Genomic DNA, 144,179 nt, shown 5'->3' on the forward strand with positions numbered 1-144,179 from the left:
GCAGGGTTGTTGTCCGGCATTCTTGCAACATGCCCTGCCCACCGTATCCTTCCGGCTTTGGCCACCTTCTGGATGCTGGGTTCGCCGTAAAGTGCAGCGAGCTCGTGGTTCATCCTTCTCCGCCACACACCGTTCTCCTGCACACCGCCGAAGATCGTTCTTAGCACGCGTCGCTCGAAAACTCCGAGTGCTTGTAGGTCCTCCTCGAGCATGGTCCATGTCTCGTGCCCGTAGAGGATTACCGGTCTTATTAACGTTTTGTACATGGTGCATTTGGTGCGTGGGTGAATCTTTTTCGACCGCAGTTTCTTCTGGAGCCCGTAGTAGGCCCGACTTCCGCTGATGATGCGCCTCCGAATTTCACGGCTCACGTTGTTGTCAGCCGTCAGTAAGGATCCGAGGTAGACGAATTCCTCCACCACCTCGAAAGTATCCCCGTCTATCGTAACATTACTACCCAGACGGATCCGGTCGTGTTCGGTTCCGCCTACCAGCATGTACTTTGTTTTTGAGGCATTCACCACCAGTCCGACCTTTGCTGCTTCGCGTTTCAGGCGGGTGTATAGTTCTGCCACCGTTCCAAATGTTCTAGCGATAATGTCCATGTCGTCCGCAAAGCACACAAATTGACCGGATTTTGTGAAAATCGTTCCCCGGCTGTTGAGCCCGGCTCGTTGCATCACACCTTCCAGCGCGATGTTGAAGAGTAGACATGAGAGTCCGTCACCTTGTCGCAGTCCCCGGCGAGATTCGAATGAACTGGATAGTTCACCCGAAACCCTTACGCAGTTTTGCACACCGTCCATCGTTGCTTTAATCAGTCTAGTCAGCTTCCCAGGAAAGCCGTTTTCGTCCATGATTCTCCATAGCTCTGCGCGGTCGATACTATCGTATGCCGCTTTGAAGTCGATGAACAGGTGGTGCGTTGGGACCTGGTATTCACGGCATTTCTGGAGGATTTGCCGTACGGTAAAGATCTGGTCCGTTGTCGACCGGCCGTCGATGAAGCCGGCTTGTAGTAAACCTACTGCAACTATTTTTAAAATGCATTTAAATTCTGCATGTGTTTACTCGAGCTGTCATTCTATTCTATTGAGTAATGATAGATCAATGAAAATTTCAACTGTGTATGTATTTATTAGAAAAGCAAAACAAAAATATAGGAGCGCAATAAAATTGTGTTATTTTCATTAAAATAATATCTTCGAATTAGGAAAAGAGGGAAAATAGCTTTGTTTTAATCTTTTTTAGAATTTCGACTGTTGATGATTATGGTGGGAGGAATAGTTTTTCGGATATTTTTCGGATATTCCATCCGCCTCTTGCGGCGACGATACTTTACGTCTGGGACAAATGTGGCCTATGCTGTGGGCTCATACGGACGAAAAAACGGAGCATAGTAAATTCCCAGAACAAGGCGCAATATAGCGACCGAAACGCCGGAGAAGCTTAAGAACCCGTTTTTGAGTTATTCTTCCAAAGACTGAACGCCATTCCTCCCAACATTTATTTCAATCGTTCAACTACCCAATTATTTGTTTTCCGCTGTATAACAGTCGAATTGAAGCAGCAAACGTTGAATAACAAGTAAGCAATCTAGAACAAATCATAAACAAATTCACAACTGCTTTAAAACCATCTTATAGTCTCGTAGTCTTACAGTCCTGGAATGAAGAACTTGGAATACTTTGACTGCACTCCAACTTCTGGAGATTTGCCAGATAATTGATTATCATAATTTTGAAAAAAGTTAAAAAGGAGGACATTTCCGAGGGAAAGGAGGACATTTGATTTTTAATCAAAATGGGGGACATGTCCTCCTTTAGGATACCATATGGTCACCCTACCTCAGTCTCCCCTGTTAAGTTCTCCAGATTCATTGGTGTAGGGCTTGCGTAGAAGCTTCCGTCCACATGTACAACACAGTAACTCAGCATGTAGCCGTATTGAGGATGCTTTGTTGACGTTTACATCTATCTATCTATATCTATCTATCTATATATATATAAATGAGTTTTTAGTCCGTTTGAGGCAACAAAACTTACGAACGGGTGAACCGATCAGGATAACTTATGCAGGGTTTGATTCGTATTCATGGTGGTTGTGTTTATATGCAGAAAAAGTTACGAAAATCATTTAAAAAAAAGTATGAGAATTGTGAAAATACTGATTTTTGATGAGCCTGGAACAAATTCAGCGTGAACTAAATTAAATCAATCTAGAGTGCGTTGCTGCGATGACCTTAACAGTTGTCAAACCACCGCAGCTTGGCAAGACAAAGTTTGCCGGGACAGCTGGTATGTATATAAAAGTGGCAAAATAGTAGCTAACAATAGCGCTGATCTTTCCTTGTCAAATCTTTACGATGACATAGTTTCACGTTACGTAATTCATGAACGTTGTCCAGGTTAAACTCCACCTAAAAATTACTTATTTCATTACTGGTAGTTTTTGATCCTACTCTCCCTATCACCAACTCCAGGATCCCCTCTCCCCTCGTTTTGGGACGTATTTTTTGTGTGTCCCCTAAAATTACATATATACCGCTACGTTTTCGCTCACCAGCAGTCCATTTTTCTTGGTTTCCTGCATTCTGGAAATCCAAAATTTATGTATCGCGTGGGACTGATATGCGGTTCTTTTTCCGATTCAAGAGCAAAGGAATCGCATATGAGTCCCACCGCGCATGTTTTATTTCATTTCTTTCATTTATTTAAGATTTAATGATGGCATAGTATGAAGACCATTTACCTTCTTATGATTCCAACGAAAAAAAAAAAAACATTTAGTGTATACAAACATTTTATCATAATATTGATTGTTTGAACCTTTTATCGTGGTTTTCTCGACTTGGTGATTTTGCAAATGGGACTGATATGCGATTTAAGGCAGTACAGCACCCCGGCGTTAGTCTGACCGGTAAGGTAAGTAAGAAACCATTACACAGTAAAACCGCTCAGCACTAAAATGTGTAAGCCCTACTCATAAGTGCATAATTTCCAGACCACACAAAAATGTGTCACAGTTACACATTCTCAAAAACAGCTCGTACACTCGTCTAGATTCGAAATGTCGATTTTTTTTTTGTTTTCCAAGGTCACTAGTAAACCTAGCTAGGGTATTTGTGCCTATCTTAGTCTCATTAAGGATGTGCAACATGAAAAATCACTCACAGCGCAATGTATACGCTTCAAACTTAATGATACAAACCTTTAACACACGTGCTCACTTCCACTGGTGATCCTACGATGCACTAGAGTGGGATTTATCTTCAATATTTGATTTAATTGCGATCACAAATCGCGAGCCACTCGTACCTATCTTCAGCACACCGTAAAATTTTCATCTCATCGCGGTCCACCGGGTGGCCCCTTTTTCATCTCAACAGTTTTTACAGCAAATCCACAACCACTCTCACATTTTCTCATCGTAGAGCATTCTGCACTCACCCACTAACGCACTCCCTTTCCCTAGCAGGTGACAGTTTCATTGTGATTGTTTTTCTCTCTCGCAAAGGAGAAGTCACAACAATGTGCGGCGCGACGAATCGTCTATGCTCGCTCCCCACGTTTTGCACTCGCATACATTCACAGCTGATTGGCAAATCAGTGCTGCCGAACTGGATGATAGATCGTAAAGCTTGAGCGGTAGCAGCATGTTTAGATGAAAACCAAACCAAATATTTTGAAAGAAATGGCGTTGGAAAATGAAATTATTGATCGATTTGCGTAGAAGTTCGATTACCAAGATGTTAAACCAAGAAACGACCATATTCTGATTGAAAAAAACATCGTATTTGTAGTGACCAAATCTCATTCAATTAACTATTTGTTTCTTGATGTCTGGCACCGCTGTGATGCTTGCTTTGGTGCTTCGGCAGAGATGTGCGCCGCGGTTTAAACATCATTTTTGGTCGTCGGCGGCGGCGGCGTTAAAAATGAGATTTCAATTTTTCGCTCTTTTACATCTCATATAGCGAAACATTTTAACAAACTATACTTTGCATATGAGAATGTAAATACACTAAAACCTCAATTTATGCATGTTATTTTTATGCACTTTTTAATTTATGCACCTTCCTGGATAAAAAATGACCATTCATTACATGGTAAATATTATTAACATATGACTGGTTTTATTGTTCACAATAAAACACATAGTAGATATATTGTTACTTTTTACAATAGAAATCAAGCCCATATAGTTCGTACAATAAGTGAACATTAGCTTTATTAGTGACTAATTGATTCGATTGTTTTTCAATAGTTCTATAATCATTAAAAGTTATTATCAGTAAACATTAATTTAATTGGTTTTTATATAGTTGCAAAGTTGCCTGCAAAGTTCTCATGGACCTTTTATTAAAAAAGAGTTTATTTCTCAATTACACTTAAAAACAATTAGTAACAAATAAATAACAATAAATATTATTGTTGCTTGGATCAGGTTTGTATAATCAAATACAAAATCACTTGACATATTTTTTTTTTAAGTTTTCGCGTTTTCGTTTTAAATTTGAGTACAGTAGATGTTTCGGTTATCGAATGTTATTCGCTGAAGCTTCAACGACTGACAGACGTCAAGCCGTGTTGGCAGAGGAAGCTCTCAATGAATAACTTAAGAAGTACTTTAAAAAAACTATCTGAAAAGCAGGTTTTAGCCAAGTGAGGACGTTAAGACAAGAAAAAGATGAACAATGATTTTACTAATGTTTTCCAATAAATTAAAGGAATCTAGTAAACAGTAATCTACCATTGATAACAATACAAATACAATTTGTGTAATGGGGTCAATTGAACCGATGTTAAAATAAACATGCAATAATATTTGTTGTTATGTAAACAGATTTCGCCTTTGAAAAACCAAAGAATTCATATTTCTCGGTAACATTTTTCTCCAGCATTTACAGATACTAATGGCCACATGAATTGTGAACGATTTATGGTATGGATCATACGACCTGAGGTCTGACTTGTGATATTTGGCAGTTATTTGAAAAGATTGAAGATAGATCTTATCAACAGCTGCCAAGCAATACATACCAGACATACATCAGAGTGTTTGATTCTTATCATAAAATGTGCATATCATTCTGGCGGACGTTAGTGCTCGTAAATGCTGGATATAAATGTTAGCGGGAAATATAAATTCTATGGATTTTCAAAAGCGAAAACTGCTTACAAATAACAACAAATATTATTGTATTTTTATTGTAACAACGATTCATTTGACGCCATTCAATTAATTGTATTTGTATTGTAAGAACAATGAAAAAACATTAAGATATATTGTTATCTTTTGAAAATTGCCCTAAAAATGTCTCATAAAAACACAATACATTCTATTGTTTTTCGCGAAAAAGTGTATGAAAATTTTCTCAAAATTTTATGGTTAAGATACATAACGACCACCATTTTTTATTGTAAAAGTGCCATTTACCATTCGCCGAATGGTATAGAACAATAGGGGTGATGGTGAGTGTGTTGTGTAAATTACAATATGTTTAATGGTGAATATTTTTCGAAAAAATGGTGTTGTAACAATAAAATTTATCGTATTTTTATGATACTTTTTATCAGGGTTATTTTATGACCTGCATAAATTAAGGGAAAGCTACTCAGAACCAATATTATGCATAAGAATATTTAATAATGACGGTAACTATTGCAACGGTGGCTAAAGGGTGTTTATAAGGATGAGCAAATGGAAGTCACAGGGGAGTTTCAGGGGGTTTCCGCGAGGTACCAGGAGATCTCCGGGGGGTTTTTGGGGGTCTGAGGGGGTTTGCGAAAGCATTGCAGAGAGTTTCAGAGGATTTTCGACGGAGTTTGGAGGCGTTACAGGTACGTTTTCGGGGGATTTCGAGGATCTCACGTGCGTTAAACGGGTGCAAGTGGGTCTTAGATGGATTCGGAGGCGTTAGGCAGGCGTTTTTGGGGGTTCAGATGCGTTACATTGGGTCCGAGGGGATTTTAGAGGGATTTTGGAGGCATTTCAGGAAGTTTCAGAGCATTTTTGGCGGGATTCAGAGGCCTTACGGAGGCATTTTCGGGGGTTTCGGAGCGTATTATTAAGAGGAATTTTGGGGTTTGGGATTCAGAGGCGTTACGGAAACATTACGGAGGAGATTTCAGGGGTTTTGGAGCGTCGCAGGTGCTTTACATGGGGTCCGAGGCGGTTTAAGGGGAATTTTGGAGCCATTTCAGGAAGTTTCAGAGCATTTTCGGCGGGATTCAGATGCGTTACGGAAGCGTTACGAATGAGTTTTCAACGGTTTCGGAGCGTCGCAGGTGCGTTACATGGGGTCCGAGGGGGTTTTAGGGGGATTTTCGAGGCATTTCAGGAAGTTTCAGAGCATTTTCGGCGGGATTCAGAGGCGTTACGGAAGCGTTATGGAGGAGTTTTTTATTGCCAAACTTCCCTCATTTTATGCTTTTTTTAATTTATGTAATAACTTGTAATTGCGCACTCGTATATAGTGCGGCAGACAATTAAACGTTCCATAATAAATAAAAAAAAAACATAAGGCGCAGTCCACAAATTACGTAACGCTCTTGGGGGAGGGGGGTAGTATGGCCAAGCGTTACGGCCCATACAAAAAATTTTGGATTTCCATACAAAAAAGCGTTACAGAGGGGGAGGGGAGGGGCAGTCGCAAAAATATCAATTTTAGCGTTACGTAATAAATGGATGCTGCCTAAATAATTCTTAAGTTATGGCATGAATTGAATTATTAGGACCTGAATTCTTCAGATTTCAAGCTTTCAGGAGCTTTTTTAAGATAATTTTTACGACGATTAAAAAAAACTTATAATAAATCGGAGAAAATTGGGTTGATTTTGAAATTCCTCACATTTTGTATGTATGTAATGAAAAATTGGCGAAAAATTTTAAACCTCATTTACTCGAAAGTGGGTTTTTGTCACTTACACCCCTTTGCTTCTAACCCCCTCAATTATAAACGAACGTCGTTATGACGTCACGCGGGGAAAAGCATGCATGCTGTCATTGCATGCTTTATACACCTTGTGTGAAGAATATGATATTTGTTAGGATTTTTATATGATGATATATAAGTGACTAAAAAGTAACTAAAATCTCAACAGGATCATTGAACGAAATATATAATTATTCGGCAATAAATGACATGCATTCATTTTGGGAGCGTTTAAACTTAAACCGATTATTTTCTGAAGATTATTGGGGAAATTCTAAGTTCGGCGGCGTGATGAGTTTTAAGCTGACGGCGTGCTAGAAAATCAAAACATCCGGCGGCGTGAAGTATTAAATCTCGACGGCGCACATCTCTAATCTTTGAGACAAAATGAGATGAATATAGGTACTAGGCCGAAGAAGGGGGCTTTTACCCTAGATTGCTGTACAAAAATATTTGCGAATTTAACGATTTTGCGGACACAGGAGCTGACTTTGTGAATATGCAAGGGTTACACATTTTTGGTGTAGTCTGGAAATTATGCACTTTAGTGCTGAGCGGCGTTAACGTGTACTTGATGAATGATGACAATCCTGCATTCCTACATACAAAAGAGTCAAAAATCTAACAGCACACCCTGCAACAGAACGTTTTATCCCATCCCTAAAAAGGATATATAACGAGAATATAGAATTTCAGGGGTCTGTAATGATCCTTGAACTACATTTGCATATGCAAGAGATAAGATGCGTCTCTTCTCATCTCCATTATTTCCTTATTCAATTTCATCACGCTACCAGATACCATGCGCCTCCATCGTATCGTGCAACACATCACGTCATACTTTTACAAAAATCAACACAACCCGTAAAGCCAGCACGAATTTATATCGTTAGGTATGTTTGCATTTCGCACATGTTCTGAGGCATGTTCTTTTGTCGCTAGGCAGCAACATTGCTATCCCCATTTCCAAAGACGGGGGAAGACGACGACGGCTCCAATTGACTGGGGCGACCAGTTGCCTAGCCTGCGAGCGAACACACCACGGACGGTCGGGAGTCGGGACTTACTCATCAATATTCACAGCAACATGCGGTCTGTTTACTTCCTGTCTGTTTTGTGCCCGGTGTCCGCAAGGAAATTTGTCCATGTCTCCACCGCTCCACACCGCACCACACCGGGGCGGTTGGTAGTTATGTTATGTGGATGTGCGTGGCTACTGGATTGGTGTTGGTAGTTCTCCGGTGAGAAAACTCTTCTATGCGAGCAAACAATCGATGGGGGCTGGTTGGAAGGGATTTGGGGGGTTGTAATAATGCAGGGGTATGGTGTAAAATGCAAACTGTATCTAAAAGGTTTCATGTTTCATTGTACTTATTTATGTTAAACTTATATGTTAGTTGAAAATTGTTTTCCAATTTGTAAAAAATTGAAATACTTTAACTTTCTGTAAATTTTACGGTCATTCCAATCTATCTACATAAATAAAAATGGAATGGTGTTTGTATGTCACGAATAGACTCGGGAACGGGCCAACGGATCTACACCATTCTTTCAGTGTTCCATTCGTGCAGGACTCCGACGTGTTCGTACGAAATAATAATTGAGAAAATCGACCGGGATCGCACCGAAAACGAGAAAGTTTTAACTTCCATTTTGCGGGGCATTTTTTTGCTCAGCTATATGTCAAAAAACACAGTAGGCAGGCAGAACGACGTTTGCCGGGACAGCTAGTTGACAATAAAAAAGCTAAAAAATACACTCATCACCCTAACCCTGATTGGGAGGTCATTTTACGCCATTCTTCCTCTCTTGACATCACAACGACGATATCCGGTGGAGGGCAGACATTAGCTGAAATCATTCAGTTTCAGCTGCTTTGGAGGCCGATCTAAGCAAGAAAATGAGAAATGGAACACAGATAGCTAGCTAGCTAGATATAGTCGGTCCTTATATTATTGCCACAAGTGGGTATTGAAGCGAGTGAAGCAATGCGATGGTATAGAGTGGAGAAATATGAATGACGCGTCGACGGTAGCCAAGAGAAGGACCCGGCGGGGAGTGACTGTGGGAATTTTGGGTGGCTAAAGTGGGCTGGATCTTTTGGGTGTTGGGTGACGTATGCCTTTAACGCGATTCAGCTGGTTTGTACCGATTCTCTCTTTCCGTCGTCTGTGAATGTCAATTCGTCGTGTTCGTCTGTTTTGTGCCCGGTGTCCGCAAGGAAATTTGTCCATGTCTCCACCGCTCCACACCGCACCACACCGGGGCGGTTGGTAGTTATGTTATGTGGATGTGCGTGGCTACTGGATTGGTGTTGGTAGTTCTCCGGTGAGAAAACTCTTCTATGCGAGCAAACAATCGATGGGGGCTGGTTGGAAGGGATTTGGGGGGTTGTAATAATGCAGGGGTATGGTGTAAAATGCAAACTGTATCTAAAAGGTTTCATGTTTCATTGTACTTATTTATGTTAAACTTATATGTTAGTTGAAAATTGTTTTCCAATTTGTAAAAAATTGAAATACTTTAACTTTCTGTAAATTTTACGGTCATTCCAATCTATCTACATAAATAAAAATGGAATGGTGTTTGTATGTCACGAATAGACTCGGGAACGGGCCAACGGATCTACACCATTCTTTCAGTGTTCCATTCGTGCAGGACTCCGACGTGTTCGTACGAAATAATAATTGAGAAAATCGACCGGGATCGCACCGAAAACGAGAAAGTTTTAACTTCCATTTTGCGGGGCATTTTTTTGCTCAGCTATATGTCAAAAAACACAGTAGGCAGGCAGAACGACGTTTGCCGGGACAGCTAGTTGACAATAAAAAAGCTAAAAAATACACTCATCACCCTAACCCTGATTGGGAGGTCATTTTACGCCATTCTTCCTCTCTTGACATCACAACGACGATATCCGGTGGAGGGCAGACATTAGCTGAAATCATTCAGTTTCAGCTGCTTTGGAGGCCGATCTAAGCAAGAAAATGAGAAATGGAACACAGATAGCTAGCTAGCTAGATATAGTCGGTCCTTATATTATTGCCACAAGTGGGTATTGAAGCGAGTGAAGCAATGCGATGGTATAGAGTGGAGAAATATGAATGACGCGTCGACGGTAGCCAAGAGAAGGACCCGGCGGGGAGTGACTGTGGGAATTTTGGGTGGCTAAAGTGGGCTGGATCTTTTGGGTGTTGGGTGACGTATGCCTTTAACGCGATTCAGCTGGTTTGTACCGATTCTCTCTTTCCGTCGTCTGTGAATGTCAATTCGTCGTGTTGGTTTATGTCTGTGAAACCGAGAGGAAAGAAAGAAAAACATCAAACGAAACTTTTTATTCCTTTCGTCCTGGTTCAGTGTGGAATCGGACGTTGGGCGTGAAAAAGCACGTTGGTCGCCGGTAATACGATACAGTAGTGTCTTTGTGTTTGACTTTTCTGAGGAATTGTTTCCGATATCGGTATGAAGCAATATAAGATGGATTAACGTTGAAGCATTCGTCATTTAAATCATCGTCATCATTAAACATTTGAAAGCAGTTTTTTCGTCCAAATCAAACATTTTTGCAACGAAAATGGATTCACTGTGATCCACATGAGGAATAGAATACAGTGAATACATTTTCGTGGTCGTTGTCTTGATTTACAGCGAAAAAACTGCTTTTCTATTTCCGAAAAATGATGACGGATGCTTGAGCCTTAACAGTTATTGAAACATCGATTAACCCTCCTTTGGCATTAGGGTCATTTTTGACCCAAACCGTACACTACGTCAGCGAGCTGCTGCCAACGTGATGCAAAAGGAAGGTTAAGTTTGGTGTTCGAAGTCGTTTTTGTCTGAAAACGTGATCTAGTGAACATTTGTGTTAACCAACCATTCAGTGCTGGCAGGTTTGCGGTTTTTTATAATTGAACAACTGTTACAATTGATGATTGATGAACGAAAATAGCTGCAATGCAAGCGAAGAAGAAAGAAGTCGGAGCTAGTAAGCATAAAATTATAAAAAAGTACGACATAGTGAACATTACTAGTTGTTTGTTTGGTTTTTGTTTATTACCGGCACAATTGTGCATTCGGATCGTAAAATAAATATTAATGCTCATTGAATTGAATTTTACATGTTCAGATCTGTCACAAGTTTTTGCAAATATGTCATAATTGTTATAAATTAAAACTTATTAGATCAAACCAGTATATGATTACTGTTTATTAATGGTATTAACAATTGTATCTACTTTAAAAAATAACAAAAATCGAGATCCGTTTAGAATTTTTCATTGCATGTCATACGTTACAATGCTAGGTAATGAAATTAGACACCTTAATGCCGATAGTCCATTTTACGAGCCGATTTTATGAATGAATTGACAGGAGGTAGCGTTGTTGTCACTTCGTAAAATGGCTTATTCCGTTTATTTATATTTCATTGAACCATAATACTGTTTTGAAATTTAATCTCATTTTGGTAATCGAAAATCTTGGGTGCTTAATAGAAATATTTTCAACTTTAGGAATCTCTGGAGAAATTAATACTGTGAGGCTGCCTTTCAAGAAGTATCTGAGAATATTATACATGCGATCGGTGAAGAAATTACAGAGTGCTAGGTGAATACCACATTCACAAGTATTCTAAAACTTCTTTGTTATCCTAGTTTTTTTTTTAAGATTTCATCCTACTTGATGTCTTCTAGGGCAAATATGGACTTAACCATAAACTCTTATTTTGAATCGTCGAAAATTCCGTCGAATTGAACAAAGAACGACTGTAAAAGTTCTATCTATCCTATCTTGCTTGTTATAGAAACTACGATCATCCACGAATACATTTTTCATGTTTTTCCCACAAATAACTTTACACATTTTTACTAAGGAATTCGCAGCTTGATGAATCCGCAATAATTCAGAGAGAAATTTCGGAAAGAATCCGTAGAAGAAGAAACCCAGTTATAATCGGGGAGAATTACAGCATAACTTCTGGAGCGCATCCCTTCAGGATTCTCAGGGGGAGTTGCAAGATGAAATCTGGTAGGGTAAATGTACCAATAGTGGTGCTATTAGTAGCTCCTTGTGCTAAAATAATTGAATAAAATTGATAAAACCAAAAAATAAAAAGTCTGAAAACGTTAATCGATAGTTTTTCACTTAAATTTTCTAAGAAAAATGTAAAAACCATTGTTTATTTCAGTTATTGCTAATAAATCACTTGCACCAACTATAGGTACATGGTTCCTATTATGGAGGTAAAATTTAACATTGGTTCCTATAGTGGCGCATCCCATTGAATTCTTATGGGACCCACCACTATAGGAACACTGCCACCACTATAGGTGCAAAGGAGCAAAAAAGTTAAGGAAAATAATTATTTAAAATAGGTTTTTTGCCAAATCCTGAACACAAAACTGAATTAATGTTATTAATTAGGTATGATGCATCTATTAAATATGCCATTTGTAAGCTTTTTGGTCGAAATAGTGCTAAATTGCCACTACCGTTACTATTGGTACTACCTCCACTAAGGGAGCTTTTACCCTAGGAATCCAAAGGGAATTGTTTAGAGAAATGGTCTGAATATATTTTTTCACCTCAGTGCCACCTGTTCGGATGGTTTTTCACTCATAAATTACATTACCGAACTAAGTTTAGCCTGTATTTAAGCATATTTGCAGAGTATACCAAAACTGTATTTTTTTTTGTTGGGCTGAGATATGATACAATCAAACCAATTACACTACAGCAGTACAGCACCATCTTGTGAGAAAACTTCTAACTATAAAACTTTTGACAATAAGATTCATTTTTTTTTCGCCAAAGATACGAACTTCAAATTCTTGATGAAGTTCCTCAGTTTTTAATTTTTTTTTAAACGAGACGAACAACGTTATTAATTAAGAGGAAACAAACCATCATCCTTTACCAGTAAATCAAAAGCAGTTTTTTCGCTGAAATCACAACCAATTTCAATAAAACTTTATCACTGTACTCTACTCAGCATCTGGATAACAGTGAAATAATTTTCATTGACGGTTTTTGGATTTCTAGCAAGAAAACTGCTTTTTAATAATTGATGATTACTGATGACTGAATGAAACAAGATTTAACTAAATATTTATCAAAATAGCTCAGATTTGTCTGAATATCAGATTTCAAAACATTCATTCTACAAAATGATTTTGAGATAATTCTTGCAATACCATTCTCTAAGAGAAATTAAAACATTTGTAATAGAAGTTAGTAACCCAAATGCATGCCCAAATGTATACAATGGAAGATGGAATTTTAATTTATCTTTTGGCGCGCTTATCTTAGATTCTTAGTTTGTTACAATGGGAACGCGCGGCCCCACCCAAGAAACAATTATTATTTTAAAAACATGTTTCTTTAAAAAGCGTTATTAAGCTGCAAGCTGAACAGTATTTGATTTACTGGAGTTGCAGCTCTACTTCAACTCTTGTTCGACCAGAAATGAGAATCTATTTATCAAAAAACCGGTCTATAATCATCATGAAACAATGATCGTGCTAAACGTTGTGCAGCTGTTGTACAACGTTTAAACCATCAGCATATAAGAAATTCTTTCTTTACGTTTCTTAAATTAAGTAGTATGACGGTTTGTTGTTTAAACAAGAAATATCTTAAAAATCATTATTGCAGATTAGCTGCTGGGTTCATGATAGCAACCACATTTTGACAATTATTCCTCACTAATAGAATCAAAACATGTTAAACAACCTGTTCTTTGAAATTTTGGTAAGCAACACACGGATTACACCATTCAACACCAAATTTTGTTATGGGATGAGAAAAAAAAGAACAGGGGTTTGGAACCCTAGAAGTGTCATAGTAAAAGAATTTTCGGAAAATATTGGACCGGGCCTTCGCAGTTTATGACCGATGTTTGTATGGAGAACTTGGGGTGTTCAATTGACATGTGCATTAGAATGCTCCTCTCCTCTTCTTGGCGTAACGTCCTCACTGGGACAAAGCCTGCTTCTCAGCTTAGTGTTCTATGAGCACTTCCACAGTTATTAACTGAGAGCTTCCTCTGCCAATGACCATTTTGCATGTGTATATCGTGTGGCAGGCACGAAGATACTCTATGCCCAAGGAAGTCAAGGAAATTTCCTTTACGAAAAGATCCTGGACCGACCGGGAATCGAACCCGTCACCCTCAGCATGGTCATGCTGAATACCCGTGCGTTTACCGCCTCGGCTATATGGGCCCATTAGAATGCGCTGTGCATATATTTATAGGCGTTTGGCAATAACGAAACAAACCAAAATACCGAAAACCGAGGCCCACACCTAAACGACTGACACCGCTAACTGCTCGGCCACGAAGCCCACAATAGGTATTATAATATGTAGGTGTTAATAGGTATGAGAGTTCTGGAGACCCAAAGTTGAGCCATTTCTATGGAAGTTCCACTTTTTTGCGCTCCGTCTCGAATGGGATAAACGGTGTTTGGCTGTGGATCAGGATTCAGGAACAACTCTGAAACCTCTTGAAAACTCCTGGAACGCTCCTGAAACGCCTTGGAATATTCCTGACTGGAAAACTCTGCAACCCCGTGGAAAGTTTCTGAAATTCCTTGAAAACCTCTTTTGCGCTCTTGAAACCCCCGGAAACATCCTTGAAATTTCCTAGAACTTCCCTGAAACCCCCGGAACGCCCCTGAAACTGCTGGGAACCCGTGGAACGCTCCCAGGAACGAACCGTTGAAACCCAGGAACGCTCCGGTCAACTTCCAAAACGCCCAGGAACACACCTAAAATCTCTTGAAACCCGTGGAACACCCCAGAAACCGCTAGAAAGCGGCTGAAATCCCATAGAATATTGTAGAGATCTGTAGGAGTAATTTGAGTCTTTCGGATATAACTGTATACAGCTTATACAGCTTACTTATAAGTAAAATAGTAGTACGCGAGAGCAAATATTTGACAAGAAATGATTTCAAGAGTAAACATCCTTGATACCAATAAAAAATTCGATCGAGTCAAACCAGATATTTGAGCATTGATTTGTATTTGGTCAAACATTTGACCCTGTGTACCAACAGTGTAAGTCATGAAAAAGAATGAAGCCTGTATGTATCCGCTACAAACGGGACACAGAAATACGTCAATCTCTGCAATGGAGGAGACGTAAAAAATGCTCAAATTTGGCCTAGGAGCATCTTCAAATGCGTTCATTTACCGTAACTTTAGACCTTTAGCCAGTCATTAGTGATCACCCCTTATTTTTCCGATTGAACTTCTGGAAGTAGTAATCCAATAACCACACAGATCGGAAGAAGAGTGTTAAATTCTGTGACATATGATGCACATAATTGGAGCGTGAGATATCATAGAAGTTTACATTACTTATCATGTAAAGTTCATGAAATATCACGTAAACTTCCATTATATGTCATGTAATTCAGCATGACTTTGAGAATTTACATGACATATAACACAAATTTACATGATATATCATGTAAACCATCATAACATTAAGTTTACATGAGTAAAATGATGTTTACATGACGTGTAAATCTCATTATTTTTATCTGTGCATAAAATTTGGTAGGCGTATTATATGTGCATATAATTAGCTACACAGATCGAAAATAGAGTGTAAAACTCTGTGACATGTAATGCACAAAATTTGAGTGTACACAGAAAAAAATATGTAATTAAATTTCAGCTAGAAATCATGCACATAAAGGGAATGCTAGAGTTAGTGCACTTTTACATGAGATATAATGTAAAATTCCATTACCATCGTGTAAATTTACACCAACCATCGCGTAAACCATCATGGACTACAACCGGTTACACGACTATTGGTGGAAATTTACACGAGCGTAACGTAATTTTACATGATATATCATGTAAATATGCACTAACTCTAGCATTCCCTTTATGTGCATGATTTCTCGCTGAATTTTAATTACATATTTTTTTCTGTGTAGGATGTAAAACATGTACATGACATATCATGTAAATGTCATGTAATTCAGCATGACTCAAAGTGTTTACAGGACATATCACACAAATTTACATGATTTATCATGTACACCATCATAGCATGATGTTTACATGACCAAAATGTAGTTTACATGACGCGTAAACCTCATTATTCTTATCTGCACAGATCGTAAAAAGAGTGTAAAATTCTGTGACATATGATGCACATAATTGGAGCGTGGCATATCATAGAAGTTTACATGTCATATCATGTAAAGTTCATGAAATATCATGTAAACTTCCATTATATGTCATGTAATTCAGCATGACTCTGAGAGTTTACATGACATATAACACAAATTTACATGATATATCATGTAAACAATCATAACATTAAGTTTACATGAGTAAACTGAAGTTTACATGACGTGTAAATCTCATTATTTTTATCTGTGTGTGTACTACTGTGGAAATTTCTTACAAATTGGCAGAGCGGCAGAGGTATTCACTAGTTATGAAAATCTCATATGAAAAAAAAAAGACACGGACACCGTCTTCAGCCAGAAGCTGTACAGACTGAACGAAACTTAACACCAGACAACGGACACGACACACATTACGAGCACCAGTGGATACGAGGAAGAAATATTTCTTGCGAAAAGTTTCACCACTCGGAGCTGGAATCGAACCCTCACCTCTTGATATGGTACGGTTATACGCTTGGTAACGCTAATCGCACGGCAACGAGGCTTCAATACGAGGCTCCAATACGAAGAATATTCACAAACACTCACCGGCACCATTACCGATAACTAACCAGTTGATCAAAATTGATAAATTTTCTGTGGTGATTTCAGGGTTCCAGGCATAGGAAACCCGCACAAGGGGGAGAAGGGAGGGGGTAGAATATACCTCATTTAACGTAACGTACTGACTGGATGCTGCCTATATTCAAAAAGTACTTACGCCCTTACTACAAAACATAAAAAAATAACGGTACTGTTAGGAAAGTTGGCACGGAGAAGGCTGGGTATGATGCGCAATTCACATCCCACTGTGATCCACTAGCATCTGCCCAGCTTCTCCTATCCCTACCTCCGCGTGGTACCGGCTGGAAACTACAAGCAACCTTAGGGAAGATCGGGTAACCAACCCCGGTGGAAACTTTGGTCGTAAGCTGACAGGGAAAGGGGGGGGGGGATGTTGCTTCCGCAAACCTGAGCGTCTGTTCTCCAGGAGGAGCGGTTCACAACAGCGTCTGATCCCCATGTTAGGGGCGGCCGATCTACGTCCGAGTGCCAGGGAAGGACTCTAAGCTCAACTGTGCACTGTGGTCCTCCGGAAAGTAGGGGGTTGGTGTCAGGCCCTACGAGCCAGCCGTAAAAAACCATTGTAACGGAAAATCAGCAACAGAATAATACGAACCGAGACCAACGGCAACGATCCCAGCGAACAAAAAGGACTTGCGATTGGAAACTTGGTACGTGGAACTGCCGATCTCTCAACTTCATGGGAGCACCCGCCCACACGCCGATCTACTGAAGGACCGCGGGTTCGGCATCGTAGCGCTGCAGGAGGTGTGTTGGACAGGATCCATGGTGCGAACGTTTAGAGGTAATCATACCATCTATCAGAGCTGCGGCAACACACGCGAGCAGAGAATAGCTTTCATCGTTCTGGGTGATATGCAGAGGCGCGTGATCGGTTGGTGGCCGATCGACGAAAGAATGTGCAGGTTGAGGATCAAGGGCCGATTCTTCAACTGCCCAAGTCACGACGTCAAGGAGATCATCATCATCATAGGAGATTCAAACGCTCAGATAGGAGGGAGGAGGAGGAATTGAAGACCGACGACTGGAAAGTTCAAAGCCTACCAGCAGACGAACAAAAACGGCCTACGACTTATTGATTTCGCCGCCTCCAAAAACATGGCCATATGTAGCACCTTTTTCCAACACTGCCTCCCTTATCGTTACACCTGGAGATCACCACAGCAGAGGGAATCTCAAATCGACCACGTTCTGATTGACGGACGGCACTTTTCCGACATTATTGACGTCGGGACCTATTGTGGCGTCAACATCGAATCCATCCACTATCTGATGATAGTAAAATTGTGCCCAAAACTTTCCGTCATCAATAATGTACGGTATCGGCGACCGCCACGGTAAAACCTAGAGCGACTAAAACAACAGGATGTTACCTCAGCATACGCGCAGAATCTCGAGGCCGCGTTGCCGGACGAGGGTGAGCTCGATGAGGCCCCTCTAGATGATTGCTGGAGTACAGTGAAAGCAGCCGAGAGTACCATCGGGTACGTGGAACGGAATTGACGAAACGAATGGTTCGACGAAGAGTGCAGAACGGTTTTGGACGAGAATAACGCAGTGCGGGCGGTAATGCTGCAGCAATTAAGAGACCCGCAGAACGTGGAACGTTACAAACAGAAGCGGAAACAGCAGACCCGCCTTTTTCGGGAGAAAAAGCGCCTCCTGGAAGAAACGTTGTGCAATGGAATGGAACTACTGTGCCGTTCCCAAGAAACACGGAAGTTCTATCAGAAGCTCAACGCATCCCGCAACGGCTTAGTGCCGCGAGCCAAAATGTGCAAGGATAAGGACGGAGGCCTCTTGACCGACGGACGTGAGGTGATCGAAAGGTGGAAGCAGCACTTCGATCAGCACTAGAATGGCGTGGAGTACGTAGGCACGGGAGATCACGGCAACGGAAGAGACGACGATGTCAGATCAGTGGAGGACGGAAATGAACTAACAAAGCTAGCAAAGCAGCTGGTACGGATGGTATCGCAGCTGAACTCATGGAAAGAAGGGGTAATCTGCCCCATTCACAAAAAAGGCGATCACTTGGAATGTGAGAACATCAGAGCGATCACCATTATAACTAGACCAACATGTGAAAAGGGCGGATATCCAAAATGTTAGAATCGAGAAAAACGCTTGCAAAGTTTCACAATCTAAAACTAATTCCTATTTAACACTTTGTGCGTGTGCACTCAATCTTTTTCGTTGTTTTAGAAGAAAACACTAACCTCTTGGTGATTTTATGTCAAAAAGTACAAACAAGCGTTTTTCCTTGAAGAAAATGAATGAAATGAAAATTACGCCCAAATAGAAACTCATTGGTCATTACGCCCGACATGCTACGCCGCTTGATCGCCAGCACTGGAATTACGCCTGGTCAATATTACCTAGAATCGATCGCTTTTGTTGTTACGCCCGAAGAAATTTTGTATCGAAATTAGTGGAATGCAATAGATTTTGAACCTAATCCACCGCAATAAATTAATTTTGAAGCTTTCTTAACTAAAAGTAACTAATTCAAGTTTATCTGACATTGGACAATGGAGGAGGAAGGAAATTTTCTCTTGACGTTGCCTACGATGAGTGGTAAAAAAACAATGAGTAAAATGCAATGGAAATCAGATTTCGATTGAAATCTATATTCTAGCTCTTATCTATGAACAACAACTCTTTACAGTTTATCTAGTATCGTACAGCAAAGGAGGGAGTTGTCCCTGCCATTGTTCAAAATGCGCGTTGAAAAAAAAAATATAGCTACAGTACCGATGGGGAAGCGCAGGCAGCATATTATGTTCCCAACAAGCCCGTGCACAACGGATGGGGGTTAAACTCCTCCCATTGCCGATACTCTATACACAACCCAAGCAACACACATGGTTACAATACAGTGACGGCAGCGTATGTAATGGTTGCACAGAAGTCACTGTGACTTACTGCGCAACTTTTACATACGCTGCCGTCACTGTTTTGTAACCATATGTGTTGCTTGGGAAGGCCTCCTTCACCCTTTGCTAAAATTGGGTAAAACCCCTCCCTTGTCGCCTTTTCTGTGCACGGGCCTGGTTCCCAATATCACCTTTTGCTGAATCTACCTGCTGTGACCTATGCCGGTCAATAGATTTGAGACCATTTTTATCACTGAAGCTTTACCAGCTGCATATCATCCAAATCCTTTGGAGAAAATATATCGTGAATAGACATTGAAGCCATATTATCGCCACTTATTGCAGTCAGTCAACGACTTTATTGAATTTTACGATGAAAAACGCACGATTTGATCTTGGGCGTAAGAACCATCCGTGCGCAACAAGAGCAATAAGTGCGCGGCGGATTTCCACTCAGACATTTTGATGGGCGCCGAAGCACGACGTAATGACGAAGGCTTTTCAATAATGGTGTAAGTAGTTTGGGGCGACTTTAATCAAAAGTGGGAGTAAAAGTTTTGTGTAAATTTGATAAATATGAATGGCGAGATGATGTTCTCGACTGCTTATTCAACAGTGTTAACAATTTTGTGCATTTTTTCAAAGGCGCAAGATCATTGGCGGAACAACCAAATGAAGTGATCAAAATCAGATGTGGAAATCCGCCTTTATTTAAATTATTGTTTTCCAGAAGTGGAAACTCATTTTTGAGCTAACGTCAGGAAAAACCATATGTTTATGAGTTGTTTCATCAAACTATGCTGAAAAGTGATTTTTTTACATTTTGGCTCTTCCGCCCTTTTCAAATGTTGGTCTAGATAAATGCTGCCTACAAAATGCTCTCCCAGATCATCTTCCGTCGTCTGTCACCTAAAACGAATGAGTTCGTGGGAAGTTATCAAGCTGGCTTCATCGACGGCCGGTCGACAACGGACCAGATCTTCACCGTACGGCAAATCCTTCAGAAATGCCGTGAATATCAGGTCCCAACGCAATACCTGTTCATCGACTTAGAAGCGGCATCGACCGTGCAGAGCTATGGAGAATCATGGACGAAAACGGCTTTCCTGGGAAGCTGGCTAGACTGATTAAAGCTTATGGGATGAGAAAAAAAAGAACAGGGGTTTGGAACCCTAGAAGTGTCATAGTAAAAGAATTTTCGGAAAATATTGGACCGGGCCTTCGCAGTTTATGACCGATGTTTGTATGGAGAACTTGGGGTGTTCAATTGACATGTGCATTAGAATGCTCCTCTCCTCTTCTTGGCGTAACGTCCTCACTGGGACAAAGCCTGCTTCTCAGCTTAGTGTTCTATGAGCACTTCCACAGTTATTAACTGAGAGCTTCCTCTGCCAATGACCATTTTGCATGTGTATATCGTGTGGCAGGCACGAAGATACTCTATGCCCAAGGAAGTCAAGGAAATTTCCTTTACGAAAAGATCCTGGACCGACCGGGAATCGAACCCGTCACCCTCAGCATGGTCATGCTGAATACCCGTGCGTTTACCGCCTCGGCTATATGGGCCCATTAGAATGCGCTGTGCATATATTTATAGGCGTTTGGCAATAACGAAACAAACCAAAATACCGAAAACCGAGGCCCACACCTAAACGACTGACACCGCTAACTGCTCGGCCACGAAGCCCACAATAGGTATTATAATATGTAGGTGTTAATAGGTATGAGAGTTCTGGAGACCCAAAGTTGAGCCATTTCTATGGAAGTTCCACTTTTTTGCGCTCCGTCTCGAATGGGATAAACGGTGTTTGGCTGTGGATCAGGATTCAGGAACAACTCTGAAACCTCTTGAAAACTCCTGGAACGCTCCTGAAACGCCTTGGAATATTCCTGACTGGAAAACTCTGCAACCCCGTGGAAAGTTTCTGAAATTCCTTGAAAACCTCTTTTGCGCTCTTGAAACCCCCGGAAACATCCTTGAAATTTCCTAGAACTTCCCTGAAACCCCCGGAACGCCCCTGAAACTGCTGGGAACCCGTGGAACGCTCCCAGGAACGAACCGTTGAAACCCAGGAACGCTCCGGTCAACTTCCAAAACGCCCAGGAACACACCTAAAATCTCTTGAAACCCGTGGAACACCCCAGAAACCGCTAGAAAGCGGCTGAAATCCCATAGAATATTGTAGAGATCTGTAGGAGTAATTTGAGTCTTTCGGATATAACTGTATACAGCTTATACAGCTTACTTATAAGTAAAATAGTAGTACGCGAGAGCAAATATTTGACAAGAAATGATTTCAAGAGTAAACATCCTTGATACCAATAAAAAATTCGATCGAGTCAAACCAGATATTTGAGCATTGATTTGTATTTGGTCAAACATTTGACCCTGTGTACCAACAGTGTAAGTCATGAAAAAGAATGAAGCCTGTATGTATCCGCTACAAACGGGACACAGAAATACGTCAATCTCTGCAATGGAGGAGACGTAAAAAATGCTCAAATTTGGCCTAGGAGCATCTTCAAATGCGTTCATTTACCGTAACTTTAGACCTTTAGCCAGTCATTAGTGATCACCCCTTATTTTTCCGATTGAACTTCTGGAAGTAGTAATCCAATAACCACACAGATCGGAAGAAGAGTGTTAAATTCTGTGACATATGATGCACATAATTGGAGCGTGAGATATCATAGAAGTTTACATTACTTATCATGTAAAGTTCATGAAATATCACGTAAACTTCCATTATATGTCATGTAATTCAGCATGACTTTGAGAATTTACATGACATATAACACAAATTTACATGATATATCATGTAAACCATCATAACATTAAGTTTACATGAGTAAAATGATGTTTACATGACGTGTAAATCTCATTATTTTTATCTGTGCATAAAATTTGGTAGGCGTATTATATGTGCATATAATTAGCTACACAGATCGAAAATAGAGTGTAAAACTCTGTGACATGTAATGCACAAAATTTGAGTGTACACAGAAAAAAATATGTAATTAAATTTCAGCTAGAAATCATGCACATAAAGGGAATGCTAGAGTTAGTGCACTTTTACATGAGATATAATGTAAAATTCCATTACCATCGTGTAAATTTACACCAACCATCGCGTAAACCATCATGGACTACAACCGGTTACACGACTATTGGTGGAAATTTACACGAGCGTAACGTAATTTTACATGATATATCATGTAAATATGCACTAACTCTAGCATTCCCTTTATGTGCATGATTTCTCGCTGAATTTTAATTACATATTTTTTTCTGTGTAGGATGTAAAACATGTACATGACATATCATGTAAATGTCATGTAATTCAGCATGACTCAAAGTGTTTACAGGACATATCACACAAATTTACATGATTTATCATGTACACCATCATAGCATGATGTTTACATGACCAAAATGTAGTTTACATGACGCGTAAACCTCATTATTCTTATCTGCACAGATCGTAAAAAGAGTGTAAAATTCTGTGACATATGATGCACATAATTGGAGCGTGGCATATCATAGAAGTTTACATGTCATATCATGTAAAGTTCATGAAATATCATGTAAACTTCCATTATATGTCATGTAATTCAGCATGACTCTGAGAGTTTACATGACATATAACACAAATTTACATGATATATCATGTAAACAATCATAACATTAAGTTTACATGAGTAAACTGAAGTTTACATGACGTGTAAATCTCATTATTTTTATCTGTGTGTGTACTACTGTGGAAATTTCTTACAAATTGGCAGAGCGGCAGAGGTATTCACTAGTTATGAAAATCTCATATGAAAAAAAAAAGACACGGACACCGTCTTCAGCCAGAAGCTGTACAGACTGAACGAAACTTAACACCAGACAACGGACACGACACACATTACGAGCACCAGTGGATACGAGGAAGAAATATTTCTTGCGAAAAGTTTCACCACTCGGAGCTGGAATCGAACCCTCACCTCTTGATATGGTACGGTTATACGCTTGGTAACGCTAATCGCACGGCAACGAGGCTTCAATACGAGGCTCCAATACGAAGAATATTCACAAACACTCACCGGCACCATTACCGATAACTAACCAGTTGATCAAAATTGATAAATTTTCTGTGGTGATTTCAGGGTTCCAGGCATAGGAAACCCGCACAAGGGGGAGAAGGGAGGGGGTAGAATATACCTCATTTAACGTAACGTACTGACTGGATGCTGCCTATATTCAAAAAGTACTTACGCCCTTACTACAAAACATAAAAAAATAACGGTACTGTTAGGAAAGTTGGCACGGAGAAGGCTGGGTATGATGCGCAATTCACATCCCACTGTGATCCACTAGCATCTGCCCAGCTTCTCCTATCCCTACCTCCGCGTGGTACCGGCTGGAAACTACAAGCAACCTTAGGGAAGATCGGGTAACCAACCCCGGTGGAAACTTTGGTCGTAAGCTGACAGGGAAAGGGGGGGGGGGGATGTTGCTTCCGCAAACCTGAGCGTCTGTTCTCCAGGAGGAGCGGTTCACAACAGCGTCTGATCCCCATGTTAGGGGCGGCCGATCTACGTCCGAGTGCCAGGGAAGGACTCTAAGCTCAACTGTGCACTGTGGTCCTCCGGAAAGTAGGGGGTTGGTGTCAGGCCCTACGAGCCAGCCGTAAAAAACCATTGTAACGGAAAATCAGCAACAGAATAATACGAACCGAGACCAACGGCAACGATCCCAGCGAACAAAAAGGACTTGCGATTGGAAACTTGGTACGTGGAACTGCCGATCTCTCAACTTCATGGGAGCACCCGCCCACACGCCGATCTACTGAAGGACCGCGGGTTCGGCATCGTAGCGCTGCAGGAGGTGTGTTGGACAGGATCCATGGTGCGAACGTTTAGAGGTAATCATACCATCTATCAGAGCTGCGGCAACACACGCGAGCAGAGAATAGCTTTCATCGTTCTGGGTGATATGCAGAGGCGCGTGATCGGTTGGTGGCCGATCGACGAAAGAATGTGCAGGTTGAGGATCAAGGGCCGATTCTTCAACTGCCCAAGTCACGACGTCAAGGAGATCATCATCATCATAGGAGATTCAAACGCTCAGATAGGAGGGAGGAGGAGGAATTGAAGACCGACGACTGGAAAGTTCAAAGCCTACCAGCAGACGAACAAAAACGGCCTACGACTTATTGATTTCGCCGCCTCCAAAAACATGGCCATATGTAGCACCTTTTTCCAACACTGCCTCCCTTATCGTTACACCTGGAGATCACCACAGCAGAGGGAATCTCAAATCGACCACGTTCTGATTGACGGACGGCACTTTTCCGACATTATTGACGTCGGGACCTATTGTGGCGTCAACATCGAATCCATCCACTATCTGATGATAGTAAAATTGTGCCCAAAACTTTCCGTCATCAATAATGTACGGTATCGGCGACCGCCACGGTAAAACCTAGAGCGACTAAAACAACAGGATGTTACCTCAGCATACGCGCAGAATCTCGAGGCCGCGTTGCCGGACGAGGGTGAGCTCGATGAGGCCCCTCTAGATGATTGCTGGAGTACAGTGAAAGCAGCCGAGAGTACCATCGGGTACGTGGAACGGAATTGACGAAACGAATGGTTCGACGAAGAGTGCAGAACGGTTTTGGACGAGAATAACGCAGTGCGGGCGGTAATGCTGCAGCAATTAAGAGACCCGCAGAACGTGGAACGTTACAAACAGAAGCGGAAACAGCAGACCCGCCTTTTTCGGGAGAAAAAGCGCCTCCTGGAAGAAACGTTGTGCAATGGAATGGAACTACTGTGCCGTTCCCAAGAAACACGGAAGTTCTATCAGAAGCTCAACGCATCCCGCAACGGCTTAGTGCCGCGAGCCAAAATGTGCAAGGATAAGGACGGAGGCCTCTTGACCGACGGACGTGAGGTGATCGAAAGGTGGAAGCAGCACTTCGATCAGCACTAGAATGGCGTGGAGTACGTAGGCACGGGAGATCACGGCAACGGAAGAGACGACGATGTCAGATCAGTGGAGGACGGAAATGAACTAACAAAGCTAGCAAAGCAGCTGGTACGGATGGTATCGCAGCTGAACTCATGGAAAGAAGGGGTAATCTGCCCCATTCACAAAAAAGGCGATCACTTGGAATGTGAGAACATCAGAGCGATCACCATTATAACTAGACCAACATGTGAAAAGGGCGGATATCCAAAATGTTAGAATCGAGAAAAACGCTTGCAAAGTTTCACAATCTAAAACTAATTCCTATTTAACACTTTGTGCGTGTGCACTCAATCTTTTTCGTTGTTTTAGAAGAAAACACTAACCTCTTGGTGATTTTATGTCAAAAAGTACAAACAAGCGTTTTTCCTTGAAGAAAATGAATGAAATGAAAATTACGCCCAAATAGAAACTCATTGGTCATTACGCCCGACATGCTACGCCGCTTGATCGCCAGCACTGGAATTACGCCTGGTCAATATTACCTAGAATCGATCGCTTTTGTTGTTACGCCCGAAGAAATTTTGTATCGAAATTAGTGGAATGCAATAGATTTTGAACCTAATCCACCGCAATAAATTAATTTTGAAGCTTTCTTAACTAAAAGTAACTAATTCAAGTTTATCTGACATTGGACAATGGAGGAGGAAGGAAATTTTCTCTTGACGTTGCCTACGATGAGTGGTAAAAAAACAATGAGTAAAATGCAATGGAAATCAGATTTCGATTGAAATCTATATTCTAGCTCTTATCTATGAACAACAACTCTTTACAGTTTATCTAGTATCGTACAGCAAAGGAGGGAGTTGTCCCTGCCATTGTTCAAAATGCGCGTTGAAAAAAAAAATATAGCTACAGTACCGATGGGGAAGCGCAGGCAGCATATTATGTTCCCAACAAGCCCGTGCACAACGGATGGGGGTTAAACTCCTCCCATTGCCGATACTCTATACACAACCCAAGCAACACACATGGTTACAATACAGTGACGGCAGCGTATGTAATGGTTGCACAGAAGTCACTGTGACTTACTGCGCAACTTTTACATACGCTGCCGTCACTGTTTTGTAACCATATGTGTTGCTTGGGAAGGCCTCCTTCACCCTTTGCTAAAATTGGGTAAAACCCCTCCCTTGTCGCCTTTTCTGTGCACGGGCCTGGTTCCCAATATCACCTTTTGCTGAATCTACCTGCTGTGACCTATGCCGGTCAATAGATTTGAGACCATTTTTATCACTGAAGCTTTACCAGCTGCATATCATCCAAATCCTTTGGAGAAAATATATCGTGAATAGACATTGAAGCCATATTATCGCCACTTATTGCAGTCAGTCAACGACTTTATTGAATTTTACGATGAAAAACGCACGATTTGATCTTGGGCGTAAGAACCATCCGTGCGCAACAAGAGCAATAAGTGCGCGGCGGATTTCCACTCAGACATTTTGATGGGCGCCGAAGCACGACGTAATGACGAAGGCTTTTCAATAATGGTGTAAGTAGTTTGGGGCGACTTTAATCAAAAGTGGGAGTAAAAGTTTTGTGTAAATTTGATAAATATGAATGGCGAGATGATGTTCTCGACTGCTTATTCAACAGTGTTAACAATTTTGTGCATTTTTTCAAAGGCGCAAGATCATTGGCGGAACAACCAAATGAAGTGATCAAAATCAGATGTGGAAATCCGCCTTTATTTAAATTATTGTTTTCCAGAAGTGGAAACTCATTTTTGAGCTAACGTCAGGAAAAACCATATGTTTATGAGTTGTTTCATCAAACTATGCTGAAAAGTGATTTTTTTACATTTTGGCTCTTCCGCCCTTTTCAAATGTTGGTCTAGATAAATGCTGCCTACAAAATGCTCTCCCAGATCATCTTCCGTCGTCTGTCACCTAAAACGAATGAGTTCGTGGGAAGTTATCAAGCTGGCTTCATCGACGGCCGGTCGACAACGGACCAGATCTTCACCGTACGGCAAATCCTTCAGAAATGCCGTGAATATCAGGTCCCAACGCAATACCTGTTCATCGACTTAGAAGCGGCATCGACCGTGCAGAGCTATGGAGAATCATGGACGAAAACGGCTTTCCTGGGAAGCTGGCTAGACTGATTAAAGCAACGATGGACGGTGTGCAAAACTGCGTAAGGGTTTCGGGTGAACTATCCAGTTCATTCGAATCTCGCCGGGGACTGCGACAAGAAGATGAACTCGCATGCCTACTTTTCAACAGCCGGGGAACGATTTTCACAAAGGTCAATTTGTGTGCTTTGCGGACGACATGGACATTGTGTGGGGGCGAAAGAGCTCCCAATGCTTAATGTGACAGTGGCTGAATGTGAGCTGAACTCTTGTGCGTTGTCTCGCATCAGAACTGTCACAGCAGGCGAGCTAACCCCAACAATCGCCATCTTATCCTCGGGCTTTTTCCAGCAGCAACCAGCACCGGAGTCGGACGTGCGAACATCGTGGTCATCATACTCTTTGGCCCGATCCTGGGTGATTCCTTCCGGCTATATTCGGCTCTGCACAGACATTATCGCCAGAACATTCGGAACGATGGCAGAGCTGTACAGTGTACACCCACCTGAAACGCGAAGCAGCTAAGGTCGGACTGGTGGTGAATGCTTCAAAAACAAAGTACATGCTGATAGGAGGTACCGAACATGACCGGATCCGTCTGTGTAGTAATGTTACGATAGACGGGGAGGTGGTGGTGGAATTTGTCTACCTCGGATTCTTACTGACGGCTGACAACAATGTGAGTCAGTCGTGAAGTTCGAAGGCGGAAGTGGGGCCTACTACGGGCTCCAGAAGAAGCTGCGGTCTAATAAGATTCACCCACGCACCAAATGCACCATGTACAAAACCCTAATAAGACCGGTGGTCCTCTACGGACACAATACAAGACATGGACGATGCTCGAGGAGGACCTGACATCACTTGGGGTTTTCGAGCGACGTGTGCTAAGGAGCGCACAGTATCTAGCCATGTTCAAAAATTCATGTCAACCGGTTTGAAATTTACTGAGTTATAGCGGCAACAACAAGAACAACAACAACAACAACAACAACATCAATAATAATGAGAAAAAGAATGTAATTCTAGGTTTCAATTTACAAACAGGCCTTTGGCATTTAAACTGCATTGCATATAAAATTCTTTATTAAACTTAAAAGGGTTAACCAAATCCATGAAAAAACTTCAATAAATATTGTGTAATAGTGAAAACCTTCGATATTGTATACTTACTTGCAAATGTAAAATAAAAATACCTAATGCAGATGTTTCCAGTCGCACGAGATATTAGGAAAATCCGTCTTACAAGTACAAGTCAAGTACAAGTCAAGTACAAGACACTGAAGACGACCTTACAGTTGAGGTCGGAAAACGTATCTGTCAAAGGATGCAAATTCTTAGTGGAATTCAAAAGAACAGTACTTAACCCGATTTTCTTTTTACTTAAGATCAAGATGTTCCATCATTCGTTAGGAAAAGTCTTGAAAATGATGAAATGATAATGATCCATGAAATCTGGCAACACTTCAGCACCGGCATGACTAAGCTCTGACTTAGCGGAGAGACAAAAAAAAGTCTATCACTGAATTATTAATCTTTTCATCGTCCTTCTTTGTTGACCGTAGGCCGTTTGACCCGATGATGGTGCGTTAGGGGTATGCGGTGTCACAGTTGCATACCTTCATACCTACTACCCCAGGGTCCACTTCGTTGATGCTTTCCTGGCTTAGGATTCGGAGATTTGCCCCCTTTTGGTAGTGCATACGTATCGAAGTGGTGTTTCCCTAGGCCTTCCGCTTTTCCTCCACGGTTGGTCGGTAGCGCGGAGAAACGAAAAAAAGGACTACACTAACTGTGGTGAATGAAGTAATGCGAACCGTCCACGGCAACAGGACCCGTCGTTGTTTTCGTCGTCGGTCGCTTCAAAGGCTCAAGCCCGGCAGCGGAAAAGCAACAGCGAGAGAGGTGACACTTGGTCGGAATCGATATGGACGTGATTCATAGGGATTAGGGGGGAATGGGGTGCTGTTGTAAGGTCGGGTTGCGATGGGGTGGTGTGGTGTATGCTGTTGGCCACCGTAAGGCATGGAACGTCTGTGCTCATTCGCGGTACGGTCTTTGCTGGTGAAGGAAGTCTGATCGCGCTCGCTGGTTAGCTTGCTGCAAGGATAAACTTCATCAGCAACGACAACGACGACGACGACGACGACGGCGATAACGACGCTGGTGGCGGCTCCATCAGGACGGATAGAAAGTTTGTTAATGTTAGGTTTGCGTGTGCCGGAGGCAGAGAAGCAGTGTGAAGGTGAATGGGTTGGGTATTAGTGCGGGCTGTTGAGCAGCTGATAACGTTTGTGGAGTATTGAGGAAACTCAACAATGTGAAACGGTGCCGGTGTGCGAATGAGAAATCGTTAGTCTATTTCGGTGTGTCTTGTTCTATACTCGGGAGCAGTTTTGTACAAGTGACCTATTTTCTGCAACGGAAATAGAGTGTCTGTGGAATGGAGAGCAATAGGTGAATGACGAATAGCTGGAGTGTTGGAATTTCTGGCAGTGGTTTTCTGAAAGGAAGAAGCGAACAAACTGAAGTAGCAGAAGTGGCTATGAACAAAAGTTCGACATTACTTGGATGATATGTTGGCTGATTTGTCAAAAAAGTTGCACAAATAATAACGATAATAAACTTTTCTATTCGATTACATGAAAACAACAAGTCAACTGTCGTGAGATCTAATACTAACATTAAGGCCTAACGAAAAGATAAACTGACGTAAAAGCGTAGCGTTTAGCTAATCATTCATAACGAAATAATATTAGATGTTAATGAAAGATATTCCGAAACTAGTCAATTCAAAAGTTGATGTACATTAAAGGTCTTCTGTATCGCGTCATCAAACAGTGTAGACATACAATGGCTACTTGTGGGGAAACTGGCTCAAAATGTATCTATGAAATAAATAAGATCAAAATGGTCTTATGCTTAAAATCATTTCTGAATGTCTATTTCAGTTAAGTATATATAAAACATGATAAAACATTATTTGCTTATTATGCTCACTATTTGATGCATTGTTGTTGAAACTCATGGAGACGCATGGCTATTGCTGTTTCATTTTACATGTGAAGTTATAGTCCGTCCCTTGAGCTTTTATGGTCAGGTTAGGTACTACTGCACAGATGCAAAAATGGGAGATTAATTCATTTCAGTGTTCGGCTCATTGCACTGTTTTGAAAATATAGATTGTGAAGTATATGGAAGCGTCTGCTGCGAGTTTATCTATTTTACTCCATGCATACACATGACGACATTTTTGTTGGATTTTCCGTAGGGGAGACTGGGGAGACTTGATCCCTTTTTCTTAATTTACCTGTAACTTCAAGAAAAACACAAAACTTGATCCGTTTTTCGTACAGAATAGAAGCTAAACATCTATTGCAAGTTTATACACAACAGAAAGACTTTAAATTATTGTTAAAGTTTTCAAAACTGTGTTTATATGGAGGCATGTCTTATGATGATTTTTTTGAAAATGGGCCACAAATGATCCCCTTTTGAGCACATGGTTAATTTAAAGGGAAAATAACTCCAGGAGCTTCCTATTCATTTTCATTTCAAGTTTTCTCGTATTTTTGATGAGTATGGTGAATTTGAAATTATAACATTTCCTTAAATTTTTAAGAATATGCCGTATTTTCAAAATGGGGAGACTTGATCCCCCTTTTCATGGTTTGTACTAAAGTTTTAATTATCTGACACATTTTATCGTTGAATATACTAGAATTCCAAGTAAATAGAGGCTTCCGAATAGAATTTTATTTTTCACATTGTAAATGTGTGTGTAATCCTCGAGGGATCAAGTCTCCCCATGTCACTGTTGTATATACCAAGCTGCATTGATTAAAATATTTATATAACAGCCTTATTTGAATAAATACGTTTGATAGTATTTTATTTACATTATGTGCTCTAAAATTTTGACACGATTTGGTTCAATTTTTACAAAGTTATTGAGATATTTCGTAATCGCCTAAAAGATTTCTGAAGGACTGAAAACAAACCATCAGCCATTAAAAAATAATGCAATGCACAATCAAAATCAATTGTAACTGTAACATTGTCGTCTGTCAAGATGTAGTTTTGGAAAAAATATGCTAGAAGAAAACTGTTTTTGATTCCGAGAAAATATGGGGGGAACAAGTCTCCCCAGGGATCAAGTCTCCTCAGTCTCCCCTACATACACAACCTAGTGCTGTTGTTGGTTCTTGAATTTTATTTCCCATCCGTAGTATGACGTCATCCTTTCGGAAAGGAGCGGCACTTCGGCCCTTGGTACTGGAGGCATGCTTGCTTTCGTGCCAAAGCCACATATTTCGAGAGCAATCGAGCGAATGACGACCGGCGAAGATGTGGTCGGGAATATTAAATTTTCGCGTGATGCAGCTCTTCTGGGCTGGCATGACGTTTTCGGTTTCGTTAACAAAAGGGACGAAATTGAAACGTTTGTTTGAGGGAGCCTTTAAGTCCATCGAATGTTTGCAGGAAGTTTTATAAAATAGGAATAAATCAAATTACATCCTACTGAGTGAGCACTCTTAAATTTTTTATGGAGATTTATGCCCCAAATTGTACTAAAAGGCTATATGTTCACTTAAAAAACTAATTTTGGACAGTAGGCTCGGACAGTCGAGTCACAAATACCAATCAACTCTATTCAACAAATTGTGATGTGTATTTTTTAAGGCACTTCCCTTTTGTCAATTTTACGGATTATATTTCGAATTGAACAGGAATTTTAACGCATTGTTTGCTACTGAAAATAGTTCGGATCGGTCAAGGCGTTCCGGAATTGTGAATTGTAGTGATCCGGACCAGCACCGGTGAACTGGTCATATTGGGGAACTAAACACAATTTGTTTGTTTTTTTTTATTTCTATATTTTTTGTCAGGAGTGAGTATTTAAAATAACAAAATAAAACTGAAATAGTCGGTGCTTAAATCGTCTGTTTTTGGTATAGGATGAACATGGGGGCATAAGTTGAATGCCATCATGTGACAAATCAAAATGCGCCGAAATTTGTAAACTTAGCATGGTTCACGAATTTTATGCGGAAATCATCAATGGAAACCAGAAAACCACAATGTCGGCCAAAAGTTCAAGAGGCCACTGTTTTAAGAAGTTTAAGGCTTCATGCAACCATGCAATGTGGTTTTATTTGATATGGAGAAGAAGCCCGGAATCAATGAAATTGTAACCAGAATATCCAAGGTGTCGGCCTAAACTCAAGATGGCGGCTCTAGTTAAAAGTTTTAGCCCAAAAAAATGGATAAAATGCAAAATGGGTATATTTCGTATGATGAAGATGTCCGGAGTCCGAAAATAGTGATCAGAATATGTAAGATGGCGACTCAAAATCCAGGATGACGACCAATAACACAGTGCAACTTTTTTTTTGTCTCAAGAGCAAAGTTATGTACCTCTGACGGATTTTGGGCCGCTGAATCCGAATCTGGGCTCAGATGTGCTCCAGCACGTCACAGTTTTGAGCTATACCTCAATTCATGTGGCGAAATATGCGATGTCTGGCTTTTTTGACTGCAAGCCATTTAGCATGGAATTTGTTTTAGGCTATCAAAAGATAAATTGGTCAATTAACATCTAAATCAACGACTCATGCCACAAAAGTTCAGCCTATTGGACGCAGTGGCTTAATTTCCCCTACAGGGGAGGAATAAAACGACTCATGCAAACTATTCCGTTTTACCAAGTCAAATTTGATAGCCGTGTGAGAAAAAATCAGGGTCGCCTATTTTCCCGGAAAACTCAGGTGGAAATTCTTTGTTTTCCCCTGACACTACTTACTTTGAAAATCATAACTCAAGAACGAAGCATCATCGAAACAAAGTTTATCAGCAATACAAAAAAATATGAACTGGAAAAATCTTTGCACAAGATTTTCCTCAGTTGAGAAAATTCGTAAAGAAAAACCGGAAAAACAATGCCCGAACTCGTGGAAAACTTAAAAAAAAATATTTTTGAGAAGGTTATTGCATAAGCTTTAATCGCTGAAATTTTTGGAATGCATTTACTCTTCTGTTTTTGAGTTATGCCCAATTTTGTTGAAAATGTCCAAATGTGTCATATAAGCTTTGTCTTTGAAAAATCATAGCTCAAGAACGAAGCATCGTAGAAGCAAAGTTTTTTTTAATGAGAATGAAAGCAAATTTTCTCAGGAGTCAAAAAAAATATGAAGTGGAAAAAGTTTTGAGAAGGTAATTTTATAAGCTTTGATCGTTGAAATTTTTGAAATGCACTTTTTTTTCTTTACCGATTAACTGATTATTCTGGAACATCAAACTGCTTTAAATACCTGGATCTGGAACTTTCTAGAAGCTGCTGAAACGTTAGAAGTATCAGAAAGAATACGAAAACATACCTTCTAGAATTTTCTGGAACACATGTTTGAATGCAGTTGGAAAGGAGTTGATGAACGTTCATGAAAAATTATAAAATGGACCTTCTTAAAAGTTTTGGAACATGAAAATTTATTAAATTTCGAGAACTTTTTCCTCTCCTTTCTACTATATAAAAGCATGCGACCAGTAGATTCGACAGTATTCTATGAACCGACAGACGTTTATGTGAAAATATGTTGTAGTGAAGAAGTGTAACTGGAACTTTAAAAACATTTTTTTCCTAGCTAACGTGGCTAGCCACGTCGGGTCAGCTAGTTTAGTTATAAATAATGTTAAAATCGTTAAAAATCACCTTTGTGCAAATGTAAATTTGGAGAAAGAAATTAATTGTTCGAGAACTCGACTGTTCTTCAAAATATCAAGACAATTGGAAGGAAATACAAAAATATGGACTACAGTATACTACATTCTGAAAGAAGTTGGTAGAAATCATTAGAACAGTTCATTGTATTTAGTAAACAAAGTGTATTTATGATTTCTGAAGCAGTCTACATATATTCCAGAAACTGTAAACTCTAAATAAGTTTTGCCAAGCTGAAAGTTTTAGCAAACAATTTGCTGAAATTTAGCAAAATTTGTCAATTTGTTCAGTATACAATATAGAGTATATACTGATTACTATCCGTCAGAAAGGTTTTGGAATTTGCCGGAAATTCAACGCAAACTTTTTCTGAATCTTTCAGTTCGGCAAAATACAGCAAAAAACCGCTGTAAGTATTTGGTGTGTGTGCTTGACAAATTTCCAAGAAATCTGTAATTTGTTAGAAAGCTGTAACTCTACCAAAAACTTGTGAGCATTGCGAGCAAAAAATTGGATTGTTACTACTGCCATGCATAGTTGTTATGCTACCCATTATGATAAAGTACATACAATCTCAAAATACTGAAGTTAAGTTCGAATATTTGTGAGAAGTCAAAATATTTGAAGTTTCAGAATCGAATATTGAATTTTTAATAAAACAGAAAAACCTTAAATTGATCAGTTTTAGTTATATTCTAATGTTACATTTTTCAGTTCCACTTATTGAAAAAATGAAAGTAAATGCCCATAGGAAAATTCCTCACACTTCAGTCTTGCTAGTTAACGATGCCATAACTACTTTCATGGAGTGAAAACGAAGTGACCTGATAATCTAGTTACTTGAGCATGAGCTGCAATTAATTCCACGATGACTTATTCGTTTCTTGAACATGCCGCCTTTTGGGTTGGCGCCGGGTTGCTAAACTTCTCACTGTGGTCCCCTCTAGTTTAAGCTCCAATTCCCATTGGGTCCGAACACACTGAACATACACGTTTTGTGAAAACTTTAATAAATTGATTCTGTCCAATGTAACTGAGTAAGTTTGATATTTTGAGTGTAAAATGCTGCTATAGTTTAAGGTTTATGTCACCCTCCCTTTTGGAAAATATTGGCCATATATTTGGAATTTTTAAAGGGGATGCTGACGATAAAAAGAGAGCCCGCAACATTTCTCCATGTTTAATTATATGTTTGTTCGGACATTTTGAAAAAATAGACTTTTGTATTCCACTAGCTGATGATCATTTTTGGTGTAGAATCATGCCCTGAGGTCGAAAAGGCGGAGGAAAAAAAATTACAGTAGAGCGGACATTTTTTCGACTTTTTTTCGGCTGATGATTTGAAATCGATTTTTGTTCTATTTTTAAGCAAAGTCGCTCACTTCATACATCTCATTCTCCGTAATCAATGCTCCGATTGAGCTGATTTTTTTACTGTAGCTCGCCTATGCCAAATGAACGATGGGAAAGAATTTTTATTTTTTTTATTATTGAAAAAAAAATACATTTCTTTATATTTTTTGGAAATTTTGCAAAAATTCAAGACGATCGTCTCTTAAACTCGCTAATATCATGAATTTCATCAATCTCTCGTAAACCCTGCATTCAGATGATCGAAAGGTATTGTGTTTCGCTTTCATTTCACGGAAAAAGATTTAAAATTGGTTGAACAAAACGCAAGATATTTAAATATTAGTAAATTCCATATTTTAAAAAATTGTAAAACTCGATATTGAGCTAAAACTCAAAAACTGTTCTACTGAAAACTTTTTGAGGCACGGTTTCTCAATCAGCACTAGATTGATGTTAAAAATTTTTGGTCATTGACAGAAGTTCACGACTTCCGTTTTATTTTGTAAACTAGTGTTATTGTAACGTTGTAAACAGGACCCTGGGCAGTACGGTTTGCAGTGTAGCAAGGGATGGTACGTTAGTCATTCAACGACCTGCTTGAATAATAGTCATGCTTACTATACATTTCAATGATTACGGTCACACATTCACAAAATAAGCCCCCAAACTGCAGTAGAGCCGCAGTTCTCTATCTGGAATCGATACCGACCGCCTTTGAACAACTGGCGTGATCGTTCACCACGTTGATGGTGCGATGATTTACTGTGCGACGTGCTGACGGGTTGAGGGGACTAATGGAACCAAATTCGTACCTACATGTTCGTGTTGGCTTGGAGTCACGCAGGATTATGGAAAACTGAGTGCCATCACGGCACGCTCGATGCAGCAAACAACAGTAGCCAGGGTGAGGTATTGATATTGGAGAATGGAGGATGTGAATATTTGGCTTGTAAATGATGGTTTATTACAGTTATTATCCTGTACATAATAATATAGACAGAAGATGGTTTTGGGTGAGGTCTTTAAGCTAGGTTTTAAATCTTCTGTGTTTATGATTCGAGACATGTAATTGGGTTCAATGATAAATACGGCTGATTGGACCGATAATAGGATAACTAGGAAAATATTCATGTTTTTCTTCGCAGAACAAGATATTATTGGGAATAGGTATTCGAATTTTGATTCAGTCTATGTTTACTTCTCAACTTAATATGCTATTGACCTTTGGTTCTTTAGACGTTCGTCCATTAGAATAGTACCGACTAACCACTTGTTGTAAACTTCGAAATTCTAGAAAATGCTTGAGATTACTTGAAAATCAGTCATTCATTAGGCATTTAAAAAATATGAAGTTTTTTAGGTGATTGCTGCTTTAAAGCAATCTATGGAGTTACCATCAAACAATCTCTAATCAGATTCGAAAGTCAGCTATGTGGTCCACAAGCCAAGATGTTACTTCTATGTGCAATATTCAAATTTCGTTCCCGTGGAAAAACAACAGAAAGGTGTTCAACTGAACAGGCGATAAGATCATTAAATATTTATAGCAAGATTTTCGAACGCTGAGAAGTACGGCATCTGTGTAAGTGTGGAGGATTCATCACACTCCACGGTCGCCGTTGTACACATCCGGTCGCTTCCGGGCACAAGAATTGCTTTGAACCCGATGGCGCACAGTCATATGAGAGCATTCCACGTGTGTCAGCTAATGAAATATTTAAGATATGTAGCAGACCTCCTCTGCCACAAAATGTACCACAATCGTTTTGTGCTGTGTACAATGTAATTGGTGTACCGTCTCAAACCGTGGTGTAGTTCGCATTTAACCTAACTAGCCACCCGTTTGTCGTTTTGTCGGCGCGATGATGATACAACACATGTACCTACCTAGTCCCATTTTGTACTTTATCGTCAGGCCGAGTAGACCTTCCGGAATTCGCGCACTGCTCGTGGGTCGGTCGGACGCTGTCGACTGTCGGCACATTGTTTGGGGAAGCAGAAAACCTAATTATCACTAATAGAGTGGAAGTGAAAAATAACTATGAAAATGAGCTAATTGGTGCCACGGAGAGTGTCATAAAGGGCAATTACATTAATCTCTCTGGGAGTATAAAGTTGGGAAGTGATATTGTATCCGTTTTTTTTTCATCAAGGGAGTTGAATCATGAAAATACATATTTATGGCGTGGGACGCTTGAGGATTCTCTCCAATTAATTTTGATAGAAGTTGCTAAGTTTTTGAAAAGTTATATCTATCGAGTAACTGTTTTTTCATTGTTTCTTTTTATTGTTGCAGACAAGGTTGCAGTAGAGAGCACCGAAGAAGAAAGGAATCTATTTCCCGAAATAAAAAATGAGCTGTGATAATCTAGAATAAAGTGCTTACCCAACACCAGTTAAATATTTGGATGAATATAACTAGAAGTAGCAAAACAGTAGAAAGAGTTATATACGATTCGTTGAAGTGGAATAGTGAAAAGCCATGCTGTCCAGCAACAAAGGCCAATAGAGTGGAAGTGGAAAATAGAGTACCCTTAACTTGTCTGTAATCGCAAATCAGTGTTCACGTTCAGTGATGTTTTGTGCTTACGTGGTAGAATCGAGAATCAGATCAACACGACAGGTTCAACAAAGGCACAAAGACGTTCTACCTTGAGCAAAAAAAAGGAAACCGTAAACAGTGCACAAAGTGCACCGCATAAAGAAGGAACTGGGAAAACTCTAGGAACGTCGACGGGCACAGGGTCCCAGGTCCGGTACATGGAACGATAATATGGATTTAATATCGCTTCCACCGTGCTCTCGACGAACGGACAGTGGCAAGATGGTGGGTGGCGGTGCCGCGGAGCACCATCATCAGCTTACCATCATGACCGGAAACGGTGCAACTGGTGGCCTTTCGCCCACGTCGACGACGATAAAGATCTCCACCACGTATCTGAAGGTAAGTTGGCGGTGGGGTGGAAGAAGTTATTCTTTGCAGCAATTGTTGTTGCCAATAAAATACACCACCTTGCCTAGCGAAAGTGGAAGTCTATTGCATTAGCAAATTGCGGAGGCTTTAATTTATTTAATAGGATAAAAATTGTGACAATCCTAAAATATTTTTCTTAATAGGTGGCTTTCTAGTTATTGAACCTGTATTTTTTTAATACACTATACCTGAAACACATTTTTCAGGTATTTATGTAAGAACAACAAAGATTTTATTCTGAGTGTTTCAGTGTTTAGTTGGAAGAAGATTACGAAATGATAAATTCTGCAAAGCGGCTTTGACAATTGACGCTCATTACTTTGGATGCTTAAAATAAAAATAATTAAAATGAAATGAAAACAAAGATCAATTCCTTAAGCCATTGCATTTCATTTATTTAGTTAACATCAAATTCATGATAATACTGAATCAACAATTTGCCGCCATATTACAAACTCGATTTGCAGCTGCAGCTCTCCAACGTCGGTCACGCCCAACACTCGCCAGATCACGCTCCACCTGGTCCGCCCATCGTGCTCTCTGCGCTCCACGCCTTCTTGTACCAACCGGATGGTTAGCAAACACCAACTTTGCAGGGTTGTTGTCCGGCATTCTTGCCACATGCCCTGCCCATCGTATCCTTCCAGCTTTGGCCACTTTCTGGATGCTGGGTTGGCCGTAAAGTGCAGCGAGCTCGTGGTTCATCCTTCTCTGCCACACACCGTTCTCCTGCACACCGCCGAAGATCGTCCTTAGCACGCGTCGCTCGAAAACTCCGAGTGCTTGCAGGTTCTCCTCGAGCATTGTCCATGTCTCGTGTCCGTAGAGAACCACCGGTCTTTTTAACGTCTTGTACATGGTACATTTGGTGCGGGGGTAAATCTTTTTTGACCGCAGTTTCTTCTAGTAGGCACGACTTCCACTTCGTATTTCACGGCTCACGTTATTGTCCGCCGTTAGCCGTTAGTAGGGAATCGCGCCACTTGGGCGGTGGCTTCTATATTCGTCTGTTTTCCACTATAACTCAGTCAAATTTGAACCAATTGACACAACTTTTGGAATGTGGTGAGATACCCGAGCAGAAGAAAATAACAAGTGAATAACATATCAAGGTGTTAATCTTAAATACTACCATACCTGGATATGCCCTTCACTAGGTGGTAATAAGAGGCAAAATAACAAAAATGAATACCAAAATTTTGTTTAAAAAACGCCTAGAAAATAACAAGTCTTGTTATTTCAATAATGAATGCATACCTACAATTTCAAGTGCTGTATTTGTTATTCCAAAGTTATTGAATAACAAACTAATAACATTTCTTGTTATTAAATGTTTCATTTGTTCGATGACTTCATGATGTAACAGCAAATCTTGTTCATCGGTTATTTTCACTGCTAAACCAACAAATACTACAACAATACCAAACTCTGCTCAAATACCTCCAACTGTTATTGTGATGTTCTCATAACATTTCGTATAATAACGCAGCAATAACAATTTTAGGTATTAGAGCACATGTTGCTCTTCGCATGGTATTTGTAAGGTATGCCCTTCTGCTCGGGTAGGTATAGTATCTACCCGTGTACAACATTTCAAGTCAATTGATTCAAAATTGACTGAGTTATAGTGGAAAACAGACGAATATAGAAGCCACTGCCCAAGTGGCGCGATACCCTAGACGAATTCTTCTACCACCTCGAAAATATCCCGTCTATCGTAACATTGCTGCCAAGGCTTGTCCTGTCTCGCTCAGTCCCACCTACCAGCATGTACTTTGTCTTAGCCGCATTCACCACCAGTCCGACCTTTGCTGCTTCGCGTTTCAGGCAAGTGTACAGTTCTGCCACCGTTCCAAATGTTCTAGCAATAATATCCATGTCATCCGCAAAACAGACAAATTGGCCGGATTTTGTGAAGATCGTACCCCGGCTGTTGAGCCCGGCTCGTCGCATAACACCTTCCAGGGCGATGTTGAATAGTAGGCAGGAAAGTCCATCACCTTGTCGTAGTCCCCGTCGAGATTCGAATGAACTGGATAGTTCACCCGAAATCCTTACGCTGTTCTGCACACCGTCCATCGTTGCTCTTATCAGTCTGGTAAGCTTCCCGGGAAAGCTGTTCTCGTCCATGATTTTCCATAGCTCTGCGCGGTCGATACTGTCGTATGCTGCTTTGAAGTCAATGAACAGGTGATGCGTTGGGACCTGGTATTCAGGGCATTTCTGGAGGATTTGCCGTACGGTGAAGATCTGGTCCGTTGTCGACCGGCCGTCGATGAAACCGGCTTGGTAACTTCCCACGAACTCATTTACTTTAGGTGAAAGACGACGGAAGATGATCTGGGATAGCACTTTGTGGGCGGCATTCAAAATGGTGAACGCTCGAAAGTTCTCACACATTAACTTGTCGCCTTTCTTGTCGATGGGACTGATTAGGGAACGTCCATAAATTTTAGGGGGGAGGGGGGGTTCAGTAAAGTGTGACAACCCATACAAAAATTTCAGACGTCTCATACAAAAAGTGTGACATAGAGGGGAGGGGGGTTCAAAATGGGCAATTTTTGTGTGACGTAATTTATGGACGCTCCCTTATCCCTTCCTTCCTTAAGCCCTGTCGTGTATTACTAGGAAAAAAAACTTGATACAAATGAGCCAACAGTCTTCCTATTAGATCAATACTGTAAGAATTTCCAGATATTCTTGATGGTTTACCTAATCACTTTCATCATTTCCCGTACCTTCTCTAGGAACTTTGTTCAAGAACTTTCTCCAAAAATATTTTAAATGCACTTGCTAGAATACTTTTCTTCAGAAACATTTGCCAAGACCAGCTAGGACATTTTTGAAGAGCTTCCTCAAGCATCTTGCTGTAGGAACTTTCTTTCAGACGTTTCTCAAAAATTTCCTCTGGAAATTGCTCTTGGATCGTACTTTAAAAACTTCCACCAAAAATGTTCTGCATGAAGCTTCTCGAGGATTCTCACCAAGAAGCGTCACCTGTTCTGTGGTTTAGTTGGCTAAAGCGCAAGTCTAGCTAATACAGGGTATGGGTTCGAATCCCAACAGAACGCGATTGTTTTTCACAATTTCATCTCTCAATTTGTCAATAATTTATATTTTGTGTCAAGGTTTTCTCAGTACGTTAAGTCGTATAAGCAAATTAGTACATGTTGTAAAGGGCAACATAGACATGTGTACCCTAGTTGCGTCTCAACGACGCAGTTAGTCGCTTGGGCGTTCGCCACAATCGAGCTCTAGACGCATTCAACGCCTAGGTATGCGTAGTACGAGTATATGACTCTCTCGATACTATACAAACAATTCGCTCTCGCTTGAATAATTAGAAGGCACAGCCACGAGCGTGTTGAGAGGTAGCCACCAAGTTTGGAAGACTATTTATTTCAGAGAGCTTTTTTCTGGTGCTTCTTTTATAAAGTTTCTACTGGAACTACCTCTAGGAACTTTCTCCAAGATCTTTCTGTAGGATATTCATTCCAAAACTTTATCCTCAAGGAACTTCCTCAGAAATATTATGCAAGAACTTCCTTTCGTAGCTTACTCCAGGCACTATATGTTCAAGAATAACGTTTAAGACCTTTCTTCATGAACTTCCTTCAAGAGCTTTTTTTGAGAATTTCCTCCAGCAATTCCATCAAGAAACTTTCTTCAGGTACTTCCTCTAAAAACTTGTTTCCGAAACATACTGTAAAAAATTTCTCCTAGATTTTCGATTCACTTTTTTCTCATGATTTACCTTGTGAATTTCTTCAACAGCTATCGCCATGAAGTTTGTGCAAGAACTTACCTCCTTCAGGTATTTTCTCTAGGAACTTTCTTGAAAAAGTTTTTCTAGGATCCTTCAGGAACATTATTTAGGCACTTCCTCCAAAAATTTGCTTGTTTACAAGTTTTTTTCAAATATTTCCTATGAAACTTTCTCTAGAAACGTCGTTAAACAAAAGTAGTTTACTTCATAAATATTGTTCAAGGTCTTCTTTCAAAAAAGTTCTTTTTGAAACCCTTCCAAGGATTACTCTCTGAAGGTATTTCTTGAAAGGAATCTTTGGAGGCTCTCACCGACTGAATTCTTTGAAGCAAGCTTATTGGGAATTCAGAGAATCATCGAAGGAATCTTCGGAGTAATCCATGAAGGAATGAGTGGAAGTTTTGCTGTGGAAATCACTGAGGGAATCTTTGGACGCATTATCTGTATGAATACCATAAAGAACCCAAATGAAGTTCTTGAATAAATCTATTGAGGAAGCCCTTAAATAATCCCTTAAGAAGTTCCTTTCCTACAGGATTAGGATTCCCTTGATAAATTTCATAAGAAACGTTAGGAAGTGTTCCTGTCAATATTCTTGAATGCATCTGTAGTGGTATTTGTGAGAAAGCTATTAACCTTTCGGAACTCGCACGGTTGGCCACCTTGTGAGGCAAGGACAATGATACACCCAAGTAACCATATGGCACTATTATTCGCTTTGCGTGCCAATATTGTGCTAGTGTAAAACTAGTCTGCTCCATATTAACCGTATAGTAGTCCGATATGGCCAAAAAGGCGCAATATAGTACTAATGGTTACTTGGGCACTATGTCTAGGGAGTCGAGATTTTTTTCTCGACTGGAACGAGAATTTAACCCGCCGTCTCCAGATTGGCGATCCACAGCCTCTACCTCTTGGCTAACTGGAGACCTCGTACAGAATAAGTTGAATTCCAAATACATAAAAAAAATTAAAAAACAAACTGGTAAAAAAATTTGGTACTGATGAAATTCCCAAGAAATATTACCAAAAAACCATGACCAAATCTTTTCGTAACTTATATTCAATCATCTGATACTTTTGAAGATTACTCGGAGACAGCTACCAGAGCTAGCGTTTTTAGCCGGTATGGGCAACTAGTTATTCTGATAGCATCTCCAAACAAAAATCAAATACATAATATCATAAGTTAATTCGTTATACATTCTGAAAATTTTTTCAAGCTGATTATCAATACTGTTAGAATGATCCGACGTTGGTCATACACAGCACTGGCATTATCCTCAAATAACTTTCTCATAACTGTCACATAATAGGTATAAGCTTCAATTCAATTTTGTGGACAGAAAAAAAACAGTCGAACCCCGTATGTTAAAGAATAGTCGTTCAAGTTTTTAAATTGTTCTCATTTCGTTAATCTTCGTTTTCTTCTTTTCTGTATTAATCTCTTTTGCCCTTAAATTGTCATCGGTCTGAGCCTCACAGAAACATGGAACTCCTGACCTTTTTTCTGTTGGTGTCATTACCATCTAGGACAGAGGTTCCCAAACTTTTTGCTACCGCGGCGCCTTTTGAAATTTTCACAAATTGTCGCGGCGCACCAACAACTTTTTATAAAGAATTTTAACAATTTTAACAACTTCAGTTCAAAATTTCAAATATAAATCGTTAAAAATCTTTTAATGTCATATTTTCTTATAATTGAAAAAAAAAAGATTTTTAAAATACTTCTTAAAGAAAAAATTATTGAAGATTCAAAGAACTTAACACAAATTTTAGGTTTCTGGAGGACTTCATTGCAAAGCTTTAAAATTTGTGAAATAAAGCACGGTAATCTACGTGCTTTAGGGAAAATATATATATATAAATGTTCAGAAGCTGTCAAGACGGCTGACAGTGACGGTGAGGGGTCATTTTTTGTATGCGGAGGGACACAACTAAAAAAAGACGGTTTTCAAAATCATGAACAAAATCGAGATAGGGGAACTTACGTATTCTCGGCAGTTTTGTTCTCTTCGTCATGGGGGTTTTTTTGAAACCTGTAGAGTTGGCCTCAAATCCTTCCCAACCAAGCTGAGTTATATGCCAACATTTTAGGCAATTCGGTCCACAAAAACCCCCCATGACGATGAGAACAAACCTGCCGGTAATCCCCATCGTCACCCTATAAATTGTCTCAGATTTTTTACGATATGTGTGGAATATGATAGTGATGTAAGTTAAAAATATCGTCCCAGAACGTTTGAGACAGCACGAAGACCTGGAGATTGACAATGATTACACTAGTTTACAAAATAAAACGAAAGTCATGAACTTCCGTCAAAGACCACAATTTTTGAAGCATAATTTAGCGCTGATTTCGAAACCGTTATTCAAAAAATTTAAAGTAGAACAGTTTTTGAGTTTTAGCTCAATATCGAGTTTTACAACTTTTTAAAATATTGAATTTAATGAAATTCAAAAATCTTGCGTTTTGTTCAACCAAATTTAATTTTTTTTTCCATAAATTAAAAGCTGAATATAATACAATTTGATCATCTGAATGTAGGTTTTGCGTCAGGCTGATGAAATTCAAGATATTGGCGAGTTTTGGGGACGATCTCCTTAAATTTTAGCAAATTTTCCAAAAATATGTGACGAAATGTATTTTTTTCAATAAGAAAAAAACAATTTAAAAATTCTTTCTCAACGTTTATTTGTCATATCATATGTAGGCGAGTTACAGTAAAAAATTCAGCTCAATCGGAGCATTGATTACGGAGAATGAGATGTGTGAAGTGAGCGATTTTGCTTAAAAATAGAACAAAAATCGATTTCAAATCATCAACCTTGTATGGAAAGTCGAAAAAAATTCCGCTCTACTGTATTTTTTTTCCTTCGCGTTTTCGAACTCAGGGCATGATTCTATACCAAAAACGATCATCAGCTTACCAAGTTCAAGAATGCTGTAAACTAGTGTTATAGATGACAATATTATGGAAAGAACTTCAAAAAAGTTTGTTGAAATATTAACTTTGAATTACAAGCCATTGATAAAATCGAAAACTAAGCAGAATGAAATGAAAAGTTTAACCATTTGAGAGTCTTTACAAATATTCTCAAAATCCCGAAAATTTCAAAACTTTGTAAAAATCCAGATGTTTCATGATAATAGGATTACGATAAGGAATTACGAAAAACATTCGTGGACTTTGGAATATTTAATTTTTAATTGAAAATTTAGAAGAGGGAAAACCACTTAGAGTGACTTTATTTTTAAGTCTTCCTCAAAAAGGCAGGACATTGGTATAGAATATAAAAAAGGCTGAAAGGTGACACTAGTTTCACTAAATAAAACATAAACAACAAAAAATATGTTCTGCCTTCATTAATAAGAGTTTATTCTTTATGTTTTGCTTCAAGAGACGAACCATCCAAGGGCTGAAAGTCTCTTAAATAAAGACAAATCAACCAATCAATGTTTTGGCTCAAGAGCCTTGCGGCGCACCTAAGAAATCTTCACGGCGCACCAGGGCGCCGCGGCGCACAGTTTGGGAAGTACTGATCTAAGAGATAAACAAAAATATCTACGGTCAACTGATATGTATTCATTTCTACAAAAACTATGAAGGTGCCGGGGCCCGTGGCGCAGTGGCTACACGTTCGCTTCAGAAGCGGATGGTCATGGGTTCGATCCCAGCCCCGGCACTTCGTCAGTTGCTCTTCTTCCCCCCGAGAGCGGCTGGCACTTGACCCTCTTCTGAGCTCTCATAGCTCAAACGGACCCGGAACATTGGATATCGGCGAACGGTATCTGAACGGGGCAACCATCTAATTTTCATCCGAAGGAAATTCAGATAGTTAAGGACAGATTTGTTAGAGTCCCAAAATGGTCGCCACAATGGCCGACTTTGGCACCTACTCACGATTTCGAGGGCACAGATTTCTTCGTAAACAAAACTAGTGCACCTGATCTTTTTATTTCAAGCTTATTGCGAGTGAGCAAGAACAGAATAATGAAATGTACTGTTGTGTGAAGCTTGCTTCTTGAGATTTGTGCGTTTGAAGTTGCACCGTGTAAAAAAGTGGAATCGAGATCAGTTGTATGCCATCAGACGATAGAGACAGTCAAGATAGGCTCCGTAGCTTGGTGGAATGAGAAGCGTCGCACACTTGCGATTCTATCCACCGTTTCTTTCATTACTTTCGTTACTTCCTCCTAGTAGTTTTAAGTGCACCGATGAAAAGCCAATAAAAGTTAATTATCATAAAGTTATGTGTCTATCAAACCTATAGAAAACAAAACTATTACTCAGATAATTCGAGTTCTGTACGTAATGCCAGACATCACCAAACAGCTAGTCATTTGGTCGTTGTAAACATGCTGAGTAACAGCAATGAATGATTCATTTGGTTGGTTTTCTGCGTTCCAATCGAACATGACAACAGTTTTCCGTATCTTCCATTAATAACTATATTCTCCCTTTGCGCTCGGTTGTCTCTATTTACCTAAAAAGTTAAGTAATTCTGACTTATGGCCTGTTCGAGTGCGTGCCAAACTGCCAACATCGTTCTTTCCCCATTCTTGGAACCCTAAATCTAATGGAGTAAAAACTGAATTTGGTGACTCGGCAAGCCCACGGCCTGAAGTGGATTGGATTCCTATCGAGGTCAATAACACGGTGCCGCCACCAGGTCGGAGCCATGGCGTTCAGAGAGTTTCATCAGGGTCCGGGCGGATGGGTGACGGACGCGAGACCATGCGTTGATTCCAATAAATAACCCATGTTTGTTGTTTCCGATTCGGTGAACAAGAATTTGGTTGGACCTACAGCCTAGTACATAGTCATGCATGATTGAGCAATTTATTGAAGCTTAAATATGATTTTGTCTCTTTCCACAGACACCGGTCAAGACGGATCAGGACATTTTGGAGAACTCCATGCTGGAGGATGATCCCAACTCGAACACCATTCTAAGCACAGAGGCAAGCTGTGGGGCCATCGATGCCAACGGAAAATGCCTCGATGGACGCGACAGCCTGGCAAAGCGACCACGATGGGGACCACAGCACAAAGGGGCCCAGGAATTAGCTAAACTGTACAGTAGCGGTAAGTGAAACTCGCTGTGCTGTACGTACCTACCTACAATCGTGATGATAGACTGCGTGAAAGCTGCTGCTGTCATGTTATGTTGCTCGGATGTGGTTGGCATACGAGTGCGTTAGCGACCGGTTGAGTCGTAATGTGGTTCGTTTATAGTAGAAAAGTGGGTGCCTATACGGACTGGTATCGGTTAGATTGAGGATCGTTCACAAATAACGTTCAAAGCGTGCATACAAAGCACCGTGACTTAAATATTCCGGATGAACATAGCATTTGAGCTACACCTGGGTTGTTCTAGTGTACCATGAAATATGCCTAGCTGGACGAGATGCACCATCGTGTGCCGCTCTATAATAGTGTAATTGTTACGATTAGCGAAAACGGCTCCGGTGAATCTGACCGGGTCGGCTGCCACCAGTTGTAAGTGGTGCACCGCAATGGGGTAGTTCCCTAGGACGAGAACATACACATTGGGGCTGTTTGTTTGCTGTTAATGGTTTCAGGCCGGGCACCGTATCGGTTTATTGTGCACCACAAGCGAATGGTCGGCACCGGCCATCCAATCTGATTATGATGCAATTTGGGTGATGACGTCCCTGTAGGTTGTTTTGTCGGTTGGTGCTTATCCGGTATTGAGAGCCGATGTAATGAATTTTAATTTACTAAAATTTCGAAGAACGTTGAATACACTTTTGTGGATGAATACCGTTTACACATTTGTGCAAGCGACGTAAAAAGTGTTACTTTCCAATCAATACGTGGATAAAATATAAAACAGCCACTGAAAGGATTGGATATTACACTTCCCAATGCATTACCAGTAGATTTATGATTGCTTTACCTTGAATATACAATCAATACACTGTGTTCCGAATTTAAAGAAAATAATAAATAAATTGTAAGGTTGACATGCTTTGATAACCATGTACAAATTTAATCGTCCGATAGTTGCGCTGTTGTATTTTGTACAACAAGTTGAAAAAGGCTCGCTTTTTGTACACAGCATCAGTGTGGTGCTGGCGGGGACGGCCAACTGCGCGACCAACGGGAGGTTAACTATGAAGCTTAAATTGCAAGATGTCCATCTATCCACCAAGGCAATACATTCATTGCTACACCCGATTTTTTTTGTGAAAGTAAAGAATATCCATCGTCCAATTGAAATTCGATTGACCTTTTCCTCATTTTGTTTCGGTCAACTATGCCGATCAACAATGGAAAAAAGTTCACAACACACTTGAAATGTCAGCAACCGTGCTCGAAATAGCTTTGCTACCATTCACCTTTTGAACTTGAGTTTGCCAAGAAGTATTTATAGTTTGTGACCCCTTCACTAGCTAGCACCGGCATACACTTTGTGAGGGGGCGTCAAGCAACAATATTATGCTTCCACTTTCTTTTGGCACGGGAATTCGTACATAAAAACATGTACACACGGAACGAAATTGGTGCCGGGCGACAGGTGACCGACTCACCTATATAAAGGATTTTTGTGTTGGTACAGTATACGCCGGATCACAGAATTAGGTACAGGAACTTGAAGTCTGGTAGGCGTAAGAAACAAACGAATTATGAATAACATTCTCATAAATACCAAATATGGGGGGTTCACTCGCTGCCACCAGGGCCGGATCTAAAGGGGGGCCGGGGGGCCCGGGCCCCCACATTTTAGGGGCCCCCACAAAAACCTTTTTATGGTTGCCAACATTAGCATTATTTTTCATACTGCTTAAGTACTGTTCGAAAATAAGGAAAAACATTTTTGGTTATCTCTCCGAGGGGCCTCCACATCCGCTCGGGCCCCGGGCCCCCACAATCCTTAATCCGGGCCTGGCTGCCACCCTCGTAGTTTACGAGTACCATGACTGTCGACGACTCTTTGATTGAACTTCAATTGCCATTGTCATTAGTTTACTTTCCCTTCTTTACTACAGTTCAATCCCTGAAGACTGATAGCTAATAAATAAGTTTAGGAAACATTTTTTTTGGTTAATATTGACTCACCCATTGCAGGAATTAGAAATTGAAAATCATTCCAAACAAACACTTGATGACAAGTTACACTCTGAGACGTTACACTTAGTTGATGGAATTTGTGCGAAAATGACAATGTTTCAGGAGAAATCATTTCATTTATTTATTTAGTATTACATCAAATTCAAGACAAAACTGAATAAAACAGTTCGTGGCTGCCGTTCTCCATCCTCGGTCACGCTCGATGCTCGCCAACTCACGCTCCACCTGATCCGCTCATCGTGCTCTCTGCCCTCCACGCCTTCTTGTGCACACCAGATCTATCGCGAACACCAACTTTGCAGGGTTGTTGGCCGGCATTCTTGCAACACGCCCTGCCCATCGTATCCTTCCGGCGTTGGCCACCTTCTGGAAGCTGGGTTCGCCGTAAAGTGCAGCGAGCTCGTGATTCATCATCCTTCTCCGCCGAGTATGCCGAGTATGGTCAATGTTTCGTGTCCGTAGAGGACCACCGGCCTTTTAAGCGTTTTGTGCATGGTGAATTTGGTGCGTGGGTAAATCGATGCGCCTTTTAATTTCACGACTCAAGTTGTTGTCAGCCACCAGTAAGGATTCGAGGTAGACGAACTCCTCCACCACCTCGAAGGTATCCCCATCTATCGTAACATCACTACTCAAATAAAACTGGTCATGTTCGGTTCCACCTACCAGCCTGTACTTTGGTTTTGAGGCATTCACTATCAGTCCGACATTTGCTGCTTTGCGTTTTAGGGGGGTGTACTCTGTACAGCACTGCTATCGTTCCAAATGTTCTGGTGATAATGTCCATGTCGTCCGCGAAGTACACAATTTGACCAAATTTTGTGAAAATCGTTCCCCGGCTGTTGAACCCAGATCGTCGCATCAAACCTTGCAGAGCGATGTTGAAGAGTAGACATGAGAGTCCATCACCTTGTCGCAGTCCCCGGCAAAATTCGAATGAACTGGATAGTTCACCCGAAATCCTTACGCAGTTTTGCACACCATCCATCGTTGCTTCAATCAGTCGATATTATCGTATGCCGCCTTGAAGTCGATGAACAGGTGATGCGTAGGGACCTGGTATTCATTTCTGGAAGATTTGCCGTACGGTGAAGATCTGGTCCGTTGTCGGCCGGTCATCGATGAAGCCGGCTTGATAATTTGCGTTGCGTTGCGTTGCGAGGTAATGAAAAGCCGGCTTGATAATTTCCCAATAGGAATCCTGCTAGAAAAATGTATGGTTATGGTTAAAAACTATTGTTAGTTTTGCTAATATTTTCCTAAAAAAATGTAAACTATTTCTTGGAAAATCATTATAAGATCCTATTCTCAGAAATATTTAAAGAATCTAATAAATCTTGATTCCTAGTTTTTTTGTGGTAGATGTTTTAATAAAGAATATGAGACTTTTGTGTCCTAGTTTTCTTTATCAAAATGTCTAAAATGGTAAAAAACAATTTTTACAGCTTTTCGTTTGCCACATATATGTGTTTGAGACTCTACCCGAGCAGGAATGAATAACTGCCACATAACTGGAGCATACCAAAGTCAGGTATCATACCAAGACAAGGTATTGGTCGGTTATTCAGATATTGAAAATAACATATTTTGGTATTTTGTAGATATTCATGAAATAGCTCAACGAGTTATTGGTTTGGTGTTGAGGACTGCTTGAGGCATTATTTAATTATGGAAAAATCGCTATTTGTATGGGAAAATCGTCGATTATTATTTAGGTATTGCCATATGTCATTATTCACGCGTTATGCACAGAATACACACCAATTATTATTTTAGGTATTTTACCTCTTATTCAGGGCTACTTAATACCTCATTCAGGTTGTAGGTATTCGGTTTTCCATACCTGAGTTAGTTATTCTTCAGCTATTTTCTCCTGCTCGGGTAGATAATCAAGATCGGCCGGTGCAATGAATTATAAAACAAGATATGTAATAAAAACACACGTTCTACAATATGATTTAAAGTAATGATAATTCAATACGGTTAAGTAGGTGAATATTTGATTTATTATGATTGTAGGCATTTGCCCATTATCTTGAACTATTACAACACATACATTCATTTCAGGTCAATTATTCTAAAAACTACATCTAATTACATGCTTATTTTTTTTCTTTGGACATTTCAACATTGAACTGATTTCGATTAGCATGAAGCATAAATGAGTTTATGCGATACATGGGTTCATTCATGGTGTAATTTTGAACTCTATTTGGAATTTGAAATATTCTATAATAATTTTCAGAAACTTTTCATGAAATTTTTGCTGCAAAATAACTAGAGTTAATTATTTTCAGATGAAATGAAAATTTTTGGCAGTGTTCCTCTAGGCATTTCCCTACTTCATTATGACGATTGCGTTGAGCTTTTTATTGGTGTTAACATTTTTGGAGGTATTATTTGAGAAACCTTTAAATGAATTTCTTAGTGTTTTTAGGGCAAAAATAAAAAAAAAAAGTTAGTTTGGATATTTCCTAGAATGACTATAGTCCGAATATTATTATGAAGATTTTTATTATTGTGATTTTTAGTCACGTGCTAGTTCATCTAGGTCCCTTTTTGAGGATTAATTCACAACTTGTGAGTTTGTGGGAATGATTCGATCCTTGATTTTCGGCGTGATAGTCACGTGCTCGAACCATCAACCAGGACCGTTCCTGGTTATGAGATTTATAGAAATATTTGTAGCAGTTTTTTTGACTTCCTAATTTTTTGTTGAGTTTTCGTTACAATTATTTTGGCTCGTAGGACCAACCCCAAAAAAAAACCCGGAAGCCGATACTCACTGGCACTCTGATGGTTATCAGAAACTCATGTTTGGAAGAACCCAGCCCTCCCTTGTCTGTCAGCGACCGATCAAATTTTTTACTGGGGTCGGTTCCACGTCCTTCTGTTTCTGCTCGTAGCCCGGCACCACGTGATAGAAATAGCAGGTTAAGATGACAAAGACCCTAATCGGGTCTTTCTATTCATCCAACATTTACCAATCAGTTCGTTACCATATTAAAACTTTATTTGAAATCTTTTGCTTTTGTATAACAACTTTATTTTCATAAACGAAGTTATGTCGTTATGCTCAAGGTTGCGACCATTCATTTGCAAAGATTTACATTCATTTGCTATTATCTCAGTTCAGAAGCATGCTATCGAAAAACAATGTATGGATGAATTTAACCTTGTAGTTTTATCTGAAAGTTTACCGAATAATATTGGGGTCGCAAACGTATACCAAAGTCGTGAGCGAGCTGTGAAAGCAACTCTCCACGTGGTGAATGTAAATTTCATTCACGCTGTGGAAAGTTGCCTTCACAGCTCGCTCACGACTTTGGTATACGTTTGCGACCCCAATGTTGTTCGGCAAACTTTTAAATAAAACTACAAGGTTAAATTCATCCATACATTGTTTTCCGATACCATGCTTCTGAACTGAGATAATAGCAAATGAATGTAAATCTTTGCAAATGAATGGTCGCATCCTTGGTTATGCTTATTGCCTTTTGCAAATAAGCTTTTGCCACTTTAACTCCCTAGTCTTCTAGTCTACACATGACGGATTTCGCGCCAACTCGAACAAATGTTGGCAGCACCCTCTCAGATTACAACGAAACTTTCTTGGTGTGTAGACCTTGCCCAGATAAGCCACTTTGCATACTCATTTTTCTAATTTTTTTTTCTCGACTGACTTTTGAAAAGGGCTAAACTTTTTTTATGGATTTTTTAAAAATGTTTTTAATCAAAAAATGACTACTCCTACAAAAAAGTGTTGTATGGGTGATTATCACAAAATAAGTCAAATTTTAAGAAAAAATACTGAAAAAAATCCAAAATGAGCCCTACACTGAAAAAAATCATTTATAAAAATTCAAAGTTGATTTAAAAAAAACACCATTTTTGATTTTGATGAAATTTTGTCTCAAAACAGGTAATTATGTTCCCTACCAACCGTCCATACATCACAAGATGGGCACTTTTAAGGAAAAAAAGTTTTTCTAACAAAAACTTTTTCTTGTTTGTTTTTTTTTTCAGTGTATTTTGTTATCAACAATAAAACCAGGGATGGCCATAAAAATCCCAGAATCCAATGAAACTCAATTTTCTAGGAGATTTTGTGTTATTTATTCAATCATTTGGAAGGGTTTTCCTATACATAAAAAACTTCAAAATATTACAAATGTATTTTCTTAGGAAATGTAATGTTTGATCGCAATATGTATTGAAGTGCACTTTTAAATATACAATTATTTATAATTATGAATTTTTCAAATATATATATATGTGTCTTAGAGCCAATTTCAAACATGTTCTTTTCTATTTTTTTCCGATCATACTAAATATTTTTGGTTCATCTTCTGAATTAGAATACCTGTTTGCCTTTACTTTGTCGCCAGGAATAGGCAAAAAACTATGGAATTTCTGAGTGCCTGGTGTTGTTTTGGCGTTATTATATATTTCTTCGAGATCTTCTGACATTTTAATGTACTGTTCAGTGGATACGTAACAGAAATTTAATTTAGTTATATTTTTATCTGTCTGTACAACTGCCCAGTTATATAACTCTCGTGGAGTTGTTATGGTATTTCCATAATCTCGAGCAAGACTTGCTCTCTTTGCCATTCGCTTGAGAGTGCCACCAATAGCATCACATGGACCTTTACCGTGGGACGTTGCAAAAAAATGCCATTCTGCTCTTAATGCATGCTTTGACTGGAATCTACATAGACTAGCAAAGTTCTTCTTATTTTTGTATTGTGATGCTGCCCCATCAGACATAAAATAAATTTTAGAAAAGTTCGTAAATTGTTTCATAAAATCTATCATTTCTGAGATGAACAACTGGACCGCAACTGTATTGTGAGCCATTACTTCCGATATGACAATGAAGCTAACATTTACAAGTTTATTATCTTTCATATAGTAAATTTCAAATGGGTGTATTGTTGCTTGCGAGTTGTTCCAATGATATCCTTGAGCAGCGTTTTGAATTATGAATGAATAGTTTTCAGAGAAATCACAAATCGCAAGAATTTCATCATCCTTTAATGTATCTTTTTTATTTCTGAGAAATGATGATTGTTGTTTATGAATAAAGTCGTGTGTTATAAGTTTGTCAATTTTATCAACAAGATACGGAACAAATTCATCAACGGGTTTAATAATCGTTTCTAAATTACAGCGATCAGTATTCAACCACTGCTGAAATATAATCTCTTCTTTGTCATTTGATTCTAATATCAATGTAAGTTCCTCTTCAATGTGTTCATTACAAGCACACTTTTCACAAGCACGGAAAAAGCAATTATCTGTTCTGGTGGAAATATCGCAAAGCATTTTTTGTATTATTTCATCTTGTGACACAATTCTTATACTGTAGAACATTAAATTTACATTTTCATGAATAGTACATATGCATACATTATGTATACCAGTAGAATCAAGTAAAATACAATGCTTTGGTCGCAACTGTGTAAATACTGTGAAACCAATATTCACAGTTTTGTACATATCTACAAAAATCATATAAGCCTCTTTGAGCGACATCATCAAAAGTCGTTTTTGAACTTGTTGTTTTTTTCCATTTCGAACCTCAGAAACAAAATCATTTGTTCCTGGTATTGGCCTGCTGATATCATTATCATCAAAAAAATCTCTTACTATTTGTTTTGTATCGTCATCAATACCATGCCCCCTTCTTTTTTCGGTGGTACAAAGAATACCCTGTTCATAAACAAGATCCTTCACCTGCCTCGCCATATACATTGGTGCGTTAAACTCTCTTGTGATTTTATTTACCGACCAAGACTTAGGAAGTACAGATAGTATTTTAATCTGTTCGCTTCTGTCAGTTGTAGGGTGATTGAACTTATCCTTTAACTGCATAATTATCTCGTCATACGCCTCCACTTTGCCAACATCCGTTGAATCTATTCCGAAGATATTTTTTCGAACTGCTTTCGTAATCTGCAATGATTTGTTTATGCGATATTCCATACTTCTCATGTTTCTAGATGAGATTGGCGATAAACTCAATGTTTCAGCAATGGTATTAAACTTCTCAATATTATGGGGACCCTGTAGTTGATCTGTTGACGGAATTGACTCCAATGATGGAATAGATGGTACCATATCTGTAAGATAAAAGTTAAGGTTAACAATATAATAATGAATGCAGTGGAAAGTTAATGATAGTTATTTATGCAACGAGTTGCAAAAATGATTTTTTTTCGCACAAGTAGTACATTTATCCAACGAGGCTTGCCGGGTTGGATAAATACGAAGAATACTGAAAAATGTAGTTTTGCAACGAGCTGCAAAATGAGTTATATAAAAGAAGCTAACACGTTGAAGGCTTACTTACCCAGCTCATGTTCGATTTGTTGACCACTCGTTGACGGTTCTGGTTCTGGAACATCATGATGTTGCTGCCCACTAAATGATGGTTGCATAGTTTCGTCGTTTCCATCCGATCGGCGTTTTTTCGTATTCGGGCTTCTGTTGTGACTTATCAATCCACGACATGACTCACAAATACTCATCGATTCGTCGATTTCATGTGTATATCCCATGGAATGAATTTTATCTATCAATCTTAATGACATGCCCCGTAGATTATGACGGTTGCACTTTGGATTGTTTATTTTTGCACTGCACTTGAATTTGTTGAATTTTGATTTATACGATTGATCCATTACTTTTCAGAACTGCCTTTAATAACCAAAGAGAAGTAACACGTTGAATGATACCGATTCATTTTCTTGTTTTGTTCATATTTGCTTTAGGTACAACTCTTGATTTGTTTTTTTTTCGATTAGGTAGTTCGAATCTAATAAATAGCCTTACCTAATATTAGGTAAGAACATGGGGTAGAAACGTTTGCATAGAAATTACAGCGGCACGTATGAAATGCGTGTTCTAATTGTATATTGTTTCATACTTCTAGAGTGCTGCTCCGTGAATATGGGTGCATTGCATTGTCGCATATGACACAATAAGTTTCATTGCATTTTGAGATTACTAGATAACTCTCTCTCTCTCTCTTCTTGGCGTAACGTCCTCATTGGGACAAAGCCTGCTTCTCAGCTTAGTGTTCTATGAGCACTTCCACAGTTATTAACTGAGAGCTTCCTCTGCCAATGACCATTTTGCATGCGTATATCGTGTGGCAGGCACGAAGATACTCTATGCCCAAGGAAGTCAAGGAAATTTCCTTTACGAAAAGATCCTGGACCGACCGGGAATCGAACCCGTCACCCTCAGCATGGTCATGCTGAATACCCGTGCGTTTACCGCCTCGGCTATATGGGCCCCTTACTAGATAACCTTCACTGGTTTAGTTTGTTTTTAAAAAAAAGACACTGAAAAAATAATAATTTGGACATGAAAAAGTTTTTGTTAGAAAAACTTTTTTTCCTTAAAAGTGCCCATCTTGTGATGTATGGACGGTTGGTAGGGAACATAACCTGTCTTGAGACAAAATTTCATCAAAATCAAAAATGGTGTTTTTTTTAAATCAACTTTGAATTTTTAGAAATGATTTTTTTCAGTGTAGGGCTCATTTTGGACTTTTTTCAGTATTTTTTTCTTAAAATTTGACTTATTTTGTGATAATCACCCATACAACACTTTTTTGTAGGAGTAGTCATTTTTTGATTAAAAACATTTTTAAAAAATCCATAACAAAAGTTTAGCCCTTTTCAAAAGTCAGTCCAGATAAATTTTGAAGAAACTAAGTATGCAAAGTGGCTTATCTAGTCTTGGTGTACATACCCAGAAAGTTTCATTGTAATCTGAGAGGGTGCTGCCAACTCCGAATACGATTTGGGCGAAATTCGTCACATACACAGCATCACTTGGAAAATTATAGAATCGACTACTTCTATCTTATTTCTTGTCATTATCAATGCTTGCAGTGAATCAAAGATTCATTACAAATATTGAAGCGGCCAGGCCTACTGTGCAGCGTCATTGACTATTAAGTTATAGAACGGGGACATCTCGTACCAACCGCTCCGTATAGTATGATATATAAAATATAAGCAAAAACGTTGGGAGTGACGTTGCAAAGAAAGTTAGTGTCACTCCTTCTAGGCTCCTCTTCCTGGGATGGGGTATAGGATTTTCCCCTTATGTCCTGGCTCGAAAGCCTAAGTTTAAGCGACATTGCTCGCTCTCTGAAACGAAATAAAAATATGATGATCCCTTCCCCGGTTGTACCAAAAAACAAATTGTAAGCGATTAAATTACGAAACGTTTACAGGACCCACACTATCCACATCAAGACATCTCAAAGAAATTAGAAAGATCTTAAGCTTTCGCTACTTCAACTCCCTAATGAAAAAGTCAGCAATTTCATTATCATATTCTGTGGATGTTTTGATACTGCTTTCGATGTACCCAATGAACAGCTAACAAAGTTAATGTTAATAGGGTTTTTTGCCCTATTCCCGGCACAACATGTAAGCAAAATTATTTAGAACCTAAATTCACAACGAAACGACTGTTTTCAACCACTTCTTCCGTCTGAATCAGATACCTTATTGATTGAACTTGTTGTTAACAGTGATTGTTGTGAAGATTTTCTGCCGGAAAGTTGATTTTGAACGAGTTTACTGCACCTAGTCCAGCACCAATTCTCGGCATCAGTGCCGAACTTCCAGCAAAATCAAATGGAAAATCACTTGGGCACCCATCTTTGTGCTGCCGAAGTGCATCCGTCTGCGAGTAATATTTGTTTTGAGCACTTGTGCGGCTTCAGAGTGAAAGTGTAGCTCATTGACTGTGGATTCCGTTGCGAAAAGGTTGCGGGAGACGATTACCTACGGAAGGGTGTTTGGAAAATATGCGGCAAGTGATATTTTGATTTGTTTTGCTGTGAGGTGCCGGGAATTGACGCGGGTGCCGAAGTAGTTCGAAACCCTATCTTGTACAAACATCTTGAACGAGGTTGAAGCAGTGTCGCGAAGCATCAGCGTACAAGTCACAAAAAAGCTGATAAACACCAAACTTGTATCACCCTGTCTCTGCGGTTTCTGATTCGCTCTCTATACAGTCGCTAACACCAGAAAAGACAGAATCCCATCATAGTCACCCGGTCACCCTTGTTTTGCTACAATCATCCTAACTTGGATACGGCTCATGTGAGTGTCATGACTCTCTCCGTCGCCTCAAGCAGATGCACCCGCAACAGCATGTAAAACTATGCATGTGTATTATCACAAGCACGGTACTACGTCATAAATCCTATTCGTTTTGCATAGCTCAATTTAAACGCACACATTGAGCGCACCACGCAGTTCGCCCTGGCTACGGCAAACGCTCTCACTTCGCCCGTTATGCATCGTTGCTCAGGGAGATTGATTCTCTCGCAACCCGCCTGAAGCATACTCAGCAACTGCTATTGGTGATTTGATGTTGCATGAAGAAGAAGAAGAAGAATGATGGTGTTTTGAAAAAATCCTATCCCTACAACACAGGGGAAGATTTTAAAATGCCTCTATAAAATCTAAAACAAAATCTAATTAAAAACGGTTTGTTGTACGGTGTTAGACTTTGGACGGACTACATATTGAACGTATAAATTTGAATTTAATTTTTTTTTCTTGATAAGGTACTTAATTTGTAGTCCGTTCAAAGTCTAACACCGTACATCAAACCGTTTTTAATTAGATTTTGTTTTAGATTTTATAGAGGCATTTTAAAAACTTCCCCTGTGTTGTAGGGATAGGATTTTTTCAAAACACCATCGTTCTTCTTCTTCTTCTTCATGCAACAACAAATCACCAATCGCAGCAAAGCTGCGAAGGGAGGAACCTACAACATGTTTGTCATTCCAGGCGTGACATGCTAGCTGGTTCGTATCACCTTGGGAAGGGTGACTCTAGAAAGCGGTTCAAGTGATTGTCTCGTGATGGTCGCGATTATTCGCAAGACTGGGTTGAAGTAACGTGTGCGCTGAGCTATTTATAACAATTGTCAACGCAAGTTCAGTAGAAGTGTTAATTTACAAGTAAACATCGAAATAGTTATTGAACAATACCACTAGTTTACAGCATTTTTGAAATCGGTAAGCTGATTTTAATTTTAGTGAATTTAGAAAATTTAGTATCAATAAAACTCTAAAGATGGTTCTGAGATACAAAAAAAGAGTCAACGTAGTTTTTGGACAGTGCCTTTGTGTGAGCTTTTGCAGCACGAGCACGATTTTAAATAATTTTCTTCATATTCGAGATTTTTACATGGTTCAGGTTGATAATTTCTATGAGTTCCCTTTGTAGTGTTTTCGTAACATTCGCTCGATTACACGAGTGCAAAACGCCCTTCGTGAATAACCATTAAATACAAAACCGAGCCAAAGGATTAACTCCAGTGACTGTCTTCCTTGGTTTCCTAAATTGTTCATTGTTCCGCAGTAGGAATGATTAACAGCAGATTGATGATACTCTTGATTGTTATTCGCTCACTCATAACGTACTAATCTCATAATTAGAGAGCCTCACATGCACACCATGTTCACACGATACATATTAGTCGCTTCCACTAGTTGATATCATAGAAGAAAGACGGCGTTTATCGAACGTAGGAATTGAAGAGTTTGCCGCAATGATTCGTTATAGCTCTGGAATTAAAGAGAAAACCTTTGATCTATTTTACCTAATCTTGGATATTCAAATTTGCTTGAAGCGTTAATAGAAATATATTGTGCATGGGATGCTTCAATCAATAAAGCTTCACTTTGTACCAGGATCACCTATTTCTTTCTCAAAACTATTAAAAACAATCGCAGGAAATACGCGGCTTACACTAAACTATAGGGTTCAATCACGCCACAGGTTGTTTCGACACAGTGGCGACAAAGCCGACGACGACGCCACTAGACGCACGGCGGCATACCTAATGGATGGCTCGTGTCGTACTATTGCTGGGATTATGCAAATGTACATTTTGTTATCGATGTTTGGCATGCTGTGCTGGTGACGAAAAGGGCGCCATTACTTTGCTATAATTATCTGACCAGAGCTGACCACGAATGGTTGTTGCCTAATGAAATTCTTAGGAGGACCAAAATAAACAAGCAGAGATCTATTTTTAAACTGCTATTTTTCAAGTTTGCTGATTTAGATTCATGGAGTTAAAGCACAATATTTGGTTTGATTTATTTATATTGAGAATTAAATAGCACATCTAAAATTTAAGAAGTTTATTTCAAAAAAACTCTTAAAATTACAAAATTTTCTAATTGAATTTGGTTTAGTCAAACAATTTGCATTGCTAATGCAAATATTATGTTACACACATCATGATTTATTGGACTGATTTGCTAGCTGGTGTCTAAGTTAGCACAAATGAATAGTAGATGTTCGAATAATACAATAATTTTTCTTCAATTTACAGGTAAACGTACTCAGGAAATTATCTGCATCTACATCTGCATCACGCTCATAGTCATCAACCTGTTTCTCATTCTCAAACACTTCCGGCTGGAGCGGATAAGCAAAGTAGTGGTGGCGGCACTGTTTGGAATTTTGACTGCGGATTTCGGCTCCGGTCTGGTTCACTGGGGTGCCGACACGTGGGGTTCGGTGGAACTGCCAATATTGGGAAAAGTAAGTACCATCCTGTGATCGTTGGGCGTAAAGCCTCATACTCAGCGTGAGTGAGAATTTACCGATTATTGAAATTCCATTTTGCAGAATTTTTTGCGACCATTCCGAGAGCATCATATCGATCCGACCTCAATCACGCGGCACGATTTCATCGAAACTAATGGGGATAACTTCATGGTGGCGGTGCCGATTCTCGCTAAGCTGGCGTGGAATTTCTTCACCCGAAGCAACTCGGAAATTCAGCAGGAGTACGCACTCAGTGCCTATCTGTTTCTGTGTTCTATCTTCATCGCCATGACAAATCAGGTGAGGTGAATTTTTAATAATGGTATGATTTAGTATTGGCGGTTCGGGGGTAGCAATGAACGTATGTATTTCAATCAACAGACCGTTAGCAACGGTGTTTTCTAATTCATGTTTTAGACAGCTTCAAAGTTGGGGGTTCTTTATAGCTGAACAGTATCGGACAAAGCAAGAAGACCAGTAGTCAATTTTTATTCAAAATGTTGCTAGAGGAGCGGACCTGGTGTGGTGGTTAGAGCACAAGACTATCACGCCGAGGACCTGGGATCGAATCCCACTCCCGACATACTCACAAAATGTGGGTTCTTCCTTCGGAAGGGAAGTAAAGCGTGGATCCCGAGATGAACTAGCCTAGGGTTAAAAATCTCGGTAATACAGACAAAAAAAATGTTGCTTTTGACTATATAATGCTTAATTGAACCGATTAGGCTGAATTTTTAATATAGGTCGTGTATTTATGAGAAAAATGTTGCATTTTAATGAATATTGCTGCAAAACTAATTGTTGAGTTTTCAGCAATGTTTTGCTCTAATCCAGAATAGCCTTGTTCCCTATTAGTACAAAATGCTTTAGGGTTTAGGGTGTTAAGACCTATATATTCTCTCATGCTTAGATATCGCGGAAATATGGATGTTGTTAGTAGAAAGGTAAAATCCAAAGATTACGTTTAGCCACCGTTGAGGTATAAAATATATACCGTAAAATGGGGTGCTAAGAACTCATGGGGTATTAAGGGACTCATGTTCACATTCTACTTTGAAAAATCGCCAAACCGTATAAAAATAGATTTACCACAGATAACAGACGTTTATGCTCATATTGGCAATGTGTGTAAAAATGCTCAACAGCCATTTTGAATGTAACGAGCAGCTGAAACTCATGTGGCAATCATTTAGAGATGGCGCAGTGATCGATAGTCAGTGATCGCTTTCAAGATTGCATGCACTACGCAATTTTACATTCAAGATTGTATTCGATCTTGAATGAAAGTGGAACTTTGAACTATTCTTGCATTCAAGTTAGATGTAATGCCGCAATCAGTTGAGTAGATGGCGGTAGTGAGCCAACGTATATCGTTTTGAACATTTACACAGGATTTTGCGAAAAATTTGTACTAGCATAAACATCTGTTATCTGTGGATTTACTAATTTCAAATTCGTTTTAAATGTGTGTTCGAAATAAAGGCTTACTATAAGGATAACCACTCATCAAAATACGACTTCAACTGGACACTAGACATCAAAAACAGAACGGCATTGCTTTTTCTCAATTTCGCTAGCATTGAAACATTCATTTGTAAGGTCAAAAATATTATAAGGAAAAATATGTGAGAAATCTATGGTGTTCTACAACTCGTTTCATACGAAAGTAGGGTAAAATGTTTGATGGTGTTAAGGTGGTTTTTGAACATCGACAAATTTTGTGAAAAAGTCTAGTTTCAAAAACTGATGGGGTGTTAAGCGATGAAATTTCTCATATAACTTTGTTATTTGTATCATGAAGTTGTGATGTGATTGATTCATTTTATAACTGTAACTATTCTGAATGATGTACATATTACGGGTTTTAATTTTGCGATATAAACATCCCAACAGTTGTTATTGATGATAAATTCAACTAATACAATATAGATCTTTAAAAATAAGTGTTAGATAATTAGAAAATTGGTCAAATGTTACAGGCGTTTTTCTTTAGAAAATCATAGTTTATTGAAAAGGTGTTATTACGGGTTCGGGCAAACATAAAAAAAAATATCTTTTACCAGCATTCAAAAGAAGAAGTATTGTTATAAAACATATAAAAAAGGGGTATTAGTTTTGTAACTTTAGAAAAAATAGTAAATGTCCATTTTTTTTCTAGAAAACCATCAATATTTTAAGAACGGAATGACGTAGCAACATTCTCCGCGCACGAAAATGTGTCTTTTTGAAAGCTCTAAGAATTACTTCTTTGACTACTTGAAAAGTGTTGTGTGAAAAGTGAATTCCTTCTGAAACTTCTCCCTATCATTTCTCAACGAACTCTGGAATTATTGCAGGAACGCATTTAATGATTTTAGCAAGAATTCTTCCAAAGATGCCACAAAAAATCTTTTAGAATTTCGTTCAGCATTTTTTTTGATATTTTTACAGGAATTTCTTTAGAAATTTCTCCAGAAATTCATCCAGATATTCCTCCCGGCGTTTCTCCTGTTTCAAGTTCAAATTCAATTCCTACAGAAATTCCTTATCATATTGTAAGGGATTTCCTTTAGCGATTCCTTCAGGGATTTCATCCAACATAGCATAGCGAAGGCGATTGTTCACATCGTGGGTGGCTATATAATGCTCAGCTTCATATGTTATGAAAAATCTAACACGTAGTGTCGTTAAAATAACGTTTGGGATTAACGCCTTTTCTACCTGTTAGCTAGGCAAGAGTAGGAATGTTAGTTTAATATCTATTTGAGAAGATATAGGGCACCCAAATTATTTATTTCAAGGATTTCTCCAGAAAATTTTCTGAGGTTTACTTCAGAAATTCCTAAAGAGTGTCATTCAAAAATCTCTTCAGGGATTTTTTGAAGATAGTCCTCCAGGACTTTTTCCTTGGATTGCTCCAAAAAATTTTCATAAAATTTTTCTAGGAATTCCTCTAGAGCTATCTCAAGAAGTTTCTCCAGGTGCACCTCAGAGGTTCGTGTAACTCTTCCAAAGATTACTTCAGACTTCGGGATGAACCTGCCTACGGCAGAAAACCCCTAAATAAAAAAGAAAAAAAAAAGATTACTTCAGAAATTGCTCTATAAAATTAAGTTCAGTAATCTCTTCTGGAAATTAAATAAAATCTTGGAATTTCAAGAGATATCTCCAGAAATTTCTTTTAGCAATCTTTGAAAAATATCTCCGGAATATTTTGTTCAATTTCATGAAATACATACTCTGTAAAATCCGTGATGGAATATCTATCCCTGGAGGAATCTCTGAAGTAATCCCTGGAGATTTTTCTAAAGGAACCGCAGTCTCGGAGATGAACCAGCCATCGGCTGAAAGTCTCGATAATAAAGATAATAATAATAATAAGAAACCGCAGTAGAAGTACCAAAAAGAAACCTTCTAGCATTTTCTCCAGGGATTCCTGGAGAAGCTCTGGAAGAATTTCCGAAATAATTTTCTTGGCCGCTCCCTTATTTCGCATTGAAAACGCTCTATCGGTACACTTGGAACTGTTCTTAACAAATTGAATTAGCCGAAGATCAACACAAAATAGTGAAATCAGCGTTAACACCTTAATTAAGGTAGAGGCGTGGACCTGGTGTGATGGATAAAGCATGTGATTATCACAACGAGGACCTGGGATCGAATTCCGCTCCAGACATATTCACACAACGTGAGTTCTTTTTTTCGGAAGGAAAAAGGAAGGGAAAAGGAAGAGAAGGGCTAAAAACCTCATTAACACAGATACAATTAAATCGTTTGAATAACATTACCTATTTAAATGGCACTCCAACTGCTACCGCGTACCGTGAATGTAAGGAGGAAATGATGTGCAGGTTAAAGCACGTGACCATCAGGCTTAGGACCTGGGATCAAATCCCACTCCCGACGCGTACTCATACAATGTGAGCTCTTAGGATTTTATGACACATCCAAGCATTTAGAAGTTATTTCGCAAAAAAAAAAAACGCACCGAAAGAACCAAGGCGCTGTGGCCTCGGACGATATGATCCGGCCCCATTTAAAGGTCCCCAAAAAGTTTCTTGAGTATAACTCATCGTATCTACATGCATAACATGTTACCTCTAGCTGGATTGTGGTTAAGGTTTATGCTCACTTAGGCTCAAAGTGCTTCAAGTCTCATGCAACTTTGTGCTGTCAAGTGGTAAGTTAAATGTTTGCTTGAGGATCACCAAGAAATTCCTTTAGTATTGGTAATCGGAACTTCAATTGTAGCTAGTATAAACATTCCTTAAGCTTTTCTGAAATCCTCTAAATTTACTTGAAAGTCCCCTTAAACTCCCGGGAACCCATGTGAAATGGACCCCTCTGAGACTACTTAGCAATCCTTCGAAGTCTTATTCAACACCTTGCAAGCTCCCTGCAAGCTCTCTTGAAAGTTGTCGCTCGGACATCGATGAAGCTGGTTTGATAACTTTACACGGCGACGGAAGATAATCTAGGATAGCTGTTTGTAGGTGGATTTCAAAATAGTGATCGCTTGGATGTTCTGACATTCCGAATGATTTCGGGTAGCTGTTCGATTTGCAAGACCATCCCTCAAAAACTGTTTTGGATATTACTTATGTTTGTTGGGGGCTTCGATTCATCGTGTGAATTTGCATTTCAATTAATGTTATATATCACCTTTCATAATCATGTATTTTCTACGGTGACCCGGTTGGATAACATCGCTGATTGAATGGTGTTATGAAATTACTGTTTATTTACACCTGGAAAATTCTCAGGTGGTGTAACTGTGAGAAGCGATGATTATTGCAAGCTTTAATTGAGTACCGGTAGTGTTCAGTTACAACAATTAAATCAATTTCCATTCATTCAACGATTTGTTTGATACAGTAACGTCCAAAAGCTTATTGTCATAGTGTTAGATATTTGAAGTGATTTCAAGTTAGTTTTTTTCAATTTGAAAAACTGATTAACCTGTGTCCAATCAATTATTTTTATTGTCATAGACATTTCATTGAATTTAGGGTTTTAATCCACAACGCTTAAAAGTGTAAGAAAAAATTGGATTCGAATTACATCTGCACTGCACTGTAACAGGTGAAAAGATTTGAAATTTACGACCAAGTAAACTTGCTGCAGCTTGCTACAAGTTCCCATGCGATTGCTAACAATTTACTTGTACAAAATTGAAATGTTGCAATATTGTGTATGGTATCTCTTTGCCACATAAAATCAGTTGCCACTTGTGACTTTGCATCCAACAGAGCAAACATGAAAGCAATTGAGTTACACCATCAAAGCATAGGTATTCTCAAGATCAGCGCCATTCCTGTCGGCGTGTCCCTTTGGAACCCTGACCAACTTTTCACTTTCGGATCCTACGCGATCATGGCGCAGATGGTCATATACTTCTGGTGCAACTTTTGGACAGTTCACAAATACCGCCATGATATGATCCACGTCATGGAGGTGCTGAACTGTGCGGGCATCGCGTTTCAGCTATCGGTGAAATTTTTCATTGCAGTGCATAACAAAGGCAGAATCCGTGGAATGTTGAAGACCGTTGAAGATGAGCTAGGGTATCGCGCTACTTGGGCGGTGGTTTTCTTCGTCTGTTATTTTCGTCTGTTTTCCACTGTAACTCGGTCAATTTTGAACCGATTGGCTTGAAATTTTGTACACGGGTAGATACTATACCTATCTCACCGCATTCTAAGAATTGTGTCAATTGGTTCAAGATTGACTGAGTTATAGTGGAAAACAGACGAATATAGAAGCCACCGCCCAAGTAGCGCGATTCCCTATATGCACGTTATTCCGACCGATCGAGTCGTGAGGGAGAAGTTGTGCTTATGTTTGCGGAAAAGTACAACATTATTCTTAAAATTCTTACTTTGTTGTATTGTTCGACTCTACCGGTGTTCGCACTATATCCGTTGTACATCTACTATACGGAAGGAGAACTTATTCCATTGTTTATGTTCGAAGTTTCGTACATCGATTGGCACACCACGTGGGGTTACTTGTTGACAAATGTTGTTCAAGTGGTGACTTATGTGATGGGAATCTGCGGAATGATTTTGGCAGATGGACTTTTGGTTATGCTGGCTACGCATGGACTGGCGTATATGGATGTATTCATGATCCATTTGGAAGACTTGGCAACCGTACTGCAGTCGGAGAATGCTGTCGAGAATGAAGTGGAGATAAGCAAGTTATGGAGAGCGTGTCTTACAGAGCATCAAACGATTATAGAGTATATTGTTTACATAGGTGAATATGTTGGACTAAATTAACATTTCAACTGTTACAGATTCTTTGACGATATTGAAAGTGTCAACGGTGGAATGAGTTTAATCCTTGTGTTCACGGGAGTATTTGCAATTTGCGATAATCTTGTTCTCTGTGCTCTGGTTTGTGAGAATTTATATATCTGCATAAGCAAGAGTGTTCAATAGTCATTGTTGTTTTTACAGACGGATTGGTACGCTTCTTATCTGTTTTTGATGGTTTGTTTCGTCCAATTGACTATCTATTTCACGCTTGGAAATGCTGTTGAATTAAAGGTATTAATCACTGACTTTTTGTGCGAAATATATAAAATATTTCATTTCAGAGTGACGCATTGGATGTTGGCGTTGTGAATTTTCCGTGGCATTTGCTTAAAATTGATCACCAAAAAGAATACCTACTTTTAACATGCCGTCTTAGGAAACCGATCATTTTGACTGTGTATGGTTTTTCAGATCTCAATATGGAAACCTATATGTCGGTTCGTATCGTTGAGTACTGAATAATTGAGCTGAATGAAAAATACATGTTTATTTCAGATTCTAAAAGCATTATATCAGTTTGCGATGATGATCTTAAACTTTTTGGCATGAACTACGAGGAGTTACGCATACTTGTTCTCTATCTTTATCTTTATCGTTATCAGATCTAAAACGGGATTCTATTGTGCGAGGAAAGTTGTTCATGTATAAACATGCCTAGTAGAAAATAAAAAGAAAACAAAACATATCTTATTCAAATTCTGGCGTATCCGAAAACATATACATTAGTTAGCATTTTTTAGGATTTTTAGGATTAGAGGCATTATATCAAATTGAAAGTCAAACGTTGAATGACGAAACATCATTTTCCGTTGATGTAAATCTTGGTAATTGCGCATGATGGCCACTGGCAGAGCCTTTATAGTATGGTATTGTCGGGCTTCAAAGATCTCCGCATATCGTTCTGATTCACAGTCTGTTTTTGCGCTGTAGTCTTATGACTTTTTGTTGTACCGCACTCAGCCAGGCCTTTCTTCATAAAGTACTTGTTGCGTTGATCTTGCTAATCTGTGTCTCTCATCTCTATAGAGATGATGGAGTAGTTGGTTCATTGTTTGACACAAAATTTACTTACATTTAATCCGATAACTTTTTTCGATGTTTCAGATTCACAAATGGTCACACACCTACTGGGGTCTCCCGAAGTGGGTGCTGTTCCTGCAGAATCATCACATCATTCTGCCGAGGCGACATCATCGTATCCATCACGTAGCACCACATGAAACATATTTTTGCATCACCACGGGATGGCTCAATTGGCCACTGGAGAAGATAAAGTGGGTTACTCTCGTGAAACAGTTTATGACGCTTCATTAGTAATACTTGTTTTCACTTTTATTTCAGATTTTGGTCCACTTTGGAAGCCGTCATCGAGGTCTGCACTGGCCACAAACCACGGGCAGACGATATGAAATGGGCCCAGAAGCGTACATGATCGTATACGAGTTGGCTGCTGCTGCTGCAACATCACATTCCATTGCTGACCGCGTGTGTTCGTTAGTGAACGCTTCTCATTTCGGAATGCTGAGTTGGATTTTTTCATCACCTTATTTCATTCATGCGTTTAGTAGACTTTGCATGCACCATTTTGCAGATTTTATACAAATGCGAGTAGGAAGGAGCGTAGGAAAATAGCCATGATGATAGAACAACGAAATTTTGATAAATTTTACCTGTAGGATTTAATCAAAAGCAGTCTAGTCAAAAGAAAATCGTTGTAAAAGAGGGGCATGTCGCTGGAAATATATGTAAACGTGTAGCGCATTTTAAAAGCTTCACATCAACAGATACTCAAACCTAAGTAAAAAATGTTCATATACAAACATGGTTGGGATGAACAAGAAGACAAAAATAACAGGCTTTACCTCATGGATTAATTGCGGTGGACTCATGAATTCTATTGCCTATTACAATTGTTGATACTTATTTTAGGTCTGCAAGAAGTCTATGACTATGTTTAGGCTAACATAAGGAGTAGAGCTTGCTGGTATAGTTGTTCCGCACTATATATTGAGGAACACGCTAGCCTTAGTGCAATTATTGAGTTTCGAGTTCTATTTATAGTTGGTCACCCTAATCACATGACCTAGCTATTTTGCTTATGCGATATGAATGAAAGAACCAAAGCTTATTTATGCCTTACGAACGATAACTCATGGAACTAAAAATGAACACAAATGATAGAGAAAATGCACACAGAAATTTGCCGAACCTGGGTCATGCGTCCCCATTATGACTCATTGTTTTACACGATACCTATTGCAATAGAGTTGAAGAGCACTAGCTTAGGGCACTGTTGAACTGTGAAACCCAAGAAAGGAGTGTAGTGTTGAGAGAAATACAATTGTTTAATATTAATTGCTAAGGCGTAAACACACTGCGGCAGCACCATAACTAGATGCTTGTATATTTGGTACAAAATCCTCGCTCCAGGTTTGCAATGCTGTGGTGCTGGTCAAGAAACAAGCTGCAAGGAACTTCTTCGATGAGTGGCAGATGTTGAGAGGATTATTAAATAATTTATGTTTTCTTGAACCGAATATCATGACATGAGCCTTGGGCGTTTATGGTGGCACCATCCCATCCCAGAAGAACAACTGCCGGAAAACTTATTTCTTTCGTCTTGGTTCATGCTCGTTTAGGGCAGCAAAGAGGCTTGCTGTTTGAGTGGTCATTTGTTGCACATTTTGCTCAGATTCTTCTGTGGATGCGGTGGTTGTTTGCTTCGAAGGAAAAGAATTTTATTCGTTCAACCGTTCAAATGGGGATGCATCAAGCGCTTGAATAATTCATCTGGATTCTGGAGAAACAAATTGTACATTGAGATTGACTACCCAAACATTTCAGAAGGCGATCACATCTAAGCACCGCATTCTTTTGTATTAAATATTGTATAAGTCTCGAGAATAGCAGAGTACATAGGAAGCATTGCACGTGCTTAAATAGTTTTTATCATTGAACGTATTTTTTCGCTCTTTGATTATTTAACAAAGTTTTATTCTTTTCAAAGACTCACATTAAACGACCAAGAACATCACTTTATTAGTAAGAAAAAAAAATGACACAAAACTAAGTGTTCACATGCAGCATTAAGTTATCCAACTTATAATAATAGGCATTTACAAACTAAACGAATTAAAAATGCAGATATACAAAAGGCAATTTTAAACGCATGTGCATGTTCAAACGGAATCGTACAATCGTAAATTATTAAACCCACAAACTTCACATAAGTAATTGCTTTTTCTCAAGTAACAAGCTTTAGCATAAAGTACAACGAACCCGAACAAAAGAACCAAACCAGAAAAGAGGATATATTTTTGTCGTCGATATTTTACTGCTAGAATAGACTGCGGCTGCCATGTTGGTAAATTCTGTACATAGTAGAAAACAAAACAAACTATTTATTTTTTTTGCAGTTTTGGCACATGAAATGTACAATAAGGCAGCAAATAATCTGCGATTTTACAAGTTTATAAGCAAATCCAACGTCGTACAACGAAGGTTGCATTAGTTATGAAGGTGAATGTAACTTAATGGCTTGTTGCGATTGAATGGCAATTTTGCTTCAGAATTCTAGAAATGCAGCAAAAGAATGATTAAGCAGCAAACTTTGTTTAATTACACGATGCATAAAATGAACAAATAAAATGTTTTCTTACGTTTGATGACAATATCCTTTTAATTAAGTGCTTGATTGTATGTTTTTTATTGCGTTGGAACAAAAAAAATATTGCTATTAAAAAAAACGTGTAGTTCTTTTGTATCTTCTTTTTGGCATAATGTTCAATCTGGGATAGAACCTGATTCTCAATTTTTGTGAGCACTTTCATCCACTGTTATTAACAATGTAAGGTTTTTGTGACAATTGGCCTGTTTGATTTCGTATATCATGTGATAAGCACGAACTGCTATAAGTTCAAGAAAGTGAAGGCCATTTATCTCACGAAAAGATCCTACTCCAACGTGGAAAGTTAAACAATAGTCCTGTTAAATGTAGTAGCTTGAACATGGTCGAAGTTGCTGCATCTTGTTCCTATCCAATTGTTGACGAATAGGTAGGAGCAGGATGCAGTAACTTCAACAATGTTCAACCTACTTTATTGAACAGGACTAATGAATTGCTTTGTTATCTAGTATTCCTTTAATTATTTCAAACATAGAAAATGCACATTTTTACGTCAAAAAGTTCAGAATCATCATGGCAAATTGATATAGAGCTTTCAAAATCTGCAAATAAAATAAAATTGAAGTTTTCTCATCATGTTCATCATGAAATAATACCAACCGACATATAGGTTTCCAGACTAAGATCGGAAAATCCATACACTGTTAAAATAATAGGTTGCCGCATTCTACAAATTAAAAATAGGTACTCTTTTTGAAGGTCACCATCGAGCAGATGCCACGGGAAATTGACAACGCTTATATCGAGCGCGTCACTCTGCAATGAAAGAAATATTTAAAATCACTGCTCTACTTGTAATACATGAATTATGATTACCTTCAGTTCCACAGCATTTCCAACTGTGAAATAGATTGTCATCTGGACAAAGCATATCATAAGAAATAGATAGGAAGCATACCAATCAGTCTGAAAAATAAACATCGAAAAATGAATATATTCTGACCATAAAACAATAGGAAGCAATCAGTGAAGTACTAGATTGAAAGTAGTGAGCTGGATTTTTGTATGGTGAGATGATCAATTCTCCATTTCTGCAATGAAATGGTGCAAACAGCGTGGGTTATATGATTTCTTGCCTAAATTGATGCTGGTTGAGCAAAAGTTTAGGTAACTGTGATCTTGTATTATTTATTTCTTGCAACTTCAACAACACAGTAACCCAAACTTTTGCTCAAACAGCATCAAATTAGGCAAGAAATCATATAACCCACGCTGTTTGCACCATTTCATTGCAGAAATGGAGAATTGATCATCTCACCATACAAAAATCCAGCTCACTACTTTCAATCTAGTACTTCACTGATTGCCTCCTATTGTTACAAACCAGAGCACATAAAACCAGATTGTCACATATGGCGAATACACCAGTGAACACAAGAATCAAACTCATTCCACCGTTGATGTTTTCAATATCACTGAAGTATCTGGAATACCAAAAAAAGTTACTTTCCGGATAACAATGTACAGCTCGATCAGGTACTCCAAAATAGTCTGATGCTCCAAAAGGCACTCTCTCCAGAGCCTAAAGATCTCCTCTTCATTTTCACTCGCCTCATATGACTCCAGCAGTTTTCCTAGTTCTCCCAAATGGATCATGAATACTTCCATGTACACCAACCCATGCACAACGAGTAACACCAAAAGTCCATCCGCCAAAATCATCCCATTTAGTCCCATTACATATGTAAGTACCTGCACGAAATTGGTCAATAAATAGCCCCACACGGTGTGCCAATCGACGTAAGAAACTTCAAACATGAACAACGGAATAAATTTCCGTTCCGAGTAATAGATGTACAAAGGGTACAGTGCGAATACCAACAGAGTTGAGCAATACAGCACAGCGAGTACCTTGAGCAAAATATTGTACTTTTTCGCAAATATGTACACAATATCTCCCTCCTGACTCGATCGATCCGGATAGCGTGCATAAAGCTCGTCCTCAATGGTCTGTAGTAAACCCCGGATTTTAGTTTTGTTATACATGGCAATGAAAAACTTCACCGATAGCTGAAACGCTATCCCAGCACAGTTCAACACCTCCATCACATGGATTATATCGTGGCGGTACTTGTGAACGGTCCAAAAGTTGCACCAAAAGTAGATGACCATCTGCGTCATGATCGAGTACGATCCAAAGATTAAAAACTGGTCAGGGTTCCACAGAGATACGCCAACTGCAATGGCGTTGAACTTGAGTATGCGTATACTCTGCTGGTATATCTGGACGGCACTCATGTTTCCGTGTATTGTGCAAGTAGGTACAAAAGCTTCTGGGATGAAATGGGAAGTGAGGAAATGATGCACAAAGAGATTTAATAATTGATTAGAGTAAATTAGTCAAATTAGTTAGATATATGGCGATGTCTAAAAGCATGCTTGAGAATTTGGAAGGCTGTTGAGCAAATTATATCACAATTTGTCTGTAGATATAGAATCTTCTATTGTAAATTTGTTACTTGGCGGGTCGGAAGGATCACGCCTAGCGAGCGAGACTCTTAGGGTCGGCACGTTCCGCTGGTCAAGAACCCAAGTAAAACACACTTTTGGCTTTTTACTTTTTATTTTCGACTTTCTGTGTGTGTGGAGTATCGGTGTGTGGTGTAGAACGTTGCGGCCGGCCGGCAGTAGAGCACTTAAAGGAGAGGGGGGGGAGTGTTTTCCTGCGGTTGTCCTGAGCGTTTGGAGGACCGACGGGCTTGAACGGGATGAAGCGGTACGTGGCACAACCTTCGCGCTTGATATTGCCATCGGAGTGGTATGGTGGACGATGACCAATGGGCTCAGCGGGGATTGCCGAGGGCTGCGGGTGATCACGGAGCGTTATGGGCGTCGAAGGCAAGGTCGAAGAGTTCTCAATGCCGGACGGGATTTTTGGCTGTCCAGACAGGCCACCAGCCGAACTGAAAACGTTGTTCGAGCCTCCTATAAAATGCTTACCCCAACATCGCCACAACGAAGAAGCTGTAGCAAATCCATCACGCCAACTTCAAAGTGCAGCTTTGGCCGTGATGGATAACGCGCAGGTACTCACGACAGCATCCACAAAAAGTTGATCGGTTTCGCCTTTTTTTGTCTTGTTTTAGTCGTTCTCCTCCCCATCCGCTTACCGACGCTCTAAAAATAGATTTCCGAACTGCCGCAGCTGCTGCCGTCACAAACACAATCACATTCCGGGTTTGTTAGTGGCAAAAGTGCAGTCGTTTGAATCAATCCATTATTTCATGTTGAAAATACCATATCTCTGTTTGTTTTAACAAACTGTCAAAATTTTCGACAAATGAAAATATTTGTATTATCAAACAATAGAACAGTTCAGTTTAAACTAGAAATCAGTTTGTCGCTCTAGCAAACTGAAAAATCGGTTGATTTGAACTAGAATTTAATTGTGTTTACAATTTATTTATCTGCGTATACAATTTGGTGTCCGAGAAAGGCAAAACAAAACCAAAACCAGAACCTTTTATTTTTAATTATGAAAATCCTAAAAAAAATATTTCTTTTTCCCTTTTAAAAAATCGATGAAAAATAAAAATTCGAGAAAAAATAGCTAGAAGTATTTCGACAATGATTTTCCATAAGGGCCTAACTGACTTGATCGATTTCTCTTCGTCGACTCTCTCTGTCCCTAATAACTTGATCAAAACAAACAAAATCATTATTCTTTTTGTTTCTAAAGCAATATGTAGTCGTCTTTTTCGCATTTCAACCAAAAAATCTTTGGAAAACTCAATACACATTCTGTGATAACACAAAGAGAGGATCGATGAAGAGAACTCGAAAATGTCAGTTAGGCCCAAATGAAAAATCAGCGTCGGTTTGACCATCTTGGGTTACTGGAAGTCAGCTTTCTACAAAAAAATAATGAAAAAACGAAGCGTAAGGTTTTCGGAATATTGAAATATGTGATATAATATAGATCAGCGATGAATATTACTCTCAGTGTATTTTTTCTTAAAGTTCTTCAAATATCCTCAAACATCTTCATTTACATCCAACACACTATTTTCGAGTTTTATTTTTTAAAGAAGATTATTAGTTTTTTTTAGTTAGTTAGGTGAAGAGTATTGCAAAAAAAATGAAAAACATTTTCAGATAAAAGCTCATACGTGAGCAAAATTTGATTTTGAATTGAAAATAGTTGCGTTTACGCGATTCGTGCGTAAATAATCCATTTGGCTACAATCAGCACGGATGGTTATTGCAGTTGCTTACTATTTAGGGTTTTGTTCTCAAGTTCTGGTTTTCATCTATCCAGTTTCATTAGAATGATCAGTAGTAGACAGTGTCAGTTGGTATAGAAGTTTTCGCAATTTCTCATCGTAATAGGTTGTTTTACCTCACGCAAATCTGACAGGAAAAGGCCTACTTTCCCACACCAAATTAACAGTGCTGTAATGATTCATTACAGCACTGATTTGCGTTGCGTAATGAACCATTACAGCACTGTTTTCAGTTTTGATCAACTTCTTGATGCTTTCTGGATGCAGTTTTGAAAAATTGTGACAACTGCACAGTATAACCTGCTATGATCAGATTTTCTTAAACATGGCTATGAGCATCAGTATACAGTTTCATGAACATTTTTGTTCAAGCGGTAATTTATTACCTTGCAAAAAACGTTGTACGCAACTCAGTGCAGAACTCGATTTTTACAGCACTCGTCGTAATTATCCAACTCGGCAAGCCTCGTTGGATAAATGTACAACTCGTGCTGTAAAAATCGCCATTCTGCACCTTGTTGCGTAAACTACTATTTTGCGATCGATTGTAAGATTGTAAGATTGTAAGACACATGTTCTGTAGAGTATATGCGTCTATTATACAACTAATTTTGGTAATTTAGCAGCCATAAAAAGTTATGTATAACATATGTGACACTTGGGATTGTGAGTGTGTTTCCAATTATGCCCCGTAGTTTACAGTTTATCGTAATTCACGCCAAAAAGTTTAAGATCATCATCGCAAATTGATACAATGCCTTCAAAATCTGTAATTAAAAGAAATGATTAGTTTTTTTTTCCTAACCGTACTGCATTACAAAGTACGGTCAAATAAGCTTCATTTTTAAAACTTGATCCCTCAACTTCCTATTGAATTAATTACGTCAAATTTATCTGTTGAAAGTATAGCTTTCGCATATCCAATATAAATCTAGGTACTATCGATAGTATCATAAATCTTTTATCAAAGAGTCAAAACACAAATGATCCATATATCAATAGACTGGCCTAAATACAAACATGTCGAAAAATTTCATGCGTGCCTTTGGATGAGAAGAACAATCTCTGAAAGATTCAGCTCAATCGGTTAAAAACTGAGCTGGCGCAAATGAGTTGAGGGTGTGTATGGGATGTTCATAGCCGCCTATATGATATAGTGTGCAAATTTCGAACAGCAAACATGTGCTGCATGTAACAACCAAGAGTTACTGTTAACGGGGGGAAGATGTCCTCATCCTGCTTTCGTTGCCTGAAACCGCAATTAAATTAAATTTTATCATGATATGGTCTTCTACAAAGTTGTTCATTGAGTATCAACTACAATTCTTTCAATTCTGAGCCAAATCGAACTCGTTAAACCGGCATGCTGTATGGCAGACTGGAGCTCATCCAATTTCCCATATATTTGAACTGAACATCCCACACAAACCTTCAAGTCATTTAATTGTCACAATTGCGCCAGCTCCGTTTTTAACCAATTGACCTGAATCTTTCAGAGATTGTTCTTCTCATCCAAAGGCACGATTCTAGAAGGTGTCCCGTAAATTTTGATTTTTTTTCGTATCATACAAATGTGGGCCGGTCTAATATACCAAGTAAAAAAGACTCATGACCTGTAACGTGTCTTTCAAATCAGTTCCGATTGATATTGGATACAATAATGCGAATGACACAGTTTTGCAATCGTACTTTCTAAAGGCATGATAAGAATGATAATTTAAATTGATACTAACCGACATATATGTTTCCAGACTGAGATCGGCAAACCCATACACAGTCAAAATTATCGGGTGCTGCAGTCTACAGATCAAAAATAGATACTCTTTCTGAAGATCTCTACTGAACATATACCACGGGAAATTTGCAACGCTTATATCCAATGCGTTACTCTATAAAGGAAGAAGGTTTTAATGGGTACTGGTTACAAATAAATTACAATTACCTTCAGTTCGACAGCGTTTCCAATCGAAAAATAGATCGTCATTTGGATGAAACAAATCAGCAGAAATGAATAAGATGCATACCAGTCAGTCTAAAGAAAAAAGTGATGGCCATTATAAAGATTTTGTTTATGGTGCAATTCCAACAAACCACAGCACATAGAACCAGATTATCGCATATTGCGAAGACGCCAGTGAAAACGAGAACCAAACACATTCCACCGTTTATGTTTTCAATATCATCGAAATATCTGAAACTTGAAATATATTAACTTACTGGGTTAACGATGAACAGGCGTAACAGGTACTCTAATAAAGTCTGATGTTCCGAAAGGCACTCGCGCCACATCTTTGTGATCTTCTCTTTATTTTCGATCACATTCTCCGATTGCAATAATTTTGCTAGTTCATCCAGATGTATCATGAATACTTCCATGTACACTATTCCATGTAGAGCCAGTAGTACAACAAGTCCATCAGCCATAATCAGGCCATTGAGTCCCATGACGTATATAAAAATTTGCACGAAATTTGTTAGTAAGTAGCCCCAGACGGTGTGCCAATCGACGTACGATACTTCATACATGAACAATGGAATGAGTCTTCCTTCCGAATAATAGATATATAATGGGTATAGTGCAAACACGAACAGAGATGAGCAGTATAGCGGAGCAAGTATCTTAATTAGAATGTTACACTTTTTAGCAAATTTATACACAATTTCCCCCTCACGGCTCGATCGATCAGGATAGCGTGCATACAGCTTATCCTCAACGGTCTGCAGCAAACCGCGGATTATCGGTTTGTTATACATGGCGATGAAAAACTTCACCGATAGTTGAAACGCTATGCCCGCACTGTTCAACACCTCCATGACATGGAGCATATCGTGGCGGTACTTGTGAACGGTCCAAAAATTGCACCAAAAGTAGATGACCATCTGCGTCATGATCGAGTATGAGCCGATGGTCAAGAATTGGTCAGCGTTCCACAGCGATACACCAACAGCAATGGAATTGAACTTGAAAATGCGTATACACTGCTGGTATAGGTCGATGGCGCTCATGGTTAGCTCTACTGTTCAAGTAGGTACTGGAGCTACTGATGAAAAACGAGTATGAATGGGTTGTTTGAGCACGGGACTTACTCTTTAATTTATTCGTTTAACAAATGGTGTTGTTTCCAAGGATGCGAGGGAATTACAGTGATGTCGAGTATCCATCGCTCAGATTTCTTTTTGTATAACTATCTTCGCACCTGCTACAGTGTAGGCAAAATTATTAGTACTTATTCATTTTCATTAAAAAAAAAAAACAATAGAGTAGAACATTGTTCTATTCTGAACATCAGCATTTAGTAAGTGTAGAGTTAGCTTAAGTTAAAATACACGTTAATAAAAAATCAGAATTCATGCGTCTGTTTTGGCCAGAGTGAAATTCATGGGCATAATTGAAATGGTTTTGATCAGTTTCACTTTTAATGCTAAAAAAAAAACAAATACTAGCTTATTCTTGTTTTTTTCCTGCAAAATATAGATTGTAATCTCTCATTGGACATATTGATAATTTTAATTGGTTTATTGGATTTTGAAAATAATGCCTTGGACTGGGCAAAACCGGTGCCTGTACCCTATCAGTCCACATGTTTGGATAGAGGCTACTGAGCAAAACATTTTGAACATAGTTTTTAAATTTCAAACTTATGTTTTATAACATGGTTAGTTTCTAAAAATATTATAACCTTTAACAAGTGAACACAACTGTAATCGTTATGAAACAGTGGTAATCCATTTAATTGTTGTGGCTGAACGCTACTCGGTACTCAATAAAACTTTGCATTTCAGCCCAGCAGTAATTAAGATAATCATATCCATTTATGTGCGGTCCGTTCGTGTGAAAATTTACCAGATGCTGATATATTTTATAAGCTTTACAGAAAAGTTCCCACTTATCTAGAGGTTACGTTCAGAATAGTTTTTATTAACATACTGCTTAAGCATGACACCGCTAGAAGACTACTATAACATCCGGGCACCATTGATTACCATTTCAAAAATGATAGGTGCTGAAGTTTGGACCTCTGAGAAATACTTAACACCTGCATCGTATATGTTGATGGCCCACATGATTATCTATAATGTTTGTAACGGGTACACCGTACTCACTCAGAACTCGGATCCAGTCAAGCTGATGCAGGTTACAATCATCTTCGGCATTGCTTCACAGTTGATCTTCAAATTTTTCTATGCTATTTCAAAAAAGTACAGTATCCGGAAAATGTTCGATACCGCGGAAGAAACAATTTATGAACGCCACTCCAAAGGCAACAAGGAGGAAATTCTGATTCTCAACAAAACAGTGCGATATCTGGGAATCATTTGGAAATGTTTAGCCGTTGTCTACTCTTCGACATTGTTCGTTTTCGGTATGTGGCCCGTTTACGTGTACTACACCAAAGGGCAGATAGTGCCCCTGTTTCTGTACGAAATTCCGTTGATCGATTTTGAAAGCACATTCGGATACTTACTGCATATGTTCCTACACGTCGACATTTACATACTGGGAATCCTCGGATCAATTCTGGCCGACTACACGTTCATTTTTATTGTTTTCCATGCTGTGGCGTATGTGGATTTATTTATTCTTCATGCAAAGGAGTTGTCTGACTTACTGGTCGAAAATAGTTCGACAAAAGACCTGAAGGAAATTTCGGAGAAATGGAAAGTGTGCATGCGTGATCATCAGTTAGCCACCGAGTAGGTATATGATGATTCTCATATTCGCTTTGAATATTTATGGGTAGAACCAATGTTTTTGTCACTAAAACATGAACTGTTTCAGATACCTCAATGGTACCGAAGACATAGCTGGAACGCTCTGTTTGGTACAGGTATTCTCGTGCGTATTCACAATCTGTGACGCGATGCTTCTCGTTGCTCTGGTAAGAACTATTCATTTCGCACGATACCCAAGGGTTGCCCATCTTTGTTCATTTTCTCTTGCAGACTGATTGGTATGCGGCTGTTTGTTTCTTGATTGTGGTTTTCGGAGAGATAACGATCTATTTCCTGGTTGGAAATTTAATCGAGCTGAAGGTAGCATTTTCCACAACTTGGTTTATGTATCAGTTAATAATACTGTCTGGCTTTAGGTTGATGAGCTCTACGACTCGGTAGTCGGTTTACCTTGGAATTTGCTCGACAACATGCAGCAGAAGGAATATGGTTATTTGCTTGCTCGTACACAAAGGCCACTAATATTGACCTTACTTGGATTCGCTCCGTTAAACTTCGAAAGCTACATGACGGTATTTTACCTTCATCTCCTGGTATTAGTGTAAATAATAATAATAAACTCATTACAGGTTTTGAGAGCTTTGTATCAGTTCTTCGTGATGATTTTGCAGTATGTTGAATAAGCTGTAGAGCAGCATATATTTTTATAGAAGTAATCAAAATTCTCATTTAATTTTTTTGAAATATATTCATTAAGAAAAATAAAAACAACATTTAAATCTACCTAGGTGTCTAGTCTAGTCTGTTCCACATGGTGGAGACTTGGTAGATTTGATCTCTGTTTCTTAATTTGCATGTAACTTTGAATCGTTGGTGTGTTCCACTGTATTTGGAAACTAATGTTTTGTGGCTACTCAGTCTAGACAAAATCAAAACACTGTTATGTTATTTTGTCCGACGTTTCGGTCCGTTTGGGACCTTCTCCAGGGACTCTGGAAATATTTATTTGTTGGTACGAATTTTTATAACTTCTTTTAAAACATTAAAAATTTTTTTTTTTTGAAAAAATGATTTTTACCAATAGTTACAGTGTTCTCGTCCACTGTGGTTCGGCAGCTGTAACTGTCGCATGGATCGAGTTTCTGTTGAACGACAAGATTTGTGTTTGAAATTTCAATATCCTCCCACGCGATTTGTTCTAGTGTACTTACTCCCGCACAATCGCAGCCAAATCGGATGCCCTATCGGAAAGAAAACTCGGTCCAAAGTTAGCACTCTGGAATTTAGTACCTTACCCGAGAACGATCACCATTGCTTTTCGCTTTCCTCTGTGGTATTCGTGTGCACTATTTTGTTTGTTGGTGTGAGTGACTAAAACTATTGAGTTGTCCAAAAAATGTCTCACTAAACCTAATGCAAGCCTATCCATATACGGGAGAACAAAAGATGTTTACAAAGTTCTTACAGATAGATTAACACGGGAAATCTGAACACAAACCACTACCACACAGGGATTTGGATTGGTCAATAGTGTGGTGTGTGTTTACAATTTGTTTCGTTCGTTTGTTTTGATCATTCGTTTCTGCCTCTCGCTCTCTGCTGTTTATTTCGGAGCCAGTGCAGAAACCCCGCATACGCGACGTGAAGGTTGTCCGTGTCTGTTCGTTTGTTTATCGTGTTTGGTGTATTGTTGATGTGGCAGCTCTCGAGTATCGGTAGATTTCTCGCCTTGTTTGTTGTGTCCAGTATTTTCGTCTCGTCTAGCTTGAACGTGTGTTTTTCCCTGGCTGCATGATTCACCACAGCGGTTGTCTCCATTATGTCCACGATTACTGCATCTCTGGTTGTGTGGCCTGCTTGTTGGAGTGTCTGTAGTTTTTTCATGTTCGACTTGTGTTTTGAAATTCTCGCCTTCAATTTTTGTGTTGTCATTCCGACATAGCATGCATCACAGTCTTCGCAATTGATTTGGTAGACAACATTGCTGCGTTCTTCCAACGGAGTTTTGTCTTTGACCAGTGGAAGAAGCGAGCCTATGTTTTTGTGTTGTTTGCATGCTATTTGTGGATTGGGGTATTCCCGTCGGAGAATTTTTGTGACGGTTTGTGTCAGTCCGTGTATGTTTGTGAGTGAGCAATAAGTTGTTTGTTGATTTTCTTCATCATTGCTCACCTCCTTAGCTTGTTCTTGGCTCTGACTCCCAATCACTCTGTTTATAACACGATCAGGGTAAGAAAAACGGATCACGCCGAAAAACAAACGCTTTGTCCTAGTGCATAGACCTAAATATCCCACACACTCCGATATTAAAATTTAATTCAAATGGAAAAAGTGCATTTCACCCCACACTCCCATTAGAACAACTGCCCGGGTGCTTGAATTTCAATTTACGCCAATATCAATGCCCATCGTAACTAACGCGCAAAATTTCGGTAGCTAGAAAAATCGCACCATACATTACTGACCTGGTTTTATGAATCATCGCTCATGTGACGACGGACGGATGGTCGGCCGGGGCAACGATCGCGCAGCGATACGTTGTGCATGATCGTACACGTTGGGTTCGGTTGGTGTGGTACAGTTTTGATTACGCTTGGTTGAGTTGACGACGATAACGATGATGATGGTAATGATGATAATGACGAGTAGGATAGGTAGAGTATGTACTAGGTTTTGGACTTTGAGTATTTACTTTTGGTAGGGTTTTGTATACGCCCAAGTTGGTTCGGGCATTGTTAGGAAGTATCGTGACTATTTCGGCAAGACGAGAGTGCTGGTAGGAGTTTTAGACACGCCCAAGCTGGTTCGGGCATTGCTAGGAAATTTAGGCTATAAATACTGAGGCTTTGGCTTCAGTCGGGGAGTTCGGTGACAACGTTAACGCAGGCAGCACATCGGATAAGTCTTGAGCTCCCATGTGGGACACCTCTAGATTCTGTCCTAAGGCTGTAGGTAGGACTTAGTAGTCGGGTCAAGCAGAAGCTAGAAGTGTCTCTAGATTGTTAAACTTAGTAGTTGGTGAAGAAATACAGTAAATGTTAAGGTGATATAAGAAAAAGTGAATCGTTGTAATATAAGATAAGTGATGGTTTGTGATACTTCAATATAGTTTATTAAAAAGATCGTCGGACTGTAATGAAATGAAAGATATCACATTCCGTGTAGTGTTTAATGCAGCCTCTGGACGGTACAGGGCGCATCACTAGGCGGTGCATGTCGGTAACAAAGGCGCTCCGCAACAAACGCATGTCAAGCGATGAGAGCAATAAAACAAATATCGCTTGCCGTGCGTGTGCCGATATTTCGGCTTTTCTGCTGAAATTTTCGACCCACATCATCGAATTCATGAGCATTTGGACGAATAAAGACTCTTGCCATCCTCAGAGTCGAATTTCAGTTGTAAAACAATGAGAAAATCACGATGTGAATAGAACGAGACAAATATTCCTATCGTTTTTGTTATGAACAAACTCGGGAGCGATTTTGTCATTATCTGCTAACGAAAAAACAAAGCGTTGTTGCCGTGCCTTCTTTGTTGCCTATTTTTCGCTTGTGGTGCCATATTTTGCGAACACTGAACACGATTGATTATATTTGTGGGATAATCATTCGTGTGTAACAGGGAGAAAATCGTTGTTTTGATGGTTCTCATAGTCGAATTTGTGGAGAACATCATCACACGTTTAGCAAAATTGAAGGCTATATTCATTTTCAGGCTGACCGGATGTCTGGAGTGAAAGTTGAGGAATCTACCCGATGCAATTGGCTTCTTGAACCACTCCGTTTTCACCGTTTGATTGTCTAATCTGACCAGCATCATGTCGAGGAACGGAAGTCGGTTGTTTTCCTCCCGTTCTACAGTGAACTGGATATGTTCATTCTGCTGGTTGAACGAGTCCAACACTTCTTGAATATTTCCTTCAGGAAGCGCAAGAAACAGATCATCGACATATTTCTTCAAGTTATTGATAACGATGGGGGTCGAAGCCAGGGCGTTTTCCAACAAATCTTCCATTACGTATTCGGCGATTATCGGTGACAGAGGGTTTCCCATCGCCGTGCCAAATATTTGTTGGTAGAATTGTCCTTTGAGTAGCTGGTCCACAAAGTAGCTGGAATCGATGCAGAATTCCGTGACTTCCCAGAAAAGATCGAGACAGATGGGGGTGTTCTGTTTTAACTCGTTCCAGTGCCGGAAAATGGTCTGTTTGACTAGGTTCTTTGGTATGGATGTGAACAGTGCTACCACGTCGATTGACACCAGCACGTATCCTTGTGGCAGCTCAAGGGAGTTCACATAGTTGCAGAATGAGAACGAACCTTTAATGCTGTACTTACTCGTCAGGGATGTTTTCACGATCGTGCTGACGAATTTCGAGAGCTCGTACGACGGGGCATTCATACATGGAACAACGGGTCGGAGCGGTAACCCTGGTTTGTGGGCCTTCGGTTTGTCGTAGATTTTCGGACATACAGCTATGTACGTCTTCAGTTTAGATGCAGCAAACGGATCAAGGAGTTTTAAATCCTGAATTCGTTTAACGATTGAGTTGTTCTGGCTCTGGTACATGCTGGTAAGGTCCTTCGTTACTCGGCGGTACGTCTGGTCGTCCTCTAGAAAAGCCCTCATTTTCGCCGAACAGATTTTTTTAATGTTTTAAAAGAAGTTATAAAAATTCGTACCAACAAATAAATATTTCCAGAGTCCCTGAAGAAGGTCCCAAACGGACCGAAACGTCGGACAAAATAACAAAGCAGTGTTTTGATTTTGTCTAGACTGAGTAGCCACAAAACATTAGTGTAACTTTGAACACAAAACTAGATCCGATGTTTTCACTTCATGATTTTTTGTTAAAGTTTTCAAAACTGGGTTTTATTGGAGGCATGTTATATAATCCTATCAAATTTTCGTGATTTGTGCCAACGTAAGAACAGTAACGACATTCACAATACGAGCGACGTGAGACGAAACATAACACTTATAGTTCTTACAATCGTCAAGATATTAAAATTTACCTTTCGTCGACCGGTTCCGGGCGTGATGTCGCCCATCAACAGGACAATGTCCGACTGATTGCCTTCAGTGTTCGTACGATGTTCGTACACGTCCGAAGAGAAGAGTCGTCTTCATTCATCAACGGCCTTCGTGTGTTGCTGATGAAAATTGACTCCCAAGCGTTTAAGTGCAACGTTTTTCTTATGCTTTTGACGAGTTTGGCATTATTCCAATCAATTTCATGTTGGGAGTCTACTGTATGCGCTGCCACGCTGGATTCGGTTGCTTTGAGAGACTGGACAGCATTTTTGTGCTCTTTTAAACGGACCTTTACTTTCCGGCGAGTTTGGCCAATGTAAACTGCCGGGCAGTCCTTACATGGTATCTCGTATATTCCGGATTGTTCATCCGGCGGTACCTTGTCCTTAAGGTTGCATAAAAGGTCACGTAAGGTCTTGTGGCTCTTATGTACAACGTGTAGATTTTGTCGGCGAAGGGCTGTTTTTATTTGATTGGTTATCCTGGGGTAAAACGGCAAGCTAATTCTTCTGATTTCTTCTGGGTTCTGTTGAAGGGTGGTAATGTTCCTGCGGTGGTTTTTCCGTTTGTGCTTGAGAGCAGAAGTGGAAAATCTTTGGACATCAACTCTAAAATTTATTGACATTGACGTTAAAAAATTACATTTTTTCGAGAAAAATCAACGTTCAAAAAAGTATCTATGTTTTAATAGTTTGTATATTGTTAGTGTACGTTCAAAAATTCATTCAATTCGGTTCACTGGTTTCTTCTGAGATATGACAGCTCAAAAATGAGTTGTCTGAAAAATGGCGATTTACCCGAACGTTTCTAACTTTACAAAAGATTAATCAATCGTGCCCAAATTTATACCAATGATGCACATATAATAGGTTGACAAATAGTCAAAATTTGAGATTTTTTGATGCACTCTATGAAAGGTTACAGCATGTTGAACATTTTAGTGAGAGAAAAAAAATTGCCTATCCCAAACACCCAAACATTTTGGCCATCCCCTGTAGTGTACCGTAAAACGGGGTAACTTTGAAAGTGCGACAGGCTTTGTATATTTTGTCTTATAACTATGATTCTTTCAATCAGTTAAGTAAAAAGGCAAACGTGGAACAAAACTTTACATATGAAAGTCAATTTCAGAGGTATTTTCATTACAACCAAGCCTGTATAAAGCTTTTTGGCAAAAACTAAAAATTGTCGGTAATTTCATCATTTGTCAACGCCTCAAAACAATCTGTTGTACAACAATGATTTGACTATTTTTTCAACGAATGGTTACTTATTTTCGGTAGATCGATAATAGTAGATTATAAATTTAGCATTTAATCTTTTAACTAACCGTGTTTTTACGAATTGGATCCAATTTTGTAAATTGGGACAGAAATCTTCGTACATCGATAAATGCCCAACCTGACATTGCAACCTGTTGTTTTCTGAACTTGTTTATAAAAATGCAAAACAACTCAAATAAAGAGAACTCAGGGAAGCTGACCTGGTGTGACCATCACACCGAGGACCTGGGATCAAATCCCACTCCCGACAAACTCGCAAAATGTGAGTTCTTCCTTCGGAGGGAAGTAAAGCGTGGGTCCCGAGATGAAATAGCCTAGGGCTAAAAATCTCGTTAAAACAGATAAAAAAAGAGAAGAACGAAGCATCGTAGAAACAATTTTTTTTAATGAAAATGAAAGCAAATTTTCTCAGGAATAAAAAAAAATATGAAGTGGAGCGACCTCTAAACGTCATTGCTGAAAGTTGCCGTCATACAAAAGTGTGTTTCTAACATAATTATAATTTCATAACATAATTTCTTAACACATTCAAGACAAAAACTTGTTGAGCTTACGTGATTTTTTACTTTGTATGTGTTTTTGGGCAGTTCTAATGTGACATTTTTAAAAATATACCTAAAAATTCAAATTTCACCAAAAAGTAAATCATGAATAACTCTAAAACGGATAGAAAAAAAATGCCATGCTGTCTTCGGCAAAGTTTTTCCTCATAAAATTTCCTATCTTTCAATGGAAATTGTATTAAGTTAGCATTAGGGTGAGATACTTTTAATGTTGGGTAAAATGCATAATATGTCAAAAAATGACAATTCAATGTAAATTCAAAAATTCAGTATCAAAAAGTTACCTGCAACACATGTCGTTAATATTTTTTCCAGTTAGTTTGGATATATATCAAGCTGTAAAAAATATAGAAATAGTGGGTATTGACAATTTTTGTACGATAAAAAAAATTTGTTTGAAATTTATTATGAAAAATGGCCATTTTTCAAAAATCTCGCCGGGGCGACCTCTAAACGTCATTTCTGAAAGTTGCCGTCATACAAAAATTTGTTTCTTACACCCTTAGCTATCATTTGCAGGGTGAGCCCCAAGCTTTTTGACTATGTTCAATTTTGGGACAACCTACTATAAAGCCACTAAAACGTGTCTGATACCTCCTGAAACGCCTGAAAATGCCGCTGATCCCCCTCCCTTAGAACTCCTCAAAATCTCTCTGACCTTTCCTCTTTACATTTAAAAGCCTTGGCCCACCGCCCCCTTGCATCTGCTAGCCACTTGCCCTTCTCAAACTTCTTTGCAACCTCAAAACCAATTTAGGTAATGAATTGAATCCATTTAGTTAAAAATTATATTTAGACTGTCCCGACTCATTGCTTAAATTGACGTTTATTTGTATTGTTAAACAAGGTATCATTGAACAACGAGGCAACATTGATCGGCTAAGCCCACCTCATAAAAGGTTCAAACAAACAGTTTTCTACTCACGGGAATTATTTTGTAATCTGTTATTGTTTAACCTCTGAATGACCTGAAATGCATAAAAATGGAGTTTATAAACATATAGCTATCTAGGGTGATAATGGGTATTATTGGCAGGTTTGTTCTCTTCGTCATGGGGGGTTTTTGTCAGCCAAATTGCCTGAAAGTTGGCCATATAATTCAGCTTAGTGGGGAAGGATTTGAGACCAACTCTGAGTTCAATAAGTTTCAAAAAACCCCCAAAGACGAAGAGAACAAAACGGCCGAGAATAGGCAATTTCCCCTATGTAGAGCATGTCCAGTTCAACGCACGAATCGCATAGACGCAACCTTTCTTAATTCAAATGAAATTTTGCTCACGTATGAGCTTCTATCTGAACATGTTTTTCATGTTATTTGTTTTGCAATATTTTTCACCTTACTTTTATAAAGGGCGTTTGTAACTCATCTGATAATCTTCCTAAAAAATGATTACATGAAAACGATTTGTTGGATTGAAATGATGTCTTCGAAGATGATTGAAGAATTTTGAAGCACTTCAATAAAAAATACAAGAAACTTCTGGAAAAAAGTGTTGTAGGGTGCCTTGCCAAGGGTGCAGTTGGACTACGTTAAGGCTCTGATGGCAAGTAAGGAAAACAAATCCTTTTTCTTGATTTTTTAAGGGAAAATAGTGTAACTCTGGTGGTGCTTCCAGATAAGTCAAAAGGAGCTTTGGCAAGGACAAATAACATTTCTCCCCATGCTGGATCTGTCAAAATAAATTGAGGAAAAGGAGAAATTTTAATTGAGTCAATTACTTAGGAACGAAGTTGCTCAAAATAGGTGGTGCTAGTTTCGTTTGATGCAGATTTTTCATCATTGCTTGAGATGAACACTCGAAAACCGGTCAAGGGTTGGAGAAGGGCCTAGCTATCAACGCTGGTAAATAATGACTTTGCACGTCACTGCTGAGCCCACACAAACATATTCATACAAACGAATACCAGTGACAGATAGAGCAAACATATAATTTTCGAAAATGGTATTGCAAGGGCAAGTTACTGTTAAGTTTCACAACACATTTACACAACAATGACCTGGACCACTTAGGACTTTTTCAACTGTTGCTGCAGATGGGGTAACGTTTTCAGATGAATGTAAAACCGAAAACAAACATATACTTTCTTAGTTCCTCTTGCCACAGAGGGGATCATCTGTCTAAATCCATTCCCAGTAGCGGTCCCCAATTGCCCAATTTTCCCAAACATGGGATCCAGTTCAAATATTCTTCTTGATCTGATGTTGACGAGAGCACTATTCTCTGTTATTCCTTTGTCTATTACTATCAATGGTGTACCGTGCTCCCAAAAGCTGCAGTGTAGAGGCAATAAGTAATTCGAGGAAAGCTCTATTTGTTCGCTCACGTAGTGCATGCAGTACGTACAAAGCCCAGCGCTAATTAAATTACGGTCGGTTTACAATGGATAGACACAAGCCTCGGTTGGGTTCGTGTTCAGTAGGTATTTGAATTTTAGTCGAAAAGTGTGGTACGGTGATATAGACACAAATGTTGACAAATTAATTTTCACCATGGAGAAGGTCGTTGTGAGTAAAACCCGAAATGTAGTCAATGGTGAACCGTGCGCTGAGCATGCAACAGATCCACAGTTGTCGGCAGCAAAGGACTCAATTTCATCAAATGACCAAAAAGTGGCACAACGATTTCGAAAATTGAAAATTGAACCACCGCTGACGGCACCCCGACCACCCTCAACACAAAGTGATTGTGACACCGAAGAGAATGATTACGATGAGCATACCGCTGAGAGTGACAATGAACCTGGCATTGGAGCTCAGCAGTACGTGCGACTGAACGAGGAACAACACGTGGAGGCTGTGGTGATCCTAAAAAATGCTGGTACCGAGAACGAATCCGATGCAATGGAAGAACTACTGAAGAGCAACGGGAAACTCAAATTCAATTTGACACCAGAACAGTTGGGTGGAATTGCTGGGGGTGGCACTACCGTCATTGAAAACAAAAGTATTCCGCGAAAGTCCAGTCTCCGGAGAAATTCTGTGTTCAGTAACCAGTCGGACCTGGAAAAGCAGTTGGTAATGGAGAAGCCGAAACCCATCCCGGAGCCGGCCGGAATGTATGATGTTCCCAGAAGGATTCTGATGCCAATGTTTTGTGAGGACCAGGATTTCATGGATATGAACAGTTTTTACGACCGAAACACACAGCTGAAATTCGATGAGATTCTGTAGGTCTACCAAACGAATGTGGGAAGCAAAAGTGTTCATTGTCCTATCGTTTTTATTAGCACCGTGTACGACCAGTTCCCGATGGATTTTCTACCCAGTAAGTACAAGTGCGGTGCCTGCAAAAAACTATGCCACGAGCCACGGGTGCTGGATTGCCTGCATACTTTCTGCAAGCGATGTCTGATAGAGCTGGAGGCAAATTCGAACAGCGGAAGCAACCTATTCTGGCGACGGATCAACGAGTGCGCCAACTTTGACTGGGACAGTAAAGCTAAGAGTTGCGACTTTGAGGGTATGTACTTGTGTTTGTAGCTAGTGACGCTATGTCATACTGCTCTTAGAGTAGGTTTAACAGATTTTTTTTGTAATGGTTTATGAACTGAATGATCAACATTGCAGTGGATTATGCTTTCAGTCGGCCAGAAAGTTTAAGCTTTAATCTAAACAAATAAATGTTAAAGAGAGTTATTATTGCACGATTTGGATTGATGAATTTACGTATTTAATACAGTAAAGTACAATTGTCTGTAACGGAAATCACCTAGTATAGCTTTGTTGTTTTTCTTTGCTTCGGCTCCGTTGTGCTTCAGGACTTTTGTAAATGGCTCATAAAAAACTGAACTTTAGTTTTTTTTGTCTGTATTAACAGGATTTTTAGCCCTAAGCTAGTTCATCTCGGGTCCCACGCTTTACTTCCCTTCCGAAGGAAGAACTCACATTTTGTGAGTAAGTCGGGAGTGGAATTCGATCCCAGGTCCTCGACGTGGTACTCACGTGCTTTAACATTCACACCAGATCCGCACCACTAAACTTTAGTTTATACGAATGAGTGTAAGGGGCTGTCCATAAACCACGTGGTCATGAGGGGGGGGGGGGGGGGGGTTTGGCCAATGACCATTTTGTATGGACGAATAAAAAAATTTGTGTGGACTAATGACCACGCGGGGGGGGGGGGGGGTTGAGAAGTCCCCAAAAAATGACCACGTGGTTTATGGACAGCCCCTAATCAGTTTCGTACCTTTTAATTCAGCCCTATTTTACTTATCCTTCGACATATACGCATATTTCGACTACCACTTGTAATATTCTTCAGTGTCAGTTATATTATATAGTGGATAACTGACACTGAGGAAGATTACAAGTGGTAGTCGACATACGCGTATTTGTCAAAGGATAAGTAAAATAGGGCGGAATTAAAAGGTACGAAACTGATTACACTAGTTCGAAGAGGGTATTCTGTTTAGAGGTTTCGAAAAGTCGGTACAAGGATTTAGTTTATAGTTTTAGTTTAAAAGCCGTGCCTTGAGAAGGACACACTGGGTCATTTTTTTTTTTTTTTATCAAACATAAAGCTATCATCTCATGATTTGCTGCCTTTTGTAGTTGTTTCTGCGAGAATTCCTCGATGTTCTTTTTTTTCCCCGGATTCCAATCCCTGGCATGCATCATTCTTCATTTTGTTAGCCAATCCCACATGTCGTTACTGTGGAAAACCGGATGTAACATGTGGCGACATTGCAATTGCCCTACTGAAATATTGTGCCTATGTCTTCGTGGTACAAAACAGCAGGCGACTCACACGTTGTTCCTCTTTTTTTTCCCCGAACCAATAGCCGCCACCCCCATCAGGTACAAGGTTACATAATACAGTTCGAAATTCCTGGCGGTGAAACACTATCACACCATTCTGGTCGGTGCTGCACAGGACCCGGGTACGTGGGTGGAACAAGTTGGGGGGAATATGTTCGAGTTCTGCTGTCTGTGCACGTTCGATGTTCACAGATTTATGAATCCGCATGTGAGACACGTGCTTTCCGGGAGGTCGTAGTCTGCCGTTCGTTGCTGCGATGACTTTTATTGGCTTCCCCATTCTCACCCCATGCCATGTCGCGGCGGCGGTTCAACACGGATAGTGTGGCAGACACGTGGTGGTGGCACCATGCACCCACCTCACGCTTGCCGTGCTCAGTCCCAATCCGATTCTTTTCACTTACCGCAAATACTTCCCCACATTACGCCGTTACGATGCAATTCCGCTGTTGATTTATTGGAGTTTTTGTTTTGCTATCAGCTTCCTGTTTTTTCGCCTTTTCGATAGTTTTGTTATTGTAGTTGATTCCGCTGTTGGTGGAACGGATTAGCTGTGGCTACCGTTGTTGGTCTGGTTTTGTAAATGGGAGTTAGCGGCACCAGCTAACTTTGCTGGTTGTTTTCTGCACTTTGTGCTTACTGTTCCTACTGCATTGGTGACGTGAAAAGCTGGGGAACGCTAGCTAGGGTAAATTGCCAAATGTGATAGTAGTTTTAAACCAATTTTAGAATCTGTCAAAGGATAAGCATTAGAGGAAGTTGGCGGAATCAAATCTTACAAAAATTGATAACACTCAATCAAAAAGAATAGTTTGCTTAGAGAGTTCGAAAAATTGTCACAAGATCAAATTAAGTACTCTGACCACATCATTTGATTTCGAAACAGGTTCCAGGAACTGTATTAACTATTCTGAATAATATAGTACTTGAGTACAGGCAAGAGAAGTAGGAAGACCCAACCGCTTGGGTGAAAATCAGGTTGTATGGGGCGTAAATTTCTAATATGAAAATTGAGGGCGAAAATTTTGGTATTTAGTAGAGGGCCAACTTTTCAATAATTTCAAATCATCAATAGTATGAAAATCAAGTACAGAGTGCCAACTCGATTATTAAAGCTCCCTGAAATTTTGAGTATTTTTCAAAAATCGTCTTCATTTTATGATACTGTGGACTTTTCTACATATTACTTGAGGGATAGGGCACAGGAATTTTCACTGTGTTCTGACTAATAAGCCTAGGCTCAAGCGCCATTGATCACTCTCTGAAACGAAGAGAAACACGATTTGGCCGACCTGAATCGATCTCCGTTACGAGGATGGGAAGGGATAGTTTCTATATATCGAGAGGTCAGCGACTCACTGACGCTCTTTTTAATAGCAAAGCTAAAGTATACGGCTTTAGTATATTACTTCGAGTGATCCATTACCTGTATTAACGAGATTTTTAGCCCTAGGCTAGTTCATCTCGGGACCCACGCTTTACTTCCCTTCCGAAGGAAGAACTCACATTTTGCGAGTTTTTCGGGAGTGAGATTTGATCCCAGGTCCTCGGCGTGAAAGTCAAGTGTTCTAACCATCACAACAGGTCCGCTCCACAAAGGTACTCCAAAGGGATGGCCACACTTTAAACAAAGATTTTCCATCTTTGAGCATATGCTGTTCCTTCCGGCCTCATTGCCAAGGAACCTTTTGGCATTCCAACAACTGTCAATGAAGTCATCAGATATGTATTATTATTTTAAGCATATGCTCTTCTTTCTAGTTATTTTATTAGAATTTGTTAGCGTTGCAACTGGTATTCTTAATATCAGTGGTTTTTCTCCTTTTAATCATAGGCTATTCTTTCAATTAGTACTGTTAGATAGAATGGTGGACATAGTTCATTATTCTTATTATTAATTTCTATTTTTCGGTCATATGGTCAGAAACCAATAGTTCAATAGAGGTTTTTCCTTCTTTTGGTTATTGACTTTTTTTTTATTCCTGTTCGGGTCTGTCACTGCGACCAGTTTTTAGATCTATTGTGACATTACCCGTATCCTTAGTGTAGTGCATGTCGCATTACTCAATTGCCATTGAAGGGCAATAAAGTATCGATTTTGATACAGTTTTTGTTTTGGTTTCTTAGAAGTTTCTTTTTTATAGAAAACGAAACAAGAGCACTGATAATTGGCCATGCATCGGAAACCTAGCATCACCCTTGTTTACCGCTTAATTCGCCTCATTAAAAAGAACCGGGTTTTAACATTAGCAGCTATACCATTCCAATAATGGAACTTGTGTTCAGTAATAAGGATTCTAGTATGTTCCTTGCGTACTAGCACTTTCCAGTCTTCGAAGAGTTAGTACATACATGGATCCCTAACCCAATTTGATTTCCTTTGCATTGAGTTTAGCCTCAGATGGTGAGGTTTTTAACTACATGCAAAGTAAAGTTGGTAAACTTAGTTTTATTCAAAGACTGGAAGTCATCACAACACCTGTAGCAAGGACTAAATACTATAATTCCTTGAATTACCAGAACACATATTCCAAAATTGAAAAATAGGACGACACTAGATTTCGGTTTGGTAGATCTTTCACCGTAACGCAACCCAAAAAGGCGATCTACCCACGCTATGGGCTCCGTTAAAGATTGAACATATTTTAAACCCCCTCAACCATTCATCCCTCAGCACGGGTCGCCTGACACCTTGGATTGGGATTACCTGTTTGGTGGACTTTTACCCCCGGAACAGGTGGTCCGTAGTGCTATTCTAAGCCGGCAGCTACACGGGTATTGACTTTTAGTCCGAGATTTTTACATAGCGTCCCATGGGTTTGCTACACTTGAATATTCTCTCAATAAAAGCGTTTATTTTTCACTAAGTGATTCGGCTCTTGTTCGGTTCTCTAAAACGGCAATGTTATCAACCAAGCTAGTTCATTACAGGACTAACGGCATGGCTTTCCTTCATTCAAGCAAATAGAAAATTTAAAAGAAAGAATTTTTCCACTCATTCGGGGTAATTGAATTCGGAATAATGGGTCATTCGGGTGATGCCATTCGGGATAATGTAAATCAAAGACCTGTCATGGAGTCAAGAATACAAATCAGTGCTGAAAATGTCATTTCGACATATCTTAATTCATCCAGCTCATTTAAAATGCTGAACCTGAAAATGTAATATGTGAAAAACTTATGCGGCTACGGAAAACCTGCTCTTTTTCGAATATCCGATCCGAATCTTAAAAAAAAAAATAAATGACGATTATTATTCATCACTAACACTAGCGCACAGTGGGACCAAAATGATAAAAGACGACCAAAAGCTTTGGGAGCAGTTAGATGAGATTTAAGCATATATGTGTCTGTCTGTAGAAGATATGATCAGAAAAATCTTTTCTATTTTTGTGCGTGTGCACTGTGTGGTTAAATTGCAAGGTAAATCCGAGCAAAAAATAGAAAAAAAAAATTAAATCAAACATTAGTTTTTTGAACTTTTCTATGATTTATATCGTTAATATCAACCAGACATGTTCTACATGTTTGTAGGTACTGCTTAAATCCACGATTTTGCCGAAGATAGGAACTTTGTAAAATTGAACATTTCAACAGTAAAATAAGTGTTTTTTTTATAAATTTTAATTATTGAATCTCATTTTAATAGACAGTTTTTGGCAGCCATGCTATCGAAATTATAATGCTTTATTATGCCCAAAATAGACTAAAAGTAACCTAACAATCGGGACACATAAAGTAGTTGGATTTTCAATGCTATTTTGATAGTCACTTTTTATTGGAAATATTAAAAATTCACATGAACTGTAAATTCACACAAAAATGAAAAACTCACGAGAACTTCTTTATTTTCAGTTCATTCTAATAGTATTCTCGTTGAAATAGTCTACATTTCTTTCACTGTGTTTAAGTTTACATTCCCCATAAAATAAATATCGCTCATTCAATTTTTATATGCTTTTCACAACCAATCAAAAACAGTATTTTTTTTTATCTCATTTTTTGTGAAATTATCAATTCATTTATTTCAGTAAAAATGCATGAATCATTATGTTTTTCACTTTGGTATGGAATGTTTTGTATGAGAATTTTGTATATTTTTCATTGCAAAATTATTATTAAAACCATACCCAAGTAACATTCTTGATTCTATTTGGTTTTATTTGTTTTTATGATAGTTTTATCAAAGCATTGCACAGTCTAATTGATCTTTCAATAGCTTCTACTGAGCACAACTATTCTTCATATCTGCGGTTTTAAAAGCATCTTCAAGAATGCTTGAAATTCAGTCTATAAAACCACAAATACAACAAGAATGACCTTATTGTCAGTTTTAAGAGCTTCTTGTAGTTATCTGTAACTGTTCTTGAATAAGAACAGTTTGGTAAATGAAAAATTAAAAAAAAAATCCATAAACATCAGATTCCGAGTGTCCATCCGTTATCGCTGCCAACCAGGAACATCCGTCTCGACAACCAACCTTGCGCGGCGCAGTGCCAAAGTCCTTTGGTTTCAGATCCAAAAAGAGTTTGCTCGGTTATCCAGGACGTCGATTCCCGTGAAATTGATGTTGAATTCTTTAAACTGCAGACAATGATGAACATTGTGAAACTCAACACTACTTACCTTCTGGGAACGCTTACCGGAGGAACCTGGCACTGCACCGCATCAAGGCTGGTTCCCGGTTGGCTGCGGTACAGGGCTGCTCATGAAGTTTAATGGATGAGGAAACCCAATTTCAATTGCCGGCTCGTTTTATACCAAAATTCACCGCGATGCGTGTGAATATTTGTTTGTTTACAATTTTATATACAAGATTTATGACGTTATCTGCAAAGTTTGCATAAATCCTCATTAAGAACATCATAAATCGGAGTACTCTTGAGGAACACTTCTTACTCTAGGATAAGTTGAAATTAACTAAACACGGTTTTTTTGGTGTTTTTTTGTGAAGAACGTTATAAATCCAAGTACTTTTGAGTTACGCTTGTAACTCTTGCTTCAGTAGAAAGGAATTCAAGGCGATCTTATGATGATGTTGGTTAAAATCACCGAAAACTAATCACGTCTCCGTGGACTGCAACGGAAGCCATGTTGAGAAAACTCATGAATAATGCTCTCGTGACCTGAATAATAATTTTAAATATTTGATTATCGCATTTTTATCCAAGTGAGCGTCCATAAATTACGTCACTGAAAAATTGTCCGTTTTCAACCCCCCCTCCCCCCTATGTCTAACTTTTTGTATGAGACCTCTGAAATGTTTGTATGGGTTGTCACATTTTACTGAACCCCCCCCCCCCTCCCCCTCAAAACCGTGACGTAATTTATGGACGTTCCCCAAGCGCGTTGCAAGTTTTGGTAGCATCTTGCAACATTTATACGATAAATTTCGCTTTACAGTTGACAACCTTGTTAAACTAGGAAAATGTCTCCAATTTGTTTTAGAAACTAATCCCGATTATAATATTGTATCATTCATTGATGTTTTTCCCAACTTAATTTAACATATTTTTCAACATAAAAGCTGCAGCAGCAACAGAAACTGACCATTTTATAATCGTTTTATCGTTTACTTGAAGAGCTCTGGAAGTAGAAAGTAACTCGCCTAGAGGACATCTTGTGAAGTACAACAGGTTTTATAAGAATCTTGAAATTAGTTCTCCAAGACTATCTTAGGATGGGCCTCTATAGTCTTATAGCGGGTTCATGGTTGGTTTGAGATAATAATGCAGAGCAATTCGGTTTATGTTTGGTTTTAAAGAATAGGTGTTAAAGAATTCTTCAAAAGCATTATAAAATTAATTTTGTTTCTTGGGTAGTGCCTTATGACACCTGATTATTAAGTTAATTTTGGTCTATTTTGGACATAATGAATCATTGAAATTATGAGTCCCGTAACGTGGGTAGATCACCTTGTAATGGTGCGTTATGGCATAAGATGTACCATAACAAATTTTGATCTTGTTATTTTTTAGCTTTGTTAATTTAAATGCAGGGAAATTCTTTTTTTTTGTATTACGTTTCTCATTGTTAATAAACCAGAGTGAAGATCGCCATATCATTCGGTGGCAGGTAGCCAACGTTGTCCGTGTCGTTTTTCTTCGAGCAGAGTGTCAGAATGTCGCGGGTGTGGATATGCTTTTTAAGATAATTTGATTTTTTTTTTCGGATTGTCAACTTTTTTTACTCGTATCACGCGATCTTGTTTTATTTTTATTTATTTTTTTAGCTAGATTGAGATGTTTTTTTGTTGTTGTTTAACGTGATTTTTTGTTTCTTTTTTTTTGTTTTCTTTTGTTTTGTTATGTCTCCAGTCGCCAATTTTTTTGCCTCGTGTTTTATTTGTTTATTTATTTAGGCTGATACAAATTTAATTTTGACTTTATGTCTCCCCCCCTTCAAAAATTTTTGGCCGGATTTTGCATTTTGAGGGGGCAGATAAAAAAATATTTATGAAAATATCGGGTCTTGCCAAAAATTGTTTAACAAATCCGATGAGTTTTAAATATTTTTCAGATTAAATGCTTTTTTATTTTTATCCCCCCCCCCCCTCGACCAGCCCAAGAATGGTGGGACAAAAAGTGAAATAAATATTTGTAACGGCCTTATTTATTTATTACATATATTCACCTGACCTACTCGGGCTGGTGTGGCTTCTACTGGTTTTTTTAGAATGTTCCCAGTAATCACCTTGAGTTGTCTTCAGGAATTCTGCTGGGATTTTTTCAGAAATTTATGTCAGTACTCACCGGGAAGTTTTGCAGGGATTCTTCAGGAATTTCTTGCTAGGCATCCCTTGGAATTCTTGGAGGACTTTCAAGAGCAAATACAGAAGACCGCAAAGTTATCAGACGCCTGTGAGAAAACTTATAACCTAGGCGAAGTGAAGCGAAGTATTAAGATTTCGTTATTGATATTATTCCTTTACATGTACTGAAAAAACAACCATAATGTCTCACCTCACTTTACCTCGGATATATTTTTTTTAATAGGCGTCGTATCACTTTGCGGTCTTCGACACAGTTGTTTGGTATATAGTCACCTACAATCATTGAAAAAACTATGGAAAAATCTTTGAAGGAATCATATCAGAAATTCCTGGAAAGAACTTCAAGAGGATTTCCTTGAGGAATCCCTGGAGGAAATCCTGGATGAATCCTAGGAGGCATTTTCGGAGAAACTCTGGCAGGCATTCATAGAGAGGAATGGCTGGAGAAATATTTTGAGCAATCCTCTCAAAATTCCTCCTAAATTTATGTTGGGATTCCTCCGGAAGTTGCTCCGGCGATTCAATTAGGAATTTCTTCAATGATTCCTCAAGGAATTCCCCTCGGATCAGCAATATTTAAAAGACAATCCACACCGTCTTCAGCCAAAGGCTGCACAGACTGAACACATTACATACATCAGACAACGGACAACACACAGAACACCCAGTGGCCCAGTGATGAATTTTTCGTTAGACGAAAAGTTTTCACCGACTGGAGCGGGAACCCACACTCCGAGGCTTACGATACGCCTAGATGACTGACGCCCCTAACCGCACGGTCACGAAACTGGGATTCTTTCGTGAACTCTTGCCAGGAATTCTTTAAGCATTCTTGCCGAGATTTATCAAGTACTTTCTGATAACATTTTTGCAGTTATTTCTCTTAGCAGATCAGATTTCTTGCAGGAATTGCTTGAAGGATCCCAGAAATTCTTCCTGAAGGATGCCTACCACAAATGCCTGGAAAATCCCAGCAGTATTCCAGGACTCCTTAGAGGAATTATGAAGAAATTCCTGGAAAACAGCATGAATTTCTATAGGTAATTCCAGAAGAATTCTTGATAAATTCCATGAGAAATTCCTGGAGGAATCGTTGGGAAAATCTCCAGAGAAACTCCATGAGAAACATTTGGAGGAAACCCAGTAGGCATTCTTGGGCATTTTCTAGTGGGCATTACTTGAAGATTACCTAGAGGATTTCCTGAAGGAACTCTTGAAGAAATCCACGGAGAAATTCCAAGAGGAACTCTTGGAGGAATCCATGGAGAAATCTTTGGAAAAAAAAATCCTCTTGTAGTTCCGCCACAAATCTCTGTTAGAAATATTTTGCTGAGATTGTTCCAGAGGTTTAATACATTAAAATCCGTTTCTGTGATTCCTTCAACGATTTATGTAGAAGTTTCTTTCGTGATTTCTTCAGATCTTTTGCCTTTGAAGTTTCTCTTGGAATATCAGCAGCAGGAATTCCGGCAGAGATTCCATGAGATATTCCTACTAAGATTTCTTAAGTAATCGCTCTAAGGAGCTCTCCTAGTACTCCTGGAGAATTTCCAAAAGGAATTGTCTGAGATATTCCAGCAAGAGTTCCTGGTGTATTCCACCAGAAACTCCTGGAGTAATCCCTGCAAGAGTTTCTGATTAATTATCAAATGGATTTACAGCTGAACTTAATGGGTGAATCCCTTATGCAGAAGGAAGTTTTGAAGAAATGTTTGGAGGCATCACAGCAAGAGTTTTCCAGCAAAAAATCCTGGAGGAATTCTAGATTCACTCCAGACATTTCTTTAAAATCACTGCCGCGATTCCTACAGGGTTTTCGCCACGGACTTCACAAGGAAATGGGATCGCTGGTAGAGATGTTAGTTTAATGGAAAAAGAATGAATTTAAATGCGAATCATAGTTTAAATAAAACGCTGGGTACCGCAAAACAGTCCTTTTTATAAGTTTCTGACCCAGCGACCCACTGGAATAACTTCTGCTACAGGGACCATCCCGACATTCTCTGTCCACTTCACAAACTAGACATTGGTAGGAGTGTACTGTAAAAACTAATATTCAAATCCGTTGGGTATTCGCTGAATGATGAGATTTTTAGTTCGTTTGTATTTACTCAGGCCACTCCGGGCTAACAGTGTCTCAGTGTCAATCTGTAATGTTAATGTGAAATCCACAATCATTTTGAGTCGTGTGTAATAACTGAACTACAGACCACAGTTAGTACTTTACCCTAGAGTACCGAGAAGCGATTGAGCGTTTGATTTTCCACTTTTTGCCTTCCCATCGCATCATCGTTGCAGCCAACACCACCGCCGATGAAAGCGGAGAAAATGAAAAGTTCCCAGCTGCAGCAGCATCCACACATGAGCCCTCACGTGCCGTCAATTGTGCTGCTAATCATGATGCTTTCAGCGGCGAATCACGTTTCGATCAGATTAGAGCGTCTTTTCAGAACTTCAAGGAGAAAAACTGTTTGAAGTCACCGTCCAAGGAGAGGGTAGGTAATCAACCCCTATTGATTGGCGGGCGAGTACTACAGCTTTTTTCAATTTCCCGGTCACCACCGCTCTTGATTGGATTAAGCTTATTGTGGCCATTCCTTTATCCTGATGACGATTTAGATGTACAGGATTATTACCAATTCCAGGCGAAGGAGAAACCAAAGCTCAGTGTAAAAATGGACCAAGAAAAGGATTTGATTTGTCCCAGCTGCGACATGGCGACGGTGCTCCCGCTGGGAGGGGTGAATCGTTTACCGCCACATTTTGTGATGGCGCGCAAAATTGAGGATATTGTTTCGGCTTGCGGCAATCCCCCACCGAACGTTTTCTGCGAATTGTGCTCCAGTGAAGTCACGGTAAGTAGACCTGGATGTTCATGTGAGAACTGATTACAATTACATGTTGAATGGGCCATAATGTACATACATGAGCCATGTAGAAAAGCAAAATGAAATATAGCGCGGTTTTTTTTTTTGAAAAAATATGTAGCAATTATTGGAGCAGCACATGCGATGAGCGGTCGGATCCATAATCTTACGAGTAACACTGGCAGTTTTGTACATATTATTCGGCTTATAATACTATCTGTCTGGTGATTGAATTATTTTAATTATCATCCAGCGTGTGGCAGATGATTCACATTTTCTAGGTGCACAAAATGCAAGTGCAAATTCATGTTTGGATTACATCTAATTCCTGTGCAAACATGCATTTTCTCTCGTTTCCGGAATACGTAGGCGACGTCTTCATGCTCCACGTGTTCGCTCAAGCTGTGCAACTTTTGCAAGGAGGCCCACCAGCGGCAGCGCAACACGTCCACCCACATGGTTCGTTCGCTCGGGGAGCTGTTGAAAAAATCCCGCCGCAGTGATCCGGAGGCACGCTCGATTAAGTGTCCCATGCATCCGGAGCATCAATTAAAATTATTCTGCACCACTTGCCACCAAGTGATATGCAACGAGTGTACAGTTTTCATTCACCGGGACCATAAATACACGTCCGCGTCGAAAGCGGCCAAGGTCTACAGCAAGTTTGTGAAAAACGCCATCGAACAGACGAAACCGCTCGAAGACTACGCGATGCAATCGGTCGGACGGCTCAATGACATGTCGATAAGGATCAACAGCAAGTGTGAATCGGTCCAGCGGGACGTGGAAGGATACATCGATGAGTACATTGCGGCACTGGAGGACCACCGGAAGATGCTACTGAAGCAAATCGGCGAGGTGCGGGAGGCGAAAATGGCAATGATTATGGCACAGAAAGTGGATCTGGGTAAGTGTAATGTGTGCATGTGTTCTCCACTCGTATTCTAAGTGTCACGGAGTTTGCGAGTACAGTAACACCCATGAAAGTTTATAATATTAATGCTTGTATTTTATCTTCTCCCCCTACCATATTCAGAACAACGCTCCCAAAACGCGCGCACTGCGATTGACTTTGCAGAGGAGATCATCAACGAGGGCAATGAGATAGAAAATTTAATTTTTGTCAGCATCCTGCTCAAACGCTTCGAGCAGTGTCTCCGCTCCAACCGGGCGCTCGACTTCAAGGTGACGGATACGTTGGAATTCCTGCCGGACGAGATGACACCCTGTTGCCGGCTGCAAAATCGGATTCCCCTCTATGGTATCATCACGACCCAGAAGGCTGATCCGAGAAAGTGCTCGCTGGAGAATTCCGCCGAGCTCGGTTGCCTCAAAGTGCATCGGAAGGTTGAGCTGTCGCTTGTCACCAAAGATTACGAAGGTAGACCTATGAATCACGGTGGAATTACGGTACAGACGGACCTTCGCTACCGGGAGGATGAGTCTCGGCCTATCTCACTCAATGTGGTAGATAACCGCAACGGGACCTACGGATTATCTTTTGTGCCGGAGCGAGCAGGTGTGATGAGTCTGATGGTTTCAGTTGATGGGAAACTTATTGAGGTAAGGGTCCTCTTTCGTCGGGTTCCTGGTGCTGTAAAGTGGCTTGTTTATGACTGAAGCGCTTGTTTTCGCTTTTCTCCGGCTTTGTTTAGGGTTGCCCATATGTGCTGAGAATTCACAACTTACGGCCGCACTACGGCGTTTATCATTGCTGTACCTTCTGCTCCAGCAACGGGTCCAAATATAGTACGTGCGCGTGCGGGAGCATCATGCCCGGCGGCTATAGGGGCTGCGGACACGGTCACGAGGGACACCCCGGTCAGCGGCATTGGTCCTGTTGTGGTAGCCTGCTGGAATATTCCGACTGTACGGTAAAGAAGGCAAAGTGAACACGCGTAGCACATGTGTGTTTGGCAGCAGTAGGTGTTACTTTATGATTGCCTCAAGCAAGATGGAAACAGTAAAGTAAACTGAGACAGGTTTCTTGATGATGAAATAAGCTTGGGGGCAAGGTAAATTAAATTTTAGGTATTTTTCTGGACATGTGCTGCATGATTAGATACGTTGTTTATCTTGTTTAAATAACATTATGAGTATTATTGAATATCAATTCTGGGACAGGCAAATTATGTTATGGCTGGTTAAAATAACTGCAAAAATGTTTATTAATATCTAAAATAAATTATTTAATCACTGTATTAGTCAATGTTTATGTTTATATACTATCCTAATAATAGATGCATCAAGCTTCATATGCCAAAATTTGTGATGAATACTTTGCCTTATTCCACTCCATATAGGGTGCGTGTACCAATCATGGCACTACCTAAGGAGAGCTATTTATACAAAAATAACGAGAAGACCAACGAATGCCATCAATAAGTTAAAAGACAGCTTAGTTTCCATAATTAACAGGAAAAATATCGAAACGGAGCCAAAACTACTTTTAGTATTTATTACAGCGTGTGCCAATGATAGGAACCATGTACCAGTTATGGTTACATTTTTTAACTTCGGTTCCTTTTCGCACTATTTGCATGCATTTCTTATGGGGTTAGCCATAACTGGTACACTATGGCGAAAAAGGGTGCAAGGAAGCCGAAAATTTTAGGAAAATGATTTATTTCTACCATGATTTGAGCAAAATGTGGAGTTCGAATGAGTGTTACCATCTTTTGTGAACGTGATCTGTTGTTCACAAAATTTTTCTTGTTGATTTACATCGTTAAAGGGTGAAAATCAACTATGGCGAATAATTGGTACTATAGCCATAATTGGTACACTTACCCTAATGCCAATTTTTTTTTTGACTAAATTCGTTAACATTTCGACAGTGTTTTGAAATTTATATGGAAGTTTATGTGAAGTATGCCCAGTGACAGTTTAGACATGTTGTATTTTTAACCCATATACTCACACAACAATAATGCAACAGTAATTAATCTCGGAATTACCATTCGTCCATGTTTTTGAAGTCAACATCAGTTTCAGGGCAAACATTTGACTTAGGTGTGATTTACGAGTAACATTTTTTACCTCTTCTTCAGGACCACAATTACTTACGAGCTTATTCATACATGTTTTCATTTAGAGTAACATATATCAACCAGGGCTCCTGATTTCCACTTTTCATCTTCTTCCACATTTGAATACAGTTAGCAGCGAATTTTTGAAGTTTTCAAAAAATGTTTATAATTTTCTTTGCTAAAAAATGTATGCATTACATGCAGAAATTTTCTTCTAGTTATGATAATAGCCGCTTCGATCGCTCACCAGCATTCGTCAACATTCGCCATTCATTCATTCGCTTGCGATCCAAACTGCGACGATCGGCAACGAATATCCATGTCAACCAACTTGCGCTTCGCTTCCCACTGATGATGGAGTTGCGTGTTTGATCACGACAATCCCTTTGCTGCATCTTTCTCGATTCGCTTCAGCAAAGAGGAGTGAATATGAATGGAGTGAGGCGAATATACCGATCCTTGATATCAACTAATAAAATAACTTTTTGTTACGATTGCCCTAGTATTTTGTATAATTATATTTTTTGATGGGAAAAATATTTTGCCTTTTTCAATTATTGGTCCTGAGAAGATTATTTGCTCACCAACTTAAAGCTGTGTTTGGGGTTCAGCACGCAGTAGGGTTCAGAGATGTTGGCTCACTTTTATTGACAGCCGCTTGGGAATTACGAGGATGTTAAACGATTTTTATTTGCGTCAAGAGCAAACTTATGTTATTATTTTTTATTATTTATTTTATCTGTATTAACGAGCTTTTCAGCCCTAGGCTAGTTCATTTCGGGACCCATGCTTTTACTTCCCTTCCGAAGGAAGAACTCACATTTTTGCAAGTTTGTCGGGAGTAGGATTCGATCCCAGGTCCTCGGCGTGATAGTCAAGTGTTCTAACCATCACACCAGGTCCGCTCCACAGCAAACTTATGTGTCTCTGACAGATTTTGGGCCGCGGAATCCGAATCTGGGCTCAGATTTGCTCCAGCACGTCACAATTTTGTGCTATACCTCAATTTATAGCTCAAACTAAGCGATTTATTGCAGTAAGCATTGTTAGTAAGTAAGTGCAACTTTTGGAGAGTGACTTATATGGGAAATTTCGTAAATAACATAAAATGCTTAAATATATCGGAATGTAGAATTAGCATCTAAGTTAAAATACACATAAATAAAAATTAAAAAAAAAAATTAAATATATCAAATTTGATTTGGTTAAGTCGTTAATTTAGATGTCAATTTACCAATTTACCCTATGATGTCTTCAAAAAAATATTTGCATATTTTTTGGCTTGTATTCAAACAAGCCCAAAATCGCATATTTTGCTCTATCAATTGGGGTGTAGCTCAAAATTGTGATGTGCTGGAATAAACCTGAGCCCGGATTCGGATTCAGCAGCCCAAAATCTGTCGCAGACACATAAGTTTGCTCTTGAGACAAAACAATGTTGCGCTATGTTATGAAATCATTTGACATCCTCGTAATTCCGAGTTTAATTAGTTAATTCAAGCCTAACTTTACTAAACACCGTATCTAACAAAATCCACGAACGGAGAAAATAGAAGGGGAAGTTCGCTGGTCCCATAGCAACTCATACATCAAGCATTTCAGAAACGTGAAAAATCCGGGTATTTTCTACTATCTACTATCCCCAAAAGTGAGTGATACAAGTAGTCCGTAACGAAATTCAGCGCCTCATGTGAAAATCTCTTTTTTGTTTACATATGTTACATACGGTGTTTGGTAAAGTTAAGCTTAAATTTTTATTTCGCTGTGTAATTTGAGTTTAAGAGGACATCTTTGTAATGAAGATCATTAAAAAATCAAAAGATAAAAATTTACTTCGTCATATGCGCTAGTTCCCGTCACATCCTGTCATGGTAGATAGCCAATCATATCAGATATTCCGACTTACCATCGCCAAGGCCTCATCAAATGAAGCAAAGAAAATATAGGCTATCGATAACTAGTCTCTATAGCACTGGAAATCGAATAATTACGCTAAATTTCACGTTTTCATTCCACTTTACTTGCGACGTCACATTTTTTCTCGTTTTGCGTATGCCGAAGGTAGGGTAAGTGTTTCAATTATGGCTATAGTACGAATTATTCGCCATAGTTGATTTTCACCCTGTAACGATGTAAATCAACAAGAAATAAATTGTGAACAACTGATCACGATCTCGAGAGATGGTGGATTTCCTTAAAATTTCGGCTTCCTTGTACCCTTTTTCGCCATAGTGAACCAATTGTGGCTAACCCCATAAGGAATGCATGCAAATAGTGCGAAAAGGAACCGAAGTTAAAAAAAATGTAACCATAACTGGTACAGGGTTCCTATCATTGGCACACGCCGTAATAAATACTAAATGTAATTATGGGTACGTTTCTATATTTTTCCTGTAAAGTGTGGAAAATAAGTTATCTTTCAACATATTGATGACATTCATTGGTCCTCTAATTATTTTTGTACAAATAGTTTTTCTTAGGCAGTGCCATGATTGGTACAGGCACCCTATATAAGTTGAAGTCAAGCACAAAATCGTTTTTGTATGGGTTCTTAAGAATGCTGTGTCAAATTTTCATAGAGAACCAATCAGTAGAAACAAAGATATAGCGGTTTGCGCCTCGCTCCCTTAAGCGGTACGTAGTTTAAACTTGAATCTTTAAACGCGATTATCTCGTAATTGTCGATGCGGAGATCACGCAAAATGCCCAAATGGTCCAAGACCCTACTGATCGTTCCAGAACACCACAAGGGCCTTTAGTAATGGTTTTGTTTTGAGTTTGTACTTCCATTGGAGTCGTTGGAAGGTAACTACACGTGGTGGAGAAATTCTGAAACAAGCAAACCATTTGTTGCTCATTGTCCTGAAAAGCTTTGTTAAATACCGTACATTTCACTCTTTCGGAAATTTGAAGATCTACATCTGCTGATGACAAACCGCAAGATGCTGTGTATACTAGTGTCACGTGGTAATTGCAGTTTTGAGATTCATCACCTGGCAGCGATCGTATAGTCCTGAACAAGTTTGCCGAACACCGTATTTTCCTATCGTGCTGGAAATTCGCGATTTATCTCACGTAGACAAACAGTAGCGAAAACGGTTCCAACCTCGATCACTGGCTTTTTGCCTTTCTCGTACACTGTACTGGAAAGGCTACCCGAGCAAAGTCTAACAACAAAACGATAGCAAATCGAAAACACGATTTGTAATCAGCAGCAAATTGATATCATATTTTGATATCAGATTGTCTTGATTAATTTCGATTTCAAATTTTGATATCGTTTTGCTGTCATTTAAAATTATTACAAATGTTTAAGTTTTCAAGTCCTTTCAAAACTTCTAGGCGAACTTTCATAAAGCATCTAATGATATACCATCATTGCAATTAACGTATTGCATTTAGGTTTCCATATTATTCGAAAAACTCTAAATTTAACGATTTTTCCATTTTTTCGCACTGATAGCAAAAACAGTAATCAATTTGCCATCACTGATAGCAGGAATTGTTTTCAACTTGCTCTCACAGGAACATTTTTCTGCTCTCATTTTTGATGTTTTAACCGTTAAAACGACCAAAACGACACCAACCTGAGTAATCATAATTTGCAATATCACAACATCAAAATTAGTTTTCGATTTGCTGTCAGATTTTGCTCGGGTATAAGTTCACTGCAAAAATGACTTTTTGATAGGAGGCCCGGAGGGTCAAGTTACATATACCAATCAACTCAGCTCGACGAGTTGAGGTGATGTGTGTGTGTGTGTGTGTGTGTGTGTGTGTGTGTGTGTGTGTGTGTGTGTGTGTGTGTGTGTGTGTGTGTGTGTGTGTGTGTGTGTGTGTGTGTGTGTGTGTGTATGTATGTGTGTATGTGTGTGGTCCAAATAAACTCACATCACTTTTTTGAACTAAACCTCAACCGATTTTAATGATCGACGGTTCATTCGACGCGGAATTAGGTTACATTGTTCCCTATTGAAAATGGATCGGATCGGTCCAGCCGTTTCGGAGTTATGGCCATTTAGGTGTTCCGGACCGGTACTCCAGGAAGGGGCCAGATATGAAAACGCTACAAACCCATCCCTGCGGCACATCCAACTACGGCATTTTCGAAAAATTGATGAATGGTAAACAGAAAAATAGTCTGAGACCATATCTCAACCGGTAGTGTCCCGGAACCGGTTCCGGGTGTCCCGACGGAAGTGGCCAAACATAAAAGTGAACTAAACCCATGAATGCGACATATCAAACCGCGGCTTTTTCGATAACGTGATGAACAGTAAGCAGGAAAACATTCTCAGACCATATCGGAACCGGTAGTGTTCCGGAACCAGTATCAAATGTCCCGCCGGAGGTGGCCAAGTATGAAAATTAAATGAACCCATGCATGCGACATATGAAACTGTGGCATTTTTTTGATATCCTGATGCACAGTAAGCAGAAAAATATTCTCAGACCATATCGGAACTGGTTGTGTTCCGGAACCGGTACCGGGTGTCCCGTCGGAAGTGGTCAAATATAAAATTGATCTTAAACCATGTATGTGACATATCAAACCACGTTTTTTTCGATAACCTGATGAACAGTAAGTAGGAAAGCATTTTCAGACCATATCGGAACCGGTAGTGTTCCGGAACCGGTTCCAGTTGTCCTGCCGGAGGTGGTCAAGTATAAAAGATAACCAAACCCATGCATGCGACATATCAAATAGTGGCTTTTTGATATCCTGATGAACAGTAAGCAATAAAATATTCTGACCTTATCTGAACCGGTTTTGTCCCGGAACCAGTTCCTGGTGTCCCGTCAGAAGTGGCCAAATATAAAATTTGAACTAAAACCATACATGCGACATATCAAACCGCAGCTTTTTTGATAATCTGATGAACAGTAAGCAGGAAAGCATTCTCAGACCATATCGGAACCGGTTCCAGATGTCCCGCCGGAGGTGGCCAAGTATAAAAGTTAACCGAACCCATGCATGTGACATATCAAATAGTGGCTTTTTTGATATCTTGATGAACAGTAAGCAGGAAAATATCCTGATTCGACAATGAATAATGTCAAATTACCTGGGTAAACTTTTAATTCGATGAACTAACTCTATTATAGTTTTGTTTAGATTGTAGGATTTGTTTTTGATCACATATCTTACAGATATTGTGGTGGTACGAATTGATAGCTTGTTCATTTTACAATTGTTTTTTCTTCCGAAGTTCACTGCGGTACGAATAAGAAAGTGGCGTATTAAAGAGTGATAAATACGCGGGGTTTGACAGTACATCAAATAGCAGCTTTTTTGTTTTCAACGGTCAATAAAATGTAACCTAAAATGTGCAGAAAAAAGAAGACCGCAAAGGGATCTGTGATTGTATAAAAAGTTATATCCAAGGTTGCGACCATTCATTTGCAAAGATTTACATTCATTTGCTATTATCTCAGTTCAGAAGCATGCTATCGAAAAACAATGTATAGATGAATTTAACCTTGTAATTTTATCTGAAAGTTTGCCGAATAGCATTGGGGTCGCAAACGTACACCAAAGTCGTGAGCGAGCTGTGAAGGCAACTCTCCACGCGGTGAATGTAAATTACATTCACGCTGTGGAAAGTTGCCTTCACAGCTCGCTCACGCCTTTGGTATGCGTGTGCGACCCCAAAGTTATTCGGAAAACTTTCAGATATAACTACAAGGTTAAATTCATCCATACATTGTTTTTCGATAGCATGCTTCTGAACTGAGATAATAGCAAATGAATGTAAATCTTTGCAAATAAATGGTCGCAACCTTGGTTATATCTTAGCTTGTTAATATCGTCTTGATATTGATCAGCCTTCAGTGTAAGTGAAGGTGCTCAAGCAGTCAACTGAGAAATCTGATATGATAGCTCTGCTTATACGTTGAACATAACGTCGGACTATGTGCCATCAATAAGTTTTAAGTCAATTCAATGATTATTATTATTATTAGCTTTATTAGGGAGATTTTCAGCCCGAGGCTATTTCATCTCCAAGCAATTCAATTCAATGATGGCTTTGATAAAATGCTTGCTTTTCCTAAAAAAATATCAGGATTGAGGAACACTTTGACTTACGTCGACGAAAAGATCGTGATCGCATATACGACGAGAAAGGAACTATGTATCACCACTAGGTGGATTAATTTGGTTTTTTTATATATAATTGTTTTCCGGACAAAAACGGACGAGAAACTCGAACATCGAATGACGACGGATGAAATGAAAGATTTAAACATCTTCATGACGATAATCAATTTGAATTTAGGAAAGTACTCGAGATTGTATTGTTGTTACCCAAACTAACAAATGTGTCCATAACTGGTACAGGGTTCCTATCATTGGCTCACGCCGTAAATAATACTAAAAGTAGTTTTGGCTCCGTTTCTATATTTTTCCCGTGAAGTATGACAACTAATCAATTATTTGACATATCGATGACATTCGTCGGTCTTATTTTTATTTTTGTAGAAATAGTTTTCCTAAGGTAGTGCGATAACTGATACAGGCACCCTACTTGGTAAATCTTAATCGTGTATCAATAAGCATTGGTGATCGAATGTAAAGCTTTTTGTCCCGACGCCAGACCTAATAGGATTATTCAATCGTTGAAGAGCTTCACTAGCAATTTAAATATAAAACAAGCTCGACTGTTTGTTTAGGGGACACCTTGCTTGTCAATAGTCAGATCCGTTCAAACAAAGTCAAAATACAAACAATGTTGGTTGCATCACAAGTCCACCACCGATGGCAATCGCATATTTTGTTTATATCCACAAATAAAATGGCTTCCCGATATAAGCAGAGGGGAGCGCACCAAACTTTTTCTTTCATTCCTGGCATGAAATACCTACCTCAACTCAACCAAGGTTTGCCATCGCTTTGACCGACCACTCTCGCAATCAGTACAACTTCGTACCTGCCACTGCTGTTAAATTTTTCCGTGTTACTTCCGCTGGCTGCACACTGTTGCATGCACACAAATTTACCGCAAAACAAACATATCTCCGAGTACCGGGTTTGACAGAGAAACGGCAACAATGCTATTGTTTGTTTTTGGTTCCTCTGTTCCCACTGCTCTGTTTGTTAGCAATCGGGCAGGTGACGGGAAAACGGTACCATGTGCTCTAGGGAAACGAAAAGGTGTCACGTAAAAAGAGCATCTTGTTGCGAATAAGCAGAAGACCTGTCAAAGTTACACATGACGTTAATCTTCTCAGGGTCTCACGTTCTGTTACAGAGATTTATTTAACCATATGTATCACACAAGTTTATGCCATTCGCGAAACAGGCAATTGACAGGTTCTATCGAAACTGTATCGGCTTGTAGGAAGCCGTTCCTACTGTTCAGCAGGTTGTTCTTACTTTGATCCTATGTAAAGCCCAAGTAACATACATGTCACAGAAGAGTCACGGCGGCGCAGATTTTTGTTGAGCAGAAGTCGCTGTGACTTACTTCTAGCAAGTTGTTGTTTTGTTAAAATTGAACACGAGTGGTAACAATTTGAATGTAACCAATCAGTGCCATAATTCTTTTCGAAGGATGAATTTGAGAGCGTTGGATCATTAATTGCAGTTCCCATCTCGTGATTTTTAAGATTTTTTGAATATTTGTGTTAAAAAAATCTGAGCAATCTGTATGATCAGAAGTGCATTTGTACCCCATCCTTCCCAGAACTGTTAAAAACTTTCTGCAGATTGCTGGCAGAGGTACGGAAAGGTGACCTGGCTGGCTGTGGCTACTGGCAGTTTGTCGCAGTTAGGCCAAACTCGAGTAAAAGCAACAACGTTTGCCACCACAGCTAGCTATGGCTGGCTATTTACTACAAGCAAGCAGAGACAGTTTTAACAATGGCTCGCACTGACAACAGATCTATGCTTGGTTTGAACTTGGTACCTACAATCGCTTGAGGCACCGCACGTTTGGGTTTGCATAAACAAACGAAATTTAAATAGTAGATACCTCCTTCTGAAATTTATTATCCACCGGTGCATCTGTTTTCTGTTGGATCTATCTGTCCAGAAGGGTGTGTGCGTGCCATGTTTTTGTAGCAAATAGGATAAACTGGTCCGATGGCAACTTTTAGAATGTTTTGTTTTTATTTCGTTTACTGTGTTGTGGCTTTGTTGAAATACAAATACGTTTTTACCAATTGTTAGTGTTCTGAAGCATTCTTGGAATTGTGAAATTAGTCTTTGGTTTAGTTTTCTATTGAAGGCGAGCTTGAATTCCTGAAAGTATCATCGGATAAATTTCTGAAGGAACTCTCAGAGAAATCCTTGAATGCGTTTCTGTAGTAATTCTTGCAGGAACAACTAAATGCTTTCTTGAGCATTTTTTGTAAAAAAAATCTGATTTATTTTTGAAAGAAGTCTTAGAGGCGTTTCTGGAGAAAAACTTTGGAGAAATTTTCAAGAGAATGTTTTCATAAGCGAATTCTTGGAGTTCTAGAAAGAACACATGGTGTAATACCTGAAAGATTTTTTTGGCAGAATCTTCGAAGAAATTCATGGAGAAGCTCCTAAAGGAATCATTTGAGAAAATTATGAAAAATTTCGTGAATGAATTCCTAAGATGACTCTTAAAGTAGTTTCAACAAAAATACATGCCGATTGCACGAGGAATTTATATGAACAATAGACGAGAAAATTTTGGAAGAAAACCTTGAAGAAGTTTCTGAAAGTTCCCTGAGGGGAGTTCCTGTATGAAGCATTGGAGAAATATTTAAAAAAAAAATGTTTGAAGAAGTTTCTGTAATTATCCTTAAAGAAATTTTGAAATACAGTCGACTCTCCACAACTCGATATCCAAGGGACCATCGAGTTATAGAATTATCGAGTTATAGAACATATGGGGAGACAAACATTCTCTCGACCAGAAATCTTGAAATTAAGTTTTGGTGATCTTTTTCATCATATATTTTTAGCTGGAAATTCTGTATTCAATAATTTTACTTTTTGAATTATCAACTTTGAGCCCTGCACAGTGGTCCCAAAGCCGCATATGTCTGGACAATATCGTTAATGCTGAAATGATTAGTTTTAGCTATATGCTGTCTTCGGAGAAGTTTCTTCATATTTTTTAGACATTCGTTTCAATATTGGGATATTAGGGTGGTCCGAATAATTTTCAAGACTACACTGTCAACTTTTATTGTTTCCAAATAAATAAAATCTATGTTCCATAAAGTTGAAAAGCTCTTGATTGCAAATAACTTTGCCCAAGAAACTATAATTATATCGCTTATGCTTCAAGAGATATGATTATTTAAAATCAGGTTAGGGTGGCACCTAAAAATGAACTTCTTTTAAAATCATTTTTTTTCGCTGATTTCTCGCAAAAACATTGTCCCGATCACTTTCAGAGTATTCAATATTCAACATGTTTCTCAAACACAGTTCAATATCCTCATTTTGTAGTTATTTTGAGATTTTTCTTTATTTTTGACACTCAATATTTCAGAACGGAGCAAGTGGATTTTCAATCTCTGCATATGAATTACAATTAAAAAGCTTGTAATTTTACCCTTAAACCCTTCAGGAAGCGCGCCGTTGTAAAAAGTACAACGACCTAAAAAAAACCTCGCTCATCGCTCATCGTATACACAGCGAGTGCGGTGTAGTTTTGGGCTCCCACAGGCGCGCATCCTGAAAGGTTATTATGGGAAAAGTTCTTTGGTACCAAAAAATTGAAAATCAACTTGCGCTATTCTGAAATATTCAGTAATCAAAAAGAGAAGAAAACCCTCAAAAACTTTTTGAATGAATGAATTTTATATTATGTACTATATCTAAAGTATACTAGGGGTACTCACTAAACAGATTAAATTGCTGCGTAAGCCATGATTTTCTGCTTATTTGAAATGTTTCATGATTTTGCGAATGTAATAATCAAAGATTGCCTTGGTGATCGCGACGTTTAATCAGTTTAATCAGTTTACGCTGTTAAGTGAATCCCCCTACTATACTTTTGATGACAATATCAAAATATTCTTCAGTTTTCGGGGTTTCAGGAACATTTCTAAGATTATATCTACGATAATTGAAAAAAAAGCGGCGAACATTGGGTTGAATTTGAAACTCCATACATTTTGGCGGAAATTTTTAACCGTTATTCACTCGAATGTCACATATTTATATTGCTTCTAATATATAGTTAATTTTATTGGTATCTGGAATCTGGATGCGGAATCACAAATAAGAACGGAACGATCTGACGCAAAATCGCACTTTTATTCAATATTCCGCACTGAATCGAGAACTTTTAACCGCACAATTCGCAATATCTTGTTCAACCATAAGAAATAGAACTAAGATTTTTGATTCGGAAAAGTTGTTTGGAATTAAGTGCTTTTCAACTTTGTAGAGCATTACATTACTCTATAAAAAAATCACTAAATAGTTGATATCATTATTTGCAAAAAAAATATTGGACCACCCTAACTGATTCATATTGAAAAAATGTGCAAAAATAAGAAGAAACTTTCCTGAAGAAGGCATGTAGTATTAGTTTAGCCGTGAAACTTATCGTCAAATTTGGTACAGCTTTTGGGCCGTGGTGCTTTACATAAAAAGTAATGATTTTTTATTAGCCATTCACATTTTTGTTTTCGTCTTTTCAAGTATGAATCAATTTCAAACTACTCCAAACGATTTCTTAGCTATACGACGCTTTATTATGCACTGGTTATATTGAACTTTCAAGCTAACATCGAGTTATGGAGGTAAAATTATACTAAGTGTGACATCGACCAAAGGAAGCATCGAGTTATAGAAATATCGACTTATGGAGAGTACGATATATGGAAAAATGAAGGGACCGACGAATCCATCGAGTTATAGAAAATATCGAGTTGTAGAACATCGAGTTGTGGAGAGTCGACTGTAATAAAATAAATCCGTGATGGAAGCTCTGGAGAAATTTTGAAGAGGAAATTCGTGCTGATTTTTTTTGAGGTTTACCAAAAGGAATAATGCCTTAATGCAGCGGTTTTCAGATCGTGCACCGCGGTGCACTTGGTGCACCGTGAAGCTTTGCGAAGTGCACCGCGTGTTTTCCAAATATGTTGCCTTAACAATAATGATTAGTGTGTGTTTTGTAAGTAAACCACCCAAAATATATCTTTTAGTTACACAGAATATAGAAGGCCTGATTTAATCATCATAAAACCAAAATAAAATGATTTGGGTTCTATCGTAGTATTAAGTTTCTCACAAAAGTATATTTTTACTAGAAATTGTTGCTTGTTCACTGGACCTTCAATGTAAGATACTAAACAAATGTTTATAGAATTTAGAAAACTACAAATAACATGAAATTTACCAAGCTAATCTCAGAGACCATGCTCATTATTTTCAAAGAAAATTTTATCAAATAATCTTATAAGTTTGGAATGTATACTGAGGGAAATCTTCCAAAAATGTTACCAGTTCAGGAATTATGAATAATAGTCTTAGGAGCTATTTTACAAATCAGTTATGTACTGAAGCAGAACTTTACCGAGTCTTTCACCAGTAGTCCTCCAAAAAAGTGTTATTTTTTTTGGAAAGAATTTCACCTGCTGAGGATCTTGCTAAGAATTCTCAAAGACCTGGACTGGAATTTCGAAAAAAAAAACTACCAGCCGAAAAGTAAAGGTCGACAAGGGAAGGTCCATTTATTAAGTCCATAGTTTTTCGGGAATTCTAGACCCTCCTCCACTCTTTCACTCTATTTTTCTATACCTTATACACGTACTGTTACGCTTTCTTAGATCAATGATATGTCTAGTGTATGTACCAGGAAGTGGCATCGAAAAAACTCTAGAGTTTTGTAACAAACATAAACAATCTTTTAAAAATTTTGAAATAGTGCACCGCGTGACGATTTATTTCTAAAAAGTGCACCGCGAAGGAAAAGGTCTGAAAAACCCTGCCTTAATGAATTTCTGAAGGAATTTTCGGAGGATTTTATAATTAGCGCATGGAATTTTTTTGAACCAACCCTTAGGAGCTTTCCACAAAAAATTCTTCGAATAAATTCTTGAGGAATTTCTTAGAAAACTCGAAGGAATTTCTGAAGGTATTACAGTAGATTTACCTGGAAAATACGCAAAGTGAATTCCTGATACAATTCCTGTAAGAATTGCAAAAAAATGTTTGGAAAGTTTTCTGAAACAAAATCTTTTGAGGAAATCCTGAAAGAACCCTCGAGGCAATTGTCGAAGAAATCTCAGGAGCTTTAAAAATAGAGAAATTTCCGAAAAAAAACCCTTGATGGAATTGTTGTAGGAATTTTTGGAGGAATTCCAAGCAATGTTTTTTCTTGGATTAAAAAAAACACCTTAAATTCTGCGTAGAAATTGTCAAGATAAGTGAAATCCCAGGAGAAACACAATGTGAAATCTCTAGAAGAGGTGCAAGTGAAATATTTAATAAATTACCATCAGTTGTCACCAAAAGGATTCCACGACCTTACATCAGAAATGAACACCTTTCATGGAATGCACAAAGAAAGGTACACCGCAAGATGAAACGCGAAGTTTAGAAATAGATTTCAATATAATTTGTAAATTTTTTCTTCGTTAAAAGATTGTTTAAATCAAAAACTTTGTTATGGCAACCAAAATGTTTATCATCATTATTAAACATTATGTTAACCCGCTGTGTCATCTTGCTCCACCCGTTTCAACTTGCCCCGGTGTACCTTATTGTTTTTAACACCTATGTGCCTGTGCCTCATATTGCACCCTATTTCAAAACTTTAAAAATCTGATTCTCAGCCGTTTCTCAACGAAAATGTGTGAAATTTTGATAGTTGATCACAAAATCCTTCTAGTTTATGGAACCGGTATCATGGTTCCGATTTTTCCCGTTGTTCCGGATTTATGGCCGTGGGTACTGGGGTAACCTCCTTATCAGATAGAGGTGCAACCTATAATTCGCCCTCGAAAACTAGCTTGCGGCATTCCAAACTTCATGATTTTGCAAAACAAGAGTATTGGAGCATATTTCTAGAGATGCTGAATACACTGGTCACTTCTCCGGATGTTCCGGAAATCTGGTGCCCTCAGGGAAGTGGCCACCCCAGCCAGCAATTTGGTTGCTATATCAAAATTGCAACTGAAATAGTCACACATATATAGCACCAAAGAAATCGTATTCAATGCACGAAACAGGCATATACATACTACAGTGGAGGCCATATCGAAACATATATACGATTACTGCGATTCCATCCAACATAATTTACGATTTCTTGAAAAATTCTACGATTTCACCGATTTTATCCGTCTGAATATACGATTTTGCATGATCTTATTACGATTGAGAGTACCAATATACGACTCAAGATTTTCAAATAAAAAAAAAACAATTGGTGTTCAGTGGGAATCGAACTTAGGTCCTTTGAATGAGAACTGCGCGTCATCTCTATTGGCTATATTGCCAAGTTGAAAATAGAGAGTTCAAGGTGAATGGCATGAAACGAACAAAAATTAGCATGACAAGGTGCGAGACTTGTGGTGGGAGCGTTGTTGTTGTACATTGAGTGGCACCAAAAGTGGTGCCGTGCAAGACCCCCGGAATTCACATCGTTGTTGGAATCTATACATCACTTATTGTAAGTCATTTGCTAGTATGAAAACCTATATATTTGGTTGAAATTATTGCTATGTACCATAATTGGAATGCAACAACAAAACAACAAAAATGCAAATTTGTGATGAATACCATTTTTTTTCTTTTTCTCCATCATACAAATATGTAAACAAAACCATTTACGATTTTCGAGATTAAGATTTGACTATTAAAAGTGCAGTAACAATCATATGCGACTGCAAAAATGAATATACGATTTCTAAGATTTCATTCACTTCGTATACGATGCAAGTGTGACGAAAACGATCAATATACAACATTGTTATAGTTGTATACGATTTCACCGATTTTCATCATACCTTTAGGTAGCAAGCTCGATTTAGCAGATTCATATACGATGTGAAGCGACGATTTCCACGATTCAAAGAAATCATATGTACGATACTAGCGAACTTGCAGCTTGACACTCAGAATGTATGTTTTATTCACGATTCTATCCGATTCTGTGCGATCCTACCGATAGTATCTCCCACCTTTTATGATCGGAGACGACTATATGAAATAAAATCGCAATTGAAATTTAATTTGGCATGAAATGCGAGTTTACGCAATCATTGACAACAAATATACATATTATTATACAATTCTGATTCAATATATGAAACTATACGATTTTTTCCACACAATGATTTACGATATGTGGTTGGCTGGGACTTTCTGACCGGTTCTGAAACCTAGCATGCGACATATCAAACTTCATGATTTTTCAAAACAAGACTATTGGTACATGTTTTGAGAGATTTCGGATACACTGGCCACGTTATTGGATGTTCCGGAATCCTGGTGCCCCCAGGGAAGTGGCCACTTTCTGACCGGTTTTGAAACCTAGCTTGCGACATATCAAACTTCATGATTTTGCAAAACAATACATTTGGTACATGTTTTGAGAGATTTCGGATACACTGGTCACATCTCCGGATGTTCCGGAAACCTGGTGCCCCCAGGGCAGTGGCCACTTTCCGATCAGTTCTGAACCCTCGCTTGCGACATATCAAACTTCATGATTTTGCAAAACAAGACTATTGGTACATGTTTTGAGAGACTTCGGATACACTGGCCACATCTCCGGATGTTCCGGAAACCTGGTGTCCCCAGGGAAGTGGCCACTTTCTGACCGGTTCTGAAACCTAGCTTGCAACATATTAAACTTTATGATTTTGCGAAACAAGACTATTGGACCATGTTTCTAGAAATTTCACATACACTGGCCACGTCTCCGGATGTTCCGGAAAGCTGGTGTCCACAGGGAAGTGGCCACTTTCTGACCGGTTCTGAAACATAGCTTGCGACATATCAAACTTTATGATTTTGCAAAACAAGACTATTAGTACATGTTTTGAGAGATTTCGGATACACTGGCCACATCTCCGGATGTTCCGGAAACCTGGTGTCCCCAGGGAAGTGGCCACTTTCTGACCGGTTCTGAAACCTAGCTTGCGACATATCAAACTTCATGATTTTGCAAAACAAGACTATTGGTACATGTTTTGAAAGATTTCGGATACACTGGTCACATCTCCGGATGTTCCGGAAACCTCAGAAAGTGGCCACTTCCCTGGGGGCACCAGGATTCCGGAACATGCGGAGATGTGGCAAGTGTATCCGAAATCTCTCAAAACATGTACCAATAGTCTTGTTTTGCAAAATCATGAAGTTTGATATGTCGCAAGCTAGGGTTCAGAACTGGTCAGAAAGTGGCCACATCCCTGGGGACACCAGGTTTCCGGAACATCCGGAGATGTGGCCAGTGTATCCGAAATCTCTCAAAACATGTACCAATAGTCTTGTTTTGCAAAATCATGAAGTTTGATATGTCACAAGCTAGGGTTCAGAACTGGTCAGAAAGTGGCCACTTCCCTGGGGGCACCAGGATTCCGGAACATCCGGAAACGTGGCCAGTGTATCCGAAATCTCTCAAAACATGTACCAATAGTCTTGTTTTGGAAAATCGTGAAGTTTGATATGTTCCAAGCTAGGTTTCAGAACCGGTCAGAAAGTGGCCACTTCCCTGAGGGCATCAGGTTTCCGGAACATCCGGAGAAGTGGCCAGTGTATTTAGCATCTCTAAAAATATGCTCCAATACTCTTGTTTTGCAAAATCATGAAGTTTGGAATGCCGCAAGCTAGTTTTCGAAGGCGAATTATAGGTTGCACCTCTATCTGATAAGGAGGTTACCCCAGTACCCACGGCCATAAATCCGGAACAACGGAAAAAATCGGAACCATGATACCGGTTCTATAAACTAGAAGTATTTTGTGATCAACTGTCAAAATTTCACAAATTTTCGTTGAGAAACGGCTGAGAATCAGATTTGAAATAGGGTGCAAAATGAGGCACAGGCGCATAAAGCATTGTCCAGTTAGAATCCGGACGCAGATAATCACTTATATCTCAGAGGTGGAATAACAAACAGAAAATGTGAAGCCCTCAAAACAAAGATAATTTACTGTAGTTTCATGGAAAAATATCATTAAAATTATTTAATTTAATTTTTAATACATTTTCTCGTTTTTTCCGTGATTACTTCCTTAAAAATCTGCACAATGGTAGTAAATTTTAACATCAACCCCTTCGGCGGATTTGTTTAACAATCAGGTAATCTCTGTAGTGTCCTGAGACCCTCTACCAATCTGATTAGGATTCCAAAGAAACTTTGCCAAATATTTCTCTTCTTGCGAAATTAAGGGCTATTCAGTGAATTCCAAAGAAGCGAAATTTGAGTGTTTTTCGTTAATAAACACTATCCAACAGTGATGACACCACTACACATCTCAGGCTGTCGTGATAGCTCACCAAATTAGCTCAAACCTCTACAGATCCCTTGTGTGCATTTTTGAAAAGCAGCACGCGATGCTTGAGGTTATCATCTTTGTACACATTTGTTGTCAAAATCGTGATGTGAGAAAACGATGTCCTGAGCTCGAACTTCCTGACAAATCTTGGAATTCCAAGCAGATTTATCCATGAACATAAACTTCAATCTTCCTTGGGCACTTCCTCATGGCATGGTTAACAACATCTGTGCACATCACACACAATGGTTATGGAGACATTAACATTTTTCGCGACTGTCGTACCTGACCACGCTTAATTTTCAGCGTGTTTGTGCAAGATTTTTTTCCTTCACTTGTCTTCAATCTGAAACAACTTTTCACTCGTAGCAAGAAAATCGATGAAATTTTCACCATCAATAGAGGACTTGTTTATGATCAGACTCCTGAAAAAAAAATATGATTATGATCATTGAGAGCGTCACAATAAATTATCCTTTGCGTCCGGATTCTAACTGGACAATGCTTTAGGTGTTAAATTACACACTAGCGCAGTAGTGCTCAGGTCGAAGCATATGAAAGAAAAAAAGTTGCCTAAGTATTCCAAACATTTTGGCCACCCCCCTGTACTTGACAAAAAAATCGAGTCAAGTACAAGACACTGAAGATGACTGAAAGATTTTTTATAGTTTTAATAGGGATTTAACCAGGTAATGAACAATGCTATCAAAAGATATTTTATGAGGCACTTGAAGCATTCTATAAAACCTTCATATGACTGTAATGAAACTAATCAATGCAACTACTAATTTGTTTTATATTATGCTTTATGATGGTTGTCAAGAACACTATAAAATGAACCTCACAAAAGTACCAGAATGAATCGTCAGCGAGTGCACTGTGACACATTAGGTGACCAGAATTAAAAAAAATATTAGCTTTAAATAATATTCCTTATTCATCAATTAATAATTATGATAAATCGTTGTTTTTTTATTTTCTAAACATGTTTTGACGAGCATGATTTATTGTCACCTCAAAATACATCATTTAACATTACATTACATTACACAAATACATCCTTGAATACATCATTTGAAGTGATAAAATATTTTTGGCCGTTTGTAGACGACCACCGTGAAATGTCATTCGTTTTCGACAGGAGCGCCATCTCATGGAATAGCGAAAATCAAAATTTGCGTTATAGAAATATTAATAATTTAACATATGGTGGCTGTGACGAAGAGAATGCCTTCTGCTGCTGCTGCTGCTGCTATATTGCAATTGTAAATTTTCTCCAGCACTTTCATTTTTACAATTGAAAATTTAACAAAATACTACATTGGGGTCGGTGGTGTTGTGGTAAGCGTGGTTGCCTCTCACCTCAGTCGGTCGGGGTTCAATTCCCGTCGACGCCGATGGGATTTTCTGAGACATAAAATCCGTGATCACGTCTTCCCTCGGATAGGAAGTAAAGCCGTAGGTCCCGGCCCATGTGTTGATGGGTTCGATATGTAGGGTCCTCAGGTGTAGTGGCTGTCTCCCTGGGGCGTCGGAATTTAAGGCTTAGCTCCTAGTAGCCCCAGCCGACGTAAAACGCAACTGGCGCCGAACGGTGCTAGTTGGCCAGAATAAAGAAGAAGAATATTTGATGATGATTTTTGCATGCTTGAACTAGAGCTCATTCGGGAAATAGATTCTACCGTGAAACGGCTAAAAAATAATTCACTGCACTTTTTGATGAAACTCATTTATTCGCAAATATCACACTTCTTGAGAGGTGCGTTTGATTTCCACGCCTAATTTTATAACTTTCACCGGAAATCTGCTTTCGCACATACCGTATTGTATCAGGTATCGCCACAAAGTGACATATTGTTAGACTTTCACTTGTAATATTCGATAAGAGACCACTCCGTGCTGATAGTAATGTTAACATTGTTTATTTTTATTTTTCCCACTGGTGAAAAATGAACTCCGGCTGTCAAACTTTTCGAGTACGAATGAATAACAAGCTAGTTTTATTGTCGATTTATTGTCATTCTGAATCTTGCTTGGAAAGCCGCTATAAAGGTGGTCGGTCCACTTGGCTGAAAGGCGAACTTGTAGCGGTTGTCAGAAGGTTAGCTTTATTAGCAGTTTTATGAAATTGATCGGGAGAACCACTAGTAGAACATTATAAAACCAAAAATGTTACTTGGGTTCTCACCCCCAACGACGGTACCACACATTTGAAAAAAAAAAATCAGCATCAAACTAAAATTTAACACTCATCGGTACTAATTTCATGTTGCGAACATTGATCAATATATTTGTATAAACTTGTAACTCTCCACTATTTGTAAGAATATTTGATTTAGATGTCGTGTCAATCTCGGTTAGGCCAATCTAAAAAAAATGTTTAAAATAAAAATGTTATCTACAAGAATCATGGGAATCTGACTGATTATTATTCTTGAATTCATGTAAAATTATTACAGAGTATTCATATTGCATTTAAAAATAGATCTTATCACAAGTTATATACTCATATCTTGTGATATGTAATGCGTTATAGCCAAGCTTGAGCTCTATCGCAGTATTTTGGATAACATCTCTCAATTGAAACATGCAATAGATCATCCAGAGTAGAAGCATAAATTCCATTTGCAGAGCAGCCCCAGAGTGATTTTTTATCCCTTGAACTGCAAGTGCATCCTCTCAATGCTGCCCTTCTCATCTGTTTGCAGGCCCAAAAGCAAAATTTATGTTCCACTTAATTTTCCCGTGCGTATTTTCAGCTGAATTCGCTAGGCTACACAAAACCGGGCCAGCCAGAGAATCCTCGAGTGAATAGGCTTTGGCCAGATCCGTTTTTGCTTCACAAATCTACTGTCTCCACTATCCCGCAGCAGCAGTGGGCCTCCCCATTAAATTTAAACGTTATTCGTCGATGATGGGAACGACGACGACGATGAACGGCCAGCCGACCGACAGTGGGCACACGTGCAATCAAATTAAAGTGCAGACTAATTTATGCAAGCCCCTTCTGGGCACACCACCTAGGTACCTGTTGTTGCGAGAGGTTCAGCTATCCGTGTCACAAATGCCTGCTCCAGTGCTCATGAAACATGGAACTATGGGTAAAGGTTCCGTACCGTACGGATTCCGACGACGAGGACGGACAGGCTCATTGAAAACTATTATTGAAAGTGTTAACAAAACAATACTATAAATTATACCGGCAAATCAGGGGACCCGTGGGGGCTTTCAGAGGATTTAGAATGGAGAAACAATCCCGGTAATGGATTGTGTTTGGTAATTCAAAGAAATCAATTTCAATGCTCATCTATGGCTCAATAGAGCTCCAGCGAATCTAAATGGGGATTGGGGGTGTACGCTCAGCAATCGACAGTATACATACGTATATGTGTGTACTAGAGTGGGTCAACGTTGTACGGAGAAAATTTAAATTTGATCGTATCAACCCAGAACGAAGCTTTTTCAATCTATATTAGCGTCCAATACAACTGTGCAAAACTTGGGAGGGATTGGTTGCGTCCCCGTATTCCGCATTGCGATTGAAATTTGTATGGAAGTTAGTATGGGAAAACCTACTTTTTTACATTTTACTCATAAGTTGAATTATTTCGTCTAAAGCGATCTAACAAATGACGTTAAAGTATAGTCTATGATATGCCGAAAAACTTTGCCGAAGACCGCAAAGTGATCCGACGCTTGTGAAAAAAGTTATTCGCCTGGTAACTTAGGCCAAAAATTGAGATTTTATTATTGATATTATTCCTTTACATGTTAAATGTTAAGCACCACCGTGCAATCTGTACGTTATAACTTTTTTCACAAGTGTCGGATCACGTTGCGGTCTTCGGCAAAGTTTTTCGGCATATCCTAGGCTATACTTTAACGTCATTAGTTAGATCGTTTTAGACGAAAAATTTCAATTTATGAGAAAAATGCAAAAAAGCACGTTTTTCCATACTAAATTCCATACAAATTTCAATCGCAATGCGGAATACGGGGAAGCAACCAATCGCTCCCAAATTTTGCACAGTTGCTTTGGACGCTAAAATGAATCGTAAAAGCTTTGTTCCAAAAAATCGACTTTGTTGACCCAGTCTAGTGTGTACCCTCCTTATATGTGAGTGCTCGCAAGGGGATGATGATGTGTTTTCTGATGGATAAACTTTGCTGTTATACAGATTGTTGCATTATGCTTCATCCCCTATGGACCGGATATGGCTAATATCACATTCTGATGGTTATTGAGTTGTGAGGTTGTGTGTATATATTGCGTTGATGTTATATCTCTTCAGAATTTGCAAATCAAATTAATTGGCTTGAGTCAAGGTTTCTCTGATTGTTTGAGCCACATTTTGAGCAGTACGTGAGCAAGTCTTTCACTTCTTTCTGGCGTAGCATCTCAACCCAACTAACGAGTGAACAAATCCTCAGGCAGGTGAGTTGTAGTTTAAATGAAGGAACATTTGCATAGACCTAAATATTCCCACACACTCCGATATTCAAAGTTCAAATATTCAACTGAAACAAAAATGCATTTCACCAAACATTCCCAACAGCTGCCCGGGGAGATTTTAGATTCAATTTTCATCGTAGGCGCGGCATATTGGAAGCAACGAAAATCGCACCATTCGTTATTGACATAGTTTTTATAACCCATCATCGTCCGGTGCTGGCCGGGTGCGATCGTGTTGCAACGCGTTAGGTCCGGTCGGTGTGATGCAATTTCAATTACGCTTGGGACAAAGATGGGTAATAAACCCGAAAGAATGATATGGAACCGCGACATCATATTGATCGCGCTGGAACAAAGATTGTTTATTTTTGTTTCGATTGGCGGCATACGGCGCCGGACTTGTTTTGCACTCGATTTGTTTTGACTTCGAGTAAACTGAAAAAAAATAATGTGGGGGTATAATTTCAACCAACATGGTCGGCCTGGGCAACGATCGCGCAGCGATACGTTGTTCATGATCGTACACGTTGGGGTCCGGTTGGTATGGTACAGTTTTGAGTTGACGACGATAACGATGATGATGGTACCCGAGTAGAGGAAAAGAACTCAATAATAGCATATTTTAATATGGAGATCAAAAAGTGATATGGGGTTGATTGACATAAGAGATAAAAGATCTAAAAATAAAATCAAAAATTTACTCCTGGAATATCATCATCAAATCATATTTAGATTTTGTAAGATCTAGCCAATAGCAGCGAGCTATTCGTATGATCTTAAAATATCAAATTTTGATAGGGTATTGGTTCCCTTATTAAGCATGTGGCTCCCATTTTCATCCCACAAAAAACAAAGGATTGAAGCGCTATTTGTTTTGTTTTTTATTTTTGTATTTTTTGTTAGAAGTGAGCACCCGTGAAAACAAAAAGAACGGAATCAATCGGTGCCGTAATCGCTTGTTTTCAAATAGGATGGAAATGGGAGCATGAGATTACTGATGGCACACATACCCTATTGTTCAGATGTTCCAGGAACATTTTTCAGATATTATTTTCAGATCTTTTATCTCTTATATCAATCAAGCCAATATCATGTTTTGATCGTCAGTATTTTACCTCTACCCGGGTAATGATGATAATGACGAGAAGGATAGGTAGAATAGGTTTTGGAATTTGAGTATTTACTTTTGGTAGGATTTTGGATACGCCCAAGTTGGTTCGGGCATTGTTAGGAAGTATCGTGACTATTTCGGCAAAAACGAGAGTGATGGTTGGAGTTTTAGACACGCCCAAGCTGGTTCGGGTATTGCTAGGAAATTTAGGCTATAAATACGGAGGCTTTGGCTTCAGTCGGGGTCAGTTGTTGAGGGCCAGTAGTCGGGGAGTTCGGCGACAACGTTAACGCAGGCAGCACATCGGATAAGTCTTGAGCTCCCATGTGGGACACCTCTAGATACTGTCCAAATAAAGGCTGTAGGTAGGACGTAGTAGTCGGGTCAAGAAGAAGCTGGAAGTGTCTCTAGTAGTTCGGTGAAGAAATACTGAAAATGTTAAGGTAATATAAGAACAAGTGAATCGTTGTAATATAAGTGATGGTTTGTGATACTTCAATATAGTTTATTAAAACTGTGTCGGACTGTAATGAAATGAAAGATATCACATTCCGTGTAGTGTTTAATGCAGCCCCTGGACGGTACAGGGCGCTTCACATTAATAGACTCACAGATACATATTTATTGGAAGGGAATAACAGTTACTTCTGCAACAAGTCCGCTTTTGGAACTCATGGGACTCGCTTTTCCTGTCTACTCTCTCAAAATATTGTTTCTAAGTTAATGCTTTCAGTGGACTGGTGTTTATTTTGTTTTGCTGATACTCTTAGGGAACTCACTTGATCGTATCCTCTTTATTAGAGCACTGACTTATTTTGCTAACTGCATCAGAGGTTCTGGGTCATTTGGCCTAACGCCATTTAGCCGAATGCCGTTTGGTCGAAAATGGAATGATGAACTTTAGTGGATATGTCATTATTCTTTACATCAATATAACTCTAAAGAACAGTCTATGGCCACCTTTCTCAAATTATGGGTCTCGACCCACCAGCCCAATAAAAAATACGTCGGAAGAGATGTTGGAGAAAGACTGGCCTATGATTTAAAGAAGGAAAATCTCTGATAAAAAAACAGGTCAGTTTCAATGCCAACTTATCTCGGTAAAACAAGAAAGAAAAGCCTATGGACTTCTGCACTAATATATGCTGGCCTGATTACTCTCACAAGAAATTTTAACGTTTGAGCGGAGCGGCACTGCTCAAAGGTCAAAACTTTCTGTGAGAGCGTGCAGAAGTCTATGCTTAAAAGAAGGAAATGTTAATGATAAAAACAAAAAAAATAAATAGGATCAACTAGAATATCGTAACGTTCTGAATTCGTTTGATAATAATTCGGTCAAACAGCATTCGGCTAAATAACCCATTCGGCCAGACGGCATTCGACCACACTTTTAGCTTACCCTTTCATGAGACTCACTTTCCCCGGCCATTTTCTCAAATTACAGTCTCGACTTCTACTACATTGCTTCCGTCTACACGGTCACCTACAGGGGTGGCCAAAATGTTTGGGATAGGCAACTTTTTTTCTCCCACAAAAAAAATCAACATGCTGTAACTTCTCATTGAGTGCATCAAAAAATCTCAAATTTTGACTGTTTATCAACTTATGATACAGTATGCGGCAGGAAAAAATGCGAAAGTGTTTTTCAACTTCAAACCTCATTTTCATCCATTTGACATTAACCAATCTATGTTTCTATAATAGGCTAGTTTTCTGAAAAGTTAATTGAAAAATTTCCCATTTTGGTCACTAACCTTTACAGGGCGGCGCCTGAAGATGAAGACAACCAGAATTTTCAAACCGCAGAAAATCGCACAGGTCGCTAAATTTCGCATCTGATAAACCAAATTTTTGATTTTCTCTACAATATCATCAAATATATGTACTTATTTCATCTGGTATGTGAAACTACATGGCTCTGGATCAGTGTGGTTTGATGAACATTTGTGCTAATTTTGATACTGTTATAGTCATTTTGTTTAATGACCATTGGTCGCGCAGTTTATTGATATCCGCTTATTAGGCCTACATTATCACATGTTAAACATCAAATGTTCATTTTTATTTTTCAGTGCTAGATTATAGACATTGACTGATACACTGTCATGAAAAAATAGTCATAAATATCCCATATTTAGCGTGTAATAGTGCCTTGAACTTTTCGCATTTTTTCCTGCCGCACCCTGTATGTGCATCATTGGTACAAATTTGGGCTCGATTGATCATTTTTTCGCGAAGTTAGGGTAAAACACTATTATTTAGACAACTAATTTTTGAACCGTCATATCACGGGAATCAGTGAACCGAATTGAACGAAATTTTTAACTTTTATCAGCAATATATTGATACTTAATATTGATACTTAATACGACAAATAAAGTTATACCGGGTTGAAATTTTTATCCATACAGAGGAAAATAAGTCAAATTTACAATACCACACAAAAATTAATAAATATGTTCTTCCTTTAATCTAAATAGGCTCTAATATATCTGATTAGAGATAACTTGAGAACAGAAGTGGAAAATCTTTGGATATCAACACTAAAATCTATTCATATTGATGTAAAAATATACATTTTTTTCGAGAAAAATCCAAAAAGTTTCAATCCATGATAACTTTTTTCAACGTTCAAAGAGTACCTATGTTTTAATAATTTGTGAAGCATTTATATATTGTTAGTGTACGTTCAAAATTTCATTCAATTTGATTCACTGGTTTCCGAGATATGACAGCTCTAAAATCTGGAAAATAGTCTTTTACCCGAACGGTTCTAGCTTCGCGAAATATTGATCAATCGAGCCCAAATTTGTACCAATGTTGCACATATAATTGGCCTCCTAAAGTGGGGTTCAGTTTAGTGAAATCCCACTTCGTATTTTAGTGATTGAGTCGTTCCAGATAAAATTTAATATGGGATCGGGATAGAAAAAATCATTTTATCGATAAATTTACCAAAAAAATTGATGATTAAACTGATGGGGAACTGGTAAGTACCTTTCAAACTTCGAAATTTCGCCAATAGGTCGACAAACAGTCAAAATTTGAGATTTTGATGCACTCTATGAAAAGTTATAGCATGTTGAACTTTTTTGTGAGTGAAAAAAAGTTGCCTATCCGGCTATCCCAAACATTTTGGCCAACCCCTGTATCACATGGATTCCCATTATATGGCAGTCCGTGTTGTGGGAATGACAGAGCTTATGAGATTTCGCCTTGTGAGCGAATATCTCAGGCGTATTACAAGATAGCACCATACTTTATTTGGCAAAGTTGTATAAGTTATCACATGCGATATCTTAAGATCTACATTATTTGGAACAGTGCTGTCTTCGGCAAAGTTGTTCAGTAGGTCAAAAACAGTCTGGTGATTCAACAATTAGTTTGTGATTTCGACGCTAGGTGGCGCTACTCGTCAAGTAAAGTTTCAAACTTCTCTATCTGGAGATCCAGAGCAGTGTCGTCTTCGGTAAAGTTCTTCAGGAAGTCAAGAATTATCTGGTGATTCAACAACAAGTTTGTGATTTTGCCGTTTGGTGGCGCTAGTTATCAAGTAAAGCTTCAAACTCCGCTATCTCAAGTTCCAAAGCAGATAGAAAAGTGTCATCTTCGGCAAAGTTCTTCAGAAAGTCAAGAGTAACCTGGCAATTCATCATTTAATTGGTGATTTCACCGCAAAGGGTGGCGCTAGTTGTTAAGTAAAGCTTCAAACTCCGCTATCTCGAAATACAGAGCAGATAGAAAAGTGCCGTCTTCGGCAAAGATTTTCAGGAAGTCAAGAGCAATCTGGTGATTCAACAATTAGTTTGCGATTTTGCCGCTAGGTAGTGCTAGTTGTCAAGTAAAGATCCTGAGTAGATAGAAAAGTGCCGTCTTCGGCAAAGTTCTTCAGGAAGTCAAGAGCAATCTAGTGATTCAACAAATAATTGGTTATTTCACCGCTAGGTGGTGCTAGTTGTCAAGTAAAGCTTCAAACTCCGCTATCTCGACATCCAGAGAAGATAGAAAAGTGCCGAAGACGGCCCTCTTCTATCTGCTCTGGATCCCGAGCTAGAAAAATTTAAAATTTTACTTCACGTTTAGCGCCACCAAGCGGCAAAATCACCAATTAAATAATGAATCATCAGATTGCTCTTGACTTCCTGAAGAACTTTGCCGAGAACGACACTTTTCTATCTGCTCTGGATCTCCAGATAGAGAAGTTTGAAACTTTACTTGACGAGTAGCGCCACCTAGCGCCGAAATCATAAGCTAACTGTTGAATCACCAGGTTGTTTTTGACCTACTGAACAACTTTGTAGAAGACAGCATCCCAAATAATGTAGATCTTAAGATATCGCATGTGATAACTTATGAGTACTTCCACTGGCTTGAGTACATAGCAAGCACTTCTACATTGGGCCTCTATCGGCCAAATTGCCAACTAATTGGATGATAGTTGGCATTGTGGGGTAGATCTATTCTAGTACTACAACTTTGCCAAAGAAAGTATGGTGCTATCTAGTAATACGCCTGAGATATTCGCTCACACCCCCAATTAGGCGAAATCCCATAAGCTCTGTGAAGAGTAACACTCTGTGAAGAGTAACACAGCGCAAGACCCCCGCCCTCTCCTCTTAGCGTCACGTAATATTTGAACGAACCCATATCTCAGTTTACTCACCTTCTCAATATCAAGTGACTTCTTTTCTCAGTTAATACGCTCGAAAAACTTGCTTTTATTACTTGGATAACTATCTGCCTCAGATTACTCCTTTAAGGAACTCGCTTACCCTGCCTATTTTCTCAGACCATCCTTATCTTTTAGCTTATCTTTTAAAAGGAGTGTAACTCAGGAGTTATTAACTCGCTTTTGGCTCACCCTCTCAGGGGACTCATTGTTTCTGTCTCATCTACCAGATTACTCTCTTTCTCAAACGACGCCTTTTAACAACTTATTCATTCAGGGAACTGCTTTTCTTGCTTATTCTTTTGAATATCTACCTGCCTCAGATTACTCTCACAAGGAACTCGCTGTTCCTGCCTACTTTCTAGGAAGACTCTTTAAACTCTTAGAAAAATGCGAGCCAATTTGATTCGGATGATCACGTCCTGGAAAGCATCCCAACATTAACAGATCTGCGACTGCTTTATAGTTATTACGCAGAACAATTTGTTCATACGGCTGAGCAGTCTTAAAAGCGTTTCCGTGTGCATCGCAAATTTGCTCTGCGCATTGTGAAGAGGATGGAACAAAGTTGGGAAGAATCCCTGAATGAACTCCACAAATAAACTAGAGCTTGATTTCTCCGGAAAGGATTTCTGAAAGAACTCAGAGAAGGATCCCTAGAGAAACCACTTGAAAAACTCCCAGACGAATCACCAAAAGAAGGAATCCCTGAAGGAACTCTTGGAATATTTACAAAAGCAACTCCAGAAGGAACTTCAAAAGAATCTCCTGGAGGAACCCCTAAATCTTGGAGAAAACCCCGAACTATCTTAAGAAGGAACTCTTCAAAGAACTTCCGAAGATATTCCTGAAACAATTCTAAGGAAATTTGTGGAAGAATCTCTTAGGACAGCGGTTTTCAGATGGTGCACCGCGGTGCACTTGGTGCACCGTGAAGCTTTGCTAAGTGCACCGCGTGTCTTCCAAATATGTTGCCTTCACAATAATGATTAATGTTTGTTTTGCAATTAAAGCACTCAAAATATTACTTTTAGTTACACTGAATATAGGAGGCCTGATTTAACCATAATAAAACCAAAACAAAATGATTTGGGCTTTATCGAAGTATTAAGTATCTTACAAAAACTTTTTTGACTAGAAATTGTTGTTTGTTCACTAGACCTTCGATGTAAGACACTAAATATGTTTTTAAAGAATTTAGAAAACTTCAAATAAGGAATCTATCTTCAAAAAACGCGAGATGTATCAATTCACATAAAATTTACCAAGTCAGAAAACATGCTCATTATTTTCAAATGAAATTTTATCAAATATTCTTATAAGCTTGTCATGAATACTGAGGGAGATCTTCCAAAAATCTTACCAGTTCTTTTAAATATTTTCAGGAATTATGTATAATAGTCTTAGGAGCTATATAACAAATATCTTATGTATAGAAGCAGATTTATACCGAGTCTTTCACCAGGAGTCCTCCAAAAAAATGTCATTTTTTGGAAAGAATTTCACCAGGGATTTCGCTAAGAATTCTCAAAGGTCTGGATTGGAATTTCGAACAACAAAAAATCACCAGCGGAATAGTAAAGATCGACAAGTAATAAAGAAAAACAATCAAGTCATAATCATGATCGGTGAAAGAAAATCTTTTCAACGACATGTCTAGTGTATGTACCAGGAAGTGGCATCAAAAAATATACTAGAGTTTTGTAACAAACAAACTAAATCTTTTAGAAATTTTGAAAGAGTGCACCGCGCGACGATTTATTTCTAAAAAGTGCGCCGCGAAGCAAAATGTCTGAAAATCCCTGTCTTAGGAAACTTCTGGAAGAATATATGAAGGAATCCCAGGAAGATTTCCTGAATCATTCCCTCTGGAGAAATCCCTGAAACTTCTGGAGGAAGCCAATAAGGAACTACTGGAGAAATCTATGAAAAAAAATCTAGAATAAATCCCTGAAGAACTACAGAAGTACCTCGCGCAGGAACTTAACTAGGAACCAGTACAAGAACTCCTGGAAAAACTCCTGAAGGAATTCCTAGAAAAACCCCTGGAGAATCGCTTCAAAACTACCCACTGTAGGAATCACCGAAGAAACCTTTTGATGAATCATGAATGGAACTCCAGAAGGAATTCCGAAAGAATCTGCTGGAAGAACTCCTTAAAATATAGTGGAAGAATCCGTGATGAAACTTCTGGTGGAATCTATAAAGGCAATTCTGAGCAAATACCTGATGGAAGAATTCTAAAGGAACTTATGGAGGAAACCCTTAAGAAATTCTTGCAGAATTCGTTCCAATAGGAAGAATTTTTTAGCAACTCATGCGGAAATCCCTTAAAGCTCCTATTGTAATATCTGAAGGAACTTCTGGAGGAAGTCCTCAAGCAACTACTGGACGAATCTCTGAAACCACTGCTGAATAAATCTATGAATAAATATCAGGAAGAATTCTTGAAGCAACTGCACGAGAAAAATTTGTAAGAATCGTTGAAGAATTTTTTTGAGAAATTACCGAAGCCCATAGAGGAATTTTTGAGTAAACTTCAGGAGGAATCCCTGACGAAATTCCATATGGGACTCGTGCAGGATCCCATGGAGGTACTCCTGAATAAATCCTTGAAATAATCCCAGAGGGAATCTCTGAAGAAATTTTTGAAGGAATTCCAAAAGAAATTCCTGGAGGAATCCTTGATAAAGTATTTTTAGCAATTACTGAGGCAACCTGATGAAACTTCTGTACGAATCCTGAAGTAGTGTCTGCAGAAATCTATTAAGAAATTTCTGGAGAAATCTCTGAAAGGGTTCCTGGATCTCTGAAGGAACTTCTAAGGGTATCCACACGGTATCCATGAATGATCTGAATGAGCAATTCTTCATGGAGCGTCTGGAGGAATCCCTGTAGAAATTCTTGGAGGCACGCTTGGAGGTATCCTTCAATGAATTTCTGGATAAATCACTGAAGTAGTACCTGCAGACAGCCCATAGGAATTCCCGGAATATTGGCAGATAGTGTTCCGAAGAAACACCCCTAGGCGGATGACCGTTGATTTGTGTCATGCAGCCAGCAAATCTGCTGACGCTTCCATCAAGTTTTCTATTAAATTTTTATTACATTTTTGGGTTTTACAATAGTGCAAAGAACTCTAAGAATAACAGTAGTTTTATTTTGGAATTTTTTGCAACACCATAGATCACCTAGAATTACCCAACAATTCTCCCAAGTTCCCAATTCGTTGAACTAATAAGGGTGTCGCTGTCGCTGGTTAGAGGTCTTTGGTTAAGTAAATGCTACATCAACAATTCCTCTCCAAATCCCAAATTACGGTGGAGGTGGTTGATTTTTTGTGTTCAACATCACCTAATGGCTACTTAACCGGGATGTAGCTAATCCAATATTGAGTCATTCTGTTTTCATGATCATGTTTATTCAAGGTGTTAGCATTGATTTTCTGTGTTTGTATTATATTATCAGCCTTCATTAATTGCTCATTACTATCTATTTTTGTTGAATTACTCCAGCACTATTATGTCACCCGAATCAATTCAACACCACACGCGCATTCATATGCAAATGTGGTATTCCATACTCGCAAATGAAATTGCCATTCGCCGTTAAACGGAGACCAAGAAGGCGTAAATGCTACTCACGTTCCGTTCGCGTTACCAGCACTCACCAGCAGCACGCGGTCATCAATGCGCATGACACTGGCCAACGAAGCTTTTCCGATGGAAAAGCTTTTACACTGAGTGCTTGTCGTACGGTCGGTCCTTGTCAGGTCTTGTGATGGTTCATTGTTTGAATTTCGCTCAAACTCTGATGTTTCTGATCACACAGGACAAGTTATTATTGCTGGGGGTTGGAGATGTGCTGGGAAGTTCTATATAGGAATGAGGTGAAGGGGAGCAGCCAGAAATTAACGGGTGTTCAATTTAGTTTTGGTTATTCCACCTACACAATATATCACTAACACGTGATTAGCGGTTGCGGCAAAATAATCTCTTAATATGAGGTTTGTATATTGCTGTGTTCGGAATGATTAATGAGAGTTTATGTTGACCTACAGGTTCAATTGAATTGTACATTCGATATTTTGATGATCCGAAAAATGTTATCGGATTGCATGTTTTATTATATGTTGGCTAATGGCAACGCTCAAAGCGCAGCAAAATTTGTTTAATTGAAATTTCTTCGATATTTTATCTTATTTTCACATTTCAAAAGCTTTCAAAAGGCAAATGGGTCAAGCTCTAGAACAGTGATCCTCAGCCTATCTGTCTTTGCGGGCCTAAATTGAAATTTGAAAAGAGACTGCGGGCCGCAAATCATTTAAGAGTTTACAACAATTTTAAAAAATTATTACAAAATCCATATATTTGGTTTAGTTTTTTTTTAATATTGAACAAAAGCAAAGAACTAAACAACCTTGAGTTGTCAGGAGATTGTATTTCACTTGAAAAAAAATCTGAAACTCGTAGAGAATTGAACAGGGGTTTCAAGACCGTAATATTTAGGTTTTGTAGTTCTTTGTATTAATGTTGTGCAATTTTTTAGATTAGTTACTTTAAAGTCATACGAAAAATAAGCAATAGCGACGCTGGCTAGAACAATATGGACCTCTTAAAGAATATTGTGGATAAACTTGCATCTTATTTATAGCGCAGATTGTAGGAGCAGAATTGTTAAAGTCCTAGACACGAACATGGTCAAATTTCTTGTAAAACCCGTGGATCCAGTTTTGACAAATTTCCAAATGGAGTTTCTTTAGAAAGTAATTAGTAACCCCTTATTGAAAAATCTTAGAACTGTAAGGTTTTTTGGGACTTCGTGGATTTTAAGGTACTTCAGAATGGTTTGTAGGGATTTGACGATTCTCGGAAGAAATTAAAAAAAAAACTGCCTGAAAATACTGCTATGGAAATCCTTGACGATTTTTTTAAATTATTTTTATGCGAAATTTCTTAGGAAGCCAATGAAGAAAAACCTACAGAAATAAAGGTGGTAGAAGTGCTGAATATAAAGTATATAGAATACAAGGATTTGTTTTTTCGCCGATAAAAACGAAATGGAAATTATTTTAATTTTATTTTCGTGAAATTTATCAAATTACTAATTATGAGTTCTGCCATAAGTCCAAAATCCACTGCAGAGAACCTGTAAAATTTGACATAAGCTCATTGTTTAAGCGAAACACACCGTTCTTAACAACAGTCTCGAATATTTTCAGAAGAAAATTCGAAAAATTTTACTCCTTTTGAAAAACTCTTCAAGATGGCAAAATTTCATTAGTTAATATTCATTCTCATGAATGTTTTAAAGAAATTTCTTATTTTCATTATGGAATCTATGAGTGGGACACATTTTATTACATATCAAAATCAGTTCGCGGGCCGCACAAAACCTGGTCGAGGGCCGCATGCGGCCCGCGGGCCGCAGCTTGGTGACCACTGCTCTAGAATAAAAACAATCTGTATACTGTTGGAGGTTCTTGTATCATTGTACTTGCTTCACAATATACAAATTCATGCAATGGCAGGCAAAGAAAGCCCTTGAATTAATATCTGTGGGAGTGCTCAAAGAACACTAAGTTTAAAAGAGGCAGGTCAAGTTCCAGTCCAAGAACAAGAGGATGATCAGGAATCGAATTCCGCTTGAAATGCACTCAAAATTTAGAGCTTGAAGTTAGAAATGGTTTAGGTGAGCTAAAAATATGAGCTATTCATAAATCTACACAACTTCTTCAACCTAGTTACATCAGTTCTAGTTTGGTTTTATTGAACTGAAATACAAACATTGCTTTACCATAGATCATGCAGGATCCTCCCTTCGGTTTTTATTTATTGCCAAAATTACAGTTCACTACTGAACATGTAGCAAGTTTGTTGAATGATTTACAAGAGCGTAGCATTTCACCTCTATCTTCTCTCTATCGAATTCCTACCAAACTGAACGGATACTACGTATATCGTTAGAACAGTAAAACTTCTCCTGCTGTGAGCGTGGGAATGCTGCAACCTAACTTGGAAAAGCAATAAATTCTTTTCCAAAAGAAATACACCCACAGAAGTTCTACCTCTCATGGCATACTACTGAATTGGGTTGCCCTGTATTGTTATCAGATTGAACTCCCTGAGTTATTCACCACTTGTGTGCGGTGGCTGCACAGTCTCAGGACCATGATTGGAATGAAACGAGCGATTTCCTCAAATCCATTGAGCACTGTAAAGCTCCCCCGGAATCGGGGAGAGTAGAATTTACTTCGTTCGATTATTTTATTACATTGCCCGCACCCTATCTTGCGGAGATGAACTGTCAAGCCAACCACCACCACCACTGCCGTTATCGCCTTCGTCTTATCAGGGTGGCGATTTGTTGGATCGGTCGTTGTCCGACCCCAACGCGGCAAATGGCTTTCATAAACTTTGGAGAGAAACGTGATCGGAAAAGGGTTAGTCTGCATAGTTTATTGAACTCATTTCGTCATATCTTTGGCATTGTTACATTTTTTTTATGTTTGACAAGGGTTTACATGCTTTGTGAGTTCATTTAGGTTCAATCAATTTTGCTACTGGGAGATTAAGGTTTATAGAAGTGAGTTGGTCGAAATGGGTTAGCTCTGCTGCACTGACTGCACCTTTCAACTTACATGGTTTTGAAGAATGGCGCAGGCAATAGTTCAAATTAGCATTAGAAAAATTTGACTGAGACATCGATTCGAATAGGACCAACAGAATCGATTCATCGATTTAATCGAATGCTTAAATTCGATATTATAAAATGCTAGAAACTTTAAATAATTCGTTTGCAATATGGCATACATGTTCACTGGATGTTTTATTTGTTTAAATAAATTCAATACCAAAATTTGATATTGCACATTGAACATCTCACGTTTCTGGGTCAAAAATGGACATGACTCTATAGATTAACGGCTAAACAGTCTTAGGCTTCAAAAAAACGAGTTTATTCACTCGACGTTTCGATAGGGAAGAGTGTCTTCTTCCTCGTGTCGAAACGTCGAGTGAATAATAAATCTCGTTTTTTGAAGCCTAAGACTGCGTAGCCGTTAATATATAGAGTCAAGATTACAGTCGATCTCCAACAGCAACGGACATGACGTTGGGACAGTACATTCTGGAAACCTTATGAAGATTAAACTTTTTTGAATCGAAAGCAAAATCAAATGGAGAAAATCGATTCGGTCGATTTTTTGAGGCTTAAACATCGATTCAAAACATCGATTAATCGAAACAAAAACATCAATGTTGCGAACATCGATTCAAATTTGCCCAACGCTAGTTCAAATGCTTTTCTCTTCGCTTCTTCCAGACTGAGGTTTTTTCTTCCGAAATAGGCTGCTTCCTCTTCTGATTGTATTGCTTCATCTGCTGAGTAAGTCCCGACAACAAGGAGACCAGGAGCATTTTTGGTGAGTGCAAAATGGGCAGTCGATAATATTGAAGGAGCATCCAATATAGGCTCTGAACGGTTGTAGGACAAAAGGTCGAAGGTCAAAAGGTCGAAGGTCAAAAGGTCGACGATCAAAAGGTCGAAGGGTCAAAAGGTCGATGGGTCAAAAGGTCGAAGGATCAAAAGGTCGAAAGGTCGAAATAAAAAAAATACCTAGGACAAAAGGTCGAAAGGACAAAAGGTCGAAAGGTCGAAAGGTCGAAGGGTCAAAAGGTCAAAAGGTCGAAATTGAAAAAAAAATAAACTAGGACAAAAGGTCGAATTGAAAAATGGATGAAGGGGAACAATGACGATGATACAGAAGATGGGTAACTCTCGCTGAGACCGTCCCACTATTTACACCATGTCTTTAAAAATGTTTAAGGTGGAGATTCTCTGAAAGTCCTCCTCAAAAAAGTAACATAAATGCATTTTGTTAATCAATTTGATGGACCCCCCGTTAGTTAGAGCCACAACCATTTTTGCGGACCCCTCGATTTTTATCAATTGTTGGCTCACTTAAACCGTTATAACTCAAAAGTTTCTCCAAAAACCACCTCATAACAAAATGTTGTTGAAAAGAGGAAAGATAGGGCTACTATTTACAGTTATAAAAAGTTGGGTCGGCCATATTGATTTTGGCCGCCATCTTGGATTTTTATACCAAAACTGTTTTTCTCCATGTTGGCAACCACCGATTTTCAAAATCTTTGCGTCGATCGAAAGCGGGGACATTTTTACACAACATATCAAAAATTTAGAGATGTATCTTTTTCCTATCAAAAGTTATCTGCACTTTTGTTAATCATGACACGTTTTCTTCATACATTTCCTTGCGCACCGGCAACGACACCCAACAGCATCAAAGTTGGCGCCTGCTTGTATACACAACGGCACCTGCAGCCAAATTAGGGAAAATTGGAGGTTCGTTCCCGTTTTTGACTGTTTCTCAATGATGCGGACATTGCTTTTTAAAGTTGTTTGGTGTTTTGAAAAGCTTAAACCTTCAGCTTTCCATTAGTGGGTTCAGGTTTCAAAGAATTGTTCGTAAACACTGTGAAATAATGCTGCATTTATGTAAATAACCGGCACCTGACCCAGTGCGCTAAAGTGTCATGATTTACAAAAGTGCAGATAACTTTTGATAGGAATAAGATACATCTCTAAATTTTTGATATGTTGTGTAAAAATGTCCCTGCTTTCGATTGACGCAAAATTTTTGAAAATCGGTGGTTGCCAACATGGAGAAAAAACAGTTTTGGTATAAAAATCCAAGATGGCGGCCAAAATCAATATGGCCGACCCAACTTTTTATAACTGTAAATAGTAGCCCTATCTTTCCTCTTTTCAACAACATTTTGTTATGAGGTGGTTTTTGGAGAAACTTTTGAGTTATAACGGTTTAAATGAGCCAACAATTGATCAAAATCGAGGGGTCCGCAAAAATGGTTGTGGCTCTAACTAACGGGGGGTCTATCAAATTGATAAACCTAATGCATTTTTCTTACTTTTTTGGGGGGTACCTTCAGAAAATCGCCACCTTAAACATTTTTGAAGACATGGTGTAAATAGTGGGACGGTCTCAGCGAGAGTTACCCAGATCAAAATAACCATAAATCTTTTCTTTCCTCTTCCTTCTTACTTTACATTCTCACACGCAGCTAGGCCTACATCTTTTTAACTTAGTGTTCTTTTAGCACTTTCGAAGTTATTAATTGAAGGGCTTTCTTTGCCTGTCATTGTATGAATTTTTATATTATATTACAAGCATATTTACACTATTCCTAAGATGTCGACAATATTTCCTGACCGGAACGGGAACCCAACCTTTAATTACAGTAGATTAGCTGTTCTTTCTAGTAATGCTTTTTGGCAGTTGTTGACATTATTACTATATCTTTTTTAAATAGAATTTTGCCTTCTTTTAAACATAGGCTGTTCTTTCTAGTAGTGCTTCTTGACATTTTTTTTGTCTAATTACTAATAATATATCCGTTTCTAAAATTGAGCCTTATTTGAAAAAATGGTCGTTCTTTTGAGTTATAATGTCACAGGGAGCATTTAAAAAAACTCGCAATGTTTTCTTCAATGTGACAAGGAGATTTTCAATTTGGTATCTAAGTACTCGCCCAGTAACACTTCAGATCATGTAACAGGAATCACATTAGTCCTTAAGAGTTTTTAAATTAGCATAGATATTAATATATGAAGCAATGAGTTCAATAAATAAGTAAACTATTTCCAATCATGTTTTTATATATATTTTTTTGTAGTAACATATTTACAGCTAAGGAGTGTATCGAAAAGTAGTTGAAAATGTTCAGGATGCTCTATCTCGAAGCTGGGTTGGTCTTTTTATTTCGGTTCTTCTATGAAATCTTCACAATATAATAAAGTTTAGAACAGCTTGAAAAAATTTGAAAAATGTTTAGTATTATTCAAAATGTGGTTAAATGAATATACCTCAAAAAATAAAAATCTGCACAAAAAGCAATTTTATTAGGATTTTTCAACATTTCAAAAATCTGTAGCGAATAAAATTTGTACGAGAAAAAATCTGGAAAATATTGATGATTGTCAACAGTTATGTGCAAATAACATATCATTTAACACCAAATTTCAAAATTCATATTTTCGATAGAAAAATATCCAAATCTACAAAATGGTTCACTCCAAAAAACGTCTATTTTTTGGTCAAACTTGGAAGTTCTGCGTTTAATATCTTAAAAGGTTATAAAATTCCATTTTTGCTCTTACTTACGTCCATAGATTTAAAAACATACCCTATTTAAAAAAAATGCAAATTTTTCATTTTCTATATTTTTTTATTTGCGTAAACATGATTTAAAGGAGTATAGAAAAAAGGGGTTCCTCTAAAATGACCTTTTTCATTTTTAAGAATAGCGCTCAAATGCAGTGGAGATTTTTCTTGAAAAAAAAAAAATAATATTTAAATAATAAAAGATTAATATATTTGCACAAGTTTTGCGAAAGTTTTTCGCAATTTTATTTTTTTACGAGATGTGCAAAATTTTTAAAACATATATTCAGTAATCTAGGTTAAAACCAAGTTAAATTAATATTTTCAGAAAATCATAAAAGTCATTTCTTTTTTCTAGGACTTATACAACATCTCCAAACATAAAATTACCTCAAAGTTGTATTAAACTATTTTTGAGGCTTTTGTAAACATTTTCAACTACTTTACGTCGAGCACTTGACACTGAAGAAGTCTGTAAGTCACAGACGAAATAGGCCTATCTGTCCGAAGATAAGCACAATAGTAGAATTAAAAGGAATTTGCTCGTCCTTTCTAGTTTTCTTTAAAAGAGTTATTCATTTTTTATTTTCTTTTGCAAAAGTGAAGTATTAGTGAAGTGTTTTTAAATTAAACTAGAGTCTGAAGTACTTTACGATACACTTCTTATTGGCGTGACTACACAGATAAAAATAATGAGATTTACAAGTCATGTAAACTTCATTTTGGTCATGTAAATTTAGTGTTATGATGGTTTACATGATATATCATGTAAATTTGTGTTGTATGTCATGTAAACTCTCAGAGTCATGTTGAATTACATGACATATAATGGAAGTTTACATGATACTTCATATAGCCGAGGCGGTAAACGCACGGGTATTCAGCATGATCATGCTGAGGGTAACGGGTTCGATTCCCGGTCGGTCCAGGATCTTTTCGTAAAGGAAATTTCCTTGACTTCCTTGGGCATAGAGTATCTTCGTGCCTGCCACACGATATACACATGCAAAATGGTCATTGGCAGAGGAAGCTCTCAGTTAATAACTGTGGAAGTGCTCATAGAACACTAAGCTGAGAAGCAGGCTTTGTCCCAGTGAGGACGTTACGCCAAGAAGAGAGAAGAGAGAGAGAGATGATACTTCATGAACTTTACATAATATGTCATGTAAACTTCTATGATATCCCACGCTCCAATCATGTGCATCATATGTCACAGAATTTTACAGTCTTTTTTCGATCTGAGTACCATTATTTTTTCCTATATAATTTTACCTTCTTTTGAACATAGGCTGTTCTTTCTAGAAATGCTTTTTGATAATTTTTGGCGTACTTACTTCTAATATAATTGTCTATAATATTTTTTCTTCTTTTAAAAATAGGTCGTTCTTTCGAGTGTGTGTAGTGACGGCTCAGCAGCTGGAGGCCAGATTTGCGCGCGCGTTGCCTTCGGTGCTCCGATTTAGTTTTTTGTTTTTCATTTGCTTTTTGCGCTTTTTGGTAGGGTTGATGGCAGAGGAAGAGACCTGGCTTCAGTCAGTGTGTGTAGTGACGGCTCAGCAGCTGGAGGCCAGATTTGCGCGCGCGTTGCCTTCGGTACCCCGATTTAGTTTTTTCCATTTGCTTTTTGCGCTTTTTGGTACGGTTGATGGCAGAGGAAGAAGACCCGGCTTCAGTCAGTGTGTGTAGCGACGGCTCGGCAACTGGAGGCCGGATTCGCGCGCGCGTTGCCTTCGGTGCTCCGATTTATTTTTTTTTCGTTTCGCATTTTTGGTTCGATTGATGGCAGGCGATTATCCGGTGAGTTTGTTCCTTGTTATTCTCTTTCTATGGATTCTACATCAATTATTATATTAATACAATTTTATACCATATATTTATAATATCCTCTTTTCAAATATTTTTTCATTGACTTTGTATAGTTCGTCACCATGAGTGTCGACTTGGATTTTTGTTCCATTTTGTCACTGTTCGAGATGGCATTTTACAAACTATCTCTTCTTTTTATTGCATTTCATTTCTTTTGTGCAATCTCTTAACGACATACCATTTTTCTATGTATCTGTCCATGTATATTTGTTGCAAGTATTTTTATGAATAAATATTGAGCGATCACCTTACGTGGGTGGTCAATTGTTTGCTTTCCGCGTGAAGCGAGCAATAGCGCATCAGATTGCATGTTTTGACACGTCTTTTGTTGTAAATCTTGAGTGTCCACCTGACGCGGGTGGCTGATTGTTTACTTGCCGCGCGGAGTGAGCAATAGCGCTTAAGTTTGTATGTGTTGTCGCGTCTTTAATAGTAAATATTAAACGATCACCTGACGTGGGTGGTCGATTGTTTGCTTTCCGCGTGATGCGAACAACATCACTGCAGTTTGCACGGTATACTGCAACTCCAAAAGGTCATATTACTTATCGAAGTGAATCCTGACCCAACGATACCTGCCCTACTAACAATCACTCCTTCCTGCAGCTTTTGGTGGAGACGTGCGGTAAACGCCAACTTTCACATAACAAAGGTTGCTATTAACATTCCTTCACTCTTCCAACCTGACTGCAAGGACGTGGCCGGCGCCGTTATTGTACTGTTAAAGAGAGCCTCTGAAGCGTGCACAGTGAGAATGTTGACCACTCCCAGTCAATTATTCAGTTGATTCATTGTGCAACTGTCATTGGTTCGAGTCAATCACGGAGTAGCAACCATAGATATGTGCAGTCAGTCTAAGCTAAGCTAAGCTAAGCTTAAAAATAGGTCGTTCTTTCTAATTATACTATCACAGCGATTATTTTAAAATTGATTTTAAATATGTCCAAAGAGATCTCCTACAAAGATCTACTTAAATATCAAAAGATGTGAAGATCAACGTTACGTTTTTTTTAATAACCTCTAGTTCAATGTTGATTGTGCATTTTT

At 38.8% G+C, this 144,179-nt stretch overlaps 7 protein-coding genes across 13 annotated transcripts; 3 read left to right on the forward strand and 4 right to left on the reverse strand.

Annotated features, from left to right (window-relative positions):
* Nucleotides 1–10,376: 10,376 nt before the first annotated feature.
* On the forward strand, nt 10,377–71,156 carry LOC109418121 (plasmanylethanolamine desaturase 1). Of its 7 annotated transcripts, none has more exons than XM_029871324.2 (7): nt 10,377–10,397; nt 38,050–38,697; nt 47,376–47,583; nt 60,982–61,193; nt 61,281–61,499; nt 68,603–68,772; nt 68,840–71,155. In XM_029871324.2, exons 2-7 carry the CDS (start codon nt 38,527–38,529, stop codon nt 68,928–68,930), a joined length of 1,071 nt encoding a protein of 356 aa, XP_029727184.1. In that variant the 5' UTR covers nt 10,377–10,397; nt 38,050–38,526; the 3' UTR covers nt 68,931–71,155. The 7 variants fall into 7 exon arrangements, with proteins under 7 accessions (XP_029727184.1, XP_029727185.1, XP_062705734.1 ...); XM_029871325.2 differs by lacking the exon at nt 10,377–10,397 and adding an exon at nt 10,752–10,944; XM_062849750.1 differs by lacking the exon at nt 10,377–10,397 and adding an exon at nt 10,752–10,922.
* LOC134288936 (uncharacterized) lies at nt 53,671–56,516 on the reverse strand. The gene is made up of 2 exons (XM_062854867.1): nt 55,949–56,516; nt 53,671–55,718 (listed from the first exon to the last, which is right to left on the reverse strand). The coding sequence occupies exons 1-2, from the start codon at nt 56,277–56,279 to the stop codon at nt 53,902–53,904; spliced, it is 2,148 nt and encodes a 715-aa protein (XP_062710851.1). The 5' UTR covers nt 56,280–56,516; the 3' UTR covers nt 53,671–53,901.
* A 515-nt stretch (nt 71,157–71,671) lies between the features above and the next one.
* LOC109418136 (uncharacterized) lies at nt 71,672–73,428 on the reverse strand. Its single transcript, XM_029871799.2, has 5 exons — nt 72,664–73,428; nt 72,508–72,607; nt 72,000–72,089; nt 71,784–71,939; nt 71,672–71,725 (listed from the first exon to the last, which is right to left on the reverse strand). The coding sequence occupies exons 1-5, from the start codon at nt 73,419–73,421 to the stop codon at nt 71,672–71,674; spliced, it is 1,158 nt and encodes a 385-aa protein (XP_029727659.1). The 5' UTR covers nt 73,422–73,428.
* A 2,068-nt stretch (nt 73,429–75,496) lies between these two features.
* On the reverse strand, nt 75,497–78,436 carry LOC109418214 (uncharacterized). The gene is made up of 5 exons (XM_029871798.2): nt 77,655–78,436; nt 77,498–77,597; nt 77,349–77,438; nt 77,140–77,295; nt 75,497–76,173 (listed from the first exon to the last, which is right to left on the reverse strand). The coding sequence occupies exons 1-5, from the start codon at nt 78,410–78,412 to the stop codon at nt 76,120–76,122; spliced, it is 1,158 nt and encodes a 385-aa protein (XP_029727658.1). The 5' UTR covers nt 78,413–78,436; the 3' UTR covers nt 75,497–76,119.
* An 878-nt stretch (nt 78,437–79,314) lies between these two features.
* On the forward strand, nt 79,315–81,605 carry LOC109418186 (odorant receptor 30a-like). The gene is made up of 5 exons (XM_019692360.3): nt 79,315–80,101; nt 80,187–80,286; nt 80,351–80,440; nt 80,497–80,652; nt 80,710–81,605. The coding sequence occupies exons 1-5, from the start codon at nt 79,344–79,346 to the stop codon at nt 80,761–80,763; spliced, it is 1,158 nt and encodes a 385-aa protein (XP_019547905.2). The 5' UTR covers nt 79,315–79,343; the 3' UTR covers nt 80,764–81,605.
* A 47-nt stretch (nt 81,606–81,652) lies between these two features.
* On the reverse strand, nt 81,653–84,710 carry LOC134286061 (uncharacterized). Its single transcript, XM_062847625.1, has 2 exons — nt 83,834–84,710; nt 81,653–82,137 (listed from the first exon to the last, which is right to left on the reverse strand). Exons 1-2 carry the CDS (start codon nt 84,708–84,710, stop codon nt 81,653–81,655), a joined length of 1,362 nt encoding a protein of 453 aa, XP_062703609.1.
* Nucleotides 84,711–89,290: 4,580 nt separating this feature from the next.
* LOC109418152 (E3 ubiquitin-protein ligase TRIM45) lies at nt 89,291–103,967 on the forward strand. The gene is made up of 7 exons (XM_019692342.3): nt 89,291–90,129; nt 90,190–90,422; nt 100,791–100,987; nt 101,138–101,347; nt 101,729–102,266; nt 102,396–102,922; nt 103,015–103,967. The coding sequence occupies exons 1-7, from the start codon at nt 89,453–89,455 to the stop codon at nt 103,249–103,251; spliced, it is 2,619 nt and encodes an 872-aa protein (XP_019547887.2). The 5' UTR covers nt 89,291–89,452; the 3' UTR covers nt 103,252–103,967.
* Nucleotides 103,968–144,179: the final 40,212 nt, after the last annotated feature.

This window comes from Aedes albopictus, chromosome 2, assembly GCF_035046485.1.
Source record: "Aedes albopictus strain Foshan chromosome 2, AalbF5, whole genome shotgun sequence".
NCBI lineage: Eukaryota > Metazoa > Arthropoda > Insecta > Diptera > Culicidae > Aedes > Aedes albopictus.

Coding starts and splice junctions, on each gene's coding strand:
- LOC109418121 (XM_029871324.2), top strand. CDS start 38,527: ATGGATTTAATATCGCTTCCACCGTGCTCTCGACGAACGGACAGTGGC. Junction 47,584..60,981: donor AGCTAAACTGTACAGTAGCG/GTAAGTGAAACT, acceptor TTCAATTTACAG/GTAAACGTACTCAGGAAATT. Junction 68,773..68,839: donor TGGCCACTGGAGAAGATAAA/GTGGGTTACTCT, acceptor CTTTTATTTCAG/ATTTTGGTCCACTTTGGAAG.
- LOC134288936 (XM_062854867.1), bottom strand. CDS start 56,279: ATGGATCAATCGTATAAATCAAAATTCAACAAATTCAAGTGCAGTGCA. Junction 55,719..55,948: donor ACAAATCGAACATGAGCTGG/GTAAGTAAGCCT, acceptor TTTATCTTACAG/ATATGGTACCATCTATTCCA.
- LOC109418136 (XM_029871799.2), bottom strand. CDS start 73,421: ATGAGTGCCGTCCAGATATACCAGCAGAGTATACGCATACTCAAGTTC. Junction 72,608..72,663: donor GAGCATCAGACTATTTTGGA/GTACCTGATCGA, acceptor TTGGTATTCCAG/ATACTTCAGTGATATTGAAA. Junction 71,940..71,999: donor GAAATGCTGTGGAACTGAAG/GTAATCATAATT, acceptor CTTTCATTGCAG/AGTGACGCGCTCGATATAAG.
- LOC109418214 (XM_029871798.2), bottom strand. CDS start 78,412: ATGAGCGCCATCGACCTATACCAGCAGTGTATACGCATTTTCAAGTTC. Junction 77,598..77,654: donor GAACATCAGACTTTATTAGA/GTACCTGTTACG, acceptor TTCAAGTTTCAG/ATATTTCGATGATATTGAAA. Junction 77,439..77,497: donor ATCTGGTTCTATGTGCTGTG/GTTTGTTGGAAT, acceptor TTTTTTCTTTAG/ACTGACTGGTATGCATCTTA.
- LOC109418186 (XM_019692360.3), top strand. CDS start 79,344: ATGACACCGCTAGAAGACTACTATAACATCCGGGCACCATTGATTACC. Junction 80,102..80,186: donor GATCATCAGTTAGCCACCGA/GTAGGTATATGA, acceptor GAACTGTTTCAG/ATACCTCAATGGTACCGAAG. Junction 80,287..80,350: donor CGATGCTTCTCGTTGCTCTG/GTAAGAACTATT, acceptor TTTCTCTTGCAG/ACTGATTGGTATGCGGCTGT.
- LOC134286061 (XM_062847625.1), bottom strand. CDS start 84,710: ATGAGGGCTTTTCTAGAGGACGACCAGACGTACCGCCGAGTAACGAAG. Junction 82,138..83,833: donor CAAGAAGCCAATTGCATCGG/GTAGATTCCTCA, acceptor ATCCACAAATAG/CATGCAAACAACACAAAAAC.
- LOC109418152 (XM_019692342.3), top strand. CDS start 89,453: ATGGAGAAGGTCGTTGTGAGTAAAACCCGAAATGTAGTCAATGGTGAA. Junction 90,130..90,189: donor CTGAAATTCGATGAGATTCT/GTAGGTCTACCA, acceptor CGTTTTTATTAG/CACCGTGTACGACCAGTTCC. Junction 102,267..102,395: donor GGCACAGAAAGTGGATCTGG/GTAAGTGTAATG, acceptor TACCATATTCAG/AACAACGCTCCCAAAACGCG.